At 41.1% G+C, this 109594-nt stretch overlaps 7 protein-coding genes and 1 non-coding gene across 23 annotated transcripts; 1 reads left to right on the top strand and 7 right to left on the bottom strand.

The window, feature by feature from the left end:
• Positions 1-9427: 9427 nt before the first annotated feature.
• On the bottom strand, positions 9428-17920 carry LOC127370418 (solute carrier family 12 member 9-like). Its single transcript, XM_051412439.1, has 14 exons — positions 17299-17920; positions 16481-16615; positions 16071-16208; positions 15883-15989; positions 15462-15663; positions 15110-15217; positions 14439-14550; positions 14030-14187; positions 13386-13468; positions 12127-12251; positions 11810-12002; positions 11526-11700; positions 10956-11102; positions 9428-10831 (listed from the first exon to the last, which is right to left on the bottom strand). Exons 1-14 carry the CDS (start codon positions 17507-17509, stop codon positions 9888-9890), a joined length of 2838 nt encoding a protein of 945 aa, XP_051268399.1. The 5' UTR covers positions 17510-17920; the 3' UTR covers positions 9428-9887.
• Positions 17921-18038: 118 nt separating this feature from the next.
• thpo (thrombopoietin) lies at positions 18039-22307 on the bottom strand. Of its 4 annotated transcripts, XM_051412516.1 has the most exons (7): positions 22216-22305; positions 21473-21635; positions 20598-20807; positions 20370-20494; positions 20157-20288; positions 19857-20021; positions 18039-19016 (listed from the first exon to the last, which is right to left on the bottom strand). In XM_051412516.1, exons 3-7 carry the CDS (start codon positions 20608-20610, stop codon positions 18870-18872), a joined length of 582 nt encoding a protein of 193 aa, XP_051268476.1. In that variant the 5' UTR covers positions 20611-20807; positions 21473-21635; positions 22216-22305; the 3' UTR covers positions 18039-18869. The 4 variants fall into 4 exon arrangements, with proteins under 4 accessions (XP_051268476.1, XP_051268466.1, XP_051268492.1 ...); XM_051412506.1 differs by lacking the exon at positions 21473-21635 and having other exon boundaries at positions 22216-22307; XM_051412532.1 differs by lacking the exons at positions 21473-21635; positions 22216-22305 and having other exon boundaries at positions 20157-20243; positions 20598-21455.
• Positions 22308-22415: 108 nt separating this feature from the next.
• clcn2a (chloride channel, voltage-sensitive 2a) lies at positions 22416-66440 on the top strand. 7 transcript variants are annotated; one of them, XM_051412400.1, is made up of 25 exons: positions 22416-22629; positions 39589-39757; positions 45819-45950; positions 47287-47415; positions 47822-47955; positions 48306-48395; positions 49935-49958; positions 50475-50553; positions 51523-51648; positions 52560-52644; positions 53094-53195; positions 54454-54556; positions 55731-55886; positions 55973-56042; positions 56139-56249; positions 56777-56990; positions 57181-57314; positions 57922-58166; positions 58563-58674; positions 58842-58888; positions 60089-60157; positions 60720-60758; positions 60850-60954; positions 62886-62972; positions 63088-66440. In XM_051412400.1, the coding sequence occupies exons 2-25, from the start codon at positions 39589-39591 to the stop codon at positions 63604-63606; spliced, it is 3081 nt and encodes a 1026-aa protein (XP_051268360.1). In that variant the 5' UTR covers positions 22416-22629; the 3' UTR covers positions 63607-66440. The 7 variants fall into 7 exon arrangements, with proteins under 7 accessions (XP_051268360.1, XP_051268348.1, XP_051268359.1 ...); XM_051412388.1 differs by lacking the exon at positions 22416-22629 and adding an exon at positions 26293-26659; XM_051412399.1 differs by lacking the exon at positions 22416-22629 and adding an exon at positions 26294-26659 and having other exon boundaries at positions 54472-54556.
• LOC127370421 (zona pellucida sperm-binding protein 4) lies at positions 36688-39578 on the bottom strand. 3 transcript variants are annotated; one of them, XM_051412461.1, is made up of 8 exons: positions 38826-39578; positions 38528-38715; positions 38181-38281; positions 37936-38093; positions 37674-37866; positions 37441-37588; positions 37286-37361; positions 36688-36865 (listed from the first exon to the last, which is right to left on the bottom strand). In XM_051412461.1, the coding sequence occupies exons 1-8, from the start codon at positions 39106-39108 to the stop codon at positions 36744-36746; spliced, it is 1269 nt and encodes a 422-aa protein (XP_051268421.1). In that variant the 5' UTR covers positions 39109-39578; the 3' UTR covers positions 36688-36743. The 3 variants fall into 3 exon arrangements, with proteins under 3 accessions (XP_051268421.1, XP_051268431.1, XP_051268412.1); XM_051412471.1 differs by having other exon boundaries at positions 38181-38278; XM_051412452.1 differs by having other exon boundaries at positions 37674-38093; positions 38181-38278.
• A 68-nt stretch (positions 66441-66508) lies between the features above and the next one.
• Positions 66509-72230, bottom strand: fam131aa (family with sequence similarity 131 member Aa). Of its 2 annotated transcripts, none has more exons than XM_051412491.1 (5): positions 71972-72230; positions 68982-69093; positions 68689-68871; positions 67678-67818; positions 66509-67524 (listed from the first exon to the last, which is right to left on the bottom strand). In XM_051412491.1, exons 2-5 carry the CDS (start codon positions 69070-69072, stop codon positions 66962-66964), a joined length of 978 nt encoding a protein of 325 aa, XP_051268451.1. In that variant the 5' UTR covers positions 69073-69093; positions 71972-72230; the 3' UTR covers positions 66509-66961. The 2 variants fall into 2 exon arrangements, with proteins under 2 accessions (XP_051268451.1, XP_051268442.1); XM_051412482.1 differs by lacking the exon at positions 71972-72230 and adding an exon at positions 69359-71799.
• Positions 72231-73898: 1668 nt separating this feature from the next.
• On the bottom strand, positions 73899-93731 carry eif4g1a (eukaryotic translation initiation factor 4 gamma, 1a). 4 transcript variants are annotated; one of them, XM_051412351.1, is made up of 34 exons: positions 93287-93731; positions 91219-91345; positions 91032-91118; positions 90774-90806; positions 90053-90073; positions 89518-89697; positions 88988-89026; positions 88788-88887; positions 87708-87818; positions 86532-86725; positions 86234-86326; positions 85199-85262; positions 84139-85098; positions 83961-84049; positions 83622-83811; positions 82976-83109; positions 82643-82762; positions 82124-82516; positions 81743-81889; positions 81382-81618; positions 81066-81170; positions 80561-80866; positions 80253-80370; positions 80066-80168; positions 79409-79755; positions 79151-79275; positions 78844-79016; positions 78551-78676; positions 78091-78172; positions 77878-77976; positions 77312-77455; positions 77101-77182; positions 76824-76964; positions 73899-75330 (listed from the first exon to the last, which is right to left on the bottom strand). In XM_051412351.1, exons 2-34 carry the CDS (start codon positions 91291-91293, stop codon positions 75149-75151), a joined length of 5400 nt encoding a protein of 1799 aa, XP_051268311.1. In that variant the 5' UTR covers positions 91294-91345; positions 93287-93731; the 3' UTR covers positions 73899-75148. The 4 variants fall into 4 exon arrangements, with proteins under 4 accessions (XP_051268311.1, XP_051268321.1, XP_051268336.1 ...); XM_051412361.1 differs by lacking the exon at positions 88988-89026 and having other exon boundaries at positions 79151-79272; positions 79418-79755; positions 86574-86725; positions 93287-93730; XM_051412376.1 differs by lacking the exons at positions 87708-87818; positions 88988-89026 and having other exon boundaries at positions 93287-93729.
• On the bottom strand, positions 82005-82081 carry LOC127370977 (small nucleolar RNA SNORD66). The gene has a single exon (XR_007886327.1). It is a non-coding gene; the product is annotated as a small nucleolar RNA SNORD66 (small nucleolar RNA).
• A 1869-nt stretch (positions 93732-95600) lies between the features above and the next one.
• tfa (transferrin-a) lies at positions 95601-103445 on the bottom strand. The gene is made up of 17 exons (XM_051402675.1): positions 103310-103445; positions 103071-103219; positions 101896-102001; positions 101607-101798; positions 101139-101268; positions 100814-100869; positions 100022-100185; positions 99739-99892; positions 99465-99628; positions 99269-99365; positions 99152-99172; positions 98557-98718; positions 98223-98373; positions 97156-97223; positions 96885-97066; positions 96055-96247; positions 95601-95925 (listed from the first exon to the last, which is right to left on the bottom strand). Exons 1-17 carry the CDS (start codon positions 103347-103349, stop codon positions 95879-95881), a joined length of 2076 nt encoding a protein of 691 aa, XP_051258635.1. The 5' UTR covers positions 103350-103445; the 3' UTR covers positions 95601-95878.
• Between the last annotated feature and the right edge of the window lie 6149 nt (positions 103446-109594).

Raw genomic sequence — 109594 nt, 5'->3', positions numbered from 1 at the left:
ATGTGCCAGTAAAATAAAAATCTTCATTCACGTTCTTCTTTCTGAGGCGTGCTGACCTGTTTTATTGATTTCATCAGTATTTTTGTGCTCAGACTTTAGCTGCATTCCTGTACAAACAATACATAACTTTGGAGGGTTCATAGTATGTACAAGATACATTAATCTAATTTATGTGGCCAGTGATATCAATCTACTTTTGTAGATTATATATATATCCCATTCTACACCTCTTTGGGAACAACACTATGCTGTGTGGCCATGTTTTAGCAATCTGCTTCATCTATGGAAATTACTGCAATTTTAGAATGTGAATTAAAAGGTCATTAGTAAATATTAAACACAGTTGTAAATAGTTTTTGTTTAGAGGGAAACTTAAAAGTCGAGTGAGTAACATTTAGGGGGATCTAGTGGCGGAAATGGAATATAACTTTATAGGTATGTTTTCATTAGTGTATAATCACCTGAACATAGCAATTATTATGTTTTTGTTACTTTAGAATCAGCCTTTTATATCTACAGGTGCCTTCCATGGAGTCTGCCATGTTGAATCACCATGTTTCTACAGTAGCCCAGAAGGAACAAACCAAACACTGGCTCTAGGGCATTTGCATTTTTTTGAGGACACCATAGTTTCTCCTTTGTGCTTGGAAAGGGAGAATGAAGTGAGATCTGCATCTACACTGCTAGATGCCCCTAAATCCTACACACTGGACCTTTAAGTCTACAGGGGAGTGTCTGTTATCTGTCTGCCACTGAAGCATGATAACTTTGTTATCCCATAAGTGATAACTTGTGCGATTTGCATCTCTGTGTGATGACTCTGCATCAATAACCACAAAAGAAACTTGATGCATTAAAATGAAATCAGCAAATATCTCTCTTCCTATTCCTAATACCTCCCTCTACCTTTTTTTGAAACCCATGTATCCTGTTGAGATTGATGAGGAGCTGGAGTATATCCCAGCTCACATTGGGCAAGAAGCAGGGAACACACTGGATAGGTCAGCAGACTGTCAGTGGGCTAATACACAAAGACAACCACATTCACAACCACACCAGGCAAACATAAATAACTATTTATGCAGCACTTTTCAAAAGTCTTGCAGAAGCAAAAGATTTTACTACATATACTGCAGGCGGTATTAAGTGTGACCCAAAAATAAAAGTGTATTGCCTTTACCCAGTCATACTTATTTCCACCCTGTCATCCTGGAGTGAATTAACATATCTCACACTATACTGACCTCCGTTCACACGTTTAGAGATCTGCTGTGACACCGCCTTACCATCTGCTCGATACAGAGAAGGTTTGCATCAACTGAACGTCAAGACAAGACAGTGATTAATGGAAAAGCTGTACAAAATTATCACAAGGTGCTAATTTTCGTTTCATTGGCATTGATCTGTGAGTGTGACGATTTGCAGTGCTGTTATGTCTGGTAAATAGCTCCGGAGAAAGAACACAGGACTTATATGAATGGGGCGGTCAAAAATGTATACTGATTAAGCAACACACTAATATCAAATAATAATGTGCACAACTGGTAATCATTTTCAGCATTTTAGTATGAAAATACTATGATTCTACAAAGCTGTATTCACAAAATAAGAGCAAATTGTTGTTGTTGTGTTGAATCTTTATCTGGGCCCACAGATGGAACAGAGTCTGTAGTGTGAGCTATACTTGCACAGAAAAACAAATCTCCACATAAGGAACAGAGCACCAGATGGTAGAAAGAACTAGCCAGTCTCGACTGGTGCTGGTTGCCTTGTGCTGTGCATCAAGCAGAGCCAATGCAAAGAGAAAAGGTGAGAAAGTGGGTGAGCATGCCAAGCATGTGTAGCCCCAGAAAAGCAGGATGCACATATGTTTAGAATCCCATACCCTCACATGCTCCTCCACTCACATACTGCGAGACGAATAGATAGATATATAGATAGTTTAATACATGTGTAACACATTTGTATAGACACGTGGTTGTATAGCAATGTAAAGTGACATTGCTGTCAGGCTTCGTGCTGCTTGCTAGGAAAGAAAGAGAGTATACTCAATGCCTCATTTAGATGAGTTTTATTTAGTGGCTCAATGAAGCAAAAATGTCCGTAAAAAGTCTTCAGCAGACACAAAATGTACAGGAAAACTGAGTTGGCTCTTGTTTCAGCTATTTAAGTATTTCCATTTCCTATTTTATGGGATGTCATGAAATCTTACACAAATACTAATGTATGAAAAGGGCTTCTTTTGGTGAGTACACCATTTGACTGTACTGTAACAATTAGCATAAAATCAAAACAAATAGAAAATCATGAGTAGTATCAATAATCTAAAAATTACTTCTGGATTGAGTCATTTTTATTTCTCTACTAGTAGCCAAATGTGAATTAAAACTGCCTCTCAACTTAAACTGGAATTAATCCAATTGTTTCCAATGCAACAGGAAACAAGCCACAGATCCCTACTGCTAATCCACCCTTACGCAGTCAGTGACGCAGATGTCCTAATATGTCACTGAACTAGGATTAATAATATCCATGAAAACCATAGATGGCTCAGAAAAAACACGATGAGACATGATGGTGCAACATAAGTGTTTCCCTTGTTTGGTGCCTGAAGTTAAGAACGTGAGAGTGACGCAAATCAGCTCGGCTGTCCTTCAAGCCCTCTATGAAGAGAAGGGCATCCCCAGTATGAGGGGGTGGAGTGAGACAGCTACCATATATGTTCATCGGCATCATCACTAGTATCACTCAAACAAAATGCAGATGGAAACAATCAGTAGGATCGTCTTGCAAGTTGGTTTCATCATGTGATTAACTTGCTCAGAGAGATGCAAGCTCCAAAGGCAATACTCTGTAGCTGACCCTGTGAAGGGTACTGACCCTGGGAGTCATGGGGTAAAAAATTATTGTGTGGTAATCCACATGTGAACAGATTAAAGCAATGTTATTGTTTTGCCACAGCTGTACCCTTTCCTTTTTCTTATGTTTTTCCTGTGTTTCCCGTCTGTGTGTGTGTGTGTTCTGTGTCTGGTTTTCCCTCCTGCCTTCCTGCTCTACTCCACACACCTATCTGCAATCGACTTATCAACTCTACCAGTCTGCTCAAGTATATCTACTCCAGTTCTCCAGCTACTCAGTGCCTGATCATCAGTCTACAGCAGTGGAGTATGCTTGAAAAGTACCTTTGTGTCGCAGATTTCTCGTTTTTTTTGTAGTTTTACAAATAGTTTCCTGCATAGTACTCCTGACAAACTGCTAGTCTTGTGCTTTAGGTTTACACCTACCTGTCTGTCTGTCTGTCTGTCTGTCTGTCTGTCTGCCAGCCATAAGCTCTGCAACAGCCACCATTTGTAAGCCGTCACCTCATTATCACTATCTTCACCTTTTGGAATAAAAACCTACTAGACTTCACAATAAGTCTAAATCTGTGTTTTGCATTTGGTCTAGTTATTTGACATACCTTTGTCAAATAAAAGCCCAGATTGACTAGAAAGCATGGCAACATAACAGCAAACATAAGTCAAGGCTATCAGCACATTGACCTCCTGGCCAGAGTGTCACTACGGTGGCAAATGATCACATAGATTTTAAGTACTTTAAGTTCAGTCAACCCGACGGTCTGTAGAAGCATATAAACGGAGAAGCACAAACAACAGCCCTAGAGCCAGCAAAAGTCCGCCAGATGACGCATTTTGACATTTTCCCAGCACATATTTGTTCAATCCCTCATTGAAATGATACAATACTGCTTTTTGAAAGATAATTGAAAAACTGACAAATGAAACAAAAATGTGACGCCCTTGGAGTCAGCTCTGTAACTTTGGAGATATTTTTGAAACATTTAAAACTTCTCTTATATTCAGAAGATTAGACAACAAATTAGAGTATGTTTTTGTGAAATGTTACACGCAGGAGCTCAATATATTTTAACACAGGATGCAAAAGCATTTTTTTCCTCAGGCTGAATACCACATCCCAATTCACACATAAATTATTATTTGGGCATTGAGATGTTGACATAAATTATATGGTTAGTGGTAAAAACCTGTGTGCTATCATTAGTCTGCAAATAACATGATATATTGAGGGTTGTGCATGCAGTAGGAGAAAGAAGCGTATACTCCCACAGGACAAAAAAGTCTGCAGCCTTCCTCCCACTCTGACATGAAGTGGTGCTATTTCCACAGTAACAGCAGTTAGAACGACGTCACTAGTAGAGATACAGAGACCGCTGCCAAATTATGTGGGATACTTTCACATCAGGCTACAGCTATTAGAAGCACTTTGGGATGGACTGCTGCCAGCTCCCACTCTTTCTATTTTATATTTCAGTGCTTCTCATAAAAAGTAGCTGACAGTTTCAAATTGTAGAAGTCTCTTTTTCCGAGCCTTAATGATGACAAAGCTAAAGACATGTTGACAGATGAGGAATAAAAAAACATATTTCTAGATGTTTTGATAACACTGAAATCATGTTGTGATTGGTGATAAGTCGATACCAGTGGACACACGAGGACATCAACGCTGAAAACAGATCTATCCAGGTTTGAGCGTCATGGAGACAATCAAACCTGGATAATCTGTTTAAAGACAGTTCAAGATTATGTGGCCAAGCTGGCTGCCTAGTTAATTATTTCAGGGTATAATAGCATGTGGGCGGTCAGTACACAAACAGGCATAACACTATTTCCTTTCCTGCCAAGAAAGTCACTGTAATATGACAGATTTACAAAAGTACTTTTGGCTGACAGATGGCAAATTTGACATTTTGATTTCTCTCAAATGAGCAAATAAGACTGACTGCTGTTCAGAGAAGAACTACCATAATGGCACATTACCATGTGACTCAAACCTACCAAACAATGTTTTACCACTAGCATCCCCTACCGAAGAACACCATGATCATTATTAGAGTGCTAGAAGGACATCATCCAGAACCACAACCATTTGCTTTTACTCATTAATAATACGGAACATGTGGTACATCACTCCTGGCTGTAAAAGCATAAATTAAAGCTTTTGAATGTGGAAAACTCAGCAAATTAAGCCAACAGGGAGATGAGCAGCCTGACTATCTCAAATCAAAGCCAACAGATTTTAAAAACAGATCCTAAGTGTCAAAAGATCTTGTCAGTCACATACCAGCGGCTTTGAGCACGTTTGATTCATACACAAATGTTGAGCTTTTGTTGTAGTTTCGATACCGGTTCTGTAATTCAGTGTCAGTGTCAGTGTCAGTGTACAGGTCATTAACCAAAAATAGTTATCATGCTTCAGTGGCAAGTAACACTTTTTATTTTAATATATTTTTTAAGGCAGATGCTGTACATTAGATTGTGTCGGCCTGACCGTCATAAATATTATATGTGGGTGTATGACTGTGTCTGTTTTGGGTTCCCATATCTCATACAACAAACGTGACCTTACCGATACGGCTGAGCCACAATATGCTTGGATGAAAAACAATTTCTACATATTTGATACCTCATATTGTCTATTTACTCCAAGTCCACCAGAGCCATCGATGTGTGTCAATACAGTTCCCTTTGATGGTGAATTTTCAGACACATTGTCCATTTTATTGAAGATAAAAACACTTGCATTGTTGCCCACTCTCTGTCAAGTAGGCACTAATGCAACCCACATTTAACAAAAAATTACTGTCATTTCTGTTGCGTGCAACTCAACACAAGCTCCTGCGTAATAAAGGTCCATAAACAGATACTTTTCTCTATTGACAGTCCTTCACGGTTTTCATACATCAGCAACTCTTACCCCACAGCCAATCAGTCGGAAGTGATTCAGTTCCTTCGTCTCATGGGCATGGAGGGATCACCCTCAAACAGACACCCAGTGCCGTTAGAGAAAATATGGGTGGATTTTGCTTTGTGTAGGAAGAGTGTAGGTCTACTGTATGCCGTATTCAGTCCTTTAAATTTTAGTAGGCGTCTAGGTTACTTGCATGACTGTGAACGTGGTTCCTCTTTATAGTACTTGGAGACCAGGCTGCCTCCGCCTGTGAACACACTCCCTTCCACATGCAGTTTGTCAGTGACGTGTAGGCGGGTGTCAGTACTCCTATATGAAAACTTGTGGAATTCTGCCCAAAACGTGACGTATAACACAGATGGCGTTGTCTCTTCGTCAGAAGGTAAATTCTAGCTGTTGCCCACCGCCAACAAACCTCGACTGCCAATGATAAACTGCATCAGTCATCAGTTATTTTGCATGCCAAACTGAACTAGCAGATACACTAGGCTGTAGAAAGTGGACTGTGGAAGTACGTAGCCAGAAAATCCAAATCTGGGCAAAGGTGGTGGGTCCCAGTGGTGGGTTGGCTGGGTGGTGTTGAGACGGGACAGGCAAAGGAAACCACCAAGTATGAGACACCTGTCAATTAACCTAACATTCCCATCTTTAAGCCTTAATATCTAAAAATTAGAACTGTAATTTTCAGCCTCAACACTGTGACAAATATAAGTGGTGTTAAATTAACTATTGGAAAGTGTTGACTGTCATTTAGGACAGAATGTGTTTGGTTAAGTCAGGGCTAAATTCTAATGGTGATTAGAGAGCTTTATCTTAAAGGACCAGTGTGTACCCCTGTAGACCCCTTACCTCACCCTCCCCTTCCAAGTGTATAGGAGAACAGACGGTGGGCACAAAACAGGTGATTATAAAGTAATGAAAACATAATTATGAATATTATATTTCATTATTGCCAATAGATCCTCCTAAATGTTACACACTGGACCTTTAAGAAACCTCTATCATTTTCTGTGATGTTTGCTGGTTGGTTTAGTCAAATAACCAACCTACTCATCTCAATAAAATCCTACATCTCCCAAAGACAAAGACATTTTCTCAAGTGATTTAAAAAGCTACGCTCAGAAACTCTGAGACTATATTAAAAGATATTGCATCTGGCAGTGAGCTGAAGGTACTGAATCATCCAACTCTGATCAGCAAAGTAGTTTATATTTCTAGAAAAGGTCAGCAGTTCAGAGCAGGGGTTTATTATTCCTCTAAATCAGAGTGATGTTACAAGGGACTAATCAGGATGATTTTTCCTTTCCTTTTTCTCTTTTCCTGAACTTGATAATCATGACTTTACTCTAAACCCATTCTGATCAGCTTCTCAAAAGGTAACATTACCTGTATGACCCCAAATCACATATGTAGACAGCAGCCCCTTTTATGGCTCAATCAGTGGATGTTTTATGATAATATGCAGATCAGATTCTGTGAGGATCCCACTCCAACATGGTAGTCGGAAACTATTAGTCAGCAGGCTACAAGCACCACTTCACACCTCGAACTGCCCTCCTGTTCAGGGTCTCTTCTGCTACCAATGATGATGCATGTATACTATTTCAATGCACTTTGGGATAAAATGGGTAAAAGGAATTAAAGTCGATCATTTTGTGGAACAAAAGCAAGGGTGGTTGTGAGTTAAAAGCTTTTGATCACTTAGGTCTCAATAGTCTAAAGTGTATTGATGAAAATGGATAAATAGACAATATTTTCTAAATTTATTTGGAAGGACCAGTTGTTGTTCCACCCCTTCAAAATTGGCAATGAAGGGGAAATGAATGTCTTTGACACATGGAAAACACTTCAGGTAGATGCTGTAAGCTAAAGTGTAAAACAAAGTATTTTTCCATCTCCATTCTCAGAAATCATTAACTAAAAGTCCGCCTTGACTCACTCCGCTTCATCTATTTTCAGTCAATACTTTTTGTCCATTTAATTTTAGACAAAAACATTTACCAGCTTTCTCTAAAAGGGCACAAACAAACTCTGCGATTTAACAAGTACCTATAATAGATTCCTCTTTAACAAATACAAGTACCATCCTAGCAAAGCGCCGCAGTGAAGTCAATATTCACAGTTCATTAGGCTTTTCCGACATCAAAAACTCATCCTCTACCAACCAATTATCGGCCAGAAGTGATTAAGTCTCTCCATCTTTCCACTTGCTGGCTTAGAGACGGAAGAGATGGAAAACCCTTAATCTGACACAAAAAACTTCTCTGACCATTTGGGAGCATCTGCAGGTGCACTATTGCTTTCTTTGTGACTTCCAAATACAATTTGTCTTTAAAATTGTGTGGATGACGGAAAAGATTCAGTCCATTACATCTCAGATGCACGTTTCTTGCTTGACTGTGAATGTGGTATCCCTTAGTACTTGGAGCCCAATCGGCCTCCATCTGTGAACACACTCCCTCCCACATGCAGTTTGTCAGTGACGTGTAGGCGGGTGTCAACACCCCTCTGTACAAACTCATGTAATTTTCTCTAACCAAACGTGACATGCGCCACATATGGCGTTGCTCTCCGTCAGAAGGTAGTCTCATCATTGCCCCACACCCAGTTTTGCGCCAAATTATATTTCGAATCACGCAGGTAGATGTTAATGTATTATAACAAATACTCACGATGCAACAGCCCAGATGAGAGGTTGCTTCATTTAGCAAATGACAAACCAGGTTATGTGAATAACATAACTAACTTCATATAAAACAAGATGTTCTCCTATGCAGAACTGAAAGGCAGAACTATTAAGGATGCAATTCAAGATATCCCTTTCATCATAATATTGAATTTGATGAATAGCTTCCGGTTTGGAGGATGCATGTGAAACACCACATACTGGCCTGACCCCAATGTCCACTCAAAGCCCAAAGCGCAAAGTGTTGGACCCTTTGGAAAAGTGAGTAATAGCTGTGTGCTCAATGAAAATGTCAAGAGGTTACACAGGCTCCAAAGTATTTATGAGGATTGAGACTGCATGGTCTGAGAGTACTTAAAACATGAGCTTGGCACTTTTACTGAGTCCGTGTCATATCCACAGGTTTACTTCTCTTTAGTATTCTTGTAATGAGCACACCAAGTTTTATTCTTACCAAGGCATTGATATGCAGATAATTTAGTTATGACAATCACATAATTTCTGCTCCTTCATGACACAAACAGACGTCGAACAATTACCTCTCACCATCTTGACAACAGATCAATTCTAAGAGTGAAATATTTTTTCAGTCCAGTCAGCAACAGGTCAACCAGTACTGGTCTGTGCTGAGTCAGGGACGCTGCTAGTCTGAGATACACAACACCTATGACATCAGATTAGTCTACATGTGCTCAAAGTACAGATTCAGATTTCTTAACTAGCATTAGCACCACACACCAACAGCCCAGTAAAGCCACTCAGTACAGCAACCATCAGCACAGCCATGATACTGATCATATATCGCCCTCTACAGGCATTCACAAGACACTACTCAGGGGTACCTCACTGGTGCTCTAAATAGATAAATTGATAAATTAACCGCTTCATAAAATTCATGTGACTAATGGAGTGTTATGTTCTAGCAGTGGGCATTTCTCTGCTCAATTCAAAATAAAATTGTAGGAAAGACATCTAAGGTAATACAAATCATTTATTTTTCTATTAGCATGTACAAAAAGTCACAGTTCACAATGTGAAAGAGCAGACCCCATGTGGAAACAGTATTTTTAACAAATGCATGCAAAGTTAAAAAAGTGCACAAGCCTAATACATTTCTTACTGATGTGAACAAAGTGGAAACTGCAAAACCTTGCATGCCACTATATCCACAGTGATTACTAAACATTGAACATATGTAAACTTGAAGTGATCAAATCAATTTCTCCAAGTGTCCTCATAATAATGTAAGAAAATCATTAACTGTATAAATGCTAAATCTGGGTATGACTCAAGTATAGAACTGGTTTATTGTTGTGTCTGTGTCAAGTCTGAAAGTGTGGTTAACAACTTAAATACCAGGTGAATAAGTTGGTGACAACAGGCACAGTCCCATAGATGAAAAACACCAGATCAGGCTGGTGATGGTAAAATTTCAGAGGTCAGTTGTGACGACAGGAGTGACCCCATGAATGAGCAATGTTGGACCAAGGTCTTGACTTAACAGGTCCACGTGGTGCAGGTAGGTACAGTAACGGTTTGTGTCTGCTGGGGGGCGGGGCAAATACAGGAAACGCACAGCAGGCTGAGGGGCACTGTGTCTGCGTATCAGATTGTTGACAGCGCAGATGTATTCATCGGTCAGCTGAGCAGCATTATTGGGAAATTGTTGGATACCATCTTCCTTTTCGGCTTCCTCTTCCTCTTGTCTCTCCATCCCCTCCTCATTCTGTGCAAACTCTAGCAGATTTCCTCTCTCTGTTCTTCCTCGTCTCTGCCAGTGCAGGGCCACCACCTGGTCCCATGCCACCATTTGCACCTGAGCTGAGATCCTTAGCTCCTTTAGCATCACCCGAAGCTTTGTCTCCTCCTCTTCCTTCAGGCTGCAACCAGCCTCCACACACAGGAAGAGTCGGAGTCGTGCTTGGCTCCAGGCACGGCTCTCTTGAAGCACGCTGGCCAGCTGTAACAGGAACAGGGAGCAGATGTCCACATAACCGCGCCTGTCTGGTCGAAGTAGATTCAGAGGCCACACGTCAACAAAAGGTCCTGACATTCTTCTGTGGCTCCCAATCTTTTTTCCTGACCCCAAGACCTCGTCCCGGTTGAACTGGTCAAAGTAACGAGCCAGAGTCACATTTTTCCCCATTTTCACAGCATCAGCAATCACTGACACATATTCCTCTTCCTGAAGGTCTTTGGGTTCCTCAGCACCCCGCACATTGGGGAAGAAGGGAGACCGTTGCTCTCGGGGGTCTATGGATGGACTCGCTGTATCCAAGCCATGGCCTGTAGACAGGAGAACTTTACCTTGGAGGTGGTCTTGAGGGGTGCAGTCATCATAGAAACCCAAGACTAGGGTGTTTGGCCTCATTCCGCCTAAATGCAAACAGATGCATCAAATCTGTTATGGATAAGAACTAAGGTTTTTTAAAGTAACACAACCATAGTTCAATGATAGAACACCAACACCACCATACAGCAATAATGCAACCTCGCCTACCGAAGCCTGTGATGAAAAGCAGGTTCTGAACTCCGTGTCGGACAGAATCAGCCAGCGTGAGGTTGACAAAGGCCTTGATGTTTAGATGGTCCACTAGAGACAGCCAGGAGTCATAATGGTTCTGCAGGGGATCAGAGGGCAAGCCATCTGCAGAATCACACCCAAAGACAACATGTGAAATGTGTGGGAGGAGAGAGCCATCTCAGTCCTTCAAGGGCAGCATGTGTTGGTTACCAACGTAAGCAGCATCCTCTGCAAACGACAAAAAGCTGCAGTGTATCTGGGTGTATTCTGTTTGAAGTACAACTGATTAGAGCATACTGAGCATTATAGTTATACAGCAGAAATGTGGCTTACGCTGTAGGTGGTGTTTTATATGTGGATTTTGTTCTCCTCACTGTGAGAACTTAACATTAGAAATAATTGTAAGGGGTAAATTCAAGCTTTCTATGACTTACTTTGAAGACAAAGGCTATAACGACCAACTTTTAAAAACAGCCACCTTTAGTAGCAGTGTGTTTAATACTAAAAAATTTATACATATCTGTCTCCTACCTACACAATTCTTACCCAGTAAACCCAGCTTGACATGTCCCAGTACATAGAGGCCACTCTTCTTCAAGTCATTTATGAAAGTCATGAGACCTGTACAGCTGCGAGGGTTTGCCACTATCAGCAGCACCTGGGGCCTCCAGAACTTCACATGATCCTTACGGACATCCAACATCAACAGGTATTTGCGGACCTGAGTGAATAAAAATGGGGTTACAAAGAGGCATGATGTAGTAATTCATGCAAACGTGCATTATATTGTTGCTTTACGTGAGAAAGATGGCTTTTTTGTGACTGTGCACCTGGTGGAAGATGAGAGCCTGGCTGATGTAGCCCCAGTTGCTGATGGGGCCGAGGTAGTGGATAAGCATCAAGAGCAGCAGCATAAAGGCTATGCTGGCAGATGCATAAATGGCATTGATCAGGAACATCATGACCAGGCTTCCAAGAATGCCCAAAATGCAGGTATGCCATGTAAAACAACGGAATGAGGGTCTAAATTGAAAAAATAACAAATGTCAGTGACAGATTATGGAGTAAAGATGTCCATTTCAACCATGGCTGTGCAAATAAATCCAAAACAGGAATCTTAAATTTACTGCAATATCCTATACTGTACCTGAAGTTTGGTGCAGAAGCCAATTCAAGAGCTAAACAGGCCAGGTTCACAGCAGCATAGACCAACAAGAAGAAGATAGTCACAATACCAGCAATGGTGTTCAATTTACCAGCAAACAGCACCACCTAGTGGAAGGAATAAAGAACATTTAGGTTGAAGCTACACATTTTAAACATTGATCATTCAAATATGTAATAATTCTAGCAAGAACACACACACACACACAGTTACTGAAAACAATATAGCTCTACACAATACACAAGTAGCTTCAAACCTCTGATGTGTCTTGACTCTAATATGAACCACCATTTTACAGCTATACCAAATTACAGCTACACTACACATGCCCTTAACTTTGGGGAAAAAAAGTAGATTAAGAAATATAAACTTTGCTATCTAGTCAATATGCTGACTGCTAAGTAGCATGGTAATAAAATGAAGGATTCACTTACTAGTGTTACAGGACAGTACCCTGCTCTGTCTCCCTGGCAAAACCTTTCAGTCGTCATTGACACATGTTCAGCCAATCTGAAGCTGAGCACGATGATGCACAAAATCTTTTGTACTGCAGTTGTGAAGGATCAGCAGATCCAAATCTGACAGTTACACATTTAGATGCTCAGCTGCTAGTGTATCTGCCTCCAAGCTCTCTTTATTTTTATGTTCACTTAAGGGTAGGGTTGCATTTTTTTTTTACATTTCTATTTACAAAAAACAAAAAAAAACAAAAAACAGTGGCAATATACAGTACAATGGTAATGATTATGCAATTCCAACAATTGTGGACTAGGTATATAATTAAGTACAGATTGTTCAAACTTTGTCCACTTTAACTTCCTAATTACTGACAGACAAATTCTGTTAGTTTTACACATTAGCAAGGACAATGTAAACCACAAGACAAACAAACAATTAGGGTGTAAATGGCATTTTTCACCTTCATTTGTTATTCAATATCAATTTAATGTTGTACTACTGCCCTTTACTGCTGTCCTTTTTTCTTCAGCTATCAATAAGGGGTTATGGGTAGCAGTTAATTTATAACGGTAAAAAATGTCCATTTGAAGAGTGGCTAAACAACCACTTTACAGGGCAAAATTTGGAACTAGGTCATTGATCTAAGGTGAGCAAATTAAACAGTAAGGGATTGAAGGTGCAGGCAAGGCACCTGACTCTGTTTGAGCTTTAGAAGAACTCAAGTAGAGAATAAACTTTATGCAGAAAACTAACAGCTTCTCATATGCAGTGTACTATCCTACCTGCACAAGTAACCAGGAGACAAGCACCGAGGCCCAGGGGTTCCCACTCTGAGATGTTTTCCTCGCCAGAGCCAGGACACCACCTGTAGAGATTTAAAACATTAACAAAAGCAAAGCCTCACTGCCTTATATTGCTCATGGTCCTAAATCAGATAAACAACTGAGTCATCCTGCACTAGTCCTTACACCAAACACACAATGAGAGGATTTTTTTTCCCTCCTGAGAAAGTCAACACTTCAAGCCATCTGTTGTCAAACGATGCTGTCCAAATTAACATGCCTCCACTAGAAAAACGAGACATGATGAAATTAATAACAAGTGTCAGTTTCTCACATTTGAGATGGAGGCCTCTTCCAACAGATGGCTGATTATTAAAATGTTGACTCAGCTTTACAGAAGACCAGCTGGAGTTGGATATGCTTTCATATACTCTGGATCAACTATTTAGCCCTGATCATAACCTGAACAAGCCACATTAGTAATTAAATCCTGTTCACCACAGAAATGGTCAGAGGCCAAATCAGCTAAAACTCCAATAAACAAATAATTTGCTGCTCTTTGATATGTAATTCTTAATGTTGGGGACAACAGGCAAAACCATTTCCAAACATTGGGCAAAGGGCCACCTGTTCCATAACCTCACCAAACAGGTTGTCTTTGGACAGGGCATACAGGACCCGGGAGGCTCCTATTAGGTTACTCATGGCAGCTGACACGGTGGAGGAGTAAACACCAATTGTTACCAGGGGCGGCCATATATTGAGGTCTCGCAGGAAACTGTAGTCTTTTTGGAGAAGGTGACTAAGGATAATGGATAAAACCCCAAATGAAATGAGTCAATTACTTCAGCAGAATATCAGCAGACATATGCAAATATGCATAACTTAAATGCAAATCATTTTCATTAAACCCTAACCCTTTCATTAAATATTCACGTGACCAGTGTTAAGAGTAATTTTTCTATGATCAGATTTTGAAGTCATAATCAGACACTATGGCAAATAAAAACTTTTAGTTTTATCTATTTCAGTTTGCTTGACTGTGTGTCTGACCGGTCACAGGTCCATGCAGCCAGCAGACTAAGGAAATTGTATGTGATGAAAGTTATAAGAACAGCTGCAAGCGTTCCTCTTGGGATGGAATAGCTGGGGTTTTTCAGGTCACCTGGAAAACACATGACAAAAGTTTCTTCTTAGTTTTCTTCTAAGTTCACACATATTGCGTCTTAAATCAGGGGCTGGACTCACAACAGTCCACATTTCTAGACCCGTTTTAATCAGTTGTTAAAAGGCTCTACTCCAAATCTTGCTGAGAAGTACCACTTTCTTTTGCCCAAGTTTGAAGAATAAAAATAATGTAACCTTTGCATTCCTCAATATCTTATAATCCATAATGTGCCATGGGTCAATTGTTTCATGGTCCAATCAGGGTGTCATTGCGTGTCGTCCCACATCTCTCTCCCCCATTTCCTATCTTCAGCTATCTCTATCAAAGTGTAAAAAGCCACAAAAATATAAAATAAAAAATAAATTAAAAAACAGAGTCATATGTGGCTCCAGAGCTGTAAGGTTGCTTACCCCTGAGCTAGGAATTAATATGCTTTGTGTTTTGTGTTGTAGGATCCAGCCCCTGAACTGGGACAAAGCTATGGGTTCCTTCCTTCCTGAAGTGACAACTAAAACAGGACTATTTATTGTTTATTGTTATTTTAACATCATCTTACCTGACATGTTGGAGCCTGCCATAATTCCAGTGCAGCCATTGAACATGACAGCAAACACTGTGGCAAAACTCATCATGGTACCAGTGGTGTAGTCTACTGTGTAACTGGCTAGAAGGAATGACAGGAGGATGGATCAATCAGTATCACTTATGCAAGATTGGGGAACTTTTGAGATTTCTAACATTAATTCTTTTTTTGTTTCTTCATAAATAATAAAAGTCTCTAATTAACAAACAAGAACTAAGATTACAAAGCCTGTTCTTTCCATTGAGGTCTAACACTAGAAATACGCTTAAGATTATAAAAGCATATAAAATGCCGGACCATGACATCAGACATGCTCAACACTCACGCAATAGGTTGCCCTCCAGGGTGCGGAGCTGAAAGCCAGAATAATTAGCACTGTTCAGGCTGGTACTGTTGAGAACAGACCTTTCTGGCACAATCACCACAATGGGCCCCACAATGAAAAAACTAATGAAGATTGAAGCCAGGACTGTCACGACTATGATGAAGATAATGAAGGTTGCTTTAGCATAGATGTGGGCTCCCACCTGTAATGACAAACCAGGCAGCAAAGGGAGTCTTGTAAAATACCAGCCATAAATTTTTCTAATTGATATTTGCTGTCTGAAATTCAAGAAAAACATCCTGACCTTTTCTTTAGCACCACCATCACGCCAAAACGTACATGTATATACAAGATCAACTTAAGTCCTGATGACAAAGTATCTTAAATTAAAAAATATAAAATGAAAACAATGAATTCTCACCAAGCAAACAACGAAACACAGAAAGAGCAGGGCAGTGCCATAAAGCAGAGCCCACCAGTATCCTGAAGGCAACACCTGATAGAGACCTGCAACAGCTGCAGCACCGTCTGAGGGACAGTAAAACAGGGTTAATTAATATAGCAACACTCAAATGCTTGTATTTCCAACCACTTTCTAATGGACCTTACCTTCTGGGATGCCAAAGTTAGCCATGATAGCCTCGACAAGACCCAAAACGTAGAGAGCACTGCCGCACACATTGGCAAAGAAAAACATGATGCCAATGCTGCCGCCGAACTCTGGACCCAGGGCTCGGCTGATCATGTCTAGGGATCCAGGTTAAGGAATATCTGACTCGACTTTCATAAATGTAAACCAACTAAGACTGGATTCAATATCTCACTTTATTGAAGATCAACCACTGGTGAACACAGATTTAGACCACGACCCACCCTGTGCCCATAGTGAATAAAGCAGATAATGGGGACAAATTAAGAGCAGGAAAATGTTTTGTCAATCCATTAGTCCGGCTTAAACACAGACACCCAGGAGAGGCTTTTATACTACAACATAAGTCTCTCTCAGCAGTAAAGGATACAATATGCACCTCCAGCGTCTAAAGCCCCATTGGTGGAGATGGCACAGACAGAAAGCACAGTCATTGTGATGATCAGGTAGGCCACCAGGAACATGACAACGGCCTCGTAGAGCCCTGCTTGACCCACAACAAATCCTGCAGGAGGAAATCTAATTCATAATGTAGTCTAATGTTTACCTCAGGCCTGCAGCATTATTTGTGTTTGCAATGTATCATGTAGGAACTTTTTTCTACTGATGTATGCCATTATTTACATTATGGACACAACAGATGGAATAAAGCAGTGCTAAGATGAGTAGCTGATTAATGGATTAGCTGGTGGTTCAACAACAGAACAGAAAATTGTCAATGAAATCTATTTATTTTTTCCAATCATTTCTTATAAAAACTGTCAAACATTGTATCCTTAATTAAAAAAGTGCTGCTTATCGCGCTGTAAACTGAATATATTTGGATTTTGGACAGTTCATTTGAACAAACCAAGTAACTATTAAAAGAGGTCCCTTGGGAAACTGTGAGGGTTAACATTAAATTAACTAATGATACAAAATAACTGTCAGATTAATCTAAGGAATAATGTTAGCCAAGTTACAATCCTTTACCAATAATTGCTTATACTTTGACACATTTTAAACTGTTATTAGTATTTCATCAAGACTCTGAGGGATGCAACCACATGTTAGCATCGACCTAGCTAAGTTAACTGCTAACCAGGGGTAAAATGAGTTTTTTTTTTTTTTGTATTTTAATTAATTCTAATATGTTCTTTTCATATTTATTTATTTTAAGATAACCGATTTCAGGCACTTTATACCCACCAATCCTCAGAAACACAACGACGCTAAACATAGACAGTAAAGTCGGCATGACCACGCCAAACACCACTCCGAGCTTGCGGGCTGTTTTTTCCTTGGACCGTCGGCCGTGTTTGCCCGCCGTGGCCCCTCTCTGTGGTCTGGACACATCTTTCGGCTCCGGGCCGCTGGTGCTGGTCAGTCGGTAATGGAGGAGAGGAGTCTTTTCTGACATGGCGGTTGAGTTTGCGTACACACAGCTCGCCGGCGTCAACTGAAGACCAGCTTCAACCGCACGTGCTCAATTGGCGTCAAACGTCAGCGTTCCTGTAGCTATGGTGAAATGTGCCAACGTTCGAATCGGCGCTTAGCTACCGGGGTGGCCGTCATTCACCTGGGCACCACCTTGCGCGGGTAATGGCGGTGTGTTAATGGGCAGAATGACGTCGCTTCCTGTAATTGTCTCTTCCAATCAGTTTATTCTTGTAGTTGCTGTGATCGATGTCCAGAAACTGTTGTACATTTATTTTAGATTTGCGCATATGTGAAGAATTTCTGTCCAAAATGTTATTGTTGAAAATATTTATGAAGATTTTTTTCTTGCTTTGGAAGAAGGATTTTTGGGTCTCCTGTTAAAATGTGTAGTTACAGAAGAACATGTGTGTGTATGATTAATGCATTGACAGTATATTTAAGGATTATTCTTATCATTTTACTTGCCAAATTCCACATGCACATGTAAATTTACTTTCTTCATCAGGGAGTTCAAACAATATATTTATTCAGTTCAACACACACAAAACAAAAAGCAATTAAAACTTTAGCAGCCTGTACTAGGCTATATAATAAAGATTTAGCAATATATCTTTCTTTTTATATATATATATAATATTATATATATTTTTATTCTCTTATATGATTCTTATTTCTTTGTTAGTACATCCATACATATAAACGGTCTTTATTATGAGAAATAAAGAGAAAAGAAATTCTTTATATCTACAGACAGCAGCTGTCCTATAAACTAAAAATATGATAACCTGCCTACTGAACTAACTAACCAAATAAATAAATTATTAATCCAATAAATTGTTCTATGAAATCAGTTCATTGCATTATTTTAAAAAGGTTTTGTATCATAAACAGCATTTGTATTAATATACAGTTTAGCAAAAATGTCCTCCTAAATGCAAAATCTGGATATTTGTATCACCAATTAAGGAGCAAAACTGGCCACGTGATCATGCTCCACAACCTCTGACCAACAAAAACTGCCTTCCTATCGTACATTCATCTGTCCATCATAGCAGTCCTATTGCTGTCTTTCATTTCCCAGTACTTCTCCAGCTGTAGTCCCTCTTAATGACCAGCAGAGAAGGGTGTATTTCTACTTTTCCACTCTTAAAGAGTGTGAGTCTACCCGTCACAATATACAAGCAGATGATAAATTTTTAGAAAGGCAACAAGGTGAGGATAAAATCCAGGTCACTCCGGCTGTTGCTCTGGTGGATTTTCCTTCTTCTTTTATTGACCTGGGGCCGCAGTTGAACTCATCCCACCTGTTTATGAAGAACATCACTGAAGTTGTTCTTGTGTCACTGTGAAGTGCATCTGTCCTCCAGGTCAACCATGAACCGCTCCAGCTTGCCTGAGACCAGTTTGTTGTAGCTCACCAGGAATGTGCTCAGACTCTGGGTGCTTCCAGGAACACAAGACAGTCCTGGACTAACCGCTGGCCCCTGCTGGTTCAAACAGGAAATAACACTGAAGGTGGATTCAAAACGAAAGTGAGAAAAGGAAATTAAATCAGAAAGAAGGGGTGACATAACACCCTAAATGGGTTTCAATAATGGCTTCCATCCAGTCCTTGACAACAGAAATCTGCAAAATAACCTTCCAAATTGTAGGATTATGTAAGACACAGATCAAAGGGCATCCATCTTGCAATCTCTCACTGGGAAAGTATGCACCGCTATCTTCTTCGTGTCCTGAGGAAGGAAGGCTTGGGGTCACACAACATAACATCATCACTCCAGAGGACCAGATAATCCAGAAAGCCAAAGATTTATGAGAAACCAGGATATTTCCACACCAGAGGAAACCGATAATGCCTCTGAATGAGATGCAGACCAGTGAGAGAGAAGCCCATCAACACGTTTTCACTCACTTTGTGTGAACGTTCATCATCACACTAATGAATTTTACATGGCTCTGTTTGTTGTGATGTGTTTGTGTGTGAGTGGCGAAGACAGACTGAGCCCAGTTAGCCTTGATCTGGTTATTTGCAGGTCAAAAGGCATCCACGTAAAAATCGAAAGTGGAAGCTCCATAGAAGCCAAGGTTGTTTCAAAGGTATTTCATTGTCTATATTGATGTGTTTGGACCTCCTTAACAGTTAAATATTGTTTTTTTAATGGCTGTATGTATCAAAGACATCCAGACATGTTTGCAACCAAATTTATAGCAATCTTAACCCCGTCATTTACACTCCTTTTGACCAACAAATCACCAAAATCAGTCCGTACTGGGAGTGCGTATGTGCTTGTTCGCATGCAGTTTATGTCAGTGTGACTGCTTCTTACACTCAGCTGAAGATGTGTGAGGATGAGCAGGTAGTTGCTGATGTTGTGCTCCAGTCTCTGAAGTAGCGAAGTGGCGCATTCTGTCTGGCTTAGGGCCCTCACACCCTCCACACCTTCAATAAGAAGCCTCAAGGATGCTACGATGTCTCCTCTCTTCTCCTGGTGCTGCAGTAACACAAACACACACATACAGAAAAAGAAAAGCAATGAAAGATATTAATAACCCACCAAAACCAACAGTAAGCGAATAAGAAATCCATTGTGGTCGAGGATTCTGGACTCATACATGTGCCAACATACTGATTTGTTTCCCCAAGATGCTACATGAAGCTCGGTGCAGGGTAGCTGAAGTGGTGTGGAGAGGGCCGTCAAGCCATTACAGTTACTCTGCAATGGAAGAGACAGGTGACAGAGGCCGGACAAATAGGTGGACTACAGACAGACAGACAAAGAGGATTAAATATGGCAGGAGGAAAGAGAGTCAGGGAAATGTTGGGAAAGACTTATCCTCACCAGTGCACTCTCCATCCCTGCCACAATATTCATAACCCTCCTGGCGCCTTTATTACACAAAAAATCTATGGGTTTGGTCTCAGCATCCCACACCTCAGAGGCTACCACACATAGCAGCAGGAGTCCTGGACAAACACATAAATACAGGTTCCACAAGCCAGCTTATTTAGCTTACAACGAGTGCATTAAAAATCCTCATAAGTCAAACTTTTTAGGCTCACTACTCACTGCTTAACGCCATGCCCTGCTTGGCAGCTCCTGATGAATCCACATTTGTTCCATTAAGAAATGTGCCAGGTGGAAAATGCCCCGTGTCCACTGTAGAGGAGCTGTGTGTCCTTTTTGTCTTCTCACCACTTGATTTCCCACCTTCTCATTCAGTAGTGGGAAGTGCGAGTGTTATCTAGCCTGAGAGCAGGATGCGCTCCAACTTCCCTGCTGCGCAGCATAACAAAATGTTATAGACTGAAAATGGCATTTCATTGATATTAGTGGGACTATTTGGCTTCTTGTTTGGACAGAGCTAGCATTTCAGAGCATTCAGGGGACAGCATGCTTGCTGACAAAAAGGTTAATGATTTATTATTGTGAAAGACTACATTTACACAGCTGACATCAAATCCAGTCACTACTGCTGGAGGCTATTTACTTTTTGTCAAGGTTTGTGCTGGCCAATAGAGGTAGCAGCTTGGGTTCATAATATTCACAAAATTGATGTCAGAGGGAGCCACACACGCACACACACACACACACATACAACGTGTGGGTGTGTGTAAGCTGCATGTGGGTGTGTAGCCTGGTGACTTAACTGTGTGTGACATAATTCAACTACAAGACTTGGAAATAGTGTTTTTTTTAAAAAAGGTTTTTAGACACCCACAATCAGAAGGTTGTTAATGTAGAAACAAGCCAGATTTTTTTCCATATTTATATTCACAAAGGATAAAGTCCAAACTGTGCCAAGATTTTTATTTTGTAACTTTTTGTAATAATTTTGTACATTTTGACTAGGCTGCTCCATATGATCTCACAGGCGTGTGGTGAGGACAAGGTGAAATCACTGCCAACGTGATTAGCCATCCGCGGATCATTTAATAGCTTACCTCTCCTCTCTGTGTTTATCACCCGGGAGGAGAGGTGAACAAGCGGACTTCACCCGGATACATTGCAATCATCCATCGGGTCGTAATGTCTGCGGGGCGCAGCTGGAAGACGCTGTGGCGCTCCAATTCAATTGACATGTCGGGGGTTGAGGAGGTATAATAACTGTCAAAGACATGGATAAGAGAAAACATGGGGGAATGCACCATCCATCCTCATTTCAGACACACGTGTTCACCCCCTTTACCCCTGCCTGGACAGTGAATGAGCCCCTGCCCTCTCCTATTTGCGCCCAAGCGGTTTATGCGTGCCATGATTAAGGCTCATGACGTCTAATATTAGACCCCAAGAGTGAGTGTGTGTGCGTGTGTGTGTTGTCACATAAGGAGAGAGAGAGAGAGAGAGAGAGAGAGAGAGAGAGAGAGAGAGAGAGAGAGAGAGAGGGAGATGCAGAGGGAGAGAGCATGAACACTAAACACATGTTTTCTTTTTCTCCCTCCAAACCTCCTCCTATCACTGCACACAATCTCGACCGCCGGTAATTAAGACGAATGTGCGCCGCGGCTCCGCAGATAATGATCGGAGCGCCTGCATTTCTGCACACAAGGAGAAAACTGCGGGCCATGGCACTGACGGTACCCGCATTGCATCACGGACACGACACCCGGTACCCCGCTGTCTCCCTCCCACCTCAACTGGAGCCGACGAGGAGACTGTATAGCATCTCATCATAGAGTTTCTTTACCTCACAACCCCATGCAGCCGCGCTCTCGGACGACTGGCTGTTGTCGCTCCTGGTCTCCAAAGCCAGTCAGCAGCTGCGTGCTCCGCTGTGCGCTGCTCTGGAGGCGCAAAACCGGTAATTACGCGCAGTGTTGACAACTTTGGCGCGGTGCTGTATGGATTGTGCATCAGCTACAGGCCAGTCTCTGGGATCTACTGAGATTTTCCTCTGGTGGAGTGAAGTGTGATCCCCGGGGGTCATCCGCTGCCCGATCACATTATCGATAAAGTGTGCGCTGCAACCTGTAGCTGCGTGCCCATTTTTTCAGTCATCGTTCCGCCAAGGCGCAATGGAGGGACACAGCTGACGGTTCTGAATCCGTAGCCCGAGGAGGAGAGAAGAAAAAAGAGGAGGAAGGCAGACTCAGGGGAAACCGTAAGTATGCTGCGTCCTGACAAGATGGATTTTTTTTTCTCTCTCCAAAGTGGCAAATTCGTGTGTGTCGCCTGAACTTTGTGCATATCTGGCTCAAGGGCAAATGGTAATTGAAGGTCTGATTGGATTGTGGTGTGTTTTTTGTTATTCTGGTGTCATTTTGTGGTTATTGCCGAGTATTTTCTCACAGCTGTAGACAACAGAATGAATGACAATTGAGAAACTTGCCACACAAAACAAAAGGAGGTACAGGTGGTTGTACATCCTAATGTTGCGCATCAAGGACTCAAGGTCCTTGTAATACTAGAAAAAATATATGTAAAAAATTTAAAATTTATGCCTAGTAGCCTATGTCATATTAAATTATTTTTACTTTTACTCTTAGGCCTGTTATTTAAAAATAATGAATGAAGGAGAGAAATTGTCTGAGATTATTCCTCTTATTTCCCTAAATTTAAGAAATAACTTTTCCTACAATGACACACAATTAATTTATAATTAGGCTACAATGAACTAATCCAAACCTTGACTTAATTGTAATTACCCTAAATGCTTAAACCATTTTACAATGAGGTCTGGAAAACGCATGTGATCATTTTCTCATCATCTGGAGGTTGAACCGTTGATCTTTCTCTTCACCGTCACACAGGACAGGAGACATGTTGTTTTTCCTCTTGTATTTTGCTACCAAACTCCTCCACACAGAGGTGGGTTGGTATATTTCTAAAGAATCCTGTGGAGATGGAGACATGTGGGTCAGTGTGCTGATGCTCGGGGCTGCAGAGCACCCAGTTCCTCTGCTGCCGGGGCCACGGTACCACTGCCTGTCTGTGGCTGCCAGCTCCCTGATAAAATGAAGTCGGTGACGCTCTTTACCCTGAGTTACAAGAGAGGGAGGGAGATGATGTGAGGGCAGGCTGTGTAGGCCCAAGGTGCATATGAACCTGAAGTCCACGAATAACGAGATTTGTGAATGAAAACGTGTATTCGTGGGGGAGTGAAGTCCCTCCCCTCACTCAGTGGTCTCGGGGGCCCTGGCTGGCTCATTCTGGTGCCTGTGGTCCAGCACTTTGAACTGGTTGCCTTGCCAACAACCAATCAGCTGCAGTGTTGTGCAGAACTGTTTTATCAGCCAGTCAGAAGCTTTGACTCCCAGAGGAATTAAGTCTTTGTACCTGTAAAGGATCAGAGAGTTTGACATTCAAATGCATGCTGGCCTGTGACCAGTTAAATTGTTTAATGTGACGCCATCAATTTCAATCTTGGGTGTAGTAGTGACCTGTTCTTTTGGTGGTTCAATTTTAACACAATGCTAGGAATGGGTAAGGTACGCACATTTGCTTTGGCCTGAGAAAGTTTTGAACTTCCTGAATTTTCCCATCCAACTCATGGCTTATTGGCAAACAGGAAGGATGTTTGGCTCCTGACGAGACAGCAGTAAATCCTTGGAACAGTGGTTATCTCTCAGGTGTGAGTCTCACTTGGCACCGCATCTTTCAGTGCAATAGATTTCGCTGCCAGTGACTAGCACCTCCGAAAAAGCCCTTTAGTGAAAGCCCAGGGAGATGAGCTCACAGTGTTATAATACACGTGTCATCTAAAGAAAGGAAATGATCTGAGTGAGCCTTCATGTGTGAACTTCTAGTGTTGGATAAAATCTCTCCTGATAAGTTCTTCTGCTAGCACACGCATAAACAGGCAAGGCAGTTTTATGAGCCTCAGCGGTGATTGTTGTGGTGCCCATGAGCACGGTACTTCACAGTGAATTGCTTCCTTACAGGGCTGTTTGGCAGCCAATAGTAGAAGAATATGAGGCAATGCACGAGTTCTGACTGAATCTGTGGTGGCAACAGACGTATAAAGGTGACAATAATGGAAAAACCTTATCTTAGTAATGTGTCAGACCACTATGGACCTGTAGAAGAACTTCAACGTCCCTTTGCACACAGGTCTCTGAACTCTATTCTATCAGATAATATTCCCTCATTTCGTGTTTTGATGATGGTGATGGAGAGCACTGTCTGAGACATCTGCCCAAAATCTCCCATATGTGTTCAGCTGGATTGAGATGTGGTGTATATGACCAAATGCATGTCATCCACATAATTTTTATACTCAATCATTAACCCTTTGCGCCCTTTGGATGGAGGAGACCAGTTGTGCTTGGAAGAGGAGGGTGAAGCAAGGGAGTTGCAATCTGTAACTACATCACTAGATGCCACTAAATCCTACACGTTGGTCCTTTAAATATGTATTTACATTTTGATTTTAAAGGGGCATTGCACTGATTTTTACACTTCAAGTTCAGTTTATTCATTATGAGGAGTTTACTGTGAAACAGCTGTATTTCTTCTGCGAGAAAAACATGATGATGACATCTGCCTGCATCACAAATATGGGATAAAGATTTTAAGAGACCTCTTGTCTTAGTTGTTGTAATTTTACAGATATCTTTGGGGCTTTTGTGCCTTTATTTGATAGGACAGTTGAAGACAGACAGAAAAGCTGCTGGAGCTGTCATTTTAAAACAACATCAGTTGAATATGACGTGTGGCACAGCTGTGTCATCTGGCCATTGTCACGCCTCTCTTTTACGTAAAGAGTGCCGAAAAGACTTCCACAAAGGATACACCTGTGGATCCTCACTCATAGCTCCTCCTTCCTCCTCAAGATGCATTTTAGGAACTGAGACATCCTTCAAGATGGTCCATGTCCGGGTAACAGGCAGGAGGACGGAGGAGAGAGGAGATGAGATGGCACAAAACAGAGAATTGAGAAGTAAACCAAGCAGAGAGGGTGTGATTGAAGACATTGAGTTGCATTATGGGTAATATAGGATCCAGCCTTTGGAGCTTAACCCATAAAAGTCTGGACATCTTGTCTTCTGCTGCATCAAGTTGACCATTCTTTTAAAAAATGTGTCTTTTGTGAAACCTTCAATGTATAAGCAAGTGCAGTACTAAATTGCTGGAGTACCCCTTTAAGAACTTCTCATTAAAAGAACAGGTAAAAAATAATATAAAGAGATTTAGAGAGATTATCTGAAACAAATGATAAATAGATTGTACAAAATACTGGCGCCACTTCACTTGAAACTACTTATCCTGTTAGGCTAAATGACACTGAGGTACAGAAAAAGAGCTATGATAAGACACTGACCTTTACTAAAGCTGAGAGAATCGTGGAGGTAGATAAAGAGATACAGACGAGTAAAAGAAGTGAAACAACTGAAAAAAAAAGCATTTCAGTACAGTATTCATACATGAGCCAGTGTGAATAATGTATGGATGGCATCCCAAGAGGCTCAGACACCATCCCCTATTCACTCACTATAGGGACAAGCTTTGTATGTGGTAAAGATCTCTGTATGACATTGAGAGAGCCATATAACACGAGCCTCACCCTTGTGAATTACTCATCACTCTTGATCAATCCAGTGATGACTCAAAGCGGGAGCAAAGGACAGTTGAGTCTTTCAGAAATACCACGCAAGAATTAAAAATAAATAAATAAATAAATAAAGCATAACCCTACACATCACAATTTGTCCAAATAACCATTTATTACAACTGCACACGCCTCCGCACCAAAGCACACATAAAAAAAAATCCTGAACATCATCAAGTCCAGTAACTCCAGAGAGAGACAGTAGCACAGTGAGAGTGGAGGAGGGAGGCGGTGTTTTGCAGTCAAACCGCACCAGCGCTGCTGCGAGGCGACATCCAGCTATACTCTCATCTGGCACACACACACACGCGCGCATACACACACACACACACACATACACACACACACAGCGGCGACGGCGCTTTGCATCATGCAGGAGGGCTTATAATAGGAAACCTGTTACACACAAAACGCTGCACATGTGATGGCAGGCAGCCGCGCCGGGTCCTCCTCCTCCTCCGCAGATTAATTAGCGGGCGACTTGCGCTCCTGAGAGTCTCGGATTGGGTGTCTTAATGAGGATATTGCGGCAATGGTGAAGGACAAGGCCCAAAACCGGACGCTTCAGTATCAGCAAACTTTGGTGAGTTTCGGATGAGGTCATAGATGATGTTTAACGTTTCATTTTGTCGGTGCATGGAGGGGATTCATGGCTGCCTGGTCGGCTGGAGGATGGAGACACAGCTGCTGGCTGCTCAACTGTGTCCTGCGTGAGAACAGGAGGAGACTGTGTGTGGGTTTTTTTTAAATGAATGTTCCTGTATAGATATAAATTTCCCTAAATCCAGTAATTATTTGCTGATTGGAGGTATTTTGCCCTGCTTTCCCTCAAGTTGCTGCTCAGCCTCCTTCCCCTCTCCCCATTCATTCACCTTGATCCACAGGTGTTGCATCACCCTCAGCCTCCTCCTCATAATTAATTCTTATCCATTTAGATTTCACCAAACCATGTCAGATTAATTTGTTCAGCGTGAAGAAATGCATAGGCTATCTGTGATCACTTTATGTATAGCCTAATGGGTCATTATTAAGATGTTAATATCCATGAAATACAAGATTAGAGCCTCCTTCTGCTTACTGAGCTCTAATGTATTTTGCTTGCATCCTGCATACTCCTTTTCTCCTCCTCATTCTCCTGCAGATCTTGTCCCTCCTCTTGCACCCTTCTATCTATTCCTCTGTCATCTTCCTCTCAGCCGTTCCTGTTTGCTATAGCGGCCCCTTCTACTTATGAACCAAAAGTGGAGTATTTTTGAATACTAATTGCCTCATGCACCAGTTTTCCCCACTGGTGTCATTGCATGAGTGACAGTGATACCCTGGAGCACTTTACACAGATATATCTATATACAGATAAAGGGATAGAAAGGCATACAGATAGGCAGGCAGTCAGGCAATCCAATGGATTCAAGTGTCCTTCCACCCTAATTTGTGTGTCTGTGACTGCCGCTGGCTCTCGTCTTCCTTTTTCTCTCTTCTCTTTGTTGGTCAGTCCGTCTTCTTGAAGCTGTGCTGGGCCCGAGTGGTACAGAGGTGCTCATCTGCTCTTGTTGGTGTGAAGATCGATGGTGTGATGTGTGTCTCAGTGTAAAGATCAATAGTAATGTAAAATGGCTGTCGGAGTCTCTAAGGATTCGAACGTGCTGTCTGCCCCCTCCCTCTCTTCTGACCACAGCGCTCAGATCAATGGCTTTATCATTTACTCCCTGTGTACCAGTCCATTATCCAAAAATAGATGCATGTGTTTCTGCACATGAGAGCGATTGTGAAGCTCGTGTCCAGATACTTTCTAGGTGTAAAGTGTGGGAGCACTATTCATCAAATATCTTCGAAAACTGAATAACATGGAGAGATAAACATTAACCACACATTTAAATCAGATAAGTAAAGGCTCACAGAGTTTCTTGCTGCTGTAGCTGCAGTCTAAAATTGGATTCTTATGTTGACAAAAGGATCCTCTGTGTTTTATTGTTTGCCATCAGCAAGATTCAGACGATTTTCAGTCATGTGGTTGCTTGAATTTTGGCAGCAGAGAACCACTGGTGCCGTAGCAAGATAGAGCTGATGACATGGAGCAGATAGAGAAAAAAAGAGATCTGTCTGATAACTTCTCTGGGAGGGAAGCAGCACAGAAATGTCATTTCATTCACAGCCACTGTACAAAAAAAATGCCACGTCCCTCTTGTATTTATACATTCATGGCAACAATCACGTTATAGAATGAGCAGATGATTGACTGTAGTGTTTACAAAGGCAATGCAACAAAAATGACCCTTTAATTTATGGCTCCTGTTGGTGTTTGAGTTTTACAATCAGTGAGCGTTTGCTGTGACAATCCATTAAGATCAAATGTGGTGGGTATCATAAACGTATCCTATAAATGAGCTGAACGACTGAATAATTGATATAATTACATTGCAAATGCCCACGATTGCATTTCCCTCTGTGCAAAATAAACCATAAAGAAAACAATTACTTGATATGTAAACGATATCCATTCATATTTCGTGTACAGCAGCACTGATGCCGTATTTTCAGTCGCTGCAACAAACAGATTTCCTAGAAAGCATTTCACAGTCCCCACTAACCTTCTCTGAATTCATTATCCATAAAGGGAATGGTAAGACAGAGAATAAACAGGCTATTTATAATCATTAAGATATTCATGAATAAAACAGTGTGAAGAAAGTCTTTATTTTAGGTGGCAGCTGTGTTCTGGTTCCTGTGCGGAGATGCAGGAGAGATCCTTTGAGCAGCAACTGACAGTAGGAAAGCGTCCAGGGTCTGGTGCATGGGTCACTGGCTTCTACAACTGGCTGTCAGGTGCAGTGCATGCTGGGACGACTGTGCGTCTCTCGTGGGATGGAGGGATGGAGCAGGTAAAGCTGAGAAGATGCAGGTCAGAGACTGTAAAGAAAAGAAACAGACGGTGTTGTGGTGACTGTGTTGAAGTGTTTCAGCTTTGCATCTGAAGCTTTTTCAAAAGCTTTTTTCAGAGATGTGGGAGGTCTGGATGTGTCACAGGGTGCATGTGTTTTCTCTTTTCAGAAGCGTGGGCAAGTTTTGCTCCATAGGTCTTGCATGTGTATCTAGTTTGTGGGTGTGTATGTGTGTGTACTGCACCTACGCATCTGTACCTGCCCACACACACGTGGTTAAATGAGCGTGTGGTAACTCTCTGTCGGAGCAGATGTTAGAGACGGCATGTTCATGTCCTTCCAGCAGCAGGATGCTTGAAGATTTGGCTGCTGCAGGGATCAAAGTCATCATCCACCTGAAGAGGAAAAGCCGCCACCCCACACTTCCCCTTGCTGCCCCCCAACCCTCGCCACAGGGCACTGCAGCACCACGGAAACGATAACACACAGTACACACAGTACACACAGTACACACAGTACACAAGCTGCTGGTCTTTCTGAGTGTGTGCATTTGTGTGATTCTGAGCAAGTTGCTGCACTGACTATCAAGACACACCACTGCGAAGATTTAATTCTCACTCTTCCATATGTCTGAGGTTGATAAATATTTAAAGCTGTGCTACTGCAACAGAAATGTATGTGAAAATACGCAAATAGTGGTGCAGGAGGAAATCACAGTCTCATATTCCCTCACTGAGACAAAGAATTGGGAGCCAGAAAAACGTTTAAAGGAAAAACACAAAGCATATTACGTTTACTTACTGAATACTAGTGCCTAAATGTGTGTATGTAGGATGAATACAATTGCACATTAAGTGTTGCACATGCTCGTATTTGCATACTGTTAGTGTGCACTATGCAGCATTTGGACACAGATTGTCTGTCCACAGAACACTGGACTGAGAGATCTGTTGCCTCTTCTCATCTCTTTTGTATTGTTTGTTGTAAAGTGTCACAGACCAGTTGGGTTGGTAAATATGAGCATGCTGTTTGCAGTTTACTTCCATCACTTTTGAAATTACACAGTGTTACCGTACATCTAATTGCCATTTTGTGAAGCTATCATGAGAGGTTTCCTTGTGCTTTATGAGGAAAACTCCCATATTTGAATTTGACTATCATACATATATCTGTGTATCTCAGCATCTTTCTCTCCCTCTGTCGCGTTGTACACGCACACACACACACACACACACACACACACACACACACACACACACACACAAATGCGCTGTCTCCTCAGGGGGGTCTAGTTCCTCCTAGTCAGCATTCTGTCTGATCTCACACACGGAGACTGGCTTGAGTCCATTTCAGGTCCTGTCACTTCCAAATAGTGCTGTTACCTGCAAACCACTGAACGGGCCACTGCAGCGGCTGCAGACAGAAAAAAAATCTATCTCAATTAATCTTAATGTTAAAATAGACCCCGCTTACTGTATCGTAGTGTGTGTGTTCACGAACGGAAGAGCTATTTTTAAAATGGCACAGCTGCCAAAATACAATGTACTTGTGAACCCTGTTATAAAACCCCTCAGAGCATGTAGGGTAATAATTCTTAATAATAAACATTCGCTGACAACCCAAAATAAATAAGTAGTATTGTGAAATAAAAGATCCTTTACTTAAGTAAAAGCAGCATTTCCAAAATTGTACATAAGTAAAGGCCCTTAAAATGGCCCTTTTAGAGTGTTACATGTGCTATTATTGACCCATTATTACTGACTATTATTAGTGTTAAAGATGTATTAACATGTAAGCAGCATTTTAATGTTTTAATTGGTTGATCATTTTAACTACTTTACTGTTGTGTAGTTTGTTCACACAATTCACCATATTTATTAAATATGGTGAATTGTTAGTAGAGATATGTTTTGTATATAAAATCTTTCTATAACTACTATCTAGGGCTACCACTGTTATTGTCATTATAGATTAATCTGTGTATAAGATTTTTAAAAAACAATAAAAATCTAATCAACAAAATGTGAAAATTACTCATCGCAAACTTCCCAGAGCTTCAATTTGTTTGTTTTGTCCGAACAACAGTCCGAAACTCAAAGATTTTTCGTTTAGTTCCATATAAGACACAGAAAAGCAGAAAATTATGCCATTTGAAAGGCTGGAACTAGAAACGATAAAACGACGTTATCAAAATAGGCTCCAATTCATTTTCTGCTGATCGACTAATAGATTACTCATCTACCTGGTTCTGTCAAATAAATGTAAAAGAGAAAGAAGTTTGTTATTTTCCTCTGAAATGAAGAATGAATCTGTGGCTCAGGTGGTCGAGGAGGTTCGTCCATTGATTGCAGAGCTGGTGGTTTGATGTCAAAGTGTCCTTGAGCAACACACAGTTGGAAGACGCTGTCATCAGTGTGTGTGAGCGCGAGACACTGTGGATAATAGTGGCGAATAGAAATATGATGCAGCATGAATGTACTAAAATACCTACAAATTTGACTTTTGTAGTTAAAATTAAGAATAAAATATATATATTGTCATCATCATGCGTTATTTATGTTCAGAGAACCAGTCAGACCTCTCAGAGTGTTGTTTATCTCCGTTCTGCCTGTAATACTTATTTTAAACCTGTTGCAAATGTAATCTCTGGGGATGAGTGTCATGATGTACGCAAGACAGCCAGCTCCCCCCCTCAAGTCTTTTTCTGACAAGAAGCTTGATCCTTCAGTCTCTCTGACATCACCCTCCCTCCCCTCCCCAACCCTCCCTCCCCTCCCCAACCCTCCCCAACCCTCCCCCATCCTTTGTGTTGCCGTCTACAGTACTAACATGATCAGAGTGTGTGTGTGTGTGTGTGTGTGTGTGTGTGTGTGTGTGTTGGTGCATTTTCACTGGTCTGGGTTCCACGCGTGCACAGGTTTGCCTCGACAGCATCAAGGTTTTTTAATGTTTATTTCACTGTCTGTGTGTGTGTGTGTGTGTGAGCTCTGAGTCATGAGTAACTCTTCTAGAACCAGCCTCCGCTACCTATATTAATGTAAATGTAGACAGCGGGATGAGTCAAATTTGTCACTTCCTCCTCTAATTCAATTTTCAATCTCATCCCTGGAGGGTTCAGGGCTCAGTTTAACCCGAGTGCTTTAGTCCTGTTATTCCCCTGGTCTCATCAATACACACTCAGCAAGCGTTTAAGTAATCACACTGCCGCAACAGTACAGAGGAGTTTAAGGGTCTAAAACATCCATCTTTCTCTCTCCACAGAGATGGGTCCTTTCACTCTCACACGCTGCAAAAAAGAAAAATTAAAATTGTTTTATGAATATGTATTAATAAAAAAGCAGCAAGGATGAAAGTTTTAGATGTTGAAGCCTTCATCATTAGAGTGTCAAATATTTGTCCTTCCTGTTGCCTCACAGTGAATACATTATCCTGCAGTGCCGTGGGAATTGCTGAATAATGAAGAACTTTTTATCTCATCTGTTGTGCAAGGCTTGCACATGGCCTGAAAGGTGGCAGAGTGAGTGGTGCAGCAGTAAAGTGGGGGGTCTTGCGCAGCACAGAGTTGGTGGACATGTGGTGCTCTCTCCATTTTACTGGTAGGTTTTCAGTCTGTAAGGTGAACCTGTGAATACTGGTAGTTATTAGGGTGAGTCCCTTCTTAGTAAGTGTGATGTGGGCAATACAACTCACACGATACTGGATTTCTGAGGTGGATACTGACTTATATTTCGGTATGTATATATTGGTCGATAGTACTAGTAGTGGTTTTTAAAGAAGAAGAATTGAGGCCTTTCAGCCTTTATTGTCATCAGTATTTTTACATAAATTAAATTGAAATTTGTCTTCTGCATTTGACCTCTCCTATGTACTCGGAGCAGTTGGCAGCCATGGGCGCCTGGGGAGCAACCTGGGGTTCTTTCTCAAGGACACTTCGACACAATCGAACCGCTAACACTGCAGCTAGCGGACAACCTGCCCTCAGATATAAGATGAGCAAACAATCTTGTTAATCTTGTTGCAGATCAATTAGATTTGATACGTGATACAAACTGAGCGGGACGTCTTATAGTATGTAAAGTATCAGCGCTTCCTGGTGACACTAAATTACCTCAAACATAGTTCAGCATTTCTGTACTGCAGTTTCTTATTAGATATAGATTGTAGCATCTCTAGTGTGCCAAGGGATGTCACGATATACCAGTTCTGATGATATTTTAAACATGAAATATTGATATCACGTTAGTAATGCAAATGTGATAATATCGTGTAAATGTGATAAAAGGCACTGTTTCTTTCTTTCCGTTCTCACTTTGTGGTTCACACTCAGTGTAATTGTTCTTTTTGTACACTTCTTTTTGTACAGTTACAGACTCTCTGTAACTGAGTGTAATTAATTTTCCCAAAAAAGACACATAACCAACAATAAAAGTTAAAGGTGACTTTGTAACGACAGGTCGCCATTACTAGATCTAGTTATATTAAAACGACACCTGGCACTAGTGCTTCTCCCCATTTGTCTCCTTAACAGCTCGGGCAGGCAGACAGACTTACAGAATTTTCTTTTTCAAATTTTCTATTGATATTGAGATAATATCGTTATTGTGAGTTCTCTTGGATTATCGCTAATCATATAGTGAAAATCTGATAGCTGCCACAGTATAGATGGTATGTCAAAATCTGTGAAATTGTCTTATACAGTATCTTTATATTGTGCTCCTACATTATCAATGGCAGTATTGACATAAGTATTGAAATGTTCATAACAGGTTCCAGTTTGCCGAGTAGATGTTATACAACGGAAGACTGCATGTTAATTGTGAAAGAACTGGGATAAAAGCTGAAGGTAATCAACCATCAACCATGTACAAGTAATGTGGGGGAATATTATTTGGTGAGATAATAGAAGACGTTTGTACTGTAGGCACTACTGACTGGATTCACAATATTAATGCATATTTTTCTGCTATCTCAGTAGAGATGGTTCATTGCCTCGTATTCCCAGAATATCTCGACTGAAGAAAGTGTGAAAGAGTCTCAGGCTGCAGTTTCTCACCAGATGCAAAGTCAGTATTTTTTTTCTACAAGAACTTTGGGTCCTAATAGTTCATTTGACTTCTACTCATTTGTTTTAGGTAGCAACTATGAGCATTATTGTTCAAATAAGGAGACATTAAGGACGACAATTATGATGTGAGTCATGTTGTTTGGATTGACAGGTGACTGTCAGCCTATCACAGTCAGCCATGATAGCTGCCGCTTGCTCACCGCTTACTCCACTCCACTCAAGCTCCTTTCCTTTTTGTCTAAATTGTATGGCTCCAGGATGCAGGTTGTCCAATTGAATTAGAAGAATGTTAGATTATCTTTCAGTCTTTGCCACCAATTTATTTGTGGTAAACACAGTTTCTTCCCCCAAACTGTAACACTACTCCCTGTAGGCTCTGCTTTCTATGAAAAGCCAGTCAGTAGCAAATTGTGGGAGGCAGGAGTTGAACTGGTGTAGAGGGTTGTGATGTGGGAGGTAAACTGACTAATGTAGATACAGAAGTTAGTCATGTGGGAGGTAAACTGGTTACAGATAACAGCTCATTTAACCCACAGGGTCCCACCTGCTGCTCTCCCAGGGGGCCGTGCTCCAGATGGCCAGTGTTTGCTTTCATACAGACCAAAGAAAGAAACAGGCTGCAACCGCTTGTACTGATAGTGGGTGTTTGTCTGGTGCTGGTGGTGGGTTTGTGTGCGTCTATACTGTATGCGTGGGTGCATGACAATTTGCTCGCCAATGCACAAGATTCAGTAAGAAAGTTGTAATTCAGTGTAGCTGTGAATAGATTTTTAATTTCCAAGTGTAGTGATGATAATGTAGACCAGTTACCAACTGGGAAACCCGACGGTGTCTGTCACTTATCTCCACGCATTACGTCACTGGTCAAGATTTGTAGAAGGTGACAGATGTGGGTCACTTAATTTAGGAAATACTAACCCAGGCTAAATGATGAAGACGATGTGCCACTGCCCTCTAAACTGTAGTCATTTTGCTTTTCAGATTCTGTGTGTGACCGTCACTGTTATAGATAAAAATAGTGGGTGACTTAACGGCACAGAAACAATGATGTGATAACTCTGTTGCAACTAAAGTCTGAATCAGTACAGAATGTTGTGGTATGAGCGGTGGTGCGTTCCCTTACTGATGTACATATCGAAGTACATTTGAACAGTAATGTGGCCGTATAGCTTAGATAAAAGGGAATGAATTATGTCAATGACTAGAACTATGAATCAACTGAACAAACTGATTATTTTCCATCTGTAGTTTGTGGCCTAATGGTGACATAAGCACATTGTCCCTGGTCTGGTTCTGGCAGGGGATCTCTTTCTGGCATGTTCTCTTTCCCCTTGCTTTCCTGCCACCTTCCAAAAAAGTGCCAAAAAGAGTCTTTAAAAAATACAATAATACATAATTACTAGAAATTACAAAATGACATTGCTGCACATGATTACCTTACTTAGTTTTAGAAATAATGCTGAAGGTTGTGTTGTCTTTGCCTCAAAAGCTTTAATACTTAATTTTCTGTTTTTCATTGTAGCTTTGAGAGCAAAGCGAATCCATTTCAATGGATAGCTCTAAAAAATGCAGAGAGACTGCAGCTTGAAGGCATAGTCAATATTAGAATTTGTAATGTTATACAGTTGTATTTATTTAGGAATGAAAGACCTGTTTGGGATTTAGGACAAGGGAGATTGAAGCCCAGTTCTGACTGAAAAGTATCAGTTTTCACTCTCAGTTGCTAAAATTATTTCCCCAATATTTACTATGCCACACACACATGCAAACTGTCTGATCTGCATCCACCAATTTGGTTTAATTGACAGCATTTTTTTAAACCAGTGGCAAAACTTGTTTACATTTCACTCCTTTTGACATGTTTATGCATGTCCACACAGCAGCTGTTAATGGTTGTCAGCTGGCACCTTTTGGCCAATTCCTGTGGGATTTTGCAGTGTGGCTCATAGACAAGGCTGCTGTCTGAATGTGATGTATAGCTTGCATCTTGCTTAAATGCTTCCCAGCAGGTTGGCAGTTGACATGGAGGGAGATGAGCATCCTTGACAGCATGGTTCTCCCTTTGCTCGTCAGTCAGACTGAACCTATACGGCTGCTCTGCTTTCCCTCTGCACCTCCTGTTCATGCGGGCAGAAAGAGCGAGTCTGGTGGAGTCGTGATGCCCATCTCAATGAGGAGAGGAGGGGGTGGAGGAGTTCGAGTGGGACAAAAGGGGAGGCGGGGTGTGCAGAGCAGTGGAGGAGAGATGTTGCAAGTTGTAGCATACAGAGAAAAACCTTGAGGGACTGTTATCAAAAATAAAGAATGAGAGGGGGAGAAGAGCAGTGAGCCTGGAGGAGTCGTGATGCTCCTCTTAATGTCGCACGCCAGAAAGAGATAAGGCTTGAATCATGTTCAGATCAGTACTGTAAGACTGGTTACTAGTCAAGAACATTTCACTTTAATTTTCAGTTGATAATTAGTGCACATTTATCTTATTGTTCGTTGTACATCTTCGGTTAAGCACTTGCAGAGAAGTATCCATTTGTAATGCAACCTTGTGGTTTCTCAGCACAAATCAGGAAGAGGGGTTGCATTACTTGCCGACTACACTGCCTCTGCACAGGCTACCTCAGCAAAATAGAAAAAAAAAGTGACCTTCAAATAGCAATTCAGACAAGACCCAGGTTGTGAGCATGAGCTTTTATTAAAAGTCACGGCCAGATATGGCTGCCAGTCGAGTGTCATCTCTTCAATTTGGTGTTGGAAGCAGATGGAGCCCTCGGCTCGGTCAGGATCACCTCACCGCTTGAGACTAGAGCCCTCTGACTTGAGGAAACTTTCCTCACTGCAGCTACAGCTCTTCCTGCAAGAGAAGGATGAAAAGTGCACCTGTCATCTTAGATTTGACAATTTTTTTTAAATGCTAAATGGGGAAGGGGGGTGTTGTCTGCAGATCCATGATCAGTTTTTTTAGCCTCTGAATTCCCAAATTTGCATTTATGTCAAGGTAATGAAGGTCAGCAATTGTTGTGCCAACAATTTAGAGGCCTGTCATGGCTTTTATTGATGTGACAGCTGAAGATAGACGGGGGATGACATGCAGCAAAGGGCCACAGGTCGGATTCGAACCCTGGGCCGCTGCATCAAGGACTCAGCTTCGGTATATGGGCCGCCAGCTCTACTGACTGAGCTAACTGGGCTCAACTGGCAATGCCACAAGGCTACATTTTTAATGATAAAGAGATCAGTTGCATTCATATTTTACAGTTAAGGCTCTACTCACGTTGCCTGTGGCATTGCTGTTGACAAGAGTTTGTGCTGCTGGGATAACACACTGCTGTAGCACAGTGGATGAACACCTGAAGAAAGTTTGAAAGTTGAATATTTGGTCAAAGAAACTACAGTAAGATAGTCACTGAAGGGAATAATGAACTGTACCGTCTCTTTCTGAGGAGTGAAGGTGTTTTGATCCACAAATGTAAACATTTTAATGACAAAACGCTTGTAGTGAGTTGGGTAATGGAGTCCAGACGATCCATCCACAGGCACCACTGTGGTCAAGTAACGGTCATCATGGTAGGAACACCTGCAACCGGCAAAAGAGCTTATGTTTAAACACGATACAAACTACATTTTACACAATCAAGTGAAGAAATAATATTTTTATATACCCATCAACCAGAATATCCCACTGTGGCAGACTGTTAGGATTGGGGGTGGAAGTGGCCCAGCAGTGCTCCAGGTTCAGGACGATGTTTGGATCAGACCTCTCCAGGATGTTCACCTGGACATAGACTGGTTCCCTCAGAACTTTAGTGATTGGGTAGTCTTCTTGAGTGTAGAAGGAGCCATACGCTGCCTCTTCTGCAATCAAAATAGTGGTTTTAGTACAGCGATTCTGAACTAGCTGGTATTGGTATGAGCACCGCTCACCTTCCACACATCCCTTTGAGTGACACTGTCCGTTGCCCAGTTTCAGCTCCACTCTGAGGGGTCCTGCAGCAGCGACCGGCACAGGTGGAGGAACATCGTTCACCTCCATGACCAGAGCCTCGACAGCCGTGCCAGAATATCGACACTGGAACAATAACCTGTTGGAAGAGAGTAGAGGGATTTATCTCAGGAAACCTCAGTGGGTCACAAAAGCAATCAGGGAGATTGATTTTACACAAACTCACTCAAAATGGCTGTCTCTGGTGATTGCTCCTCTGGGTCCAATTCCCACTTCGTATGAGGAAGACATGTGGTTCTCATACACCACATAACCCTCTTCTTCCTGCTGGTTGGAAAATAAAAAAAAAAAAAAAAAAAAACACAAAAAAAAAACACAAAACCAAAAAACAGCTATTAAACAAAAACATGGTAAACAGGCAGTTTCAAGCTTCTCAAATAAGAAGTCATCTTAGGGTTGAGAAACTCATGCTGGGCACCTATCAATTTGGCATGACTTTTTTTTTTTTTAAACAGCCTTCAACCATGTTTAAAGTTCTCACATATTGGCTAAAGCAAAGACTGCACCAACCACCTTAATTGTAGTGCCACATGCAGTCACAGGGAACTGAAAGATGGCATAAGCAGAGGTGAAGTCAACAGGAGTACAAGAGGGATCGTTTGTTTCCAGCAGGCTGACTGAATCCACATCTATGTGCGGCACAGTGGCATCTCGAGCCACAACCACCACAAACTGGCCATCTCTGGTACACTGCACAGTCACTGGATGAGAGAAGAATAGAAGGATGAATTTCTGTGTTGCAGTAGTTGAGATATTTTACACTAGCATTTGCATGAGAGGCACTAGAAACTACTCTAGAGAGCACAGATACCTGCTTTCCCGTAGTAGCACTGCCGCCCATCAAAGCAGCAGTTTATTTTTTCACACTGTTCAGTGGTGATATCTCGAGTCCCACACTGGATCTTCTCACTCTGCTCCACCTGGCATTTATCAAAGGGAGCTGCAGGTGGAGGGACCTTTGACTGTTGATGCTGAGGAGGAAGAAGAGGTTGGTGTTTCTGCAGAGGCAGCGCCCAGTGAGGCTGGGCAGTAACTTCACAAGCCAAAACAACAACCACTACCGCAACACCAAACAGACACTTGAAAAGCTCCATTATGGTATTAGTAACTACACACCAGCCAAAACTCCAACAACAACACCTATGGCTCAGATTCAGGCTTTATACGTGATTGATTATGTGTAGTTTGCAAAGAACTCCGCCTCTCATCGTTAGGAGTCAATTGTGTGGCAGCCCTGCAGAGTTAATCAGCTGGGAGCCGACAGGTGGAGCTTATCGTCTGTTCATCTGTCTGAAGAGAAGAAGTCATTACAAGAGCGTTGAGTCAAAGCTGAGTGGATTTTTTTTTCTTTCTAAAAAAAGCTGTGTAGTGAGGAGCTGTGAGTTGCAGGCAGTGAATTTTCTGACACCTGGCTCTGTTTACTCAGAGTTTGAACCTCAGTGTGTTCACAGAAGCTGACTATCTTTACTGTGACCCTACTAAAAACCTGCTGCATCACACTGACATTTCTTTCTCTGCCTCCCACTTGCACCACCTGTATAAAAGCTGTCTTCTTGTGTCTTTCATATACACAGATGTATGGGCGGTACACCCAGGAGCTGGGTGTGTACGCCAAGGAGGAAGCGGCCCGCCTACGGGATGGAGGAGTGCGGGATGGTGGAGGACTGCGGAGGAGCACCAGCGTTCGTAGTCGTGCTGCAGATCTGCTGGAGTATGAGAAAGACCCCTGTGCAAAGTGCCAATGTAAGTGATGATCATGTAACAAGCCCTAAATCTTCAGCAGGAACAAAGCGTGCAGGCAGTGTAGTGCTCTGAAATGCTGTGAAGGTCAGACCAAAGCAGCGTTCAGTGCTCACAAACAAAGGGGGTGTGGGTGTGTGTTAGACTGGTGCTCCAGCAAGTGTGAAAGTTGTGAGAAAACACTGACTTCTTAAACTACAGCAGAGCAGCTACCTGACACAAGGGAGTGGGAGAGGATGTGAACACTACTAAATGTGACTTATCTGGGCAATGACCTCCAGCCAACAAGGGCTGTCTCAATGTCAGACAAAGACAGCCCCCTCTGCTGGCTGCCAGTGGCCCTGTGTGTGTGTTTTTGTTTGTGTGAGCAGGACTCTGATCTGAACTGTCAGATTATTTTATGTCTAGTCTTCCTAGATGACTGCAGATAAGGGAGTGGCACCAGAAGAAAGCTGTACTTCAGACTGATGTACTCAACAATAAGTGTGTGTGTGTGTGTGTGTGAGCTTGTTCTTATTTATACTTAATTTAAACCTTCATTTGTGTATGTTTTGCAACCAAAGGCTTTTTGCAAGTCAACAGAGCAGCATTGCGTTTCTTAAATAATCAGTTAATCTAAAATTCAACCTTAGAGCAAATTTCTGCTGTAGAAATAGTTCATATACAAACTCTTCACACTCATGTCTGGGGATTATGAACAGTAAGAAGGACACTTTTTTTGGAAAGGCACATTGCAATGTCATTTTTCAACGCTGTGCACATCACAATAGAAATTCCCCTCGTCTGCATTGTATGTTTTGGATGAAACTTAGAGATGCATATCTTAGAACCTAAGTAAATGATCTGCCTGGCTAAATATAGCTATTATTTGAAAATAGACTGATTTGACACCCTTTTTAGCAAAAATAGTAATCTTCTTGAATATGATAATTTTCTGGATTTGTTAGTCGACTATGATAGTAAGCAAAATTCTTCTTTAGTAATTAACACAGTGATAGTTGTGTGTAAATCCATGGGTTCATTGCAAGCAGCAACTGCTAATAGCCAATTCGGCATTCTTTTAATGATGCCAATTTGCCAAGGAATAAACAAAAATAGGCTGAAGCCCACAGTGTAGCTCACTGAATCCATGGCAACATTATACTTCATGTTTACCTCCCCCAAATTATTGGACATGCAGTTCCAGCTGTTTAAACTTGCCTTAAGGGTGCACAACCTTAACAAAAACTTCATGAATCAGATAGTAATAGATTAGTTGAGGAAAAAGATCAGTCCAGCTGTTAATGAAAGTAATTGTTAGTTGCGTCCCCAGATTTGGTTGAACTGAGCCTTTTAGACACAAAAAGCAGTACATAAATTCTAAAAACACTTCAGATAATCTCAGTAAAAATGAGAAAATTAAAAAAGAGAGAAAGGCAGAGCCTTTGATTTCACATGTGCTTGCACAAGCGATCCAATGTGGCTGTTCTCCAGGATCCGTCTCTTTGCCTCTTTGCCCTTGTGACTAGTGATCTGATTAAAGCGCGATAGATTGCACCATAGGTGAAAGCTACACTATATCAGCCCAGCCTCGCTCGCTCGCTGTAATGGAAGCCATTTAAAACAATCACTCTCAGATCAGGAGCCAGCCAGAGTGATTTGTGTGTTCGCTGTCTGTGTGCTGTGTGTCATAGATCAAAAGGTGTTTGTATTTTTAGAATTGTCTTTAGACGCTCAGGCTGGACGGGTTCTGCTGTTGTCCTGTTAAGTAATGTGTAAGGAGAGGAGCTTCAGATTTAGGTGGGAGTGGGAGTTTTAGTGTTTTCCTCTTATGTAGCTGTGTGGGAACATCATCTATGTGGGTGATGGACTACGAGAGTGTGTGTTCGGATCAGTAACTGGAGCCGCAGCTTTTGAACAAGGCAGCCTACACATGCTGCCAAAGGCTCTGCTACTGGTCATGATTGAGAGCTAAAAACATGCACTGCCTCACTGTGTTTATTTTGACTCACAGAGTGAATCTTATAGCGCTTTTATAGTTGACATTACTCAGATTGCCCCAAGGACCGGCATTAATGTATTATGTCACATGTGGTGTTTTGTTTTGCATTCAGTGCCTTTTGTATATACTCTTTTAGAGGTGAAAAAATCTCCTGTATGTTTAGAATTATTCCTGATTACAGCCAGTTGGCTTAAGGTGATGCAATGCAGGACTAGCAGAGGTGGGGGAAATGTCTGGCGTTGAGTGTGATCATTTTTTATTATGGGATCAGGAGAAGACATCTGTGAACGCCACTGAGCCTGCGGATGTTAATGCGAGCCAAGATGCACACGGAAGTATGTGGCTTTGCAGGTGCCAGACGAGATGTGTGTGTGTGTGTGTGTGTGTGTGTGTGTGTGTGTGTGTGTGTGTGAGGGAGAGGGGGGGAGGGAGGGAGAGAGAGAGAGAGGGAGAGAGGGAGGGGGAGGGAGAGGGAGAGGGAGAGGGAGAGAGGGAGGGGGGGAGGGGGAGGGGGAGGGAGGGAGGGAGAGAGAGAGAGAGAGAGAGAGGGGGGGGACTGTCCAATGAACTGGAATAAAATTATACATTCAGTGAAGAACATAGATAACATATTATCTTTTGAATATGTTTTTTAACTTGGTGCGTGTCCACTATACAACTGGCTTGTGTACGCATGACTGTTTGTATGTGCTCTCCATGTGCTTGTGTACTTTCTCTGTTAGCAACTCGCCATCCAGCAGGTGGCCTGGCTGCTGGGCATCTCGTCCCATCATGCACACAATTGTGCCCCCACCTCCCTCGGGAGACTCAGCACCTAACCCCCCCTGTGACCTGAATCCTGCACCAGAAAGACTGCTGCAATTTACTGTTTATTATGTCTATACAGTAGCAAGGTCATTCAGACAACAAAAATATTCAGAGGATGACTTCTCTGCGTCTACGTCTGTATCTGAGATTGTTGTCATGTTTTATACATTTCTTTGATTTTTAGAAGTAGTTTGGATGCCTTCTTTCATTTTTAAAGCTTTCCGAAACTTTCCACAAGTCGAACATCCAGATTGAAGATTTAGAAGTGAAACACAATTCAGCCTTAAAGGATAAGTCTGTTCTGTTCTATATTTTTCCTTTTGTCAATAAATCCCATGACCGAAACCAGTGATGTGTTAATCCCTCTCTGTATACTTTCTGACTTTCTGTCAGTAGCACTCAGCCCCAAGCCTGTTGGATCCTACTCAAGATGTAAGCCTTTCAAACCGGTCACAAAATATAATTTCATTTTTGTGTTGACCAAACACTAATTGGTGCTAAATAGTAAATTGCTATTTTCTGCAGGGTCTATTTTGTGCAGCAGATTAAAACACAGTAATTGTGAGTATTGAGTGAGGATTTACTCAAAATGTACATCAATGGCCATTTATTGTAGGAACAAAGGAACATGTCACTAGAGTTGCAACAATTAGTGGATTAATCAATTAGACAAATGACAGAAAATGAATCGGCGAAGTAATTAAAGTTCCACCCACTCAAATGAGAGATTTTAATGCTTTTTCATGTTTTACAAGATAGAAAATTGAATATCTTTGAGTTTTGAATTTGTGGAGGAAATAAAACAAGACATTTGATGGGATCGCCTTGAGCTCTATAAAATTGACAATCGATTGACTTTTTTCTTGCTGAGGTGATGCCGAGCCAAAACAGTGAAGTTGCCGGTCAGACATCTAAATAATGAGCTGAAACTCTCTGTAAAGCTGAGGGGAGCTGCAGATTCTGGTGATCATCCAATTGCTTTTAAAATATATTGAGTATAGCTTTAAAGTAGAAGGACAAACCATGCAATATACTTAATGTTTGAACCTCATGATGTTTAGTTTTGGATGTATCAGAGAATTGGTGATTCAGTTTATTACACTCCTCTCCACACTTCCTGTACCCGAGCAGTTTGGAGAAAATAACATCATCCCTACTGGATTGAATGGATTTTTGCACTCGCTATCCACCAGACCAAAAATGATCCAACAATATGTGCAGTCGAGGAACGGTGCCCAAACACACAAATTGAGGCATGCACAAGGGGGAAATGTTGTTACTGTATTTAACATGTCTGGCAAACTGCATAAATGTTGATACTGAACATTCATTAAATTATTAAACTGTTTACTGACAAGATTTTATTGGCAGATAACTGGTGGTGAAAATAATGTTAAAATAAAAGTGCAGCTGTGTAGATTTTGAACAATAACGTACAGTAATGGAGGACTGCGACACAGAGGGATAATCTCTATCTGGCTTTGGCTACACAGGAAATACAATATTAGTAGGATTAACTAATTGTTGCTCTTGGCAACAAGAGAAATAAAAAATATCACCAACTCATCCATTAAGCAACACTGTCTGTCTGATGTTCCTGTCTCATCCTCACATCTGTTGCTCTCTTGGTTTCTCCTAAAAGTTTTTTCCCCCGTGGCAAACGTCACTACAGTATATAAGTGTACATGAGTGACGACTGTCGTGTTTTTATGAAATATGGATCTGATAAATGTGTTAGTAGCACATTTTTAGCTTCTCGAGGGACCGTCACATCTATGAATGCTCTGGATGTTGAAGTGAATTCCAGGCTTTGGCAATGTCCGCAGACAAGAGAGAAGAAATGAGTCCAGTGATGCTTCTTTTAGCTGACCTAGCTCAGAGTTATAGATTATAATGTAATGGTAGAATTTATAACCGTGACCTAGCTTTGTTTTTGTCTCTGTATTCTCATATTTGAGGTGAATGAAGATAAAGTGATGCACTCACTCTCTATTCTCCACATAATAACTTCCTTTAGTTTATTATTGTTCTTTCACAGCTCACTCGCGCCTGCTTTATAGATAATATCTCTCTGTCCACTCTACTCATTGTGTTTATAATTCCCCATTCTTCTTTAGTTTTTTATGTGAAACTTGATATTTTATTTGTCAGAGGATTCACATCCTGGCATCATAAACCCTTGGCGACGCTTTTATTTCATCGAGGTCAGACCAATGTATTGGTCTTTTCTCAGATATTGCCCATAAAATGTGTCAGGAAACTAATTCAGAATGATGTTGCCAAAGTAGAATTGTAATTTGTAAATTTGTGCCTGACAACAAACGTGTTACCTCGTTAAACATTCTTAAAATTACATCTATTCCTCCTGTATTGAATATCCAAATATTTTTAATTTCACGTTTAACTGTTGGACACAAGATGTCTCCTGCTTTACTGAACAGTCCATTCTCAGTGTGCATACACTGCCTATATGTGTTAAATAAATTTAAAAAATGAAGGTTAACAGAAACTTTCCCTCCTCAGCAGATGAGCATGAAAACAATTGAAAAGGTTTTTATGTCAAACTCAAACACTCAAGTGAATAAACAAAAAAATTTTCAGTGGCAGGGGCCTCTAAAGCACTCATTATTCTCCACCTTGCCTTAGAGATGGGCGATCTTCTGGAACATTTTATACCACAAAAGTGATATCCATCATTATATAGTTGGAAATTAAATTGAGACACCATTTATAGATGAAAAAAAGTACACATTAATGTCTCTTTTTGGCTGATCGAGTTAATTAAATACCTGACATTGTAGTCCTGCTCATTGTAACAATAATACATATAATATAACCCATCACAGTGTGTAGAAATTAATAGAATATAATATTTAGAAGCCACTTTTATTTTGTGTTGATACTGGCAGCCCCTTGTGGACAGAAGCGGAGGTGTCTCCACCGCTTCATTTCATTGATTTCAAGGGGAATCTGAAGAGGAGATAATGGTCTTGTTTGTTCATGTAGGTCATATGGATCATACACCATTATTAAACTGAATTATAAACCAGTTAAAAACTCCTCGTACTCTTATGTTTAACCTAAAACCACCTTGGATTGTTGCGGATGATATGTACTTGCCTTGACTTCCCTGGTCTAACATCCTTCGTACATATTCACTTTTCCTTCCTCTCTGCTTCATTTCAGTATCACACTAGCAAATATCACTCTTCACACAATGCGAAGATTCATTTCAGAGATTTTACTTTCAGTCTCTTTCTGTCTCTGTGCCTTCAGTGTGTGCGTCTCGCTGCCAGAAGTTCCTGATCTCGCGGGTAGGGGAGGACTGGATCTTCCTCATTCTGCTGGGTCTACTCATGGCTCTGGTCAGCTGGGTCATGGACTACGCCATCGCCTTCTGCCAAGAAGGTAGGAAAGAGCCAGAGAGCCAGGAAGAGAGACAAAAGAGTCACAAAGACAGATGGATAGACAGACCGTGAATAATGGACTGTTCTCACAGAGGCAGCAAAGTTGTAAAAGTGTTAATCAACAAGGAGTCGTGCTTTATAATATATTGACAGGTATGGAAGTAGATAGTAAAATATTAATACAAATTGACCATCATTCTGCCACAGAGTCGAATTGATATTGAACAGAAGCTAACAAAGTGGCTTTCATTAATATTTAAAAGATCAATACATACATTTCTTCTCCCACAAAGCATCAAATGCACCAGTCTTAACACAGAGACTTGAATTAATTCCCCAGGTGCTGGTTTTCAATACTGATACTGAACCATAAAGAACATTTTGAATAATAGAATCCTCTGAAATGATTAACCTTCAGTAAGATCATATCTTCTTACACAGATAACTGTTCATATACTAATTATTTGACAGCTAAAGTTACTAGTTTTTACATAAAAGACACATCGAACAGTGCATTGTTACAAATGGTTTCATTTAAATAACAGTTTGAAGGCCAAAGATGTAAAACCATCCAATATTTGACCTGAAAGCAAAGATTAGAGACAATTTACCCCCAAATTAGTACAAATTTGTGGTGCATAACATGTTTTTTCCCTCTTTCCTACCCCATTAATCATCTGTCAAACCCTCATATTTATCTTGTTAACCTTTGGAGGGGCCCGTCCTTTTGGTTGCTGTTGGAACTACCTAACTGTACATAGAATAGTTAAAACTCCACGTTGACCAGATACAATAGTAAAATGCTATTTACAGTGTTTCAATAGCATTAACAATTTAACATAACAATATATGCAATGGGGCAATTTTTAGTAGAATGCTTTAACTTTTGTATATTGTTTTATTTTAATAGTAGGTAGATAAGTAGAGTTTTGAATACAGGACTTTTACTTGTTGTTTTACATTGTTGTATTGGTAAGAGAGTACTTCTTCCTCCACTGAAAGAGAGATAGATCCTCTGCTGTATTTTATAAAACTGTAAATTTGATGATAGAGAGAACTAAATGATGAATGGGGAGGAGGAGGCAACTGAGCTGCTAAAAGATGAATAAAAATGCACAAATAAGGAAGAGGTGGAACAAAACATGGAGGGAAGCTCAAAGTAAGGTAATGAAGATGTTCACAACCGATAAATCTTGATAGATGGTAAAACTGGTTGTTAAATTGTTTAGATTTCTACCACATTATACTTTGTTACTTGTTTGTGTGTGTGTGTGTGTGTGTGTGTGTGTGTGTGTGTGTGTGTGTGCGTGCGTGCGTGCGTGTGTGTGTGTGTGCAGCACAGAAGTGGATGTATGCTGGACTGGACAGTAACCTCCTTCTGCAGTACATCGCCTGGGTCACCTACCCTGTAGTGCTCATCACTTTCTCAGCAGGATTCACACAGATACTGTCGCCTCAGGCTGTGGGTAAGACACACACACACACACACACACACACACACACACACACACACACACACACACACAAATTTAAACAATTTATGCACAAACATATGTATTCCAATCTCTAATTCATGGTCACATTTCCCTATTTGAATAATGTAATTGGCTCCATAATGCACCATAAGGCCTCCAAGGACATGTTCTGTACGTCTCTTAGTGGTCACGTCTGCAGGAAATCCATAAAATATATCTCTGATGCGATGCGCATACAGTAAACTACATGAATATCAATCAGCCTTCCCCCTCACCCATCCCCCTTGCTCTTCATTCATACTCTTCACCCCTCTCTCACTGTAATTGCTTTCTTTCAACTCTTCTTTTCTCTCCACTCCATCATTCCACCTGGCACCTCTTTCTTTTCATTTCTCAGGTTCAGGTATTCCGGAGATGAAGACGATCCTGCGGGGCGTGGTCCTGAAGGAGTACCTGACCTTTAAGACGTTTGTGGCCAAAGTCATTGGTCTGACCTGTGCTTTGGGCAGTGGGATGCCTCTGGGGAAGGAGGTAGAGGGTTGTATTTTTCCTTCATCTCCTCCCATCACAGTCTTCTTGGTTGTTACAAATTACACATGACGGATTGCTTGACTGTTTCCTGTTGGGAGGGTATAATCTTGCTTCTTCAAGTCTCATTAAAGTCATGGCTGGGAAAATAAATAAGTGATTTACTGCTAATAATACTTGCATTTCCCATTTGGGGGGTTATAAAGTTGTTTGAATCTGAGCAGGGTTTAATCACACAAGGTCTTTGAGTAATGCCCCTGAACTTGAGTGCATCGTGCTCCACGCAGTGATACAATGTGCTTTCAGTCTACTAACATCCTGATCTCTCTCTCTCTCCTCATCCTCTCTCTCAGGGACCCTTCGTTCATGTTGCCAGTCTGTGCGCCGCTCTCTTGAGCAAATTCATGGCTGCTCTGTTTGGTGGGATTTTCATGGTTAAAATGGTAACTACAATAAAAAAGGAATTCAGTTTCCACACCCACACACACACACACACACATACACACACACACACACACACACACACACACACACACACACACACACACACACACACACACACACTGACGCACAAATACAGACTTGTTTTGGGTGTTTGAACATGTGAAGCTCTTTAAAGATGATGTGTCTAACAGGAATATTCACCCAGAAATAAATGTAGAGATTAAAACATTATTGTTTCTTAATATAACAATCTTTAATCTTAAAATTTACCTTTGGCCTTTTATATATACATCCCAATTGTAACATATTATTATTATTATTATTATTATTATTATTATTATTGTTGTTGCTATTATTATTATTATTATTATTGTTATTATTATTATTCTTAGTAGTAGTATTATTATTATCTATGGTAAAATCTGGCGAAATGTGTGTTAACAGTTGGTGGTGCTCTCTATACTCATAATCATGTTTATTGGTTCATATCGGTCCTTGTTGATGTGAAAATGCAAAAATGTCTTCTAACTTAACAGTTCAAACTGAGTGACACTACAAGCCAACAACAACAACAACAACAACAACAACAACAACAACAACAACAACAACAAATTCTCAAATCTAACATCACATTACAGATAGCAGCTGTAAAGGAATAGTTCTACCATTTTAGGACATTTTGCTTTATGAGTGAGACGAGAGGATTGATATCACTTTCATGCCTGTGCTTTAAACAATGAATCCACTTAAGGTTACACTTCGATACATCTCTGGTCAGTCACACACTTCTCCTCATTGTCTGCCTCATCCAGAGGATTCTGGAGAGCTCAGTGAGGACTGGTCGTCGCCATGCTGGCAGTCCTGACTCCACTAGCTCCTGGCAAATCCAAAACTGGGCAAATACGTGGAGAGTCTGTGGACCTTTCACTCAAAGCAGCCATGCCGTTAATTATGAATAACTTTAAGCCTTAATATAATTAAAACGGGTGAGTTACATCAAAATTCAAACCCCGTCCTTGTAGGTTTGTGAAGCTGCAAGAACAACACAGAATCACAGTTGTTCTTTAAAAAGCCTTTGATGTTTCCTTGACTTTCTGCCATTCCCCAGGACACACTCTGACCTCCACTCATGTGAGACCACACCCTGGGCTTCTGTCCATTTCTGCTCTGGACATGTGCGCTGTGCTTCTCCTCCACGTACCGACAGCACCCGCATCGGCATCAGTACGGAGGAAGATAGACTGCAGTGACGTGGAGGAAGAAAAACTGCTGTCAGCACAGTTAGAAAGACTGAAAGTAGTCCAGGGGTCAACTTTGCAGCCGTTAAACATAATCAGTCTGGGAACATGTTAATTCACTTCACTGTGGAATCAAGACTGTGTTTGCTGAAGCTCATTCTCAGCTTGTTTGATTTTGTGTGGTTTGGATAATAAGTTGGATGTCTTCCAGGAGCGGAAATAAAAGGTAACCTCCACACTCTACATAGATTGCACTCACACATATTTCTGTCTTTTTTTCCTTCACCGTCACTGCTAAAGGACGAGCCCTTTGAGGGAAGCAAGGTATGAATGCACGAGTCAGATAGTTTCTTTATTGCCAGTTCCATCAACATTAATAATCCATGCTGTCCATTTCAGAAACTGAGATAGATTGATGCCTTTCCATTTGTCCGCGCTGTTGGATTCTGTTCAGTGAACCGTCACAGCGGGGCATCGATCTGTGCTGCCATTGCTTCTGTACAAACATCTCATCCCTACGAATTCAACACTCAATTCTGGGTTTTCAATTATGGCTTCCCATATCCCACCGCTCATATGTGTAATCTCATCGAATGGGTAAAGAAACAGCTGCAGCTTTACAGCAAAACTGTTGCATTTGTAAACAGTTGGTGACTTTTTGGTGGGTTGTTTTTCATGAGAAATGCATTTGTTGTGTATTGTGTGTCTGTGGCATTTGCACGCACATGTACTGTGTACCTGTTGGGATTTGAGCATATGTGTGTGTGTTTGCTTGAATGCGTGGCTCTGTGTACGTGTGTGTATGTCTATTTGTGTGTATATCTGATTCTTGTCGGACAGAACGAGCTGAGGAACACAGAGATGCTGTCGGCCGCCTGTGCAGTGGGTGTGGGCTGCTGCTTCGCCGCCCCTATTGGAGGTAAGACAACATGGCTGCAGCCTCTGATTGAATGCTATCTAATTATGGTTAGATAATTACAGGAGATAATTAGATGAGGAGAAAATTTACCCCGCTAGCAGTGCCAATCTTGGTCAGTCCTTCCATCTAACTGTGATTCAGAACAACATTCTGTATCTCAGCAACTATTTGTCAGATTAACATAAAATTTGGCACAAGTATTAGACCTTTGCACTTTACTGTTTTGATTCTCACAGCTCTCATAGTGTCGTCTCCCGTTGCAATAGGCAGCTGTTTTCAGTGAACTCATTTTCTTTAGATATAATACATTTCCTTCATACCTATCATTCCCTCTACCTGGCTCAACTACCCCAAATAGCACAGTGAAGGTAAAGGGGAAAATCCATATTTAAAACTGAAAACTCAAATAAATGATCCCAAAAAGTTACATATGACATTGGAAGAAAGTATTTTTAATATTTTTTGTATTTTAGTGGGAGAGAAGTGCACTCTATGCACAACTTTGAATTGTATTAAAGTATGATGTGAAGCTTTCTTGAGGCTCTTTTCTTAACACAACAGTTACAGTTTTAATTTAAATGACACATTGGCCAAAGAGTAATGAAAATACCAGTGTGTTGTTTTTCATTCCAACAACATTAAGCAGGATTTCAGACTGTAATGTGTGTTTCTATTCTGGTGTGCAGAGTAGAATCAATCACAGGAAGCATGTGAGGTGTTAGACAGTGTTTCGTTAACTCATTGTAAGGTGTGATACATGTTAAAGATGATGGCAGAGACGTGCTTGTAAATGTGGAAGACTTGAGAATTATGTGTTGATGTTGCCAAATGAAGCAGACGGGTGTACTGTAAAGATACGCTCTATTCTATTTGACGAAGATTAGATCGAGAAATGGCTATTTAAAACCTTTCTTAAATAAAGTGTGTGAGTGGGACTGTCTTATGAGTGTGTTTGGTTGTGTGTTGCAGGGGTGCTGTTCAGTATTGAGGTCACTTCAACGTTTTTTGCGGTGAGAAACTACTGGAGGGGCTTCTTTGCCGCCACCTTCAGTGCCTTCATATTCAGAGTGCTGGCAGTGTGGAACAAGGAGGAAGGTAAAAGTCCTTATTCCACCTTTTTTAATAACAGTTTTCTGTGTTTGTTTGTGACTTTACCCGTGCTTTAATGTTTCTTCTCTGTTGTCTGGACTGATGATAATTAAAATCTCTCATAAAATTACATGCCGTTCGAGCCTTACCTCCTGTACATATGTCAAAGTGTCCTTGGGCAAGACACTGAACCCCAGTCTGCTCTCCAGCCACGAGCCCAGATAAATGGGGAGGTTTGCATCAGTATAGAAAAGCCTTTGCCAAACACAGACCAGCAGATGAAACACTGTGGCATACAAGCTAATAGCTAGAAGAAAAAAAAAAGTTTTAATTCCACAAAATATGTGACTTTATGACCAAAAGAAGACAAGCGGTCAGACTTGTATTTTGCTTTGAGATCAATAGTCATACCCAAAAAGCAGCAGGGCACTGATTGCCTGACAGCTGGAAGCAGCCCTGCTATATATATATATGTGAGCTGCCATTTGGTTTTTTCATGCCCTGAAGAAGACTGTGAGTCAAAACGAGTAGGTGTTATTTATTAAAGGCTTTATAATCTTTGCAAAGCAATGTGCCTTGGTATTTTTTTGGGGGGGGTTATGACTTATTGATCACAAAGCAACATGCAAGTCTGACCTCTTCTCTTTTTTATTCTCATGCTATGTCCTTGGATCCAAAGAACACCTGTTTTTAGATACCTCTAGATCCCTAGATTCCTTTAGATACTGGCATTTGCTCCCGCTAGATACTTTACTTTGTGTTTATTAGCAGATATTTCACAACAGTATATCAATATAAACATTTATGTTGTGTTTAGTGTCGAGTCCCTTTCGAAAGTGTATTATATGTACATTTCTGTAACTGATGTATTGCTGCACCATCTGCACAGAGTGAGAACAATTTTCTTTTTTCCTCAGAGACCATCACTGCTCTCTTTAAGACCCGTTTCCGTCTGGACTTCCCGTTTGACCTTCAGGAGCTGCCAGCATTCGCCATCCTCGGGTGAGTGGGTTTCTCTGGACTGACGCCACATTAAACTGATCCCAGAGTAGTTTGGCGCCTGAGTTACTGAAGAGATCAGAGCTCTCTCTCTCTCTCTCTCTCTCTCTCTCTCTCTCTCTCTCTCTCTCTCTCTCTCTCTCTCTCTCCAGTCTCCTTCTAGTCACATTCACATTCCTGTTGAGAGTCTGAAGGTTGATTTGTATTCGATGAACGCGGCATGAAATTAACTTTTTACTTGGCTGATTATGAGTAAAAGCTGTAGAGAATAAACAAAAACAATAAATTAACAAGGGTTGGCTTCCTGTCACAGAGCCTCAGTAACTAACTTAATGGCAGAGAAAGTGTAGATGTATTTCAGAGGCAGCGTGATTCCTTTTCAGTGTTGCTGGCTTTGTTGTGTCCCAGGATGCTCTACTGTTTCTACACAGTGTGGTCTTTTCTGTTTGTAGGATTGCCTGTGGTTTTGGTGGCGCTCTGTTTGTCTACCTGAACCGGCTGATTGTGGAGTGCATGAGGAAACAGAAGACTATCAACAAGTTTCTCCTGAGGAAGTGAGTATCTGGCGCCTGACGTTACACAGAACTTTGACACTTTAGTGGATCAACATTTTGGGCAATGCACGCGTTGCTTTTAAGCCAAGACATAGATGAGAGCATAGATACCAGATTGTATGGTTAGCTTAGCTTAGCATAAAGACTGGAAACAGAGGGAAACCGCTAGCCTGACTCCGTCCGGTGGTAACAAAGTCTTCCTACCAGCACCTTTTAAAGCTTAATAATTAACACTTTATATTATGGGTGTTAAATCTGTACAAAAATAAAGTGTAAAAACAAGAAACTATGTTTTTTATGGTGATTATGACTGCGAGTCAAGAAATCTCCTCACATAACTTCCATAAAGCCACAACTCGTCCAGTTTTTTGTACCAATAAACTAGATAAGATATAATGTGATAATTAGTGAGCTTTACAGGTTCTGGTAAGTGGCTTTTGTCACCTTTGGACAGAATCAGGTCAGTGTTTGAGCTAAGCTAACTGGCTGCTCAATATGGACCAATATCTGGGACAAATACGAGATTCATTTTAATCTTATCTTAATCTTAACTCTCGGCAAGACAGCAAATCACTATATTTATGGAAGCCATGAGAGGCAAGTGAGAAAAATTGTTTTCGTAATTTAATCTACATAGTTGTATGTCCTGTATTTATGACTTAAGAACAGCATAATCTTTCAAATATATATTTTTTTAAATCTGTGAAATAAGGTGGGAAAAAAATTTTGGCAGGTTTTTCCTGGAAGGATAATTTAATAATACAAACATGGCGGCCACCATAGAAGAGGACCTGCTCTCTCTGTAGATAAAAATAGCTCATTCTAAGGTATATTATATACGAATGATAACATATCTATGAATATTATTTTCCATTTCTGCCAATAGACCCTCCTAAATGTTACACACCAGACCTTTCAGTTGTAAACACAAGAGATAAAACCATTCAGATTAAACTTCATGGATCACCAGAATTATTTTTCTCACTTGCTTCTAAATTTCCTTAAGTGTTGAATTATTTATTAAAAAACTCAAACATTCAGGATGAATCTACATGTGCCCTTAAACTTGTATTTAACATTAGCTTGTGTCTTATGTCAAAATGTTAATGTAGTATTGGGAAATCTAGGTAAAGTCCTTGTATGAATTGGGTCAGTTTCACACATCACAGCAAGCTATTTATGGTTCCTCCATCCTCACCACCCAGAAATCAAGTGTGTACATACAGTGTGACAGGCACACCCATTAATGACCCCGCAGTCCATCTTTTCCTGTCAGGCGCCTGGTGTTTCCCGCTCTCGTCACCCTGCTGATCTCCACACTCACGTTCCCTCCGGGCTTCGGGCAGTTCATGGCTGGACAGGTGAGAAAATACTTTTACGCTCTTCTGACAGTATGAAAGCATGCCTGGACTGTTGGTAGATGATTGATGGTGATTTTAAATGAAGTGAGAGTTGGTGTCAGGTTGCGGGTCTTTTTCTGCTCCTCTTATTTGAGTTGAAGTTGTTCGGCTGCAGAGAACATTGTCTTTACAGTGATCTATATCAGGAAACGTGGCAAAGAGCCTGTGTGTAGATCTTGGGGATTAAAATTAAAACCATTTAAACAAACAAACATTTTTTTAAAACAAATGCACCCATCAGAAAACTGGTAGTAATTGCCAGAGTGTTGGTAACATTTTATATTTAGGCTTTTCTACCCCATTGATGAGTTGCTAAAAACAAAACTTTCTAGATGCAACATTGCAGTATCTCTACAACAATAAAACCCGCAGACTCTGGTTCAGATTAAATGGATGTAGACACTTTGTGCTGCAAGTGGAAACATTTAAAAACTGACACCAAAGTGAAATGTACTTTGAGGTGTTTTAGGCAGAGATGCAGAGCACACAATTTTTGTGCTAGTGCTGCCTACCGCACTGCAAAACCGTCCTGCATAACAAGCCGTTTAGGTGTGGGTTGGGCTGAGAGAATAACTTTTTCCCCCCTATGCTGTCCTTGTTTTCAGACAGTGATGCTCATTTGTGGGGATATACAATATACACAAACAGAATAAGACAGGTTGCTGCAATGGTATCAAGAAAGTAAGACTGGTTTCTAGAAAAGTGGGTTGTGAAGCAGGTGAAATGATCTCACCCCGATTATTATTATTTTTTCACCCACTTGCTTTAGAAAATAAATAATAAACCCAAAATGACCAGTTGGAATCTTTGCAGTGCACATATTACAAAAAGGATTAAAGTAACACTATGTAAGATTTAGTATTTGCTGTGATTTTGCGCCCCCAGTTGCAATACCACTATCGTAAATATGACAATTTGTACACTTTCATTTGTTATAATTATATTACTTATGATCAAAGAAGCAAGTCAACAACTTTACTAACACAGCCAAACATTAAGCAAGTGCAACAACACAAGACATAGCAAGCCAGCTAATATGATTCAACAGCAAGAAAGCCTGGGACACGTAGTCTGTCAGGTATGGTGGCTAATAGGCAACAGTCAGATCACTTTTTCTCTTGTGTCGACCTGTCAGCTGACACAGCACGAGTCTCTGGTAGCGCTGTTCGACAACCGCACGTGGTGCCGTCAGGGTGTGGCGGAGGAGTTTGACTACATCAGCCACCACCATGCCTGGAAACACCCCCAGGTCAACGTCTTTATCACACTCATCCTCTTCATCATCATGAAGGTAGGCTTTAGACATATAGAGAATGTGAAGGGTTTGATTTTGTTTTTTTTATGATGTGTCACACAACACTTGTCTCTCTGTCTCAGTTCTGGATGTCCGCTGTGGCCACCACCATGCCTGTTCCATGCGGCGCCTTCATGCCAGTTTTTCTTATCGGTGAATAAAGTCTACTGTGTTTTCTAATGTTTCTCCTGCAGTGGTAAGAACCCCTTAAAATAACTTCATTTCATTGTATCTGTGTGTGACGGACAGGCGCTGCATTTGGCCGACTTGTTGGAGAAATCATGGCGACCATGTTTCCTGATGGCATACATGCTGACGGCAGCGTGTATCCCATAGTTCCTGGCGGTTATGCTGTAGTTGGTGAGTTGCTGTAAATCAGTTTTTTTTTATTTACACTGTACTTAAATTCACCATTTCGTATCTAATTTGCCTTGATAACAAATTTTCAGGTCACTTTTCCTCTCCCCTGTGTGACTGAAATTGACACCAGTGCAAAGCTGCAGCCATTTTTATCACCTCATACCAGCTCATAGAACGTGACTAATGAAAATTGAAAAGTAAAAAAGAAAACTGTTGAATACAAAATTGCCACTGGCGTGACTCAGTGGTTAGTGTGACAGGATGGCGTTAAATGTTATGAATTAGAATGACATCCTGCAGAAAATCTTGTTTGGATTTGCCATCTTCTACTAAATTCTCCTCTGATTAATAGCACAAACACAGATTTCTAATTTAACATCGCCCATTGAGCCGTCTAATTTTTAATTCCTGTTTAAAACATGCCTGATCAATCACGCTAAATCTCCCTCTATTAGCTGCAAGTGAATGGCTTTAAAGAGACTAGACAGAAAAAAAGATTTTTCTTAAATTCACTTACTCCTACGCAGGTGCTGCCGCGTTGTCTGGAGCAGTCACCCACACTGTATCCACAGCGGTCATAGTGTTTGAGCTGACTGGTCAGATCTCCCACATCCTGCCTGTGATGATCGCTGTGATCCTGGCCAACGCCGTGGCCCAGTCGCTGCAACCCTCGCTGTACGACTCCATCATCCGCATCAAGAAACTTCCTTATCTGCCTGAACTGGGCATGGGCCATCACGAGTGAGTCTTTGTGTGCTCAGGATGGAGTTGTTGACTTGTTTCTTTATTTTTTGGGGGGATTCTGTGCCTTCATGTGTTTTCAGTTTTGCCTCTTCTTCATCTCCTTTTTCCCCTCTTTTGTTTCCACAGTCCCTGCTTCCCCTTCTCAATAATTAACTTCTATCTTCTTCTTCCCTCCTCCATGTTTCAGGAAATATAATATCCGTGTGGAGGACATCATGGTCAGGGATGTGCGCTTCATCACCCTTAACTCTTCCTATCGGGACCTGCAGGAGATGCTGCTGACTGGTCAGCTCAAAACACTGGCCCTGGTGGAATCCAGAGGTAAGTACACAGCTTAAAAAGCATACAGAAAAAATCCATCTTGGGGTTCAACTTGATACTCGTTCAGCAATCCTTTAAAATTTCTGGACAAGGGGATTGTTTGATTGAAATATTTGAATGCTAGTGCCAATATAATAACGGCATTTCAGGACAGAAACTGAGGGTTCAAATGTTTCATTGCATTGCAATCAGCTGAAATGAGTTCACCCATTTGATAGCATTATTTTTTAAATATTATGACCAAAATTTTAAACCTACAGTGCGCTCAGTTGCCAGGTTATTGGGTACACCTACAGTAGCTAAAATGACTGCATAATAATAAAAGCATCGTGCAATAAATCCTACTTCATGAAGGTTGATCCTATTATCCCCACCCCACTTATATCAGTCAATGTGGATTAAATATTATAAACACATTCTGCTATAATGCAATAAAACAACAGCACCACAAACTACATCCTCCAAAATGATCATGCAGTTGAATCAACACCTTTCTAACACAACAAAAACTGACCTTTATAACCTTCATGAAGGGAGGATTTATTGCTGTATTGTTAGTTGTAGCGAGACGTACCTAATACATTTTCCTGCCTTCCTTCTCCTTCAGAGTCCATGATCCTGCTGGGATCCATTGAGCGGCTGCAGCTTCAGTCTCTGCTCTCTCTTCAGCTGGGCCGCCAGCGGAGGCTGGAATACCTCCGCCAGCTGGCCCAGGACAACGGCACCCAGGATCATCTGCCCAGCCTGACTACCGACAGCACACCCAGCTCCCCCTGCACCCACACCCACTCCAACACCTCGACCAACACCAACGCTCGGCAAGCGGTCCGCTTCCTGGTGAGCACCCAACAGGTGTGAGGCGTCCGGGGGCGCCAGGGATGGGGCGAAGTCTGGCTTGGGTTGGGGTTGTAGCGGTAGACTAAAAAGTGGATCAGGCACAGCATGTGAAGCATGTAGCAGTAGGTAAAGGCACAGATGAAGTTTTTGGACAGCTGTTGTGGTAAGTGTTTACAAACTGTATGTGTCCTTTATTTCTATATTTACATTAACACATGTCTTCTGTCTCTCTGTCGTCTGTGCCCTTACCTGTGCTGTCCTGTTTGTTTATGTGCATGTCATCGTATTTGTCTTTTCTGTGTGTTCTGGTGTGTGTGTGTGTGTGTGTGTGTGTGTGTGTGTCTGTGTCTCTGTCTGTGTGTGTTTGTGCGCTTGTGTCTGGCCTCCTCTGTTAATATATTCTCCATGTAGATCTCCACAGAGGAGTCTTCCTCCTTCAGTCCAGTGGTTACCAATGTCCAGCTTCCCCTGAAATCTGCCTTGAAAACTGTGTCGGCCATCAGCGACACAGAGACGCCAAATAGTATGTACTTTACACTGATGAAAAAACACCCACACATGCACACACAGAGAGAGAGAGAGAGAGAGAGAGGGAGAGAGAAAGAGAGAGAGAGAGAGAGAGAGAGAGAGAGAGAGAGAGAGAGAGAATCCAGATTTAATAGAAATTGACTTTTTATTTCTCTCCCCAAGGCTCTCAGACCCTCTCCTGTGCTGACCAAGACAAGGAGCTGCTGGAGGTGAGAAACAGAGAAGGATACAATAAGTGTGGGGGTGCAAGTGTACTGTATGAATGTGACGCGTATCGTATGCGTGGGTGTGTGTGCTCTCTCTGAGTCCACGCATATGCCGTCAACCTCCTCCTCCTCCTGCTGCTGACAGGCAGGATCCACCCACAGGCAGCAGGGTCTTCCTGTGTGATCTCACGCTATGGTCGTGGATTTTTGTTTTAAAACTTCTGTGAGTCATTGCCCCCTCACTACACAATGCACTCACTGCCAGTCAAATGCTTTTTGAACATCCTACATTTTAGCATTTTTGGTTAAGTTTTTTAAGGTAAGCATTACGGATAAAAAATGTTTTGTCTATCTTTAACCCCTTAAACATTATTCAAATCCTCAGAACAGTGGCGATTAATATATGTTAAGATCAGTTTTGGGGAAATGTATGTAAGGATATTTCCATTTGAGTCCAAACTGAAGTGCAGAAAATTACCAACTTCACTCTCAGTATGTCACTGCAGCTGGGTCCGAAATAACTGCATGGCGACGGACATAATGCCAAACTCGAGGCTTCAAAGCAGTACTCCACAAACCAATGGGTTATGATAGGCTCACACTTGTGTTTAACAGGTATAATGTTTCCCATGTTCACCATCTTAATTTAGGGTTTTAGGACAATTGCTAATTAGCACTAAACACAATACAGCTGAGGCAGATGGTAACAGAATTATTTTCCACAGGGATTTGTTCATAAACTAAAGTATTAACAAATAACTAATAATGGCGTTAGATGGAGAGTCGAAAGATCATCCTCAAGCATTTTTCAACAAAATTTTCACTCAGGCATTGATTTCAACCTTTGAAGCTATTTACGGAGACATTAAAAGAAAAACAAAAAACATTAAAGGGTGAAATTGCTTATCAAAAATGATAAAATATAACGTGCTCAAAAACCTTTTTTCTGGCAGTGCAGCTACAATCCAATGTTGTTTTAACATTGGGTTCCTCGTGCTGATTTTGTGCCCTCACCTTCATCTGTGGTGTAGTAATTATACCCTTTCAGCAACATTGTGCTCACATCATGGAGACTTCTCCCAGCAGAAGTCAGACCGGGATCCAATGTTGCCGTGACACCATGTAAGGGAGTAAAACTGTCCAGTTTCGCTGATGTTGTGTTAATGTTGTGCTGTGTTGATGCCTTCTCTCCCTGACTGGAAGAGCCCGGCTGGGCCGGCTCCTCCTGAAAAAAGAAAGCCCAAGCCCAAACGAGTGAGGATCTCCATGGCGGTAAGATTGTCTGCCGCCTAGAGACTGTTGCTTAGTAACCGTTGCCTTGCGACACACGCGTAGTGAGTGCTGGACCAAAATATTTGTGGTGCACCAACCAAAGCATTAGAGTGGCTTTGCAGAGAGAGCGAGAGAAAGTGTGTGTGAGAGAAAGTGGTAATTGTCTTTTCAACGTCAGTGTTGAACCAAATGTTTCCTCAGCTTTCACTCGAAACTGCTGTTAATGCTTGTTCTGTGTGTGACTGTGTGTTCTGGAAAATTTGTTTTGTGTTTTATTTTTAAGGTGCTTTTATTCTTAAAGTTAATGGTGTTATTGACGTTGTTGTTTCTGGGTACTGGATGCAATGTTGAGCAAGAAACCAAACGCTCACCTTTACCTCAGAAACTCCAGATATAAGTGATTCATTGGGTTACAGACCTCTGTGTAATGGGTATGCATTGGTACACTATTTATATTTAGTGTACAAATTGGAGGTTTGGTGTACACTCTTACTTTGTGTATAGAAACCTTTGTTTGTGTATACAAGAACAATGTATGTCTTACTCCATTTTTTTCTTTTAGGACTCTACTGAAGTGGAAGATTGCATGACCCCATCAGAGGTGAGACCCACACTAACAGAAAATATACAAAAAATCATTTTACAATTCAAAGTTTAAAAGTTTTATTGCCTTCTGATCATTCCCATTGCAGATAGCTGAGTGGGAGGAGCAGCAGCTTGATGAGCCGGTGGATTTCAAGAACTGCAAGATTGATCCAGCCCCTTTCCAGCTGGTGGAGCAAACATCCCTGCATAAGGTATCAATAAAAATCAGTATATCAATAAAGTCTTATCTCACCCTGACTAATAATAATAATAATAATAATAATAATAATACTGCATATTTACCTCTGAAATCTAGTGAAGTAAAGTATAAAGTAGCAGCATATCCGAGTGAATCTGAAATGTACTTAAAGGTCCAGTGTGAAACATGTAGGAGGATCAATTGACAGAAATGTAATATAATATTTCTAACTAGGTTTTCATTAGTGGATAATCACCTGAATATAGGAAACGTTTTTAAATTTTTCCTATGTTTTGTGGCCACCATTGTTTCTCCTTCATGTTTGGAAGGGGAGGGTGAAGCAAGAGAGTTGTAATCTGCAACTACACCACTAGATGCTAGGGATGGAGAGATTCACCGATTTGAATCGGTGGTCTGAGACAGACGTTTGGGATGCGAGTGCGGATACAACTGCCGGCTAAATGCGCAATGTATCTTTCTTTGTGTGTCTGCAACGGTAAAACCCATGGTTACATCGATTATTACATAGTTTATCTCCTCTGCACCCATGTTTTCGAGGCGCCTTGAACGCACCATCACTATCTTTTTGTGCGGCACCGCAGACGCAGTTAGTTAGTAAACAGAAAAAATGGAGGGAAGCGACACAACAGGTGAAGAGGAGATATTAAGCGTACCTTGGAAGACACACAATAGTGCAGGAGTAGTGTGGTCTTTGCACTTTGAAAAGAAAGACCTCTAGTTGATATACCTCAGTGTGAGTGATGTTTACAGTTGCTGTGGCTGTCAGTCAATAGTTTAATTTTTTACACTTACATTGGTAAGCAGTTGCAATTGTTTATTTTTGTTTAACTGTTATATTGTTGTATAAATCTCAATGATTTCTGCTCTCACTGCTCAGTTAGCCAACTAGAAGAGTGTCAGCTCAAGCACATCAGTCTGGCAGGCAGTAGTATGGGCATTGGACTATGATGAAGTTATTTGCACAATGCACATTGTTGATGTTGGGAAGTGTTTTGTAAAACATTGTGAAATTACAGACAGAGAAAACTATTAGTAAAAGGACCTGAGAAAAGGACTGTTTTTTTTTGGTTTGTTTTTTTTATTAAGAGGCCAAAAAATATTTGCCCGAAGACAATACATTTAGTATTGTATAAGTAGAGAATGAGATTAAAAACACATGTAATGAAAAAAATATTTTTTGTTTATGCTTTAGTGTTTATTAGGAATAAAACAATCCTCTGTCTGTACCATATTGAATTGCATCTTCTTTTTAAGTTGGATTTATTATTTATTATTATTATATCATATACATTAGAAACCAGATGTGGGCTGGTAAATTCTTTGTATTGTGTTGAATCGGTTTGAATCGCATCATGAATCGTATCGCATTGTATAAAGTCAAATCGTTGTCAAATCATTAATGAATCGCATTGCATCGTGAACAGAGGTGAATCGCATTGCATCATATCGGCAGGGGGCTCCACTGTATCGTTAATGTATCGTATCGCTGGCAGCGTATCGAGATGTGTATCGAATCGGCCACAGTGGTGGGGATTCACATCCCTACTAGATGCCACTAAATCCCCACACTGGACCTTTTAATTTAAATTACTTGAGTAAATGTACTTAGTAACATTGCACCGTATGTATGCAGCACACCTACATCCTCACCCTCTTTCTTCCAACTGGGAAGACAGAATGTGACACCCGCCTTCAGCACAGGCTGACCTTAAATGGTTTCAGTTTCACTTTCGTCCTGTGATTACATGCATGGTTGGTGCCTGAAGTGTAGTTTTCCCACTTTGACACAGTGACCATATCAAAAGGCAAAAAATATCATGTCTGATCCTGGTGTAAGAGTTTCCATAACCCTGATCCAAAATGCAAATTAAACCCCTCTCTGAGTCTGTATCCAGGCCATGACCCATCTCTCCTCCTCCGCAGACTCACACTATCTTCTCCCTGCTGGGTCTGGATCATGCCTATGTGACCAGCATGGGACGTCTGGTTGGAGTGGTTTCTCTCAAAGAGGTGAGCTTCCTTCCTTCCTTCTGATGTGATTTTATTTTTTGTTCTGTATCATTAATGCTTCCCTTTTCTCTGTCTTTACCTCTTTTTTTCCCTGCTGGCTGTGACTCTGTACCAGCTGCGGAAGGCCATAGAGGGCTCAGTGACAGTGACAGGAGTAAAAGTGCGCCCTCCGTTGGCCAGTTTCCGCGACTGTGGAAACAGCACAAGCGTATCCGAGGTAACCGAACTACACAAGCTGTGCATCCGCCACAGGGGGCTCTCGTTGCCACGGGAACCCAACCCTCCTGACGTGGAGGAGCAGCCAGATCTCGCGTACAAAGAGATCCCTGTCAACTTCTCGGACCAGTCGAATTTGCAGTTTGAAACCAGCCCCGGCGATGTCACAAACCAGTCGTCGGAGTCGGTGCTCCAGGAAAGCCCCTCGTTCACCGAGGAACAATCTGAGTTTACTTTTGACTGCAGCCCCTCCCACACTGAGGAATCAGAGCTGGCATGTGACTATGACCCCCCCACCCAAACTCCTGAGCCGGACGAAACAGAGCAAGAAGAACAGGGGAGTCCATCTCTGAACCAGGACCTATCAGAACCTGAGGGAGAGGGTATCCCCGCTCACACTGAGGATCAACCAAAATGATCCGAGGGGATTCATGCTGTCGCCTCATGAATGTTGACGTTTCTTACATTTGTAGAGGTCACCTCCAAGTCCAGCCTAGATACCCGTGTTTCTAATGTTGTTGTGGCGTGAGTGAGCGAGTGAGAGTGAGCGTGAGTAGGTGTGACATTTATTACTGTGTTACTGTGGAAATGCTCAGATAAAATGTGTCGTAATGGATAAAGCTGGTTTTATTCTATGTTTTTATTATTGTCTACAAATCCCATGAAAAGACGCAAAACAACAACAATGGGTTTGTCTGTTTCGGATGTCTGTGGCTCTGTCATTCCTGTTGAAGACGTAAATCTTTAAAGGGAAACTCCACCAATTTTACGCATCAAAGTCTGTTTACTTCAGGTGTTGGGTGGTACAACTGCATTATGTGAAATAAAATCATATAAAGGCCAACACTGTTATAGGAGTGCAATGATAAATCTCTTTTAAAAACAAGTAACAAATATATACTGTATCTTAATTGAGTTTGGAAGTTAATTGGAAACAGCAGTTAGCAAAACAATCTCACCACAAGGTCCATTTAATAGCAGTTTTTGGAGTTTCCGATCATATCACATGATGTTTATTAACAGATGGAGTTTGCTCAGTTGTTTGGGAATTGCAGATGTTAAAATACTTTAAGGGGTTCTTGTCCACGTTGGCTTAAAGGTTGAGATGAAACTGGGGAGTCCAAGGTCAAGAATGACCTTTCAAACTCAATTTCATGAGAACTAAACAAATAGACCTTCAGGCAAGATTATTTTGTCAATATAATATTTTCTTTTTTTGAAGGCCAGATAATTTCCTAAAACAGCTGGGTGCTATAGGTTATATTACTCAAAACCAGAATAAATCCATCTGGGTGGAGACTATTTTCATCTATTATTCTAGTGAGTATTTAAAGCACTCAGTCTATTTATGTGGGACATTGCTCATATTGTACAGTCTATTTATGTGGGACATTGCTCATATTGTGCGCAAATCCATCATGATGAAAGAACTTGTCACCCAGTGCAACGGCATGGCTCATTATTAAAAGTTAAATAATTTTCTAAAGCAGCTGACACTGTAGTTTCTAACAGGAGAAAATAATGAATTTGTTGGCGACAAGTTTCAGCTTCATCTTCAGGAATATCTCAACCAGCGCAACAACGTGGCTCATATGTGTCTTTAGGGGAATAAACTATAGCAGGCTTTATCTACAAACACAACACTAGGTTTTGATTTGGTACGAAAGGAAGAAAAACATAGAATATTTCCAGCTTCATCTTTTAGATGTGTTTGTGTATGTGTGTGAATGTTTGTGTGTGTGTGTGTGTGAGAGACACTTTTCGACACTTTCCTTGCCATGCTCAAATCTGGTCCGGATTCTTCAACATAATTTGAGTCTTCATGCCAAAATAACATCCTGTTAACATGACTTCAAACATTACAAGGAGAGAAATAAACCACAGGGAAAAATAAAAGGAGCAAATAATAATAGAGACGAAAGCACAGAAGAACAAAGACATGGTAAATTATTCTAATGAGCACATGATGGTATGAATAAAACTACCTATTCACTAGCACTGGACTAATACATCAGAGGGCCAGAATTAATGGCTAATAATATTAATAAGATATAGTGGTGTTGGTTATATGTTGGCTGATATGCAATAAATTTACAGTAATAATCACTAAAAGATGATTTAATAGCAACACTGTCATCACTAGTTTGTCCAGACTTCGTTGTTTACAACTCTGCAGTGTCACAACACGTCATTATCCGCATATATTTTTTATTTTACTACAAAATATTGGTGTCCATATCAGCCCACGAACATCCCCAATCAGCTGGGATCTACTGTTCACATGACGAAAAAGGCAGCTTCCAAAGGTCCACCAGGCTTAGTACAGGGCTCCAAATAATGATGAAGCACATTGTAAGTACCATGAGTATAATTTACTGCACATGTAGCCTTGTTTGGCTTTATAGGGGCTGATTCAATAAGGGCAATATAGTCTTGTCACTTGAACTGCCTCTACATTTTCCGCTATGTGAATTTACTGTGTTTAACGTGTTTCTAGCATGATAAAGGAACAACACTTGAGCTCCGGGTGAAAAGGAAGATACTGGCTGTTGTACAGAGCACACAAACAAACACACACACATACACACACACACACACACACACACACACACACACACACACACACACACTCTTATACGCACACATGTATGCGGCCTGTAGATATTAACACCGTGATATGTTACACGTATCTTAATCCAGCCTGGCCTCTAATGCAATGTTGAGCAAAGTGTGTGTGTGTGTGTGTGTGTGTGTGTGTGTGTGTGAGTCCTTGTTAACGACCTATAAAATGGATGTCAAGTAATTTAGCTTCATGCTACAATTTTCCGAGCCATATTTCAATCTTATGTGATATCATTAACAGCACACCGACTTGGGCTCATTTTTGTCTGTGTAAACATTTGTGCAACGATTTATTAACGTCCTAACTTTTTGTTTGCATATAGAATGTGAAGTAGTGCTCGCCATATAAGATAACGTATAAGGAATTAAATGTAGAGAGTGTATAAGCTAATTTGCAGCGTATCTAGTTAAGCAATAAGTCTGTAGTATCTCCCTTTATATGGCACTGGCCTGTATATGCTTTGTACATATGAAAATACACGGATGAGATCTACTTATATGCTATTGTACATAGGAGAATTATGCATTTGAAATCCAACAGCCATTGTTATTTTTCAGAGAACATGAAATTGTTTTTGTACATGAGTGAATGATTAAATTGAAAAAAACACAAACACCTTTAAAAGATAAGTTTAGAAGTTGTGTTTCTTTCCCATATGTTAAGTTTGTGTTTTTTGCAGAAGTAAAGAAAGACAATCTTCTTTCAAAAAAACTTATATTTATATATGTAGGACATTCAGACATTCAGTATCAAACATAGCCCGACCCACATGACACAGCATGACCCAGAAAAAACAACACTACAAAATATCCATAGAAAACCAAATGCAATAGCAACACATGACTCTTCACACAAATGTACAAAACTCAGTTTGAACAACAGCTTTACATTCTGGTTCAACTCTCCAATATATACTGTATATACTGTTTACAGCAGCCATAAACAGTGGAGCCAGATCAGTACATGAAAGGCCTGGAGGATGAGAGACAGAAGGCAGCGAGTGGGGAGGAGATGATCAGAGGAAGGAAAGGAGAAGAGGAGGAAGAAGAGGAGGAGGTGGAGAGGTGTTAACAGTGAAAGCAGAAAAGATGAAGTCATATCCAGAATCAACACAGACTCAAAGAGACATAATGATGGACAACACATCACATCAAAACTCTTTCTCCTCCATCTTCTCCACTTCATCCCTCTCCTCCTCTTCATCGAACGACGCCACTCCAGAGGAGGCGCGGTCAGAGAAGAAGCTTCTCGGGCTGCAGTGCCACACTCGGACATCATGAAACACGCTGCCTTCCTCCTCCTCGTCCTCCTCGTCCTCCTCTCCGGGAGACTCGGAGTGAGAGGTGGAGTAGCAGGAGTCGAACCTGCTGCTCCTGGCCCGAGGCCTCCACTCGGGCTTGTGGTGGATGCAGACCTCACTGTGCTCCTCCTGCACAGGAGCTGCCTGCTCTTTGTGACCATCCAACCTCTCCTCCTCCTCCTCCTCCTCCTCCTCCTCCTCCTCCAGGAAGGGACTCATGCAGTCGCTGGGTAAAGTAGGTGAATTGGTCTGGGATGAATGTGGGTCATTGTTAGACGAACGCCCACCACAGTGCAGGCTGCTGCTGCTGCTGCTGCTGCTGGAGCCGAGGGGACTGTCGGAGGGCGGTGCCTCCCCGCCATCAACCTCAGACTGGCATGGCGCTCCTGTGATAGGATTGGATGTGGCGGCGTCTGAGGGAGGAGCAAAAAGTCAGATCACCTGGGGACGGGGGGATAATTGGGTAAGGGGATGGGAAGATGAGCGTTATGTCAGTGATGATGCAGAAATTAAGACGACGAAGTGTAATGAGATGAAATGAACAGAATGGAGGCGACTGTGGATACCTGAGGTCTGGCTGGAGAAGGTGTGTGTCTGTCCGTTGGGGTGGGAGTCCTCATCGTTGGAGTCTTCCTCCTCCTCGGCCTCGTCCATAGACGCCCAGGCACGCAGCTTAGCCTCAGCAATGGCAAACTGCTCAGCCACTCCTAAGAGGAACACAGATCCATTAAATCAGAGGTTCTCAAAACATTTTTCAATAAGAAGTTGCAACAATTAACACAAATTCAACCAAAAACCGTGCACTTTGTGCGACTTTGCAATTTTGCTTCAAGTTTTTTCCTCAAATGTGACCAATCATTGTTTCCTGCGAGTTTCACCAATCACAGCAGTGCCAATTTCCACGACACCCCCGTGCAAAACACTGAGCCATATGCACCAAACTATTAGTGATTTTATTCACACTAGAACAAGCTCCCTTTGATTTTTAATGAATTATACCAAAGATAGTGCAACTATTATGCAATTTACACTTTCTCACAATTTCATTGCAAAAAATATCTAGAAGCATCGCAATTTTTTAGAAAAGCTGGCATGAAATCAGGCATTTTAGATCCGCAAAACAATCCCCCCCAAAAAAGCCTGCAAAATCCTGAAGAGACTCAGTAGACTTTATAATGATGTACACTCACTATGTACCCTTCCTCCCTCCCCCTCGCTCTCATTCTCTCTTTTGATCAAACCACGCCGATGTCACCGGCGCCAGAGAGGATGAGTCACAGCAAAACAACAGGAGCTTGTACCATTGGTGGGCAGTGAAGTGTTCTGGGAGAGTGTCTAATAGGCCACCATCTGCTGCCAAGACAAGCCATCACCCAAGAGACGGTGGGCGGGGCAGACCGCTGACATACAGGAGTTTTAGGGGATTAGGTGCGTGACAGAAGGTGGGAGCCGGCCAGAAGATAACGCTGGAACTAAACCAAGCTAAGTAAGAGGATGCCCACACAAACAAACACCAGCTAGTTATACATTAAAAGCTGGATACAAAACAGATGGCTAAAGGTCACAGAGATGCATACCTGCAGCAAACCGGGCCTCCTTCTCTCCTTCAGTCAGATGGCAGTAGGAGCTGAAGTGGGAATGGGCGGCCGGCTGTGTGTCTGCAGGTTTGGGCCAACCTTTCCACTCAATGAGGTGGGCGACCCGGCCCTGAGCCAGGGAAGTGGGCTTCGTCACATGGTCCCTCACTGCCTGAGAGATACCTGTACACATAGAGAGACAGGGGTAGAGGTCACAGTCTTTAGTTGTGACTCAAGAAAATTTAAATCAGAGTGTGAAAGCAAAAAAGGAAAAAAAAAAAACAGGTTATTACCATTTAAGGAGGATCTGGCAAGTGCTGCAAACTCATGGATGCCGACACTTTTCCTTGAGTCTGCTGGAGATTTTCCTGACTTTGGAATCATTTCACACTCCTCAAATTTCACCTGCAAGACAGATTTTAGATTTGAGCAAAATGTATTTTTCTGTCCACATTTGTGTCGCATCCGGCACCAGCCCACTAACAGTAAATGTTTACTTTGCTAATATTTACGCTGTCCAATGTCTGCGAAAAACATTCTAATAGCATCTAAATGAAAAGCTCAAATTCAAACAGGAATCACAGGACAAACATAGTGACAAACACACGGCTGTGGCCACCACGCCAAAATAAATGCTCCATCCCTATATAAAAACAAAGACTTTTCCTACCTCTTCCTCTCTTTGTCTCTCCCTTCTCTCTCTACTCCTGGAATTCAGCCTCATCGTGGACATGCAGAGATGGTGTCACGGCGCAGCAAAGCAACACAACTAAAAGTCACAGCTTGGGCTGACTAGTTTAAACCACTGGGCAGACTGCTATGCCCTACATTTATTGCACAGATGCCAAAGCCATGGTAAGCCGGCAAAACCGGTTAGAATGGCTGAGGGTCGATGGTCTCCATGCAACCGGCCAAACATATGGCGTGCATAAGCAGCTCCAGCCAGGCCTGCTCACCCTAAAGCTGCTGATCCCTATGAAAAGTGACAGTGATACTTAACTACTTCAATATCCAACAAACAAAATACACATATGGCTACTCTGGGTAGATCTGGTGGGTCAGCTGAACCTGTTCCTGCAGTACATGGGAACTGTTTGGAATATGTGTTGTTTTTAGGGCAGGTGAGACTTTCAAACAAGCAGAAGACATGTTCTCTGAGCACGTGCATGACTTGACAGATAGCCGTAAGCAGATTGGCTCCCAAAGCAGCTAAGAAAAGAAGAGGCTCCTGGCTGCGGTTAACGGCTTATGTTAAAGTCATAAAACGACAGGAAATGTGTGTCGCGCAGGCAGGTAGGGGGAAACTGTGAGGCGGCGTTATGAAGGTGCAAACAGATCTCACAGCTCGGGTGACGTTCAGCACTCCTCAGAGGTGAGCTTCAGCTGCAAAAACACACACACACACACACACACACACACACACACACACACACACACACACACACACACACCTGTGAGCACTGCAGACATCCCTCATGCTCAACACTGATAAACACACCACATGTTCAGCATGAGGAGCGCTGCACGGCTCCCCCTCTGAGACGCAGGTTTCAGTAGCAGAGACAGCTTAAACCCTGTCGACAGAATGAGTCTCAATTAATGGAAATCGGCTTGTGCTCTGAACTTAAATAACAAGTAAAAAAGTGCTGTAGGAAATGTTAATTATATATTAGATCAATTAGCAGCATTTGTCACCACCTACACACGTTATACAGATGGTTCCCTTCACAACCTGCTGAAAACAAAGCAGCATCCTTCATCTCAGGTTACAGATGTCAGTGAGTTCTTTACTGATCTGTAAAACTGTCTCATCTGGATCAAAAAAAGAGAATTATTTGAATATATTATTATTTATTATATTTTAAAGTCACACAAAAGGTATAATTATTCAAGGATATTTTATTGTTATTTAGAATACACTGTTGTATAATGACATTTATATTATAGTTCCCTTAATGGTACTTAATATATATATATAAATAAAATAAAAATGTATTAATAAATAATCAAAATTAAAATAGAAAATACTAGTTTGCATGATGAAGCCATCATGTCTGTCTCACAGCCTGAGGGAAGAAGCCGTATTTAATTATATTTAGCAAAAACAATATATTTTCTTCCTGTTCGATTAATTGTCTCATGACCCTTCAGATTAATCTTGTGACCCAGTTGATGGGTCCTGACCCCCAGGTTGGGAACCACTGCTGTGTAGGTCACATATTGCTGCCATTTGGTTTAAACTTGTGATCTCTGTTCATCTGCTGATGCAGGTTCATGTTTTAATGCTGAGAAGATTAGACAATGAATGAGTTAACAGATGAGAATATAATATTTTAATAACTGATTAATGATTCAAGTCATTTATTTACTGGTTCCAGCTTCATAAATGGCCTGTTTTTCTTTTGTTTATCATTGAAAATTGAAGATCTTTGGGGTTTTGGTTGTTGATTGAACAAAAACGTGATGAGTATTTTCACTATTTTCTAACCATTATAGACTAAATGATTTATGACAGATGAAAATAACCATTAGTTGATTTCTTCCCCTCTGATATTTGCCTTTTTTTCTTTTTTTAAGCCAGCGCACCTGCACGTGCTTTGGCCTCTGTGGAGCTGTTAATTGTGCGATGTTGCTTTTAAAAGCTCACACTTCAACATGCTGATTGCCAGGCCTCTTCTGCAGCTGACAAATGCTGCTAATTGGCATCCATCCTAATAACAACCTCATGTGTAGCAGCGCCCCCAATTGTAATGAAGTTGCTTCAAGTCTCTCATGACTAAACAAGGACGGAGGTCTGACATCCACAGTGATGTGACACTTAAAGGACCAACAAGTGGGATCGAGTTAAGGCAGCTTGCCTGCAGCCTTTGAATGGAGGGAGCTGCAGTGCTGTTTTATTTATTTTTTGGGGGGGGCTGGAGATGGTTTCATTCAAGCAACAGAAGCGACACACTGACGGTTGAATAACACATCACCCCGCCATTGATGTGTGCAGGCCTGCAGCCCGCAATTATGGGGGAAATAACGCAGGAGAGGCGCGGATGCAGCAGCGGGTCTCCTGGCAACCTCTGAAGTCGCCATCTGCATACCAATAGCTCCATACCTGCATCGGATAAACACCGCGGACACGCCAACAGGCCCCCCCCATATATATATATATATATATATATATATATATATATATATATATGTGTGTGTGTGTGTATATATATGCACCTCCGCAGCTCTAACGACGCTCCTGTGCTCGTTGTTTCCCTCTCAGAGACTCTCGCTCGGTACCTACCTGGAAGTCGGACCGCGGCGGCTCATGATAATGCGCTTAATTGTCTCCAATCCGATCAACAGATGAAACCGCGCGGTTTGTCCTCCTGCTGCAGCTCCTGCAGTAGATCATCAATGCCACACAGTCGGCGGAAACATCCCCCGAACTCCAGCATTAGGTCTCCAGCACAGACGCACCATTTGTTGCTCGGTATATGGGTTACAGGCTGTCCAAATGTCTCCCGATGGCGAGCGTCATCAACGCAAGGCGGTGTCACATCCAATTCCCCGCTCCCCCCCCTCTCTCATGCAGCCAAGATCAAGACACAGTAACCTGCTGCAGCTTTGGCCCTTTTTCATGCACTGCAGCTGATTTTTACTGTCATTTGTTGTTTTTGTTTTTGTTTTGCAATATATTTGGTAAACAGATTCAACAGGACGCGCGCGGGTTGGATTTACTGCAGTCTGATGTCAACATCTGCAAAGATCCAAAAATCATCCTGTGATTTAAAAATACTTCCATCAGGACGATTTGACCTTTATTGAACAAATATTTTGACACTTAGACATTTAGTTCAAGTACTATAAACATTTAATAATTAGTTCATAATGTACATGTAGCTACTTGTAAGCTGTTATAAAGACATTTTAAGTGTTTATTAATGAGCAGTATTTTTAATAATTATAACTTAATTATAACATAAAATTAAATGAATTGTTTTACTATATTTTGTTTTTTACACAAGCATCCAGTTATGCACAACTCACAGGGGGAGTTGTAGTACATTAATAAACACTAAATCTTAGATCTGCTTAAAACTACATTAGTTATTTTATTTTATTTATTTATTGTGTAAATACTGCTTATAAATGCTACCTAATATTGTCTAATAATTTACATGGATCATATTTGTGTTACTTGCCACCAATTTATTTAATGCACAGCAGAAATTAGGGCAGATTCCAGTTTATGAGTACTGATTGTATCTGGGACACTAATATGAAGACAAAATGCTAAAAATTTCTCTTAAATGTGAGGATTCACGTCATTATCAGTATCATTGCTCTTTGGATGGACATTTTACACACTGATTTACACACGACAGATAACGCTGCCATGTATAGTCTGCTGCTAATGAGCACTTAAAGCAGCAGTAGGTAATTTTAATTAAAAACAAAAAATTTTACATTCACTGAAACTGTCACTATATCCTGACAGTAGAACACGAGACAGATAATCTGTGAAATAATCAGGTTCCTCTGGCTCCTCCTAGTGCTCCTAATAACTCCTTACATGAATCTTCCAGGCCTAAATGAAAACAACCAACCGAGGGTGAGACTCATTCCTACGTCTTTAAATACAGACACTGTGGGACTCTGGGAATAAGACTCAAAATCAACCATCTTCAAGCCTCCAGTAAAGTGTATTTATATCTTTCTCTGCTTCGATTGGATGTTTTTGTTCAGGCCCGGTGGATTAATGCAAATCCCATTCAGACCACTAGGAGGAGCCAGAGAACCCTTATTATTAATACCATCAGGACACAGTGAAAGTTTATACAAGTTATTTTTATAAAAGTTACCTACTGCAGCTTTAAAGGCAACCAAGTAGACAAAATTAGGGGTCTCCAACTTGTTCTATCCCAAATTAAAACTCTAAACCCTTCATTGCCTGTAACTCTTTGTAATTATTTTAAAGTAAAGCTAACATGAGACCATTGTGTGGAGGCGTGCTGTGAGTGACTGAATGAAACACAAACGTTGAACTTCTACAATGACCTTGACAAACTGTATTTAATGTGAATTAGTGACACCATGGCTGACTCCCAGTCCCTTTTAATGAGGCCAGACACGAGTGCAGATACTCGTCCAGCTCTCACACAACAACCAAATGCATAAACATCACCGGTGCATCAGAGACCTTTAGACAGACTTACGCAAAACTCTGCTCAGCAACTTAATAAGTCCTTTATTTGCAATGTTCCGTTACCTCATCTTTCCAGTTTCAGATGCAAAAGAAGCAATAATTTCTTAAATAAAGAAAGCAAAAAAAAAAATATTTACAAAATTCCAATACAACTAATAATCAATGGATTATCTAAAGCACCTCTCTGCATCTGGACAACTGTGGTTTCTGTTGGAAAAGGACACACTGCAATTACATCAGCAATTTATTGTTTCTGAAAAATAAAACTGGAAAAAAAAAAAAAAAATTGTTTGTAATTATTATTATATATTTACAGAACGCTCCTGAAATAAGTTTCCACTTGAAGTAGAAAAGGCTTTCGGATCATTTCTGTGTTGTTTTTTTCCTTTTTTTTTTAACTTTATATATTTCATCAAGTCAATTTTCTGTAGATTTCAAGTTTTAACGGTGATTGGGTCAATAAGTGTCCTCTACGACAGCTCAGGTTTAAGTATAGAAGAGGTAAAGATGAAGCGTCAGTGTGGTTCACTACTGGGGATGGGAGAGGATGGCTTAGAGGAAGCATTAAGACCACCCCCTAGTAGTCAAGGTCAAAGGTCAACATCTGTCCTCCGTGTTTCTGTCCTTTGTAAGTTCATGATGGGAAACAGGAAGAGAAAATAGACGACCTTAGCTTTAAAAACTCCATCCATCAAATTAATATTAGTTCATGTACGTTTGTCTATGAACGTTATCGTCCACTGTATCATTAATAGAAACACACTTCAGTCATGCTGCACACTCCAGTAAGGGACAAAGACATAAGAGCTGAGTTTGGATTGAACACACACCATCAGGGATCCCACTACACCACACACCTTGCTGTTTATTCTTGCAGATCAGATCGGATATTAGGCATTATCATAATCTAGAACCATAAAAAAAAGCAGCCCGTTGGTTTTGTATTATTGTGACAAAAGTTTCGTAGTGATGTGGGATACTTCACACCTCGTTAACAAGCAATCCTGCTGAATCAGTTTTCAAGTTTATTTGATGAGGACACTTGCTGTCACAAGCAGGAGGGGGAAATAATGAGGAAGCGAGAGAGAGGGTAGGTAGAGAGAAAATGATTGTTTTCTGAGTCCATCCCTCAAAAAAAGAAAAACATAACATTTATCCTCATTGAGGATTGATTTGAGTCTGCCTCTCTGGCAATATTGTCCATGACTCGCCGCAGCCGCCTGCAGAGCCCCCGCCTTGCCAAAGGGGGACGGCAGCTTTCAGTCCAGTCTTTTATTCCTTGTCAGACTCCTCCTCGGCCTCGCGGAGCCAGGTGAAGAAAGCGGTGACTGATTTCAACGCCACACCTTTGCCTGTTTGCTCTGCGGGGTCTTTGCTGGATTCCCATTTGTAGAAGGCTTCCTCCTTAATGACGTCCTCATCGTACAAGGCGTCGAAGAACATCCTCAGCAGGTCTGCAGAGACACAATATAGAGGTCAATATTGATCGAGCATTGGTAATGAAAAGACGGGATGATGGTTTTGTTGCAGTTAAACGTTGCCCAGTTTGTTTCAGTGGATTAGAAAAAGTGAACACACCTGGTTCAATACGACAGCCCTGCAGCAAATATAAGCTCCTACTGTTACATTTGTGCTGCATGCTGGTGTTAATATTACCATTTAATTAAAATAATCATTTGAGGTTGTTTTTTGTACCGTTTTTAAACAAACCCCACTAAGTGTAATTCAGTCAGTGCTAAGTCATTTATAATGATGCCCAAGTCCTGTGTTTGCCATAAAGCATTGTAACATTTAAGCTTTTTCCTGGTGTGGTCTAGATACCATTAAATCCTTAACACTGGACCTCTAAAAATGTTTCACACTTTTGTTTTCAACATTTTAATACCGCCAGAAACTTAAAGGACCAGTGTGTGGGATTTAGTGGCATTCAGGGGTGAAGTTGCAGATTGCAACCAAATTAATAAATAAGAAGAAACTACAGTGACCGTGAAACTCGTAAAAACATGGCGGTTCAATAGATAAATACGTCTCATACTAAAAGGTAACGAAAACACGTTTCCTATGTCAGGCATGAAAACGGGTCAGGGGTGACAAAGGTGAGAAGGATATCACCCCTGTTGGGAGGTCCGGGGGTCCCCCCGGAAGAAAATTTAGAATATTCCATATTTTAAAGCATCAATCTGATGAATTTTGAGATGTATTTTTTTGCCAACCTGGGGAGAGCTGGAGAAACTTAATTTCAGCCATGAGTCAAATTAAAAATTTAAATTAAAAAGGCCAACATATATTCCTTCAGACAGGACTGGCTGAAACAATTTCCCTGGCTGAGGTACAACAAAGGACGTAACGCAATGCACTGCGTGTACTGTCAGGAGTGCGGTCAGAATATGGCCGGAAATAGTGCATTCGTGAGCGGGTCAACAATGTTTCATATCGAAACTTTAAAAAAAATGTCTAAAAAACACACGATATGCCGTGACAAGTGTGTAGAGAAAGTGGCCCCTCTCCCAGCTGCATTTCAGCGGCAGGTAGTAGTAATCAGGTCCTCTTTTATTTGGAAATGTTTTATTTTGCTTAGTGTTTTAGTTTGAAATGTTCAGTGAAGCACTTTAAACACTATAGATAATTGTGCTTCAAATAAAGACAAGCATTTCTCTACACCTTATTCTTGTTTAAAAATCATTCACATAATATGAAAGTTATGAGAGCGATAAAAAGGTGACCTTATGGGATTAAAGGCGACGCAATGAAAAATTTGGGTGCACCTAAATTGTGTGCTGGTGCAACTTTAATAATGGCCATTTGTATCAGTAACATGACAATTCTGAACGGCATCAACTTTAGCATACGTTGCAGAGCTACTGTACTGAAAGGTATTTGTTATTGTGTCACTGCTGTACATTTACTGCTGGCACCCTGCAGGTAGATTTAAAAGTAAAGCACTCACTCGCTGGCTGCTCCATGTGCACCATCAGAGCCTGGAGGGCATAAAGGGCCTGCAGCTCTTTCTGCTCATCACACAGGTATCTCTGCAGCAGACTGGCCCTCAGGCCGATCTGACGCGCATCCACCCTGTACGGGTTATCACCTGAAACGAGGGGGAACACACATGGATTGAGATTAAAATATTAACTTTCCAAGGCTTTCAATCAAATTGTGGTTTGAATGATTTTAGACAAAAACAGACCACCCTCTCTTGTACATGCGGTATTAGTCATACTTACATATGATGGCAGCCTGACACACTGATGTCATCAATGCTCGGACAAACTGGTTGGAAGAAGTTTGCTGCTCATCCATGTTAGCCTGAAAAAAAGAACCAGAGAGGAGTCAAGAATTACTTTACACAACTTTGATATTGAATAAATAATCCTGCACTGAATATTCAACTCTGGCGTAAAACCTGCTGGAGAAAAAAAATATATGATCACTCACCTCAACCCAGTCTCTGATACGCTGGTTGTTGGCCTTGTCCTGCAGGAGTCTGTCCAGCTGTTTACTGAGCTCTTCTCCAGTGAGGACCTTCTTCTCATCGACTTCCTTTGACTCGGTTTCCTCTCCTGTTGTGAACTCCATTTTCTAAATGACATAACAAAGACAATTGGAGATACTCTTGTAAGTTATCCACTTATAAAGGTGTTGTTCCATTTCTAAGTAAGTAAGCAAACCAAAAATAATGCAACGAAGGGCCACAGGTTGGATTAGAACCTAGCCCACTGCGGTAAAGACTCAGCCTTAGTAGATGGGGCTCAAGCTGGTGAGCTACCTGAGCCTATTTTATACATTTGATCTTTCTTCTCTGCAGCCACGGGGTTACTGGTGTAAAGTGTAGGTGGGTATTGGCATTAGGTCTGCAATGTGATATTTCGACAAATAGGGATAAAACATCACTTTATCCGAATCAAGAAAGAAAAACTTCCACATCACACGGCCAACACAGATCGAGACGTTGTTTTCTGTCTTTGGTGTTTTACTGTCTAGTACTACTGTAGCCTACAAACCTGATCAGTGACAAACTTGTTGACATCTTCATCCTCGGGCAAGAACTCACTCCAATTCAGCCCAGCCTCTGTCCACATGCCTCCGACCTTCTTGGGGGTCTGATGGGAAAACAAAACAACATTCAGTCCAGAAGGTCTAAAACATCAAACTGCACAAAGTATTACAGGATGTAATGAGAGCTGTTTAAGTGAACAGGTTTATATAGGACATACCATTCCTTTGCAGAGCAACTTGAGGATCTGTACCAGCAGCACTCCAGCCTGCCCCAGAGGCACAAGAGGCTTCGAGATCTCCCTGAAGACACAATTACACTAAATTAGACTTTTCACTTTCTTTTAACTAAATGATTGTTCACATGCTTTATTTATTAAATTTTTTTTTATACAAATAGTTATAGTCAAGGCAAAAAAGTAAGTTGATTGTTGACATTTAAGCATCTTTCAGTTACTCCATTGAGGGCAAAGGAGTGTGATTTTGTAACCATGTGCCAGGATACATTAATTGTGCATAATGTGTATTAAATATGTTCATAAATCCTATTCAGGCAGAGTGTGACAGACAAAGACCTGCCATACTAAGCTATACCTATATTAAAATTCTATTTATGGACAGAGAGTATCTGACAGGAAATAGGCTTTAATTATTTTTGCTGACTTCCATGATGCAACCCACCTGAAGAGTTGTCCCATAGGGATGCCTCCCTCATGGAGCATGGGGGTTATGAGTTCAGCCAGGTAGAGCCAGATGTGAGGTATATCTATGGCCGTGTCTTCCGCAGCCTCCAGGGTCTCTTCTAGCCTGTGATCCCAAAAAACACACACAGCATTTTATCTCACACACCTTCGTTAGTTTAATGTTCTCAGATCAGCCTGTCAAGAGTAAATAAGGATACACTCGAGGTGAAAAACTCTTCAGACATTGGAAGCACAGTGATTCACAGTAGGTTTTTCCTGTTAAATGCTCACCCTTTGTAGTACTGCTGTGTGGGCAGTGTCCCTGCCTTTACCAGTTGGTGCAGCAACAGGCCTGCACGCTCTCTAGCGATGGTGCTGCGCTCAAGCGTTGACTCCACGGCGTTCCGCACAAACACATAGAGCAGTGAGGCACTGTTGAGTTCTGTCACACACTGCAACGCCTCCTACAGCACAAGAGGAAGAAGATGACTTATCAGAGCGGTTTCATATTCCAGGCATTTGCTGGTGACCCTGATAAAATGCATGCATTTACATCAAATTCACTTTGTTGCGAGAGTGCACGGTGTCGTGTTCGTACCTTTAAGTCATTGATGTGGAGGTATTCTTCGATGATGGCGTTTGACTTCTTCTCCACCTCCTCTTCAGTCAAGACAGGTTTTGGAAGAGAAGGAGGAGGAGTGGGGGCACTCTCACGTTTAACTGCTGAGAAAAAAAACACAAGTTAAACCTCCTTCCTCTTACATCTGGCATCCTCTGTCTGTGTGTAACTCACACCATCATCTTCCTCCAAGACATCTTTCCACCATTATATCCATTTAAATATTTACTTTTGCACCTTTTTCACCTGTGAGATCTTTGCTTGGACCCCTGTCACGGCTTCCTCGGTCTCTGCTTCCTCTGTCCCGACTTCCTCTGTCCCTGCTTCCTCTATCCCGACTTCCTCTGTCCCTATCGTCGGTCATGCTGGCGACGCGGCGCACAGGCTCAGTCGCAGCCCGGCTGTCTCCACCCCTACCGCCGCGGTCCTGCGACTCTCTGCTGAAGCTTCTCTTTGTGATTTGGTTCTGGCTGCCGCCATCGGCACGACCTTCCCGTCCCTCACTGCGATCGAATCGTTCAAACCGATCCCTGTCGCGGTCACCCTTGTCTCTGTCGCCGCCACGCTCACGGCTGGAGCTTGACCTAAAGGTTGTAAGTGAGACAAAGATGGACGTTTATCACAATGTTGTGCCATCAAATCTGATCTTAAACTGGTTTAAGAGTCGAATGCCTAAAACACTAAATTTAAAACATAATTTTGTATTGGTAAGGACAGTCTGCCCAAACTTTTAAATACAAACATCTACAATATAATTAGTAATCACCTAGAGTTTAAACATGGAAAGAAAAACACCCACTTAAAAAGGCCATTTACTCATGTTGGCAGTGAAGGGGAGCAAAACAAGGACAACAGATTTCACTTTGTAAGAAAATATGTGCAGCTGCTGAATACCTCTGAGGAACTCTGCGATCAGAGTCTGTTGAAGACAACAACGAGCCAGACTGCTGCAGGGCTGAGAAGCGGTTGAGGGTGCTGGTAGCTGGACGACCAGAATCTAAAAAGAAAACGAATAGATTAACACTTCAACCACTAAAAATAACTTACAACCATACTTGTCTTCCAGAAGAGAGTATTTTACCCTGCTCTCCACTTGCTGGTTTTGCTCCAGTTCCTCCACTGCTGCCTTTGCCCCAGCTACCCCACATGCCTTTTCCCCCTGGAGCCAACAGTTGGTTGTTGAAGTCGAGAGCCCCAGGCTAAATGGAAACAGAAAAGTTACATTTTTAAACAAGTCACCTCAGATTTACCCAGGTACCAAATCATCAAGTGAAACTTCAGACAGTTTCATTCTAAATGCTCTTGAATACTGAGACTGCTTTTTTACTGTGCACCTGAGAAAACACAAGATGCTCAAAAACACGGAAACTGACTGGACTCGAACATTACCTTTGTGATCTTGCTAAGACGGGTGGTGTCGATGGGTCTATTCTTGGAGATGGGCACCGTGTTCCAGCCCTCATCCTGAGGGGGGTTAGTCCTGCCACCTCCAGGTGTGTGAGGGCCTCGGCCTCCCATGTTTCCTCCCATCCTGCCGCCGCCACCGCCTCCTCCTCCTCCACCTCCTCCGTCTTTCTTGGACAGGAGCTGCTGCTGGACTTTGATCTGTTCCCTGTGCTCCTCCAACTCAGCCTCCTTGTGGATCTGGTCAATTGTTTTAGGACCCTGGTCTCCTCTACGAGGCACCCAATTACACTGTGGACCGCAGATGGAAGATGGTTATAAAACAGTCTTAAACTCCTGTCGCGTAATATCTACATCTACAGGACTCCCATGCACACAGTATAAAACAATTATGCTCATTCAGGAATACTTCTCAGCATTATTCACAACCATAAATGATTGTTATAGACTCTTTATTGTAATATCTTGTAATGGCCATGTTAATATTTACTCTTCTGAGATCCAAGACGTCTTGCAGCATGAAGCGGATTCTGGATGAGGTCTTCCTCTCTTTGATGATCTTGTCCATCTGGTTGAAATATTGATCCATACGAGGCTAATAGGGACACAGAAAAAAAAAAGCAGCAGCTATGAGACAAAGCTACAAAATGTTGAGTGTAAATGATTCAGTGAGACTGATTTATATGTGAAGAGCCATCTCCTCAGCTCCTCAATCCAATCACTAATAAGTGGCACAAAAAAAGACAATTGAATGTGTTAACGTTTTATGAACAATCACCATCTGTGTGTGTTAATGTGTTACTTACCTTGGCCTTCTCAAAGTCCAGGTCTTTGCCAATTGTGGAGAGCAGCCTGCAGAGACACTCCAGAGACTCTTCATCATGATTCTTCAGTAGTTTCACTACGCAGTCGTGCATGATGGCCTCTGTCAGCATCTTCAGCTTGAAGAGCTCGCCAATGAACTTAATGTTACCCAGTGAGCGACGGCGGGCCTGGTCTCTGGCCTCCGTCAGGTCCGCCCTCAAGCGATCACGTTCCTCTCCCTGAGAGCAGACATAAGTGAGTGTTTTTGCTTAGTGGTGAGGTACAATGATCTGTTGAGTCTAGATAAAAACAACTAAAACTGTAGTGGCCGGGACAGTGACAATAAGCGTTCATATTTCTTACCTCTTTGGCAGAATCCAACTCTTTTTGCTTTTTCTCAAAGATTTCATCGTCATCCTGGTCCTTCTCAAACTCTTTCTGGCAGCGGTTGAGCAGCACTTTGCGGAAGTTCACAAAAACTCCTGGCTTGTCTGAGGTGGGGACTTTTAACTGGAGGAGGAAAACATCGAAGATTACACTTTTAGTATACACTTAATTTCATTAATAACAAAAACTAGACTATAACAGAAAACAAAAAATGTAAATGAACAGTGATTAAACTGTGCTCCATCAGTTCCTCAATACCATCATAAACATTCAGTGGCCCAGACACGTGGCACAAAACAAAGGTCATCATTGGAGCAAATGATAAAAGTGCAGGATCTCGACACAATCACGACTTACCCCCATAAGGCAGCGGCACATGTTGGCGTAGGCCACAGAGAAGTTGGGCTCTGAGATGGCCTTCTCAAAGATGAGGTCAATGGCTCCCTTCAGCCTCTCCTCTGTGTCTATCGTCAGGTCCGTCACCTGTTTCATCAGCTCCTGAAACTTCTGAGGGGTCAGCTTGTTGAGGATACTGCGCAGACGCTTGAACAGCTCTTGAGTTTTGGCCTGTTCGGTATCTTCCTCTTCGGCCTCCTCCCCAGCACGGTTGCGAGTGGACTTCTTCGCAGCGGGCTTCCAGGCCTTCTCAGCCTTGTTCAGCTGCACGTCATCGCTGAGGGACAGGCTGCTGAGGTTGATTTTCCTGGGCTCTTTCCTCTGACCCTGCTGGGAGCGACGTGGCCCAGGCGGCTAAAAGGAGGGGAAAGGATGCATATTTAGAAAAGAAACCCTATTAAACAAAACAAATTCATTATGATGCCATAATCATGATTATGATAAGACCATTCCAGAAAAGGACAAAACAAGGTCACTCACCGGGCCTCGTGGTCCTCCAACTGATCTGCTCCCAAGGTTCCCCAAATACGAGGGAGTAAAATCGGGACCGACATTCATCAGTCGAGCTGGGTCAGCAGGCCGCAGTGGAGTCTTGTTCACCTGAAGTTAGAATAAATGAACTTAGCTTCCAATACAAAAATACCAAACACTGGCAGAGCAAGAGGAATGTGACATTTCCTAATCCATTAGTCATCATAATGACAACGATACAATCAAATCATCAGTGGTGCTGATGAGGTCAAAGGTAGTTTTTAAGTATGAATAAATTATATTGCTCACTCCACAGCAAAATTACATAAAACATCAACCTACCTTCTCCAGGACCACATCACTGATGGTAGGCAGGCCCTCAGGTTTGTGCATACTGGCGCCGATAAACTGGCAGCCCAGGAGGAACTCCCTGTCGTACCGCTTCTTGTCTTCTGGGTCTATCGGCTTCCAATTTTCTGAGAGATGTAGGAGAGATGGGTAAATGCAGAGGATTGACTGATTTGGAAAACTGACAAGTCATCTCTTAAAAAAAAATAGGTGTACAGCTTTGGAAAAGGTAAGATTTGTCTTGAATGGGACACTTTCAGATGCTTGAAAATACATGACCATGCTGTATAGTAATAATAAATAGATCTCCCTAAATCCAGCCCGATATTCCACCGTTTTAGCATAAATTGTTTAAAAAGGGATGAACACAATTTTGAACAGAAAGGTATCTAAAATAACCTTTAGTAAAAGGTCATAAATTGTGTCCTTTTGTGAATTATGACTGAAAATATTAGGTTAATTTTTTATGAAATAGCTTAAGGTAGCATTAACATTAAACAAAAATATGAAATTTGACTGTACTCTTGATTATTAACTTTAGGATTCATGTGCAACTAAAAACCATCATCATAACTACAAGTGTACATCAAAACGGCAGTGCCACACCCACACCCACAATCATTTAACCGTGCCAACCTACCTCCTTTGTACTGGTATTTCTGCCCAGTTGGCTCAGGTGTGGCTTTAGAACTGTCAGGTTCTGCATTCTGCTTGTCCTCTTTCTCCTCCCAAGTCTCATCTACAACCTCAGCGGGAGGTTTAGCTGGAACAACAGGGACGGGGTCGGCCTGAGTGGACGAGGGTTCAGAAGCAGGCTTGGCACCCTGCTCCTGCAGCAAACACAGCAGGAAGAGATGGGTAAGTATTATAATAACCTAGTTACTCTTCAGAGATTGTAAAATATCCTCAAATATTATTGATAAAGCTGGAACTGCTGTTATTTTCAATCTTTCATGTTGTCACCTGGACTGATACATACCTCTGTGAAGGCATCCAGGAGGTTTCCAATGTTCTCCTTTTTGTTGAACTCCTTCATGTTCTTCCTCTTCTTTGGCACAGACGTAGCAGCTTCAAGAAAAAGGACATTGACATTTAAATCTCACAGAAGACCTGCATGACACATTGACAGTCATAAATGCAAGGGAGAATCAACTTACCTTGCATAGTAGTAGGTTCCTCGGTAGGGCAGCTAACAGTGGTAGCAGGGGCATCCTCACTTTTCTCCTTCTCCTCTTCTTCTTCCTCTTTCTTCTCCTCCTCCTCCTCCTCCTCCTCTTCCTCTTCTTCCTGGGCTAGCATTGCCATTTTAGCCACAGGCGTGGATTCCTGAGATTGAGAAGCGTCAGGCTTGTCAATGGGTGTAGTGTCTGAAAATGCCATATCCTCAGAGAGTTCCTCAGTATCCTGAGGAAGGCCGTTGGAGAGAAGAGGCTCTGCCTTTTCAGCCTGAATGGCTTCGGGTTCGGGTTCGGGTTCAGGTTCGGGTTCAGGTTTGAGTTCAGGTTCGAGTTCAGGGGCTGAGATCGGGGCAGCATTCTGGGTCTGTGGAGCAGCAGGTTCCTGTGCAGAGGGCGGAGGCTGAGAGACTTCAGGTGCCGTCTTTGTAGCAGTTTCTTCTTTGGCCACTTCAACAGGGTTAACTGTCACAGCAACCTCAACTGCGGTCTCCAACTTAGCGCTGGTCACCTGCTCCTCCTTTTCCAATTTCTTCACTTCCTCTGTTGTCTTTTCTTCCTTTTCTGGCGCCTTCTCAGCTGGAGCTGGGGCAGCCGGCGGTTCCTCCAGTTTGACAGGAGCCTCAGGTGCCGCTAATGATGCCGTAGGGACGACGGGAGCGTCTACTGTGTCACTAACTTTAGTATCAACTTTATTTACTGCCTCGGCAGGAGGTGTAGTAGATGCTGATGCTGGAGGGGGGGGGGAGGAAGACTGCTGGTCCTTTATCAATGGTGATGGCACCTCAGTAGCAGCTGCAGGAGCTACCGGTTGTGCGGCTAACTCATCAGGTGGTGCAGTCTGACTGTCCATTTCCTGTTTGGCCTCCACCACAGGCTCTGCATTTTCTGTGGCAGGAGGTGGTGGTGTTTCAGCGCTAGCAGGAGGCTCCATGTTTTCATCTGACCAGTGAAACGCATGAAGTAATCACAATTAGAACAATGTGGAATACAACTACCTTGCATTTTTTTGTGTAAACCAAAACTGAGAAAATGTACTCACCTCTTCTAGTCACCGTAGCGACTTCACCATTGGTCTGTACAGGACTTGCATCGGCTATGGAGGCCTGCAGTTACAAAACAGTATTTTTGTTAAGCATCGATTGAAATGGAAATACACATATTACAACCATTGTCCCAATTTCCATGAAATTATGTTCACTTTTAGTTGGGACTGTGTTGGAGAAGAGTTGATTAAGCTCTTTGGTCATTTTGAAGGCTGTAGTTTATCCCATTATTAAGTTATATTGAATTTTGTTCTGCCCAAACCAACTGGCAACTCCATGTACAGGTTAAGGCAAACTAGGCTAAAAATATAACAGCTCAAAACATCAGTGCATATTTGTGTGTATTTGCTTTAGCTTTCCATTGTTTGTTCTTTGAAACTCTGTGCTGATAATAAGATGTTAGCACAGAGATGTGAAAACATGCAATCACCTCTATGAAAAATAAATAAGATCTGTGAAACCATTCCTGAGCTGTGCTTTGTTTTCTCCAACAATGTGTCCTTTGTTCATAGAAACCAACCAAATGTCATTGCTTTCCTTCAAAATTGGAATACAGTAACAATTTGCTCAAGCTGTACGCTTTTCAACCGTGTTCTTATGTATAATTAAAAAGACTTTAAACAGTAAATACTGCATTTTTGTTCTACTTTTAGAAAAATTACAACATTCCCAGATAAGCCAACTGCCAGGGTAGACAAAATAAAAGTCAGAATTGCAGTCTCTAAATTTTCTTTTACAGCTTGAGTTAGAACCAGTTTTATGCCTTACATTCACTTTATTTTCCACATGTAAAGTACCTGAAGTCAGTACAAAATACACAATAATAACTTTGATTTCTAAAATAAGAAGAACTATACCTTTAACCCAGAGTTACACAAACAAGACTCATTATTAGTACTCAGGACTCACTATCAGTATAACAATCAATAAAACAATTCCGTCTTTAACTATAAACACACACAACCATGCTTATTTCAGATCAGAGTTTAAAATCAGTCAGTAGAAACCAGTCTTCCCAAAATCACTCTTACCTGTGGGGGAGTCGGTGTGGTCGTGGACCTTCCACCTGACATGATCTCCTCTGTGATATCACGTCCGCCCTGGTTTGGGTCTCGTATTCTTATCTATCAGGAGACAGGGGAAATATTGGTTAAGTTTCCACCAAACATGTAACCAACATTAAAATGCCAACAGTATGTAATGATCCCGTCACTGCTGATCTATAGCTGCCACCCAACATAATAAATACTATTGTTATTTTCAGGTAAAAGAGAAAGTTCCACATTGAACAGACAAAACACTTTCTGTCCATTCAAATTTTTTTTTGACCTCAGACAAGAGGCGCGCTGCCCTTTTGTTGTGACACACTACCGGTTTGCGTTCCCTCTTTGGTGGGCCTTGTGACTGTGCCGGTGGTTGCTGAGGAGGCGGGGCTTGTTGCTGTTGCTGGGCCGGGTTGATCATGACTGGTGTCGGTGGGACAGAGGGAGAGTACTGCGGCTGAGCTGGATAGTATGCTCCCGCTGTAAGGTTAGAGTGAAACAAAGATTGAAAGAAAGATTGTTTTTATTTACTCAAGTATAAGATGCAGCTTCACACTAAAATAACCATCCAACCAAGATTCACAGGATTTTTACCCCCTGTAGTTATCACCCAAAATGTTTTATTTGAGGTGTTTTTATGAAAACCCCTGCAAGGCGGTATGTGGGGGTACATTGAGGTTGTAGGCCCGATTGATATTTTGACCTTCCTGTAGGAACACAAAAACAAGAATCCACACAGAGAGCTTACATGAACTGTGTGTATCAAAATATAAACTTGCAAATATTTTATATATCGACAGATTTGCCGGGTGATTTGTGTGTCACTCTCCAGTGACAGCGCCATTACTGCGATGGCTAAGTTGAACTATACGAATGAACCCCAGTTTTTGGTGGCAATCGTCCCCTCCTACAGATGAAGGTAGCCTGTGTGAATGTTAAAGTTATTGCATCTTAAAAGCACCACTATGAAATTGGTTATGACACAGGCTTTTGTAGTAATGACCTTCACATCCAGACTGTGAAGGTCGGACAGAAGCTGCATGTTAAAGTGCTGCAGCCGACGTTACTTATTTTCTTCTCATATATCAAGATTCCTGCAATCCGTGATTTCATTCATTCTAAGCACATAAAATACATAATTTAATAAAACATGAAATATATGACATTGTAAAACTGGAATTTCAGTACCAAGCTAGCAGGAAATCTGCGGGGAGCCGCCATTATTCATTTTGGAAAGGAATTGCTACTTTCTCAATACATTTATAGTAGCTTGAACGTTTTTATGTACGTGACCTTCACTTCGTATCCCATTTGCACATAGAAGTATACTGTACATGTGTGTGGTACCAAAAGAAATACAGAAACAACACATGTTTACAACACTATCAGCGACAGGAAGTGCCACAGAGATTTTTTGCCACTAAAGCTTGCTGACCAACACACAAGCACACACACTACTCACCAGGGTAGCGCTGGGAGGTGAGAGGAGCACCGTGGAGAGAGAGACGGCCGTTCTCTCGCCCGCCCCCTCTCCCCCCACCACCCCGCCTCTCCCTCGCAGCAAGAGAGGGCTCTGAACCAACGCAGCAAACGAGAGGAAGGGAGTGAGGGACGGGAGAGGGAGGAAAGAAGGAGAGAGGGCAGGAAGAGACAGATGCAGAATGAGTTAATGAGAGGATCCAGAGGAAGCAGGGTGTTAAAAAAGGTCCCATGAAATGAACAACGTCTTTACCGTATTCTTACCTCGTGTTCCTGGCTGCATCTTATTCTTATGTCAACTGTTTTTTGACAAGTGTTTAAATATAAATCCGACTTCACTTCCTGGAAAGTTTTTAGTTCTGTTCAATGAACCATGTTCCACTCAGGAGCGAGCATAAGGCAATAAAATGGTCGGTTTTAGTTTCACCCAATGCCTTACATTGAAAAATATATACATTTGTCCTTAAGAAAATTAGTATTTGCAGCAGTAACACAGGTCAGATGTGTGTTTGGGGTGGCATTTAAAAGAATATTTTGGAAGTGCAGTTGCAACCAGACTCAAATGTGTGCCTGCCATTTGGGAACCTTTGTCATAGATACTTTTGAACTGTCATTAATATTCAAATTAGATCCCTCCTAACATTAAATCCCACCCCAACATCAAGTTTTATATGGATGTACGTACATCCAGAAAGAACAAAAATCTTGTCTCAAAGGCCATTTCATGGAACCTGTAAGGCAGTGTCAGGTGAGACTGCAGATAGAAAGAACACAGGCCAAAGCAGAATCAAGCCAGACCACATGCAACTGGCAGTTCACCACATACAGCAGTGTTTTAAACCCAGGAAGACATTAAACACACCAACCAGCCAAGCAAAACCATGACACACCCAGCAGTACCGTATGGGCAAAGAAGTGCACAAATGGCTAAAACTAGATGCTTCAACTTAAAATCTCAGTCAAATTTGGGCTTCTGGTGTTTCTGAATTCACCCTTTTAACTGAAAGTCCTCCGTGTTTATGGTTGTGCTTGGTTGTGGTTGGTTTTGGGCAAAAACTCTTACCATAAGCAGGGTATTCAGCAGGGCTAGTTCCTGGATAGAAGCCTGCTGTACCGCTGGTCACAGGATACTGCTGAGTAGGAGGCATATACGGGGGCCGGTACTGCAGAAACAAAATAAAGAGTCAGAAACAACAACAATAGATGGAACAATTAAGTTGTGACAGCTTCAGGTCAATCTCTGCCATCTCCGCAGTAACGTACCGTATTGGCCCGAATAAGATGACCCCCTTTTTCCAACACCTGTTTTTGGAAGACAAGAAACTCCTACATTTGTGTAGCTTGTACAATTGTTTTCAAATGCAGCTAATTTTTCATTGTGTCTATCAGTCATATGCTCTTAGAAGCTGTCAGAAGGATTTTCTCTGGATATTAGCGGTTTTCTTTTTAAGCTTCCCATCCTGTCATTCTGTCACACTGGTAATTGCTTGACAGATGATTTGGTCCCTGATTGTTGATGTTGAGAGATGCTTTCAACTCATATTCACTCGTCAAACATTTAATTTCTCTGTGGCAGCAGAACATGCTACACAAGCTGTCAGGAACTCCAGTAGGCTTAACTTGGCGTAGTCTAAAATACACAATATGAACAGAAATTTGCCAAAAAAACCCACTATCTTATATCTGGGCCAGTACGGTAATATGATGAGCATATACTCAGTACTCTATGAGCAGGTCGTTAGATAGAATTGTAATTAATTTTAACGAATTGATGTTTACTAATGTGAACCAACCTGTCCAGGGGGGATGAAGTAACCCTGAGGGGAGCCAGCGAAAGACAGCTGCTGCTGGGAAATCATCATCATCTGGGAGCTGGGCGGGTAGACGTGAGCAGGACCAACAGGCCGTGGGCCACTACTTGTCTGTACCCTTGGAGCACTGGTGGCCATGGCTGGTCGGTTCTGATAGTAACTCTAGGAGAACAGATGAGGGAGAATGAAGGAAGAAAGATGAAGAGTGTATCACAGCACAAGCAAACCTGTTGGTCTGTGTGTACATTTAGTGTCTCAACTATGGTAGTCCTAACCCATTTGTAAAGATGTTGCAGCATTTCTGTGTGTTTGTGCTTGTGGGTGTCCAGGCGCACACACCCCTAACCTCAGCTGGAAGCAAAGCACTCACAGCAACTGGCAATATGTATAGCAAGTTCAGTTCTTGGGTTACACAAGAGTCTAAATTGTACTGAATGTCATGTCTCACTGCTACACTGAAGTTAGCCAAAGTTAAAAGGGAGGGGAGGGGGGCAGGGACGAAGAGAAAAGCTGTTACCTGTAATGCTCTGTATCCACCCTTCAGCCGCACAACACATGAGCAGAGAGCAAGAGAGGGAGTGAGATTAAGGTGAAAATGAGGACAAGAGACAATGTGGAAGGTTGAGATTACAAGGGTGTAAGAAGGAAGAGTATGAGAGGCAGCAGCAAAATATCTCTCAGCCATGAACAGTAAGCTCAAACAACCATAGCTGCACATGCAACTCTGTACAGGACTGCAGTAGTAGGATCCTCCGAAGTCCTCCGGGTCCAAGTAAAAGAGTGGTTAAAGAATCATTTTACAGGCTACAGGCACATGCGGGCAGTGAATGAATGTAAGAGTGCTGCAGGTACCAAAAATCTATTCACTTTAATATTAAACTCTACTTTAACATTATCTGAAGTAGCAAAAAAGGCATATTCTTGTTTTAATTTAAACTACAAAAGATACTACAAAATGATTGAAAAAATTCAGAGAAGTATGGGAGGGCCGAGAGTATGTGCAAGATGAATAAAAAAAGGCCTGGATAAACTCAAACAAAAAAACAAAAATGGCACAACTTCCTACAGAGAAATATGCATTTCCAAAATGAGATATAGGACTCAATGCTACTGGATGGCAGGAAAAGTTATCTCATCTAATAAACACTACAGCGTTCCCAAACATGTGGAACTGAAAGCATGCATTACACTACTAAGGAGAAAGAGGGGATGTAAGGAGAAGTGAGGGGTGTTAGTACCTGTTGGTGTAAAGTACGGGGCCCTGCAGCAAACTGGGAGAACAGCAGAAGAGAGGAAAGAAGTCAAGATAGACATTCAAGGAGAAAGATGGCAAATAGGCTAAAAACACACACACAGATTTAGCCAAAGCCTTATAGCAGAAGAAGCCTCGTCAGAATTCTTTGTGAAAGGGTAGGAAAGGGAGGGTTCTTATACGAAGCAAAACAGATCACATACGTGGACACTAAATGCTGAAAAGGACATTCTGTGAATGATACCTGTCTTGCCTGTGGTGCAGAGCTCATTTGTGGAGGTGGGGGGGTGGCAAAAACAAGAGAAGGGGGTTGTCCAGGGCCGTATGCCGCCTTGAGGAGAGAAAGAAAGAAACTTAGATTAGTAAATTAGCTTTACCAACCTTTAAATCTACCAAAACAACTTATTTTACAAAAGGTCATATGTAGTCACCTGTGACAATCCGGGGGAGGGGGAAGGGTTTGGGACAGAAGTAGGTCCCGTTATAGGCTGTGGTGGTTTGTTCATTTCACGTTCTTTTATGGTTCTGCATTAGGGTGGCGTTTTGTTGCCAACCTGTCTGAGGAAGAAGAGCAAGGGAGAGAGAGAAAAAAAAGAGAACAATTAAGCATAAGCCAAGTGTTAATCAAGGGCATTGATCTTCATTAAACATGATAATTGCAGCTCAGATATGAGACAACACTGGAAAAAGACAAGAACATTTAGTGTGGCAACATCTAACTAAGCAGTGAGGGTGTGGTCTGTAGTTTCGCCTATGATAACACCACCACCACCATCACCTCCCATAATGTTCACTTACATACTGCATGGCTCTCCTGCATACAGTCTTATGAGCAATTAGTGTTCATATCCTCTCTAAATAACTTGTTCAAAAAGCTTGGCAATGGACTAACTTGCTTTAACCTCCACCCCAAAACTGTCTATTGTTTGAGAAGGTAAAAAAAAGGTCATGGTGGATATTAAATTATTACAAAAAAGGGACTGTAACTGTTAAATAAGAAAAATAAAAACACAATCCTAAATGCTCATGACTTGACCAAACAGCAAAAAAGTAAACGAGGGAACAAATACTAATGTGGATTACTTGTAATGACTTGAAGATCTACTTCCAACTCATACCTGACGGCCACCAAATCACTAGGACTGGTCTGGTTTTGAGTGAATTTAAGAAAATGGATACCTCAGGTCAAAGTTCATTTACTGTGTTAACAGTGGCTTCAATGCCCCCTGCTTGTGCTAGCTACATGTGCAAATAATCTAGTCCAACAACGTAACGTCAAACTCCATTTCTGAAAACCGATTTTTATCATAAAAAGACAAATCATTGTTGTACAGCTGCTGGAACAGCTCAGACACGATGATGAAATTAATAATAAAAAAATAAAAAAAACCCTGATGAATAACTACTAGCAGACGTGTCATGCACCATCCACCTGCTGACACAGGAACTATCGTTAGCTTCTAGCTAATGCCATGCTTCTTTGAGACAGGACATCAATGTACAAAGCTACCATATGGTTCTCCCGGCAGACATGGCCAACAGCCTCACAAACCTTTAACACACGACAGGGAAAAATATCAAACCCTTCCCGTTGGGTGTTGGCTAAGTTTTTCTTTTAGGATGAAAGACATTTTACTGGCCCGCTAGCGAGGCAGCAGCGCCGGCCGAAGCAGGATAACTCGCTTTAGCTAAGAGCCGGCTAACGTTACGTGTCCCCCACTATCACAGACGTGGCCACATTTAACCTTAACACACACACACACACACACACACACACACACACACACAGCTCCGTCTGCTGCTACATCGAGACACCTTTACTCATCCAAAAACTGAACCACAGCTAAACGAGCCGGCCCTCTTTAGCAGTAACGTAGCAACATTTGACACCGATGAGGTTACAGTTGAGCTATTGTTGGTGAATGTTAGCGCTTTAGCCCAGCCCCGTCCTACGAGCTGTATTTAATTACAGGCCCAGCAGAGCAACCTGACATTTAACCTGAACTAACACTGCGCGGACAACGCAAACACGATCAGATTGTTTTTAATGTCTCTTGTTTTTAAATGCTCTAAAGACAGCCGAGGTTGTTTTCTTTCAAACAATAAAACACGAAGCGGTTAGGGCTGGCTAGCGGAGCCGAGGGTGATGACGGTAAACCGGGTGAAGATTAGCCTCGACAGCGAGGAGCCCCGGCTGTCATTAAACTAACCTTATGTTAACTTTAGCTAAGCTACTGTACGGATGTCTCAAGATCAACGAAATAAACACATTTTAAATAACGCTAAGACATGCAGATTAATCCGGTTTTACCCCGTTTTCGTGTTCTGGGCAGGATTAGCAGGCTAGCTCCCCCCGGTGTGTGGACTGACAGGGCCCGGTCCACCAGCTAGCATCAGCTAGCATCAGCTAGCATCAGCTAGCCTGTGTGCCTTTGACAAATATGAAACTCGAGTGTACTTGAAGCTAACACAGCCGCAGTCAGTTGGTTTTACTCTTACCAGGAATCAACTGTGAATATGTTGTAAGATGGGAACTCGGGGAATCAGCCTCTGATCAGTCTTCGGGTATTTAAAGTAGTGCTGTTGCAGTTTTCTTGTCCTTTAACTCCAAAAGAAAAGTGATGCCCTTCTTGGCTATTGACTTAGCGAGCTAGCTAACCGGCAGACGGGGTGAGTGCTACTACTGTCACCTCGGTTTAAATCCCCGGGCGTGCAAAAGTGACAGTGCTCAAAATCAAATAATACAGTACTTCGGGAGTACTATTGACAACTCCGATGGCCCCGAAAAAAGCCTCTGGACCGGAGGTCCATGATTAGGGCGTCGATGGTGACGGATTGCCGGTTAGGTATGTACACAGCTGTCGCATCAGGAGGCTCAGAGCGAGGCCATAGTGCGATGTTTGTGGTCTATGGAGCCGGTGCGCCTCCAGTCGCATGGCTAACTTCCGGGTAAATTAAAATGTGATGCCGTTTCCTTTGTCATGTGACACAGGAGCTCAATTCATCAACGCATGCCTCAAAATAATGTGATATTAAAAGTAGGAACAGACACAATATATATTCATGTGTATCACACGAAGTCTGTGCCAGGCCTGTTTTTATTTATACAGAGTGTGTAATTTAATATTTTAAAGTCCTTCGTGGTCTAAAAAAAGACATCAGGGGAAACTCCAACATGTGTTCCTGGTTTTATATTCCTTTATCATATTGTTCAGACGTAGTCAGTGAAAATGGGCAGACAGTGGAGATGTTGTACCTGAGGACAGCTTATATTTATTAATGGATTAATGGATAAGGTTGGTATTGAAAGTGGGAATTATAATTGTTTAAATTATCAACTAATCTAATTATTATTTTCTTTATTAGTTGACTAATATTTCCTCTGTAAGATGTCAGAATATAGTAAATATAGTAAATATAGTAAATATAGTTTTATAAGGATACATAGTGTCACACTGAGGAGGATCTATTGGCAGAAATGGAATATAATATTCATAGGTATGTTTTTATTAGTGTATAATCACCTGAAAATAAGAATCACTGTGTTTTTGTTACCTTGTAATGAGCTGTTTTTAGCTACAGACACTGAAGGTCACCATCCATGGAGGCCGCCATGTTGAACCGCCATGTTTCTACGGTAGCTTAGAACTGACGAACCAAACACTGGCTGTAGATTGGGAATTTCGCATGTTTTGCAAGTTTTGCGGCCACTGTAATTTCGTCATATACAGATACGAGTGGTGTTCAGTTAGTTGCAACCTGTAGAGTCTCCGCTAGATGCCACTAAATCCTACACACTGGTCTTTAAACTATGATAAAAAAAATCCCTACATTTGAGAGGTTGGAACAATCATCAAATGTTTCTGATTTTTACTTGAAAAATGACAATAAATGAATGAAAAGGTTAATTAATTATCAAGTTTTTAATTTAATTTGTTTGGGAATATGCACTACCAAAAAAAGTAATGATATGATATAAATAATGAAATGATAAAGGCCTTAAGGTGTATCCTGTATTATTATCTGTGCAGTCAACATTTGTATAATGGCCGGGTATCAAAAGTGACTTGGTGCATATTTCTGAATAAATGTCAGTAACCACAAACAACGGGTCAATAAGGGCCCAAAGTAAGGTTCTGTCCTCGGGTCTGATAGCGAGTTATACCAACGGCTTAAGTCAACCAGAGTATGTTTGTCTATTGCGTAAGTTTTGACATTACACATACATGATCCAGACTGGGTCCATGTACTGTGAAAACTCTCCCAGTATTATAGAAGTCTCTGTCTGATAATAGTGAGATGTCTATCACAATATTTTGTGCAGATTTTGGATTTAGTGGAGGCTTTTATCAGACTACCTAAAAAGCACAGCATCTGTTTATTCATTGATTCATTCAGGTACAGACTGAGACTTTAAAACTGACTTATCTTTGTTGGTGAAATAAACCTCAGCTTGTAAAAGTGTGACTGTTACCTGATCACTGTTACATTGATTATTCAGTTGTAAAACATTTTGGGCTGCATCTCTTATCATGTTCATTCACCTCTTACAGTAGACCTACCTGTTATTATTAATGGCACTCTGCAATGTGCTTGTCTGCTTCATACATAATGTTTAAGTCCATGCACGGTTTTTATGAGTCCTTTTAGACTCCAAGAGAGTTTTACAACAAAGATTTAAAGTTACATTGGAAGCAAATTTGACAGTATTGTCCCTTTATATACTACTTCAATTACAATATGACTACAGTATGTACTTTCTAGCGATATGATACATTACGCCACCAAAGCAAACCACAATGTCACCACAAAAGAGGAATAAAAATGCTTTATTAGAGAAAAGTGTTAACAAAACATCGGTGGTCCAGTAATACAGGTCATGAAAATAGCTACAAAAGGACATGATTGGTCACAGAATAGTTGCTTTATTGGTAGTGATATGTATCTGTTGGTTGAATTTCTGAAATCAGGTCTACAACAAGAGCAGTAGGAAAATACAAAATGCAATTTTTGGGTTGTGTGTGGGAAGTGTGGGTAAGTTGCTTGAATCACTGAAGGCTGAATGAGGCACCACAGGGTCCGTGGTTGGCACTAGTTTTTTTGCTGACAGGAATGGAAAGAGCAAGATTTCTCCAGATCTGTTGGGAAGAGAAAAAGCGGAAAAAACACACTTGAGAATGCAGAGCAGACACGTATTTTAGCTATGGTGAGTGTAATGTGTCTCGGCTTCAAGGGTATCCCACATTATAACCTTCAATAGTACGCACCTGGAGTGGACCCACTGCACTGTCTGAGTGAATTCATGGCATTCATGTAGTCTGGGCCCAGAAACGTGCTAAAGGATGTTTCAGCTCCGACTTCCTGGAGACACTTGGTGGAGTCCTTGAAGAGGAGGTTCTTGCCTGACTCTGACTGGAACAGTCTGAATGTGGGATCGCTGCCAGTGCTACCAAACTTTGCCTAGAAGTAAAAAAATATAATAATAATAATATATAAAACAGACATTTAAAAAAAAATTTTGTTTGTTATTTAAACGTCTTTGTTAAGGTCAGACAAAAAACAAACAGTTTTAGGGTGAAAAATTATGTTGAAAGTGAGGAAAATACCTGTAAAATAATTTTGCAAAGAATTCCCTCAAAACACTCTTTTTGAATTTTACCCTGTATGTTATGCCTCAGTGCAACATAACAACTGTACCCAATATCCTATTGTAGTAGTTTCACCTAAATATTTGCTTTATGTGAATTCTGAGTGAAAACAAAGAAGGGACTCTGGTCTAAAAACATCTACATGCAGAACGTGAATGAGTAAGAATTGTAAGTGCCACAAAGCACATCAGCAAAAATGTAAGTATCAACTATAGTAAAAAAGAAACCTAGCTGGATAATATTGGTCTGCTTGAGGATGAAGAGTTTTTTGGGAGGCCACTTATATACAATAATATGTAGTGCAAATGTAATGCAATATTGTCTCTGCAAAAACACCAAAAAACTTTCTTCTGACTCTCAGCTGACCTCCCAGTTATTGTGAAGGAATATTTTTTTTAACACAAACAAACAAAAAACTAAAAGCAACACTAAAAAAAATAACCACTGACCTGCTGGTCCTGGAGAATGCGGACCACCTCACCGCGGCTCTCCGGGCGAGTCACCACGGCGTGTGCGGGGACAAGAGCCAGGTGGCAAGAGGCATATTCAGTGATTGGCACCGGGTTCTTGTTAGGGCAGATCAGCTCAAACTCATTAGAATTCAAACCACTTGCCCACGCTGGACCAGAACCTTTGACAAGAAGAGATGACAAGAAGAAGGTTATAGTTTATAAATACAGTCGTAGTTGAGATGCAAACAGGTCCGTGTCAGTCTCTTACCATCGCTGTTTTCACTGACGATTGTGTGTTTGATGAAGGCAACATCGCCGGCACCCTCAACAAGACATCTGTAATGACATGCAATATATGAAGATGAAGTTTCACCCCTAAGCACAGTGCTCTGGAAGAGTAATTCAACCCATTTTTGGAAATAGATTTATGGGTTAAAAAATGTATTGCGTATCACTTAACGATGGAAAATTGTCAGAGGTTTGAGGATCACAAACAACATAAAAACACACACCCATAAACAGAAGTGATAGTCTGTTGCCAAAAGTTTGATGAGAAGATTATTACCCCTCTCATGTCTGTGTTACGTACAGAGATGGAAAGATTAGCTTAGCATGAAGAATTAAGTTAAAATACGCCTATTAACAGCCATAAAGCGTGGTCAGGGGACCAACAGAGGACCAACAGGGTTCCTTGAATTTGGTTTTATCATTTTTTTGCAAGTTGGAACAACAAAGGAATGATTGTTTTTTACAGTGGTCCCAGTTTGATCATTGATTAGCTTTGAAGACTTAGTTAGACTTAGAAAGTCGTAAAAAATACTCAGAGGGGATTCTTTAAGACAGAATCATCTCAAATTGGGGGTTTGTGTATCTATTGTCGGAGAAAAAAGTTTGGGAACCCCTGGTTTAAGCCATACACAAGCTGAAGTGCTTATCATTTTATAATTTTTCATTGCGGGTAGTTAAGGGCATGTTACCATTTCTTGGTGAAACAGCAACATTGTTGTCGAGCTATAGTAGCACGCAAGTCCCCATAAAACCACATATTTTTTCATATACAAAAATGAAAAAAAGAAAAATGAAGTCCCTTGTTGCTGCTTTATTTAGAGCTTTAGAGACACTTGCTGAAGAGAGAGTCGTTTCCTTCTGCTTACCGTCTTTGTGCTAATCTATTCTATGCTAACAACTTCCTGGTTTAAGCTCCATACAGACATGGCACCAGTCTTCTCTAATTCTCAGAAAGAGCACATGTGCGTATTTCCCAAAATGTCAAACTATTCTTTGAACATACATGCACATAAACGTTTATGCAGAGGAATAGTTTCACTCATTTACCTGAAGGCTCCAGCATAGCCGTAGTATCTCTCATCAGCACTGGCAGAGCACTTGGACTCATCTCCCACAGCTTTGCCACTGCCGGCACACTGAGTGCAGAATGAAGAGCTGGGGTCTGCTCCGGGGGCACAGCCGCTACTGAAGAACTTAGCTGAGGGGAGGAAGGAGGTCAATATAGTAGAGTCAGTATGGTGTGTCGGTGTTAACGCTCACATTTTTCTGCATTTTGTTTACAGAAATCTGCATATTATTATTAATATCATATTCTTAACGCAATTTCAAATTAAAAGTATATGCGCAGATGTTTTGGAAGAAGCAGCACACAGTTACTTACTGAAGTCACAGTCATTAGTTATACTATGGATGTGACCCATGGGGATGTTCCAGCCAGCTGTTCTGCCAAGGCCTGTGTGGCAAGACCTCTTGCCCTTCAGTGTGTCCCAGGTCACCCCCGAATTCTTCTTTACCACAGCAACAGCATAGTAAGAAGAGGCCTCTGCTCCAAGAGTGGAAGTACATACCATGAATCAGAAAACTATCCACCAGATAATTATTAATTATAGTTCATTCAATCTAATCTAAAGGTAAGTCAAAAGTCATTTCCATGAAATTTGGTACTTGAGAAAATAGTGTTCAATTTGTACAAGTGCAAGTAATTAATCCCAGTTAACTGTTAGCATAACCTAGAAAGTCTTTAAGGCAGGTGCACAACAGGTCAGCTGAACATGGCAAAATGTGATATTTATCCATAGTGAAGCATATAAGCCTAGACAGATGGAGAACAAAGTTTGCAATATAGATGATTAATTATAATGATTAGTTCATTGGATTCAAATAGAACAAGGGAAACTAAATATATAACTATTTTAACATTTAATTTTGCACATATGGCCAAAAGAAACAGAAATACGGTACGGGCAGGTTTTTACCTCCAGGGTTGGCGCACTTTGCTGTGGAGAGAGATAAAGTTGCAAATATTACTCATGTAGAAAAGATAAAGTAAAACACAGGATTGTTTGTGATGTGGTTTCTGGGTTATCTCGTACCTTCGTCATACTGCTCCACCATAACAGGAACCAGACCACACTTCCCAGCTGTGTACACCTGTCCTCCATCCACTGCCATTGCGTCAGCCTCTTTACGCTGCAGGATAAGTAGGACAAAAGATAATGAGAGACAAATGCAAAAAATAAATCCCAAGCTAGTAACAGATTCCCATATTTTGATCCAAGAGTGTTTTACCATAATCTTTTTGAGGCACTCCTCAACTGTGGGGGCATTCTGGCAATCAACGGTGGTGCCGTCAGCACCCATACTGTTGATGCTCCATGTGTCACACTTGGTTGTCTCAGCGTGGCCCACAGCGCACCATTTGATGGCAGTAGATGAAGCGGCTGGGGTCTGCTCTGGAAAGCGAAGTGAAACGTAACCGTAAGCCAGGGTCTCTGCTGTGTAATGAATGCGTTTGTCTGATGAATTGTACGTTGTGTGCTTTATACGCTTATGTCTACAGTACCTCTCTTAAGGGAACGGACAATGCTCATGTATTCAGCGCCCAAATACAGGAAGGAATCTGTGTTTGGGGGCAGCGCCACCAGCCTCTGTGCTGAGTCCTTGAACATCAGGTTTTTGGCAGGTCCATAGGCTTCAGAGGAGAAGAGGTTGAAGTCCTGAAAAGGCAAAAAGTAAGCAAATGCATTAGTGAGGCAACTGAAACACAAGTTGCACCTTAAATTAATCCTTTTATATAACAACTCTACTACTGGCTCTTTGTGCAGTATAAATATTTAGTATTATACCTGTACTGAAGTGAGGGTCTTCAAGATTAAATCAGCCATCTGTTGGTCCTTGCGGGTGACAACTGCATGAGCTGGTACTCTCGCCAGGTGGCAGGTTTCATATTTGTCGATGGGCGCTCTGGTGTTATCCTTGCACAGCAGCTCATAATTGGCCCTTTCGGACACTGAAAATGTGCCACGACAATTAGTTAAACGCTTCTGTCTTCCAATCTTCCACTTCTAAATAACTAAATCTCTAACTCGTCCTCTTAGCACCACATTTTGATAAATTAAAAGTTTATGTTTAGTAAAGGAGTGTTTGGTTGCAGATATATTGGGCAATCCCAAGTATTATGTCAGCTATCAGCTAGGAGGAACTGACAAAAAAAGCAATTAGTCATAAATAGTTACAGATTGATCTACCTACAATAGATAATTAACTTGATTTTAAGATTAATTTAGATAATACATTGCCTCTCTCACCTTAACTAAACTTTTTTACTCCCCTTTGTTTCTCTTGAGTGGTTTTCTAATGATGGATAATCTTTTAATAAAATTAAAATTATGAAATCAAATTATGAAAAAGTTCCATAATATTCAGATTGTGATATAGATGTGATGATTCCTGGCAATAGTGCTGTTGTTTCTTTTGTTGTTATTGAGAAATATAAATAATAATAGTATAATAAGACAAAGACTTTCTATAGTCTCATAATAAAGATTAGAAACAAGTGACCAGTTTACTTGTCTGAGCTTATTATAAGTAAATAATAATTCAACAACTATAAGAAGAGATGATCATGTGTTACTGACCAGGTACAGTGAGATGCTTCACAAAAGCCACCTCTCCAGCGTCCTCCACCAGACACCTATCAAAAATAGACCAACCCACAGGTGCATCAGCATTAGAGGTTTGGTAGTCACCAGCAGTACAGTGTGCTTCCACAGAGAGAGAGAGAGAGAGAGAGAGAGAGAGAGAGAGAGAGAGAGAGCAGGCTTAAAGAAAAGCATCAAATGAGATTAAAAAAAGTGTCACAGGATTACAGACTGAGCTGTGACAGGTTATCATATTTGGAAGATAAATGTGTAGAGGTTGATAAAAGTCATAGTGGAACTGCAAAGAAAGACTGATACTGACTGGAAGGCTCCGGCGTAGTCATAGTAAGGCTCCCTATGGGACCTGGAGCAGTCTCCCTTGCACAGCTCACACAGTTTGCTGCCCCTTGTTGCCCCCGGGGCACAGCTGGCTGAGAAGTAGTTGCTCACCGCTGCAATAGATTTTAGGAAAAGGCCACCAGTGAGAAGAAAGTTGTGACGCATTTATGGTTAAACATCTTAGTCGGGGTTAGGATTAGCACCCTAGAGGGCACTTTAAAACCATGTCTTATCTACCACAGGGGCATCCAAGAGGCCTACTAATACAATTATTCACTTCCTTGTAAAGAGTCAGATAAGAAGATTGATACCACTCGTGTATCTGTACAGTAAATATAAGCTACAGTCAGCAGACGGTTAGCTTAGCATCAAGACAAACAGGGAAACAGCTAGTCCGGTCTGTCCAAAGGTAACAAAAGGTTAATCAAACTTAACATTTGGTGTAACTCACCCTCCTCCACAGGGCTGTCTTCAATGCCTGACCACTGAATCAAATTCATGGACAGCAGAGTTCCTATGGGAATGTTCCAGCCTGCAGATTTTCCCAACCCAGTATGGCAGGATTTCTTCCCGCTGAGGTCTCTGATTCCAAACCCGGTGCCCTTCTTCACCACAGCAACAGCGTAGTAACAGGTGTCCGTAGCTGGATGTGTGCAGAACAGTTGTGAGCAAACAGTTAAAACGTGTTGCTTGTACAAAATGCCAGACAACATCAGTTGACAGTAAGACAGTAAACATACAGTCGGTGCCGTAGTCCTCAGCAAGGATGGGATGCAGGTCGTAGTTGTTCAGTCCAGCAGTGTAGATGTCCCCTCCGTCCAAAGTGATGGCATCTGCTTCACCAGCCTGATTGTTAAAAAACAAAAAAAAAACCACTGAAATTGTTGCCAACCAGCGGCATAATGTTTGATCTCTCCAACAGCTCCAAAATATATGCAGAATGTTTTAGTACGTACTTTGTTGGTAATTAAATGCAGTGGTGAAAAATGACACATGTATTAAAGCACTGTTTTGTTGTACAGTGTTGAGATACATGTGCTTTACTTGAATAGTTTAATGTAATGTACTTTATACTTCTACCCCGCTACAGATTATTATAGGAAATATTGTACTTTTTGCTCTTTTACATTGATTTTAAATCTGGGGTTGATAGTTATTTTGCAATCTATACAAGATTTAAATAAAACACATGATTAAATATGATAAAGCAGCTCAACCAGCTAAAACAAGATGCTGCTTACATGTTGATGCATCAAAAATAATATATATATATGTATATATATATATATATATATATATTTATAGCCTATATGATGCATCAAAAATAATATATAATATATATATGTATATATATATATATATATATATATATATATATATATATAAAAAAAAAAAATATAGATATAGATATAGAGGACTTTTACTGTGTATACTTTACATAGATTTTGTTGATATATAAAAGTATATTTTCTAGTTACTTTGCAGAGTAGCATTGTGAAAACAGTCATCAATAACAACTATAGCTTCACCAGCTACAGGATTAAAATGTTGTTTACAAAGTATTACATCAGTACTAATAATAATAATAATAATGATAATAATAATAATAATAATTAAATTACAATAGTTTAGTTTAAATTTTTTTAATACTAATATATTAGTATATTTTTCTGGTAATGCTTCTGTACTTGTACCGATTAAGATTTTGAATGAAGTTATTTTTACATTGTGGTATTTATATTCTTTCATAAGTAAATAATCTGAATTCTTCTTCCACTACTGGTTAAATGATCATTTTGACCATTGCAATATCCAAAGATTTACCACCTTTTACGGGATTAAATCAAACGTTAAGACTGAAACCATGAAGACATTTCTTGTATATATGTGCTGTGGATGATGTTGCTGCCCTTACCTTAATTGCAATGATGCAGTCGATGGTGTTGTCTTTCTTCACGCAGACGATCGCGGGCGCTTTGGCTGCGAGGTCTGTACATTTCCGAAGTTCTTGGTCAGACTTTACGCACCATTTTACCTTCTCAGCGGGGGCCGCGAACACGGTGGCTGCAAATGCAATTGAATGAATTATAAATGCAGATACAATTTAGCGTTAAATGAATCTATGATTTAATCAAATAAAAAAAAAGTCTTTACCGAGGCACCCGAGCAGGGACACGAGGAGGAGAGTCTTCATGCTGGGCGGTGGGGTCTCCAGGTCAGCAGAGCAGAGTGAGAGGCAGCTCGGGCTTTTATAGCAAACCCCTCTGACTGAGCTGCACAAAAAACACAGTTTGCTCAGGTTTCCTAATGTGTGTGCGTGTGTGTGTGTGTTTGTGTGTGCGTGTGTGTGTGTGTGTACTTTTGTGTGCTGGTACACGGGGATGGAAGGGAAACAAAGATTAGTCCGAAATGTCCACATGATGGAAATTCACAGATTTCTCTGCAACTATTCAACCATTGTTTGCACTAATCTGAAAATCATTCAGAAGAGCAGAAAAGAGTTTTATATTCAGGATTTAAATTCTTTTTGTGTTTGAAGATTTACTTTTTAAGGCTTGATTAACTTAAATTGTTTCAATCCAGTTTTTCATGCATGTTGCATGTTTACTTTGTATTTATTTTTGTGTTAGTGAGCTTTTTGTTTTATTCTGTGTTCCTGTTTGACGGCTTCTCCAGTTTCCCTTTGAAGGTAAATAATGTTCATCAGGCTGTATAGGTTATTGATCCTAAAGAACACATAGAATACACAAGAAAGTTAAAGTGAATTTCTGCTGTGCAGTAACTCACACCAATATGCTACAATATGCAGCATTAACCAGCTGTGGAAGAAGTAATTAGACAAAAAAAATACTCCATTACAAGCAAATATTACTTCCAAGCATCTAAATGGAATATAAATAAATATATTATATTATATAACTACAGCTAAAAGTAAAAGTACTGCTGCTTCATATCCTTCTACTAAAATTACAGTATTTGATAGTTTTCATACTGTAACCAGATGTGACTTGAAAAATACAGTTTTGGAGGGACTAGAAGACATTACAAAACCTGAAGTTATGTATTGGATTATATTATTGCTTAGCCACTTTAGGCAGAATGGTGAATGACCCTGTCACATTAGTCAAGAAAAGGGCAAAAAGTTTGCAAAAAATTGAATTTTTTAAAAATGTCTTGCTGTATTTCACTCAGAAAAGCTGCAGTCTAACCCACATAAAAGTCGTGTTTACAGAGTCAATGTTACCCAACACAAGAGCAAAGGTTCCTGTTGATTTATAAATTGAACAAATAACAACTCCTTCTTTGTTTTCCAGGTGCCAACTTCTGAAACATCACTGAATGAATTTCACAACAAATTTTGTGTTTCACGAGGGGCGGTGGTGTAACTTTGGAAAACCCGAGACGTGATACCGGACAATGATGGGTCACATTTTTATACTGCTTGCACTGTACCGTGTAACCTAACCTAACCACCTAATCCTTTTAGATAAGAGGAGACATTTCTGGAATGAAGATTACAATTCAGGCAGTGTAGAAATATAATTAATGAATTAAAGTCATAACTAATAGAAGAGCCTTTTGCTAAGATGTTCCCAGGTTTTATATGTCTCTCTCTGACTTAATATTCAGATGATCGGCTACACTGATCAGTGTCTACTGTACAGAAAATATACTGATAAATAGTCAAATAACATTAAAACCTGTTCAAAAGAGATTTTTTTAGTAGTCAAGCTGCAGGTGGTAGAAAGCATAGATAGATACTTAAGATATTCAAGGAGATGGAGTGCAGGAAAATATGTAATTTAAAAATACATCAGTAAGTATAGTAGTATATTAAGTATTAAAGCAGCTAAATCTTTGTTCAACTGAATAAAAAATGGGAATCAGCACATTACGCAACACTTTATTTGGGTAGTTAATCAGGTGTCTCAATCATGTTCTGCTGAATCATGTAACCCTGACCCCAGCCATGACTAAATCTTTATTTTCTCTCCCGTCTACTGAGATAAACCCAGTTCTTTTAGTGACACAGACTGTCAGTAGAACAGGGGCTCATGTAAGCAGTGACTGCTGTGAAAGTTACACTTGAAATTTACATCACAGTCAGCTTGATTTCATGCTTTCTCAGTTCAATCTTAACCAACATGTTCAGACAGTAGACTGTGCATGCAGTGTAGTGTCTGGTCATGTTGATTAAGATTTAATTTCAAGTTAAAGTCTGAAAACAAATGCTGAACTTTATTTACTGCTGACAATAAAATACTGTGACGAGGTGTTAACTGTGTTTCCAGCTTATTCCAGTTAGTAACATCTCCTGTCATTCCTCACCTGTCCACCAGTGTGTTTGCCAGTAATGTGACTGTCACACCTGTTTCCAATAACAGTCATCAGACCCAGTATTTATACTCCTCAGCCAGGATTCACCTGATTGTCTATATTGCTTTAAATGTCCATCCCGGTATTTGATCTACATTCCTGTGTACCTGACTGCTCTGCACTGGTTTTGTCTGCTGCCTTTACGATATTATTGCTCTCTGACTGATTAGAGACTGTATTCGTCGCTTATTATCTGGCTTGTGAGTGTGGATTTGAGTCTTTATCCCTGTGCCAGTTTCCTGAACCCTCACAGATTAGTGTGCCTTTGTCAATCTGTGCTGACACTTCACTCAACAGCATTACTGTAATGACACCTCTTGATAACACTGCCGGCAAGCCAATAACATTACTGTGCTGTACTCAGTGCACAAGTTGACATTTAAAGTGTGCATTAATTATACAAAAATCAGGCACTGTTATTATTCTGTTTCTGTTCATGAGACAAAAACACTGGATGTAGGAATTAAAACATACAACTTGGTGATAAAGTTGTGATAAATTAATGTTTTTGATTTATATTTTATAATTTTGTAATCCAACTTCCTGAAAGGTCTCTCGGACTCTCCTGACTGGCTGCATGTCTGACAGTGATCACAGTCCACGAGGCCATCTTGACTGTGCTAAATCAGAGCGGATAAGCTTATCATCAATGATTGTTCTCCTGAACCTGCAGAGCATGGGGTTAACAAGGCATTATAGGCTGGACATTACACACAAACACACTTTCAGCCTGTGACTCAGGTCTCTGTGTGGTGTGCTGAGCCTCATGTTACAGGAAATAAATGTTTTATGTTACACAGAACTAAACACTTCAGATTATTGTACAAAATGCCTGGAAATGTGCTGTAAGAAAAGTGTTGCCAAGGGGAAAAGTTGTGACTTATAATGCTCAGCCAGTGATGAGTCATCTTGATACCCACACATTATAACACTTGATCAGGTCCTTCTGAAAACAGAGACAGCTTCTCAAAAAACACACCTGGCTAGTAAATCAGGAGTTTTTCCACAATGTTAGGAAGTTATTCACAGTGACAGAAAGTGATGAGCTTTAGCCACTCCCTGTAGTGGTGGGAGGGTGGAGTACTCAGATACTTTACTGCAGTAAAAGTACCAATACCACAATCTAAAGATACTCCATTACAAGTAGAAGACCCACATAAATTTAAGTATTATCAGCAAAATGTACTTAAAGTATCAAAAATAAAAGTAATTGTTCTGCAGGAAAATGTACTATGTGTGATATATTATTATGTTACAATATTCTAATACTGATGTATTAATGTAGCATTTTACTGTTGTAGCTGGCAGAGGTGGAGCTGCTTTGAACTACTTTATATAGTTTAGTAGTTTAATCCAGTAGTTTCCAAACTCCAAACAAAATGCCAGACAAAATGAGTAATAATCTCTAACTGTTGCTTTTTTATGAATTATTGGATGGTTTTACATCTTTGGGCCTCTAACGTTGTTTTTTAATGTAAAATCTTCAATCTTCAATCTCAGAAATGTAACTAGTAGCTATAGCGGTCAGATAAACGTAGTAAAAAGAGTAAAAAAAATGTTTCCCTCTGTAATGCATTAGAGTAGAAGCATCAAATATCATAAAATGTAAATAATCAAGTACATCATATTTGTCTTTATGTACAGTAAATGTACAAACTTAATGTTACTTTCCCCCACTGCACCAATGTAGGTCGAAGCTTGAGAGGAAGACTGAAGATCCTTTGCCTCAGTTGCAACCCCTCAAACAACTCCTTAAAAATGTCTCAAGTCATTTTGTTTATTAGGTCTTTCACCTTGCTTGAACACAGTGCATTTGATTTGAAGATTTAAGTACAAAAGTAATATTTTATTTATAGTTAGATCCAGCTGGTTTGCAGGATGGGAAAGAACGCAAACAAAATTTCACCTGCGACTCTGGTGATTAAAATCTTCCACCCATGAATGTAGTCTCCTGTCACCTGTGTATATTACAGTTGAGGGACTCACCTGGAGACTAGAGATTAAGAAAATAATGGTAAAAATCAACTTTTAGCTTCAGAAACAATGAATCCTACATTTCCCATAATGCAACTCAACAGCGTCTTTCATCGGACCCTCTTGCCTCTTAAATACCCACTTCTTACAAACTCCACATCTCCAGACTGTAACTCAGGTTTTCTGTTACAAGCAGAAAAATAATGATGCCTTAAGCCTGAAAAAAATAAAATAAAATCATGATATTATTTTGTTCAAAGTATAAATCTCCTCCAGAGCCTCAGAGGACATTTCACAACTGAATTCACAGGCTGGAGTAGGCCTCCTTGTGACAAATGAAGTGAACTTTGTGTGTAAAATTGACAGAGAGCCCTTTTAAACCCCCACATGGCTCACACATTAACTTCCATTGACTTTTCATTCTGAGAACTAGCTGAAGTCCATGGATGACTGGGGTCAACACCCTTCTTATGCAACAGACAAAACCTCAAACAAAGCAGGGCAGCCACTGTCCTGGTTACCTCATTAACCTTTAAGCACTAATGAATTAATTTAGGTTTGAATGCAGGTTTTCACTCCACAACATCAGCAGTTTTAAGTCTGTTAGTATATTGCAAAGGTTTTTTATAACCTTGAGCTCCAAAATCTGCAAAACATCAAAACAAGCTTCATATATAAACTGTAAATCTGCAATGTAAATAGTGATAGAGTGATAAAGGTGACATTTTGACCTGTGATTCCAGATGCCATCGTGCATCCTAGATACCTCTATTGCCTTCTTTGTCTGGCCTGTTGTTCTGTATTTGAGGCAGCTGTTGGGGGCAAATACAGCATTTCTATGTTATTTCTCTATGTTGTTGTAAGTTAAGGGGGAAAAGGCTTCTACTACTACTCCATTCAGCCCTTTGCCAGCACATTTCACCCCCTCCTCCCTCCTCCTTTTGTCCATGACACTAAAAAAACAGGTGATGAAGGAATGCCCCGTCATGTACTGTAGCACCAACACAACAAGGACAGTGAAACAGTCAGTGTCCTCATCTGTTTGTACAGCTGCAAGTCTTTTCTTTCATCTCTGACCGTTGCCCCGTACAGACAGTGTTAACTATTATCAGTTGGGGCCTGTATTCAGAGGGGAAGATTGAAAATATGAATTAGATGCTGCTAACTAATGACATGTTTTCTTTTTTTCTGAGGCTAAATGTATCTACAGACATAACAGGAAGGGAATTGGATTAGTTGTTTCTGTTGCAGCACTGGACAGATCTTCCTATTTTTCTCCATGTAGATTTGCTCATATTCATTGCTGCTGTGTTTTCCTTTTTCTTAATGAAAACATTTTGGTTCTGGGAAAAAATTTAGAAAATAAACAATTCCAAATTGCACCCTTTAAACCAGAGGTCTCAGACTCAGATTGTCTTGGGTCCACTGCTGGTCTCACAGGAGGTCCACTTCAGTGTTCACATGTACTGCAAGAAATTCTGAAATTACTAAAATCATACCTTGAAAAATACAGCTGTTTCTTTTCCATCATTTTATATCATCTTTGTTGTTCGAAGCCTGTTCTCTTCTTATCAACCCTTTGCAGGCACCTTTGACCTTTTTATTTTAATTGAATATGAAGGGGTAGTTTAAATTTATATGAAACAACTGGGGGGGGAATCCTACAAGTCGAATAATTTTTTTTATTTCTGACATCATGTCTTTGGCCGGAGGGAGGGGGGATGGAGGGCCGGAAATGGCCCTCAGACCAGCAGTTTGATTTAAATAAATCCTTTAAAAAAGGCCCATGAACTTCTGTAGTTGACCTTTTCACAGCAGCCATTTTGACATTAAACAGTTGGGTAAACACAGGTGTTACCAATGATACTAATTAAGGTTCTGTTCCATTTAGGCTGCGGTCACACTGTAAGCCTTAGAGCTTGATTGTTCACATTATTTTTTTTTTTAAGCGTAGCTCACATCAGGTTCCAATGTGAACAGTTCACAGTCCTGAACTGACCTGCATGAAGAACGTAGATCGAGACTGACACACAATGAATTCTGATATGACTGTTCACATTTCATTTTCAAAAAACTCTAACATGTATC

Source organism: Dicentrarchus labrax, unplaced genomic scaffold, assembly GCF_905237075.1.
Source record: "Dicentrarchus labrax unplaced genomic scaffold, dlabrax2021, whole genome shotgun sequence".
NCBI lineage: Eukaryota > Metazoa > Chordata > Actinopteri > Moronidae > Dicentrarchus > Dicentrarchus labrax.
This window is presented reverse-complemented; position numbering and strand designations above follow the sequence as displayed.

Bases quoted from the DNA above. Each gene is read 5' to 3' on its own strand.
- LOC127370421 (XM_051412452.1), bottom strand. From the start codon at position 39,108: ATGGAGCTTTTCAAGTGTCTGTTTGGTGTTGCGGTAGTGGTTGTTGTT. The intron at 38,279-38,527 runs GTGGTTGGTGCA...TCCAACCAGCAG, and splicing joins CATGTGGCACTACAATTAAG to GAAGAAGAGGGTTATGTGGT. The intron at 36,866-37,285 runs GTGAGTAGAGCC...CTTCTCTTGCAG, and splicing joins ACAGCAATGCCACAGGCAAC to GAAGAGCTGTAGCTGCAGTG.
- eif4g1a (XM_051412351.1), bottom strand. From the start codon at position 91,293: ATGAACAAACCACCACAGCCTATAACGGGACCTACTTCTGTCCCAAAC. The intron at 83,812-83,960 runs GTATGTATCAGT...TGTTTGCTGCAG, and splicing joins TCCTGGATGCCTTCACAGAG to GAGCAGGGTGCCAAGCCTGC. The intron at 76,965-77,100 runs GTAAGTATGACT...CCCTCGTTTCAG, and splicing joins GTGTCAGGCTGCCATCATAT to GTGATAACCCGTACAGGGTG.
- thpo (XM_051412506.1), bottom strand. The intron at 20,289-20,369 runs GTGAGGATAAGT...GTCTGTCTGTAG, and splicing joins CAGGGATGGAGAGTGCACTG to TCCACCTATTTGTCCGGCCT. The intron at 20,022-20,156 runs GTATGTTGGCAC...GTGTTACTGCAG, and splicing joins CATCTTGGGGAAACAAATCA to CACCAGGAGAAGAGAGGAGA.
- LOC127370418 (XM_051412439.1), bottom strand. From the start codon at position 17,509: ATGTCAGAAAAGACTCCTCTCCTCCATTACCGACTGACCAGCACCAGC. The intron at 15,664-15,882 runs GTGAGAATTCAT...TTGTCATTACAG, and splicing joins TGTGTTTCGTTGTTTGCTTG to GTGGGAGCCCACATCTATGC. The intron at 13,469-14,029 runs GTGAGGTTATGG...AAATCTCTACAG, and splicing joins GTCCAAAGACAACCTGTTTG to GTGGTGTCCTGGCTCTGGCG.
- fam131aa (XM_051412482.1), bottom strand. From the start codon at position 69,421: ATGTCCACGATGAGGCTGAATTCCAGGAGTAGAGAGAGAAGGGAGAGA. The intron at 67,819-68,688 runs GTATGCATCTCT...TGTTCCTCTTAG, and splicing joins GGAGGCCCGGTTTGCTGCAG to GAGTGGCTGAGCAGTTTGCC. The intron at 67,525-67,677 runs GTATCCACAGTC...CTCCTCCCTCAG, and splicing joins CTTCTCCAGCCAGACCTCAG to ACGCCGCCACATCCAATCCT.
- clcn2a (XM_051412388.1), top strand. From the start codon at position 26,609: ATGGTGAAGGACAAGGCCCAAAACCGGACGCTTCAGTATCAGCAAACT. The intron at 47,416-47,821 runs GTAAGACACACA...TTCATTTCTCAG, and splicing joins ACTGTCGCCTCAGGCTGTGG to GTTCAGGTATTCCGGAGATG. The intron at 51,649-52,559 runs GTAAAAGTCCTT...TTTTTTCCTCAG, and splicing joins AGTGTGGAACAAGGAGGAAG to AGACCATCACTGCTCTCTTT.
- tfa (XM_051402675.1), bottom strand. From the start codon at position 103,349: ATGAAGACTCTCCTCCTCGTGTCCCTGCTCGGGTGCCTCG. The intron at 99,629-99,738 runs GTACTGTAGACA...TTCGCTTTCCAG, and splicing joins TGTCCGTTCCCTTAAGAGAG to AGCAGACCCCAGCCGCTTCA. The intron at 98,719-99,151 runs GTAAAAACCTGC...CTCTTGGAGCAG, and splicing joins AAAGTGCGCCAACCCTGGAG to AGGCCTCTTCTTACTATGCT.